Consider the following 144179-nt stretch of genomic DNA (forward strand, 5'->3'; position numbering starts at 1 on the left):
TTTGCCGTCTTATTTTATTCTATTTTTAATTTATCTGCTTTTTGAAAATATGACCCGACACAATTTATCCCGACTCGAAAACTTTGATGTCGGATAATAATAATTTTGAACATCAAATACCGAACCCATATGAAAAGATTCCTGGCTCCGCCTCTTCTTGGATTTGTGTCCATCATAAACGATTTTTATGTGTAATCTGTATGTATGTGTTGAAGTTTGCTTTATTCCAGTATCTAATTTTCTTATTTTTTTTTCTTTTTTTTTTGAAGTTTTATATAATTTACTATAAAACGATTACAATAAAGTGGCAGGTAAACGGGCAACGAGCTGCGCCGCAACCCCCTTTTGAATAGCAAAGCCAATCATGCTAAAAACGAAGCTTTGGGACCTAGAAGCTGAAGAGGTTCCGTGTACGACGCGCTGAACCCTACTAAAAAATTTCACAGCCTCTGGAGAACCAAATGTATAAAAGGCAAATGGCAGAAAGACATGTTGATTATCTAAACAAGCTTTCTCGTGTTTAACAACTTTACCCGATTCAGCCTTCAACGCAGCCTGACCCACAACAAACCCACGGTCCCTGAGCCCAACAAGAGGACACTCCCGTAAGATCCACACAGGCGTGTTTCCCCCCTGCCCACCCGAACACAAGAATATCAGCTGGTCGTAAAATAGACCTCCCTTCAAGAGGATCCGTGAGAAAGTTAACATGGGCCTCCTTTTTAGCAGAAATCCCTGTCCGTTTAAGAACATCACACAGAACATCCCTAACCAGATCATGTCTGTATTTAAAGCCAGGCAATTCTTTGCAATGCACCGCATGGTCACCAAAAGAATCCAAACAGACCTTGCGACAAATTGAGCAAGGTTCATCCGTCGAGAACATAGGGATCATTAACCGGTACTTAAGGATAGCCCGATACTCCAAACCCCCCTAATCCTTCAATGGGGATGGCCGTTAGAAAATCCTGAGCCCGAGGAGCCCGAAGGCATTCAAACACCGCCTTTTGGCGGGGGGATAGATCAAACTTCACTTCTAAACTCTTGACGATTCCACTAAATAAGGCACTCGCCACAACATGTTGGGCTTTAGGGGGGGGGGGGGGCGGTGTCCTTATTAGAGAACCCGCTAAGATCAAAATCTGGAAGTGAAGTACGTAAACGATCCATCGCACACCCATAATCAGAGTCCAACCCATAAATATCACAACCCCGAAGAATATGGTCTTGCAAACACCACGACTGTGCTCTCGAAGCCACAAAAGCATATGTAGATACATCCTCGGCCGAACAGAGACCCAACCCCCCATAACGGGTCAGAAGTGATGCCAACCTCCATTGGAGATCCCCAAAGAACGGACCTCCACAAACCACGATGTTCCCAATCGCCCTTCGAAAACCATTGTCAAATATAGAAACAACTTCCCCCACATACATAGGTTGGCACGTTCTCAAACCGAACAAAAGCTTGGCGACTCCCATACATGAGCGAAGCAAAAGAAGCTCGCATTGAGGATCCCGAAGTCTTGGGAGACAGCTCATTAGTTCCACATCACTAGATGCCCTTTTCATAGCCAACCCGCATCATGGCTTACAGCACCACCAAGGAGTTTCACGCCAAGCACCGGGCTTCCAATCCCGCAAGGGAACAACCCCTCCTGTGCCTTCACCCCATTGCATGTTGGCCAAAATAACTCTGTTTTCTTAACGTTTAATTCAAGACCCAAACGACGCCCCTCAGACCTGATAATATCTAATGCTTTGGCTACCTCTCTAGTATCCCCGATAATCGTGCCACCATCCAAGTACCAAGCATGAAAGAGAAGCTTGCACCGATTTCTGATTTGGTGAACAAGTGGGTGCAAAGCTAAAGCAAAAAGGAGAGGCCCAAGAGGGTCCCCATGTTGAACCCCAGTGGTGGATTTAATGAAAGTATCACCCATATATAACTTAGCCGACTGCCCATATAAAAAATCCACCCAAAGAGAAATGGAAGGACATCGACTCCGGACCTCATGTAGAAGGGTCGTCCTATCTACTAAGTTGAAGGCATTGGAGAAATTAACAGTAAGCATAGCCAATGACCCATTCGAATGAAACTGATTTAGAAACCTGTTCGCGCTATGAAGCACGGCCTCTGCCCCACTGGGGACTCTCACCCCAAATTGAAAGTCACCGAGGTATTTAGCCATCTCCTTCCCGACACCCCTCATAGCCACCTTAGAGACCAACCGCCTCCAAATGGCCCCAACGGCAATAGGTCTAATCTCATTGTCCGGTTTAAGCAACGGCGTAAGTGGGGCAGACGCAACAAACTCCAGTATTACCCTTAGCAAACCTTTGAAGTTGAGAAAATGTTGTTTCGTGTGGTTAGTTCGACCATTTATGGCATTGATAGCTTACTCTATGTTTAACAGTTTACAAACGTTCAGAGGCTGTGGTGATGAACAAAAAATTTTGCAATTGTTGTTTTGGCATGTTACATGTGAGGGCAGTATGAAAACATTTATGTTTTCACATTGCAACCGGTACTGTTTGGGCTTTCGTAGCCACAACGAGTTTGCAATTCTTACATATTCGAGCCTTCTAAGCACTCATTGTTTAGACTTTACACATTTTTTTATGTTTAACATCCTTTGGTTCGCTTATCTCTCGCTGCAAAGCATCAGCGAATACAAGTGACCTATGAGGGTAGCATCCTTGGTTCACTCATCTCTTTGTGAAAAGCACCATAAAAAACAAGTGCCCTATTGAGCTTACTATCGATAAGCTCAGAGTGTAGCCAGCCTGATTAACCTTTGCTGCAATAATGGTTGCACTTGGTATGTAGCTGATTTTTTTATATTATTGTGATGAAATTTGGCGATGATATATAAAACAGGCATTTGAATTATTTTAGTGTATTTCCTCTTTGTTAAGTTTATTGGATGACGAATTTGAGTCATGTTAGCATGCTTGGCTTACAAGCAAAGATCATGAATAAGCGGAGATAATAGGTTTATTGTTGTAATCGTCTCTTCCATTCCTAATTAAAGAGAAAGTCGTGGGATGGTACACCCACAAAAATTATTGTGTGTTCGACGTTTACCAATTGTTTTTAGTTCGCTAATTAGAAGTTAAGGTTAAAATATAAACATTTTTTTTAGCTAAAGTCCAACTAGTAGAACTAAAAGGACTAATTGTGCATGTCCTCAAATTAGAAAAAAAAACACCCTGAACAACGGAACGGGGCCATTTATTTTATAACTTTTACGCGCGTTGCAACGCGGGAGTTTAATCATATTAAACGAACACATTTCAGTATCTTTATGATTATATTTTACGACTATATTTTTGAGTTTTCTCTTTTGTTTGTTAAAACTGAAAAACTTTACTATCACCAACTTATATGGGAGATATGAGGGATGACCCTGGCTTGCCAGGGTTCGAGTCCTGATCTCACCCGGTTTTACCGGCTCCTCGCTGTCGTGCCGTTTGGCGGGCGTGGGGATCGGGTTTTATCCGGTGAATCCCTCAATAGGTGGACCGCTAGGGGCTCCGTCCGTCCGGATTAGTGGCCGGCTCGGGCTACCTTTAGCCAATGAGGGCCGCGTACGAAGTACCCTACGTTACTTAGTTGGTTGTTCAAAACAAAAAAAAAAACCGAAAAACTTTACACCCATCACAACACAACACAACACGTGAATTTAATCTAGCTAGTTATCATTTAGATTCTAAACATCAAAATGTCACATCCTTGAAAGATATCTTAAAATTTAATAATGAAATACGATATTGTAATCTAGAGGAAACAAGTGGTAGAAGCGAGATCCAAAGTCAAAAGAAAGCAGTCAACGGAGAGAAGATTTGAATCTCAAGTTTCAACCACAAATCCGCACGTTGATCACCATCTTTAATTTGTTTCATTCATTCATCCATAACTTAAACTTAAACTTACTTCTTCAATCCATCGATTCCATCATCCTCTGTCTTGTCGGTAATTTATTCGTAACTCCTATTCACTTCATATCCACTTGTCTTTTGATCCATTTAATCCTTTGATTATTATTGCCCCAAGATTTGTTAATTGTTAATTCCTTTTATCTTTTTATTTGGGAAATTATTAATAATAATTGCTATAGAAATCTGTAACTTGTTGTTTATGTTCTTCTAAGTGGATCTTTAATGTAGCTGCAGCAATGGATACCGGTTCAACTTCAGGTCTGTATCCATTGCACCGATCCAAGACTATTCACTTGGTTAGTGAAGAAATACTAAGTGACCCCGGGCAGATTACGAATAATCTGGGGGTTAAGCAGATGTTTCCCACGAGGGTTAGGTCCGGCAAAGATGGTTGTTCTTCAGATGACCTGCAAAACAGACACCGTGAGCTCGTCACTGAGAAGTGGGGTACCTCCTTGTGACCACCCTCCGGCGTGAGAATCAGACTAGATTGCTCTTTAATATAAGTGTATATTAAGAGAAATGACTAGAGCAGATATCTGAGATGATATGGTAAAAAGATGATAGAATGATCATACCGTTCCAAGGTGTTGGAATATTTATAGCCGAAGGTAGGTGTCCAAGAAGGTACAGCCGGCTGTATAATATTCCTTTTCTACCAACTGTGGGCTACGCACGTGCCGTGCTGGTGGTTGGTGGGTAGGCAGCGGCTGATAGTGACCAGGCCGGCTGTGTACTATTCCTTTTCCACCAACTGCTGGCTATGTACGTGCCACGACAGGGGTTGGTGAGTAGGCAGCGGCTGATAGTGACATTAAGTACTAGAGCGTGCTCCTCGTCGTACTGTTGTCAGTGAGCTGTCGCAGCTTTGGTCAGATCTTTTGTCCATACCTTGGCAGGTACAGTACAAAAGATCCTCCAGTAGCGTACGGACTGGCTCATTTGGGCGGGATTTTTCCCGGCTTTGGGCGGGAGTATTCCCGGCTTTGCTCATTCCTTCTTCAGGTGACATTACTGAATTATTTTGAGAGTTAAGTGCCTTGTGCGTGTAGCCTTGCTGTTAGTGCGGGTAGCCTTCCCTGATGGCTAGTATCCGTAGCTGTGGGAACAGGCGGAGTACGTTACCATTGGGAGGCTTTTCCTGCGGGAACAGCTTGCGTACTGCGCGTAAGGACGTCATCTCTCTGAGCGTGGTGGGTCCTGCACATCCAGTTGGTCTTTGCGCAGACGTCCCTTTTTAAGGTGAGTCTTGCGGGTTCAACTGCGCAGACGTCCCTGTTTAAGGTGAGTCTTGCTGGTCCAACCGCGCAGACGTCCCTGTTCAAGGTGAGTCTTGCGGGTCCAACTGGGCTCTGCTGGGACCTACCTCTTCAAGTCCCCCCAGTCCAATGTTCTTCTCATGAATTGTTAATAAGTGAGGTGAACTTTTGGACTTAAGCAAGGGGTTTTGAAAAGGGTTTAGTTTTAAGGTTTTCCATGGGGATTCTTCCCGCGGAAGTCCTAATGTCACGTGCAGAAATTCCCGACTTTTCTGCTTGATCTTTGGGTATGATGCGGGTAGGTCTGTAACCTCCTCGCAAGTCAGGAGCGTTGAGTTCCACTTGTGTAGATTCTCCATGGGGTTTTGGTAGTTTTAAACATAGTGATCAATTATGTTAAACAACCAATTCCATCTTGGAGCTTCAAACAATCTAGTTCTCAACGTTCCTGCTATGCGGGGATGTTATTTCCGTTTCCGCAAGCATGGCCCAGAAGATCCTTCTTGGTTTCAATTCCCCGCGGAGTGCTAGGTATGTGAAGGGTTTTGCCTTGACACTGTACCCGCACTCGTCTTATAGTTACTTTACTTCCAAGGTGTTCTTGGCTTCAATTCCCCGCAAGTGCTAAGTATGTGAAGGGTTTTGCCTTGACACTTTACTCGCACCTGTCTGATAGTTACTTGGTTGCCAAGGTAAGGGGTATAGTCCCGCTTACTTTTGAATCTTTTTGATTTGCGTTATAAACGTTATATGACTTGCTCATGCATATTATAGCTTAATTTGGCACTTGTTTTGCCGCATAAACAATGTATGATTCGCTCGTGCATACTTTAGTTTAACTTAGAAATTTTCCAAGTGTTTATAATAAGTTAACCGTTCGAAGCGCGGTTGTCAATAGGTTAGTGTTCAGTTTCCTCTATCATGATTGTGCGGATAGGACCGTCACTTTCGTTTAGTGGGATGACCAATCTTCACCTATAACTGACCTGCGTGAAGGTTTGCCGCTTTTGTGTTTATGCGGGTTTTGCCGCCGTCCACACGCAACGACTTTCTCACTTATTTATGCGGTGAATACCGGCATATCAGTGTTTTGAATAAGTTAAACCGTTCGACGAGCGGTTGTCAATAGGTTAATGTTTAGTTTCCTCTATCATGATTGTGCGGGTAGGACCGACACTTTCATTTAGTGGGATGACCAAACTTCACCTATAACTGACCTGCGTGAAGGTTGTCCTCATCTCTTGGAAATTTTTGTCGTTTTTTGTGCTTATGCGGGTTTTGCCGCCGTCCACACGCAACGACTTCCTTTCACCCTTATTTATGCGGTGGATACCGGCATATCAGTGTTTTGAATAAGTTAAACCGTTCGACGCGCGGTTGTCAATAGGTTAGTGTTCAGTTTCCTCTATCATGATTGTGCGGGTAGGACCGGCACTTTCATTTAGTGGGATGACCAAACTTCACCTATAACTGACCTGCGTGAAGGTTGTCCTCATCTCTTGAAAATTTTTGTCGTTTTTTGTGCTTATGCGGATTTTGCCGCCGTCCACACGCAACGACTTCCTTTCACACTTATTTATGCGGTGGATACCGGCATATCAGTGTGGAAAGTTCATAAATGTAAGACCATCAGCGTCAATGTGATAAGGAGAATCATTTCCATTATAAGTGGCTCCAGGCCGTTTCTTTATAAGTTTGGAATTGATCTACATGGAGCCTGTGTAATTGAGCTCCCTTCCATGTTCTTGGGATGGGAGTGTCATCGAGCCTTTCGAGCCGATATGCACTTGGTTCGGAATCTCGTTGTTTACGCAGTATGTAATCTCCAACATTGAAGCTGCAGTTTCCTTCGTTCCCGCATTTGCGACAGCTGGTCAAAAGGTTTTGGAGAAGTCACGTGGGTTTCGACCCGCGTTTTTTGGTTTGAAGGTTTCTCCAAAATTCTCTCAGTTGGAAGTCCGTTTCCTTACGCTTCCCTTTCGCCCTATGGCGAGGGTTTGCGTCGGTGTCGGATTCCTCCCGATCATCGTCCGAGTACTCGCACTCACTGCTCATGTTGAGCTGTTGTCGAGTGCTTCCAAATTCGTCAGCCTGCTGGATGGAACGTAAGCGTTCGTCCAACTCAGCTTAGAATTCCTTCTGACGTGCTTCCGCCCACGCTTTAACTTGTTCAAGTGTTTGGCGGGGGAGCCTCGTCTGTTGTCTTTCCACCTGGGTATCAATGAATCCCAGGGGATGACTGTTTACTGCACTTGCCCCGGCTCGGGTAACCGGAGTAGTGTTCGTAAAATTTACTGCACTTGCCCCGGCTTGGGTAACCGGGGTAGTGTTCGTAAAATTTGTATACTCGCCGGTGTTCCCCCCAGTAGCTGGGGTTGTGGTTACCGGGGTTTCTTGGTCACTCGCTGGCCTTGGGACCGGAGTAACTTTAACCATCTTTCCAGAAGTTTTGAAAAAACTGAAAAAGAATTAGTTCTAGCTTTTATGCACGGATGGCGCCAATGAAGAAACACTAAGTGACCCCGGGCAGATTACGAATAATCTGGGGGTTAAGTAGATGTTTCCCACGAGGGTTAGGTCCGGCAAAGATGGTTGTTCTTCAGATGACCTGCAAAACAGACACCGTGAGCTCGTCACTGAGAAGGGGGGGTACCTCCTTGTGACCACCCTCCGGCGTGAGAATCAGACTAGATTGCTCTTGAATATAAGTGTATATTAAGAGAAATGACTAGAGCAGATATCTGAGATGATATGGTAATAAGATGATAGAATGATCATACCGTTCCAAGGTGTTGGAGTATTTATAGCCGAAGGTAGGTGTCCAAGAAGGTACAGCCGGCTGTATAATATTCCTTTTCTACCAACTGTGGGCTACGCACGTGCCGTGCTGGTGGTTGGTGGGTAGGCAGCGGCTGATAGTGACATGGCCGGCTGTGTACTATTCCTTTTCCACCAACTGCAGGCTATGTACGTGCCACGACAGGGGTTGGTGAGTAGGCAGCGGCTGATAGTGACATTAAGTACTAGAGCGTGCTCCTCGTCGTACTGTTGTCAGTGAGCCGTCGCAGCTTTGGTCAGATCTTTTGTCCATACCTTGGCAGGTACAGTACAAAAGATCCTCCAGTAGCGTACGGACTGGCTCATTTGGACGGGAGTTTTCCCGGCTTTGGGCGGGAGTATTCCCGGCTTTGCTCATTCCTTCTTCAGGTGACATTACTGAATTATTTTGAGAGTTAAGTGCCTTGTGCGTGTAGCCTTGCTGTTAGTGCGGGTAGCCTTCCCTGATGGCTAGTATCCGTAGCTGCGGGAACAGGCGGAGTACGTTACCATTGGGAGGCTTTTCCTGCGGGAACAGCTTGCGTACTGCGCGTAAGGACGTCATCTCTCTGAGCGTGGTGGGTCCTGCACATCCAGTTGGTCTTTGCGCAGACGTCCCTTTTTAAGGTGAGTCTTGCGGGTTCAACTGCGCAGACGTCCCTGTTTAAGGTGAGTCTTGCGGGTCCAACCGCGCAGACGTCCCTGTTCAAGGTGAGTCTTGCGGGTCCAACTGGGCTCTGCTGGGACCTACCTCTTCAGTTAGTCTCCACTATTTAATCCAATTATTATTAATTAACAAGTTTGGTTTTTCCAATAAGTATAATACATATTTCCAGGTCAGACACGCCCAAGGAATTCACAATGTAATAGGAGACAAAGATTATAAAGCCTACATGTCCCCTGACTATTTCGATGCCGAGCTAACTCCTTTAGGCTGGCAGCAGGTGAATATCCAAAAGTATATATATTATCATTAAGGTTTATTAGTATCGGGCCTACAAGCTCAGACAACCAGTTTGATCATAAGGTAGGCCTCGGTTGCATTGGTGGACATATGGAAACCGTGCTCGTGGGCTCAATATCAATAAACCATAATGATGATACTATTTATGTATGTTTGTAAACAAATTATTAATCATGAACTATTTTGTTTATGTGATTAGGTTGAAAATTTGCGAAAGCATGTTCATGCTTCCGGGCTTGCCCAAAAAATTGAAGCGGTTATCACATCTCCTTTGTTGAGGTAATACAATGCAACTGCATGATTGCATTGTTATGTTTTGTGTTTTGTAATAAGGTGTTGAGTTGTGTGATTTCTAGGACTATGCAAACCGCAGTTGGAGTATTTGGTGGGGAGGGTTACACGGATACGGTGGATTCACTACCACCGATGCTAGCAAATGCTGGAAACAGTGGTCGATCTGCAATCTCAAGCTTAAACTGCCCTCCTATTATTGCAGTAGAACTCTGTCGAGAACATTTGGTATGTTTATAACCATTGGAATGTGTATTATCATTAGAGTTTGTAAGTATTGAGCACACGGGCCCAGTTACATCTTTATATATATATCATCATCATCATCATCGTACTCAGTATATCCCATCAATAGCAAAGCTATGGTAGGGTCTGAGGAGGGTAAGATGTAGACAGCCTTACCTCTACCCCATGGGGATAGAGAGGCTGCTTCCGGTGAGACCCCCGGCTCGATAGTAGTTTTGCATCAAGCCTTGGACATATTACATAAGACACATAGCACTCAATCATCGGGACGCCGGCTGATTGGTGCATGTACCCTTGTCTTTCGGCTATCAACGCCACCACATGATGCCTGATTAACCTTCCATCACTTTTAACGTTATTTTCACAAAATTAGTAAAATAACGTCAAAATTAGTGCAATTTTACTTTTGCCCACCCGAGGGTTCACACATATATACATTATATGCGCGCACCGCAAGCAGGGCACATCTTTATATATATATATATATATATATATATATATAATCTTTAGTTACGTAATATACACATATATACAGTATCATTTATCTTAAATTATACACATGTGTACAAAAAAAACATGTAAATGTACATATATGTATATATTTACATATGTGTATATAATTTAGCTAAACGAGTTGTTTTTTTTATGAAACCGGATGATAAAATAAGAATTTTGGTTTTTTTACTTTTTTGATTTTTGCTTTTTTTTTTTATTTTTAGGTTTTTTGTGGTCCAAAATGGTTCTCATAGTTCTCAATTTTAAAAAAGTTCTCTCATGATCCTGATCCTATATATATATATATTGTAATCCCATGGAATGCAATCGTTTAGTCTGTTGAATGTTTTGAAAAATATGATGTTGAACATTGTTGTTTTGGTTATCAGGGTGTTCATCCGTGTGACCGAAGGAGAAGTGTCAGTGAATACCAATGCCTATTTCCCGCAGTTAATTTTTCGCTGGCAAGTGGTTTTACCGATGCATGTTTCTAGTTCTGTTGGTGCGAATTTGTGTGAATCTTGATTACTTTGCATGTTGTTATTTCAGATAGAAAGCGATGAGGATGTTCTATGGAAAGCTAATGTAAGGGAGACAAAAGAAGAGCTTGCAATCCGGGGGGGAAACGTCTTCAATTGGTCAGTTCTGTTCATTGAATTTTATTTATTATTATTATTATTTTTTTTTGTAATTTGTAATTATGATATAATTAGGTTATGGACACGGAAAGAAAAGGAGATAACTCACAGTGGATTTTTGTTCCATACGTTAGCTACATTTGGCAACGACTGTCACCCAACGGTCAGGAAAGAAATTAAAAAACAGTAAGTCATCTTCAACCACCATTTAAACGTTATATTAGAAAGGCTTGGTTACTATGCAACTTGACGCTTCAAAAATTATGTGCAGTTTTGCCAACTGTGAGCTTCGGTCCATGGTGATTGTTGACAAAAGGTGGACTTTCATATTTCATTGATCTTGTTTTGTTTATTTATTCAAGTATTTTTTGTATTTCATGTTTATGCATTTTTACAGTATGTTAGGATCAGATTCATCAGCAACTGATTATCCGGGAAGGATTCCTTCTGGACCCGATGCTCCAAGTGATGAAAAGCTTGCAAAAGGCAAGGCGGTTTCTGGGTCCACATCGTAAGCCGATTTGCAGTCATATTTTTTCTCAAACGAATGAAGAGCTGAAACATGGTAATGCTACTACACTTGATGATGTGCTATGATGTTGTGAAATAATTATGTATCAAGTTTTGATGGCGTTGTTAAATGTTACTCCCCTGCAATTGACTCAACATCTGATTTATTAATATTTGTTACTTTTTAATTTCTATCAAAGAGGGGAGAAGGATATTTTCTACATTGATGAGGTTATAATCTTAATGTTGGTACTAAAATGTACACATTAATTTGGATCAGTAGAATGTTTTTATTTCGCTCATGCAAATACTAAAGAACATTACAAAGCATTTAGATAATAAACGAGTGTTAACTATTTACACTAAAGCACCCCTAAACAGTTACCCATTGACTTTTTGTTTGACTTTAGCACTATTTGTAACAATATCCACCTTAGTGTACAGTCGAAACCGAACTTTGTTGACTAAATGTTTAAAAAATTCACCATAGAAATTTAGGACCTAGTAATGCCTTAGTCAACATATGAGCAACATGATCATCATTGTCAACTTATATCACATCTGATGTAAGTGTAACCTGCTGTAATGCTGCTTTCTAACTGACGAAACGCACAACCACCAAATTAAGTTTTATAGCATTACACCATTTTAAGTTGAAAATCATTCATGAGCATCATGTTGTTGGTTTACACTAAAAGTCAATTAAGCTTCAATGAGCTATTTCTATAAACGACTTTTATAATCGTTCGATAAAAACTATAACATTAAGGGGGTGTTTGGCTGTGCTTTTATTTTTTGCTTTTTGAAGGGAAAAATGTCCCAAATGTCCCTCCAAAAGCAACTAAAAGCACCAAATTAAAGCTTTTAGGTGCTTTTGAAGGGCCATTTTGGACATTTTACCCATCGAAAAAGCAAAAAGCAAAAAAATAAAAGCACAGCCAAACTAAATTTCATGAACTACGATAACTAATGAATAAAGAGAGTGATATAGTGTATGACATATGAATTTGGTCTTAAAAATATTAGATATATTGAATTGTGCAATGGATTTCACCTACAAAGAAAGTTAATCAGACCAAGTCCATGTTGCATATCCTTATCCCATGTGTCTTGCCCTTCCAAGGGCAAGCAATGGAGACAGAGGCCCGTAGGGCCTTAAACGAACCAAGCGTTCAGCGAACAGTTCATGAACCATTCGGCGGGAAGTTCTTGTTCATGTTCGTTCATTTAGTTCAATTAGTTAAACAAACGAACATGGACAAAGCCCTCGTTCATTCAATTGTGTTCGTAAGCGTTCAATAATGTGTTCATGAACGTTTGCTCATGTTCGTTTGTATATGTTGTTCATGAAAGTTTTTTGTACATTTATTTATTTTCTTTAACTTATTACCTCTAACATAAAATAGGAACCATATTATCAAATTGTTTTTGCATTATTTTCATTTCATTTCTTATTATTCACATTAATGAATAAATCGATCTTAATCTCTAGGCTCCGCCGATTTTATTTGTGTTCGTGAACCGTTCGTGAACACATTCATCTCCTTAACAAGCGAACACGAACAAAAATCTTGTTCGATAAGTGTTAATGAATCGTTCGTGAACACATTATTTCCTTAACAAACAAACATGAGCAAGGCCTTGTTTTTGTTCGTTCGGTTCGTTTACAGCTCCAGAGGCCCGTCCTTGGGTTGTCTTGCCTGTGACTCTTTGAGTATCTGGTGGGCATCTATATGCATTAATGAAATGATTTTTTCCTTTATTCTTTTTTTCAATCTACTGTTTAATAAACGGTTTATTGATTTTTGTAATGAAAATTTTCAAATTATTTTCATACATGTTTTGGTGGGTATAAAACTATAGATTCATTGGTTTGCTGTAAATGTGTTGTGTTTCTGTTCGGTATTTGTTATCAGTATGGAATATTGGAATCAGAGTATTCTATTTTTTTTCTTATATAGCTAGCTATGCACTTATGCGCATCAGTTTCTTAAATGATTTTTTTAATGTTTTATCATGTTATAGGAGAACAAGAATCTTGGAAGTGATAATAGTTTGATTGGTCAATTTGGTGTCGGGTTGTATTCGGAAAAATTTATAAACTATTGGAAACCATCTCCACCTTCACTGCTTGGCACTTCCATACATACCAGGTGTGCATATTAATAAACTATTGGAAAAATTGAAGCCATAGATAATAATCAACTCACTCTCATTAGAAATCATATCCAGCTGTCACTTTTACTATATTTGGTGCTAGACTTACCATACGATTTCACATGTAGAATGTGTGTTGCATATCTAATGACAGCTCATGATGAGCTTAATGTTGTACTACACAAAATGATGTTTATCTTTTTGGATATTAACACCAATGGGCTACCATATATAGCACACATCCTTTGTTTTCTCTTTTTCTTTTTCTTTTTCTTTTTTTTCCTGGTTAATTTGGTTTGTTTATAAATTTGAAGTTTTCTGATTGATCAAATTGCTTATGATATTGCACTTTAGTATATAAAAAAAATAATACTTAACTATTTACTCAATATAATCGACTAATGTTTTTAATTGTTTTTGTATCTACATTTTGAATTTATAAGTGGATTACATTTTGACTAACAAATATATTATCTTTCATAATACAGAAACATCTATATAATGTGTGTAGAAGTGCATCAAAACTGCATGATTCGGTAGCTGCAAAGAGGATAGATCTTAATCAGTTGAGATTGAAGTTAAAGCTTATACTCGGATTTAAACCAACAAGTAAGACAGTATATTTTAACTTATTTCTATTATTCCGTTTGTTTAGAGATGATAAAATGGTCAAAATGCGTCTTTATTTTGATTTTATTTAACTGGTTATGTCTAATCCTTTCAATTATAAATGTAGAAAGATCTAATTCACGAGTGGGGTCTAGATTTTGCTCTACAGAAAGTTGTTGAGGTAATTAACCACCCCTTTCGTTTAATTTCGTCAATTTTTATAAAACAATACGAAGTTGATCATGTACTCTCTTATTATTATTATTATTATTATTATTATTATATATTTTTGGTGACATAGTCTGCACTTAAAAAGATCAAATCTATCTTATCGAAATAAACATATAGACTTTAGAATGCAATGGGTCTTTAAGAAATGGTCATTTTGGTTTGGTTCATATTTGTTTCAGCTCATATTTGGTTCATGCCATAACGAGTCTTTTCAACGAAATGGTGATTTTGATTCGTACCAGAAAGGGTCTTTTTATAAAATGATCATCATAAAGAGTCTTTTTGTGACATTCGTCAATTTCGGGTCTCGTTTGTATTCGTTTTTGTATTCGTTTATCATGTAAAACCGACCCATTTTGTAAACCAAAGCTTATGATATAATCAAAATGATGGATTTTATGTTACAATATTGTTTTACACTTGTTGGGTCTTGAAAACATTCTTTTTGGTCCTTAAAACTCTTTAAAAATGACTTAAACCAAACTTTGGGGACTATTATTGCCATTTACCAAAAACTTGTTTGACCATTTCAACCATCACATGCATCTTTACCCTATTTGTATGAACCATACTTTTACCATTATAAAAGCAAGGCTCCATGCACCATTTTGGTTGTTCATCTTCTCCAAATCTCTCTCAAATCCAAGTATTCATCTTCAACATTTTGTTATTTTGATTTCTTAAGGTCAACTAACTATAGTCTTTCATTTTAACTTGTTCATCTAATATTACTAAAACTTGAATATGGTGGTACAACATATATATAATACACACCCCTTGTTTCCTTTATTTGTTACTTCACCGACTCCGGTTGGTTAAGTTTCGAATGTCATAAGGCAAGGCTTCATGGAGGACTTCGTGTTCTTGATATATATTTACACACACACAACTTATTATACATATCACTTATGACTAACTTCTAACAATTTTTAGTTTGTTCATCTTATTTACAAGTTCCATGGTGTGGGTTTGTAAAAGACTAACCTCGGTTTAACCGAAACTAGTCCAAACTGGAAACCAAACTTTTGTTTACTAGTTTTGTTAAAATAGTTGTTTAAACATGTTTATTGCTAGATTTGAGTTTCAAAAATCATTTTACAAGTTCTTTGATATTAAGCATATGGAATCCATCTATGAACTCGTTGGAAGATGGAAACCGAACTAAACCGAAACTTTTGCTTAAAAGACTTGTAGTTAACTTTTTAGTTGTAAAATTTAAGTTTTCTTCATTTATAAACCAATATACAAGTTCTATGATATTTGGGCATGTAGAAACCATCTATGAACTATTTGTGAGATGGAGACCGAACCAAACCGAACTATACCGACTTTTACTCGCTTAAGACACACAAGTGTGTTTTTAGCTACCAAGACTTGTATATTTCTTTAAAAATAGTTTACAAACTGATTTTAATTATTTTCTTAAGTACTTGGAATTGTTGGATCCAACTTGATCTCATCACATAGTTTGGACCGACAAAACCGAACACTCGCTTAACGTGCGTTGTTAGTTCTAAACGATAGATCTACATACTTGGTTAAGTGTTAGTATATTTTAATGAGTTATCTCATAACAATTAATATGTTGGAAAGTTGACTTTGGGTTTGACCATTTGTCAAGACCCGAACCGACAACCCGAACACTCGTTAAAGACCCGTTTTAGTATCTTTGTCCCAAAGGAACTTGCATTTTAGCATTTTTCCCACCTTATTACTTAACATTGGTTAAGTAAATATTAAGATTAGATACTTTAACCCGGTTTCGAGCAAACTTACATTTTTAAAGGATTGTTATTATAAATTCTTAAATAGTTACATTTTAAACCTTGAACTTTAATTGTTTACTTTTTGCAACAATTATTTTATTTAAAGATCTTCAAGAAAACCATTCTAAATCCAAGATTTTATTGTCATTTAGGCCTTGCTCGTTAAACTTCATCCATCCGGTTATTCATCTTTTACCGATCAAGTTTTATACTTGAACGTGAGTAACTTCATACCCCGTTTTCTATCTTTTATTTTGGGGGTGACATTTCACCTTATCTAAACTAAATGTTTTATACTTGGGTCTCAAACCACAAACGTTGTTGTATACTTTACTTGAATAATTGCTCGATTTGGTGTTCTATGCTTATTTGCCTATGTGTTTATCGCTTTTGGATGGTGGAACTATAAATCCTAGACCATTTGGCAACACCTCATGGCAAGGTGTCGTTAACGTAATGCAATTAACGATAACTATAAAATCCTAAACTATTTGGCAACCCCTTATAGTTCGGTGTCGCTAACTTGTTAGCGATAACTATTTATCCAAGTTTATAGCTATTATTTATGGTTTTGTATACTAGTTTTGTGGCTTTTCATACTATATATCTATTGTTCAAACTTATGAATTGCTCACCAACCTTTGTGTTGATAAACTTTATTTTATGAAATGTTACAGGTTTGCATCTAGGTTGATTTTGGAGTTCGGTGAAGAAAACGTCACAAATACCGTTAGGATATTAGCAAAAATGAACAATATTTGATTTGCTATATTTTGTTGTATTTGACTTATGAATATTTGGTTATGTGACATTTTCGATGTTGTGAAATGAAATGAGTTTGTTAAATATTGTCACTTTAAATAGTGTCATGCTCTTATGAGCAATCGTTGCACCCCGGCATGTTCCGCCGCCTTTGGTCGGGGTGTGACACTTTTGGTGAAATGGTGATTTTGATTCAGATCAAAAAGGTTCTTTTAGAAAATGATCATCTTGGTTCGGGGCAGTACGGGTTTTCAGAAAATACTAACAAGTTATTTATAAATCTATTTTTTTGTGATATTTTGTATCATATTACAACAATTTTACGACATTGTTGGTTTGTAAATTCCGCCATGGGGTTTGAAAAAAATTAATAAAAGAAAACCTATGACTTTATTTGAATTGAATTGTTTAGAAAACTTAAACTGGTGTCCATCCATTGCTTATCAAAATGCTTTATACATTTTAGGTTTTGTCTAAGAGCCAATACTCATGTGTTGAAAAAGTCCTAAGCTTGATTTTCTTTTGATCTTAACACAATTTTTTTCACTAATTTATAGTATGCAAATGAATTTGTTGTGATGTTATGTTTGTAGGCTGAAGCTAATGATGATGTGACGGTGGTGGGGATGACTAGACCGAAACGGTTGCCTAATGAACTCTTTTATGACCTTGTGGTATCTATTGCAACAAAATTACAATGCTTTCAGGTAAACAAAAAAGGGGACCAAAATACCCTTATGTTTTATAATCTAGGGCGTGCTGAGCTCGAGCTTGTCTAGGCTCAAACTCGACTCGTCTTGAGAAGCTCTCGACGTTTAGTTATAATAAAGTAGACCAAAATACTCTTATTCACAGATTTCATAATAATGTGAGATTGCATCTTTAAACCTCTTATTCATTAAATATTGTAATTTTATGCATTTTATTCTCTAAAAAATGTGTCTTTATAACTCCTATTACAAAATCACTCCGTTGCTTTTTTTTAATTATTTTTATGCCTTTCATTTATTTTTAAATAATTTTGTATATTTTGGTCAAAGTTCAGTTTTTTTTGGTTGACCAAATTTTGGTCAACGTTTACTTTTATTGAAAGACCTGCTTATTTAGTTCGTGCTAGCAAGCATAAGGGTATTTTGAGTATAAGTGAGATTATGGAAATGGGTAGGAATCTGGTATTGTTTTGGTTAATCATATTCAATATTGGGTCGAAAGTTAAAAAAGTTAGATGTAAATATTTGTATCCAGTTTTTGGGAAAGTTTTGAAAATGTACTTGATGTCGGTTTAGCACTAATTTTCTATTCTATGACAACTGCATGATTCTTTTGTTTTGTAATTTTGTTAAGGAGTAACAATCCTTTTGACTCACTAGAGATAAAACATAATTTTTTTATGGCTAACTATTTAACCTCACATCATAAGAGTAATTTAAAATAAAATGCATTATTGGACCTTAAAAAAATTGTGCATATTTGAATTAAGTTTTCGACTCATTTTTAGGTGTCCTTGATGTAGGTTTAGTAATTCTTATTAAGTGAAACTAAATACGTCTTATTTGGTTTTTATCAGTTTGCTTTGGAGTTAGATCTTTCTCTACAGATCTGGAAGCCGGCGACAATATACAAACGCCGTAGGCGAGTGCAGTGACATTTGAAAGTCTAGGGCATCACTATTATGACAGCTAACTAGGACAACAAAAGTATAACTACTATTTTGTGACTAACACTAAACAACATCTAGATAAGTTATAGAGATTATAGACGAAAGAAAAAAAAATCTATTTTAGGTTATATGAAAAAAAAACAGATAATTGATTTTTCTTGGTTACATAAATGTGTAACTAAATTGTGAGACAGTTTTGAAATTGTAAACTTATCTTTATCTTTATAGTTGACCAATATGAATAGTGCTTATAGATTGAAATGAAAAAGTTGATAAACATATTTAGGTAAGGTTAAGATTACTTTTCTACATTCTTTTGAAGTTGAAACATAACCATACATCAAAAGAGGAAACATATAGAATGTATTAAGCTTTTAAACACTATTGAAACTTTTTTGGAAAGAGTGAACACTTTAAAATGTAAACGTGTACTTTTTGTCAAAAATGAAGTTTCTAATTTTTAAATATTTAAAATGTAAATCTTTTATTCAAAATTAAAAACAACATATATACTTTTAAACGAAAATGGAAATTTTATTATACCTTGACAGCATATATCATATGAGAATTTAATTAGTCACAGTCTTTGATTATAAATTGAAACAGTAATAGCATTGTATGAAATAATTTGAACATTATAGTTTTAATGTATAAAATTTGATTTTTTAAATGTGAATATTATGAAATTATTTAATAAGTATAATAATGTTTTTTCTACCTAAACAAGTGACTTATATCATTTTCTAATAATACTTATAAATTTAAAATATTTATAACATAATATATGGACCTAACTTTTTAAAATTCAAGTTATTATGATAACATCAAATATAAGTTTGACAGAAACTACTCATCACAAAAAATAATAATATATATTTTTAGGTATATGAAACAAATTAACAAAATTGGATGATTGTTGATTACATTAAATATGTAATGAAATATGAAACAATTTGAAATGAAAAGTTTCTAAACATATTTAGGTGTGGTCAATATTACTTTTGTAGAACATTTGTAAGTTGAAAAATAACCATACATCATAAGAGGAAACAAACAAAATAAATTAAGCTTTTAAACACTATTCAAACTTTTTGGATAGGGTGAACACATGACAATGTAAACAATTATTTTTTCTTAAAAATTAAGTTTCTATTTTTTAAATATGTGATATGTAAATCTTTGATTATAAATTAAAACAACAAATATATACTTTTAAACGAAATTGAAACTTTTATTATATCTTGACAACATACATCACAATAAAAAATGGAATCGATATGTGTCCAAGCATTGTAATTTAGTTACTTGGATACATGCTAATTTGATTTTTAAAACTTCACAGATCATATTTAAAGTTACTGTGTTTACTTTATCCACTTCATATTTGAAGTTAAGGGCATGTTTGGGATTGAGTTTCAAAAATGTTTATTGGCTTTTCAAAAAGCCTGGATTTGAGGCTTTTGAAAAATTGTTTTTTAACCCTATCAAGAAGCTAAATTAAGAAATATTTTTTTAATTACCAAACACATTTTAACTTATTTGCTTTTTGAAAACACTAATAAGCCAATAAGCATTTTTCAAACTCAATCCCAAACATGCTCTAAATAATTTTCAAATTGTTAACCATACTAATTATGATGTAATTTTGTAAATGATGATGTAATTTTGTAAATGATAATATCTTTGAAATCTGAATTTGTCACCCGATTCAAAGGTTAAAATGGATTATTCGATGTGACAAATCTTTAAATACAAACATTATACTCTCTATAAAAAGTGTTTAGAAATTAGTAAATGGAAACCATGACATATATCTCTTAACAAATATACTTTTAATTGAATTTTATGGTTATATGTGTAATTGATTATTATAAGTTTTACACATTTTATTATATATTGTTATTAATATATTTAAAAAAAGACATAATGTCAACCCGTGTAGCACACGGGCATATAAGCTAGTAGTATAGATATATAAATAAACCGATATACGGGTAAATACTTTTTTATAGTTCACTTTTTTGAAAAAATAGATAAATAAATAAAAAAGAAAAACACTATAATTTGTAAAAGTGTGAATGAGATTGAAACGATAAGTCAGGCGCCTATTGAGCTCAACAAAGCGCAAGAAAAGCATGTTTTGATTTCGTGATTGGTGTTTGGTCTCAAGAATCTTTGATTCTCTTTCTTTCCATAAAAATATATGAAAACGCATCTTGGTTTAAGATATTTATTTTGGACGTGTTCACCTCAATTCAATGGTTTACATAATTAAATTATATTAAACTATTGTATTATGTTACCACTCAATTAATCCAGAATGGGAATAGAATTTAACATCTTTTGTGATACCATTAGTTTCATATATTATTAGATAATGATATGATTTTACATTAAAGTATTTATTAAAATGATTTACTTTATTCTTTTATTTAACAAATGTATTTATTATACTGACATGGCCGTCCTAGACTTCATACATGACTCTTCAGCCGTCTAGGACACGATCTTAATAAGAGCCCGATTTTTATATAAAAAAATTATATATTATATAATATATATGCATAATTTTTTTAACCGTTATTAATGAATTGGGTTGAAAATGATTGATAAAAAACACCAATAAAGCCCTAAAATCTGAACAAGTTCAGTTTACATTAAAGAATCTAATAAAATGTTATTAAGTCTGAATCTAGTAATGAAATAAATCATCAATAGACAATCATTTTGGAGAGAAAAAAATTATATAAAGGCAATTTATTAATATACATGTTAGGTATTTGAAATCTGGAAAACGAGCGTGCATGTTGAGAATCAAACAAGCATGAGCTTTCTTTTTAATAAAAAAATATATTTTTTTCCACATGCATTTTTATAAAAGGATTCCAAGTTAAATGGTCAATTACCATGAACGTGAATTTAATTAAAGTTAAACCTTATATATATATATATATATATATATATATATATATATACTAGGTTAGCTACTCGTGTAGCACACGGGTTAGAATAAATAAATTTATTTAAACAATAAAATAATATAACATACAGAAAAATATGTTTAACAGATATAAAGATATATTATATGGTATAATAAATTATACACTATACAATATGGAAATAGAAAATTTATAAATCTCTAAATATTTCTTGATACACAATATGTGTAGTTTTATTTGTAGCTTTACTTGTTTGTTCAAAACTTAATAGTTTCACATTGTTTATGATTTTAACTCTAGTTAATGCAACAAATGACTGGTCATGAGTTAAAACAAATTGTCTAGAAAAACAAACCAACAATCTACAATGATTGACCTTTTTTATTAATCTTCATTCCAAACAAAAATTAAGTGAAAATTTCATTCTTTGAAATTAATATTTTTATCTAAAGGTGTAGGATTTAAAAAATAATAATAAAATTGTGAGTTCCAGTATTATTTCTGGATATGATTTCGGCTTCTATAGCACGGTTATCTTATTGTATTTTCACATGTAGCTTAATTTCATTGCATAGACCAATTTTCTAGTTAATATTTTAATCAGCATCAGTTAAACATCCGCTTTTAGAACCAACCTATGACTTAACAACCTTATATTTTGAGGTTATTTAAAAAGTCAATAAACTAATACTTTCTTGTAATGTATCATTTTATGTCTGATAAATACCATATGAAGAATATAAGGATATACAAAGTCAATTTATCGTCTGATTAACAGTGTGCTAACGTTTAACATTTGTATTCGAAAGGTAAGAAGTTGTCATTATCGCATGAAGAACCAAAACATGTAGTATAGTGTTAATATTTTTGTGGATTTTTAAGATGATGAACTTAACATCAATGATGGGTTGATTAAATAGCAAAGTAAAAAAATGTTGTAAATGACTACTTTTAAACCAACCCGTGGATCGAAACCCATCCTAATAATAAAATGTTTTGACTTGAACCATGTGTGATAGTTTAATCGGTTAAAAAACCCGTCGTTTAAATTATCTAAATCTAAACTCTATAATAAAGGAAAAGCTGTCTCTTTCTCAATCACCCAGATTTTTATTTTCCCGCTCATCACTTATTTAGAGTTTTTTTTAGGGTTTATTTCTTTCTTTCTTTCCTTCTATCTCTATTTTCATTCAGCGTATCCTCCTCACAAATTCCTTTTGTTCCTATTCTCCAGGCCTAAGGGTTTTCCATTATTGCATTTCAATCGATCGATGAACAAACGATTGTAAGGCTATGTTCGATTTCCTCTCCGACGATTTAATTGATGAACGCACAACCGGTGATTAATCATCTCCTGATTCACAATATCTGAAAAGTTTTGATTTTGGTTAGTATTATTGATTGACTTTTAATGATTATTGAGTCTATGCTGTTGTGATTTGATTGTAGATTTTGATAATTTTGGGAAAACAATTTGTGCTTTTTGGTTACTTTGTTATTAATTGTTGATCTGATATAATTTATTAGGATTAGGGTTATGTTCATGGTGGTCAGTTATCTAGAGGTTTTTTTGTGTTTGGTTTGTTTCTTAATTGTGGTTTAGATTTAGGGTTTATGTTCATGTTTATTTAAAAGTCAATAGTGTCTCGAGCAATTATTAAATAAGTTGCAATCTGACTTGTGAAACTCAAGACACGTTAAGGTTTCGGATTGCCATGATATTATTTCATACCTTTTTGATTTTCAAATTTACCGGCGTTTAGTAACAAACTTAATGTTCAAAAAAAGTAATGATTGATTTTTAAAACAATATTAATCACTTATTTGTAAGCTGGTTGCTTATTTATCGCTTATTTGTGTATAATCAGCAAAGTTACTAGTATGCAGGCATCGTTATGTTGTAAGCCGGTTGGTAATAAATAAGTCAAATTGGAAAGACATCAACAAGGCTCATCGTGTGGCAAAGGTATAACATCAATTCCATTCGATCAGCTATTCTATTACAATTCATGTCTACAGGTGCTACTTGCCTTAATCTGTTTCTAACATTTTATTTTTAAAATCCTAATGTAACCATTAATGTTGAAGTTGAAAATATATTTTTGACTTTAAAAGTCAACAGTGTCTTGAGCAATTACTAAATAAATTGCAATATGACTTGTGAAGCTCAAGACACCATAAGGTACCAGAATGCCATGATATTATTTCATACCTTTTTTATTTTCATATTTACCGGCGTTTAGTAACAAACTTAATGTTCAACATTCAATCATTCAGTGTAGATCCATATATAATTACACGTCAAACTATCCAAGTCTTTTTCAAACTGTTAACCTTAAAAGTCAACAGTTTGCATCTTTCGTAATTTTGCAAACTGTTGACCTTAAAAGTCAACAGTGTCTATGTTTCATATTAACAAAAGATGTATACTTATTAATATGCACAGGTGCACAATTACGTGTTTAAAAAGTATGTTTCATATTAACAAAATATGCATACTTATTAATCTGCACAAACGCACATTTGCGTGTTTAAAAAGGTTTCTGGGCCCGATTTCGCTTAATAATGCGCTGCGTACTACCGGTTACCGGTTACCTATTGAATGCGTCCCGCAACCGGTTTCGCGTTACACAAATACTGGCGACCAGTTACCATTTCGCGTGAACATTCTGGTATTATTATTATTATTATTTCAACAGTGTATATGTTTCATATTAACAAAAGATGCATAGTTATTAATATGCATAGGCGCACAGTTACGTGTTTTAAAAGGTTTCTGGGCCGATTTCGCGTAACAATGCGTTGCGTACTACCGGTGACCGGTTACCTATTGAATGCGTCCCGCAACCGGTTTCGCGTTACACAAGTATCGGCGACTGGTTACCCATTTCGCACGAACATTTTAGTATTAGTATATTTAAATTTTATACTATTATTATAATATTATTATTATTGTTATTATTATTATTATTTCAACAATGTGTATGTTTCATATTAACAAAAGATGCATACTTATTAATATGCATAGGCTCATAGGTGCGTGTTTTAAAAGGTTTATGGGCCGATTTCACGTAACAATGCGTTGCGTACTACCGGTGACCATCTACTGAATGCGTCCCTGAACCGGTTTCGCGTTACACAAGTATCGGCGACCGGTTACCCATTTCTCGCGAACGTTTTAGTATTAGTTTTTTTATATTATTATTATTATTATTCCAACAGTGTGTATGTTTCATATTAACAAAAGATGCATACTTGTGTTGCTATCGATTCGGTTGCTAAGATAGTATATGCCAGGAGGAGTATCTTAATGAAAATTTTGATGAATCATTGTACTCTCCTGATATTCTAAACAGGCTAAATTTATCTGGTTTGCCGAATCATAAACTGGTGCTAAAGGTTGGGGTTCCGGTTATGCTATTAAGAAATCTTGATAAAAAAGGTTGGTTATGTAATGGAACTAGACTTCAAGTGACGTCACTAGAAAATCGTATTATAAATGCTAAAATTATATCTGGAACTAACATTGGGGAGCCGGTTTATATACATAGGACGTCACTCACACCTACCGACAAAAAAATTCCTTTTAAGTTTCAACATAGACAATTTCCACTAGCCGTATATTTCGCAATGACGATAAATAAGAGACAAGGACAGTCGCTATCCAAAGTGGGTTTGTGGGTTTGTTTTTGAAGGAGCCAGTGTTTTCACATGGTCAACTATACGTAGCATTATCTCGAGTAAAAAATAGAGACGGGCTTAAACTGTTAATATTTGACAAGAACGGTAATGTTACCAATACAACTACAAATGTGGTATACAAGGAGGTATATAGAGAGTTGTGAAATCTGTATTAAAATTGAAGTTACATTTATTTATTGTAATTCGACTTATGTATTGACTTTCGTTTGCATTTTATTTTATGGAACATTGTAGTTCATTTATTGGTATCATATTTAAACTTACATAGTTACATATTTTGTTTACACTTAATTCATTTCATAATCTGTCAAATTATATAAGTGAGGAATCGGTACCAAGTTTTGAAATTTCGGTACCGGTACCATCCCGACCTCATCCCTAATCACGACTGGGGAGGTTTATGAATTGGATCACATCATAGTACCATGTTTTTTTAATGTTCTTACTTTCCGTCAGTAGAATAGACGTATTCATTTGTATGTACATTGTACTTCTTTTTTAATGTTTATATTTTTTATTTTTATTTAAAATGTAAATGAACGTATGCTTATGTTTTTTATTGGTGTTGTTTACGTTGTATAATAATTTTTAACTTATTTTATTAAATTTAAAACTATATTATTATATCAACATTCTCACCGACAATAAATTTATAGGATTCATGCAATAATTTTATTATTTTATCTAATTTTTTTTTATATTCTTCAAATTCAAATTTATTTTCTCTGACCCGTATAACACACGGGTTACTAACCTAGTATTGTCATATATGAAAACGCATCTTGGTTTAAAATATTTATTTTGTTTTCACCTCAATTTAATGGTTTAAATAAATTAAATTAAACTATTGTATTATGTTACCACTCCATTATTCCAGAATGGGAATAGAATTTAACATCTTTTGTGATACCATTAGTATCATATATTTATTAGATATGATATGATATGATTTCACATTAAAATATTTATCAAAATGATTTACTTTATTCTTTTATTTAACCAATGTATTTATTATACATGGCCGTCTTAGACTTCATACAGGGCTCGTCCGTTGTCTAGGACACGATTTCGATAAGGGCCCGATTTTTTATATAAAAAAATTATATATCTATAATATATATAAACGAAGACATAAAAATCTTACGTGTCGCGATTTGGTCGCTCCCCTTTTTTTTGAGTCACCAGATTTGCTTGATTTTTAAATGGAGGCTTCTCATGCATTTGACATGAATTCATGGGTATGAGTCTTACCAAACCCAGATATTACTTAACCGGGTTATAACATCTCATTGAATTAAAAATTATTTTCATCAAATTATTGATGTAAAAATCCTATAAAATAGGATATAATAAAAATTAATATCTTATTTATTTTAAAAAAGATATATATATATATATATATATATATATATATATATATATATATATTTTAACTTAAAAAACCAATTTGATAGTAAAAAAATAAACGGGTCTTGGGTCTCATCAAACCATAAGTATATTATTAACATTCATAAATATTATTTATAATTAAAAAACCAAATTTATAGTAAAAAAAATAAACGGGTCTTGGGTTTCATCAAAACCATATAGCTTAAAAAAACCAATTTGATAGTAAAAAAATAAACTGGTCTTAGGTCTCATCAAAACCATATAGCTTTTAAACCGGGTTATAACATCTCATTTATTTGTGAAACAATTTATCATCAAACCATAAGTATATTATTAACTTTCATACAATAAAAAAATATAAATTCAAAAAATAAATAAATATTAGAGCAAACAATATAAAATAACCCCCGTAATACGGGGAATAAAAACTAGTTATATAATATATATGCATAATTTTTTTAACCGTTATTAATGACTTGGGTTGAAAATAGTTGATAAAAACCACCAATAAGAGCCTAAAAATATGAACAAGTTCATTTAACATTAAACAATCTAATAAAATGTTATTAAGTTTGAGGTTATAAGTAATGAAATAAATCATCAACGAACCATCATTTTGAAGAAACAAAATTATATAAAGGTCATATACTAGTAATCGTTTTAGACACTTGAAATCTAGAAGACGGGCGTGAATGTTGAGAATCAAACAATCATGAGTTTTCTTTTTAATAAATATATCAAAGCATTTTTATAAAAGAATTCCAAATTAACTGGTTAATTACCATGAACGTGAATTTAATTAAAGTTAAACCTTTTATATATATTCTAGATATGAATTAAATGAACCAACGACAAATTACTTTAGCATAATGTAAGATTGTAAGTCATATGATTCCATATTTCCATGTCACATTGTCACAACGTCTAACTCATACTCAATTATGATCAATGCATTCTCATTATATATTATGAAACACCACTCATCCTAAAAGTCCAAAACATCTATCTATCCCTACTAGCATTAACATTCCAACCCAACCATGGGCACTTTCGATGACCGTAAGTCGTCGTACCCTCCAACCGCCACCCACGACGACGACGATGGGGTCTCCCCCATTGAAGAAGTCCGCCTAACCGTAACCAATACCGACGATCCAACCTTGCCAGTTTGGACCTTTAGGATGTGGTTCTTAGGCTTAATCTCATGTGCACTCTTGTCTTTCTTTAACCAATTCTTTTCTTACCGTACTGAGCCACTAGTCATCACCCAAATCACGGTCCAAGTCGCCACACTACCCATTGGCCACTTCATGGCTGCGGTTCTACCCGAGACTAAGTTCCGCTTGCTTGGGTTTGGACCCAAATTGTTCTCTTTAAACCCCGGTCCGTTTAACATGAAGGAGCATGTTCTTATTTCTATCTTTGCCAACGCGGGAAGTGCTTTTGGTAACGGAGCAGCTTATGCCATTGGCATTGTCACGATTATTAAAGCTTTTTATCATCGGAGTATTTCGTTTTTGGCTGGTTGGTTGCTGATTATTACCACGCAGGTAAACTATTTAAATTATATGTGAGTTATTGAGTTTATATTTTAAAGAATAATTTCTTTTTACCAGTACCAGACAATTTAAAATATTTCTAGAGACAAGCTAGCCCTGACACTGACACACGTGTTTTATAAGTTACTGCGTCTAATTTATTACCATTGATGGTGGTGTGTTTTCTGACAGGTATTAGGATACGGTTGGGCGGGGTTGCTTAGGAAGTACGTGGTGGAGCCGTCGCACATGTGGTGGCCGGGGACTCTAGTTCAGGTTTCCCTTTTCAGGTAAAGCAATTTGATGTTGATGCCTAGCTTCTAAATCATTAAGTTATGGTACTAATTATTATGCTTAAAGAAATAAATTCATATTAGCATCACTTTTTCTTAAATTATGATGCCTTGTTGTGGATTTTCTATTTACTTCACATGAGATAATGTCTTGTGTCACTCATATCGTATGTCTTGCTGAGAAATAGCGAGAACTAGGAAAGAAGTTATTATGAATTCTTTTTTTCTCTTTTTCTTAAAAAAATAAAAAATCACAAGGTAAAGAAGTCAAATTAGCCAAGTATTATAGTATTTTACATATATAAATAGAGAAAAAAAAATGCATATGAAATATAAACATTAATGCTACGATGATAAAAATATTTTTATAAAAAAAGTAAGTTTGTAAATAACTTGTCTACTAAATGTACGTTCTGATTTATAAGGCTGAGGGGTGTGGGGGGCTTTAATGGGGGCTCCAACCAATAATATTATGACGTGTGGCAGAGAGAGAAACTGGATAAGGGGGGTGTTGGAGCCCTCGTTGGAGCCCCTGGCCCTGGTGTGGAGGGGCTCCAGCGAAATTTTTTTTTTATTTTTTTATAAATATATTCAAACAACGTATTATTAAAAAACTCATAAATTATTAAAAAAAAACACACATTAATAAAAAAACACATTAATATCTAAAAATAAAATAAAAATTAAAGTACTAAAAAAACATTCTTCTTATTCTTCGGCTTGGTCTTATTCGATCAACCTCTTTCGGATACGTTCCTTTTGCTTTTCCATTAGCATTTGATCGACCGGATTTAGGTTACTGAAGTCTCTAGGAGACGGTTGTGTGTTGGATGGTTGAAAGCCGGATGATTCTTGCGGCTCCGAATAAAACATCGGTTGGTGCGGTGACGACCATAAATCGTCGTCAAGATAATCTGAATCAAGGTTTGGGAACCAATTTCCAGCCATTTTTTTTTTAAAAAAAGTTAAGAAGATGAATTGATTTTGGGTGAAGGTTTGAAGTTTTGGTATAAAAATGGGTGAGATGGAGTATAATTATATAGGAAATTTTTTTTTTTTTTAATATTTAAGAGCCCAACGGCTCTTTTCTAAACCCAATGCAAGGTTCTCTCTCTCTTCAGCCGCTAACCAGCTCACGCCTCTCTTTTTTTTCCGTTAGCGCCCCCGTTTGCGCCCCGGTGGTGTGGTGTTAGCGCCTGGGGGCGCGAGCAGAGGGGCTCTAGTTCCCCCGTTGAAGCCCCACACCCCTCAGCCTAAGCATGCTAATTAACATTTATGAAAGTATATGTTGACTAACTAGCTAGTGGATCTGAGTGAGCTTTGTCTGATTGACTTGATTGGTGCTTAAAGATAAACCACAAATTAATAATACAACACGTACTATTAATGTATTATTAAATGAAAACGTATGTGTATTCATAATCAAGTGTTTCTCACTCTTGCTTTAAAATCCAACAAGACTAAAAAAAAGTCTTCAATCTTAAGTGGGAACATGCTATAAAGTCAAATACAGCTGTATATATCAAGTTGATATTTTTTTCATTCATTCCGTCAAGTCCTCTATGATGGCTACATACGTTGACTAGTTGACTTAAGAGGATCTGATCCCCTCATCTATGCACATGCAATCTACCTCCATATTGTTTTTTTTTTCTTTTAAAGTAAGATGTACGTATAGTAAGTATAAGCATTAGTATGCTAAAAGAAAAGGATATAATATAATAGATTAATAATTAAATGGATGTTTGTTTTACATATATTCAAATGAAAGTCGAAAGATTCTAGGTAATCTTTACCTTAGTAACCGGTTTTCTTATTATTGTGATCAATACATTTATATTTTTTTATTTAGATTTTGAGAAAATTCATAAAATAGACAAGTTTAACAGAAATAGTTTTAGACTTGACCGCGAAATTTCACTTTTTAATACAAGTCATGGCCAATGAAGTGTTAGAACCTTTAGATTGGAGGAATGATTAGGTAAAAATGTTTCGTTGTATAGACTAATAGAAGGCTAAATGATAAAGGAACGCATCCACAGTAGGCTAAACAATGTCAGGTAAATTGGAGTCGTTTCTTCATCGTGTAGTCTCCTCTTAAGCCTAAGTACAATAGATACCTTCCTAGTCTAATCATTCTTCCTTGAGGTCCTATGCAATGCTCACGACATGTGTCAAGTAAAGGTTCTGCTATGTCAGCGTTGCAAGGATTTCACTGTCCGCTCAAATAGTGCCTAACCAACTTATGTGTCTTCATTTGATTGGTCGAATTTGTTCCACGACTAGTTTAGAAAAGAGAGAATTTTGAATATTTTTACAATGATCAACGAGCCCATTCTAGAATTTTTCCAACTTTTACCAAAGTATCTATATTCATGAATTGCAGGGCTCTGCATGAAAAGGACGAGCAACGAATGACACGTGCGAAGTTCTTTCTAATCGCACTAATCTGTAGCTTCTCATGGTACTTAGTCCCAGGATACCTGTTTTCTACACTCTCAAGCATCTCATGGGTTTGTTGGGCCTTCTCCGGGTCCGTTAAGGCCCAACAACTTGGATCGGGCATGAGAGGTCTTGGGCTTGGAGCCATAACACTTGACTGGTCCGTTGCAGCATCCTTCTTGTTTAGCCCGCTAATTAGCCCGTTTTTCGCTATAGTCAATGTGTTCTTGGGGTATGCAATGATAATCTACATAGTTATGCCATTGTCTTATTGGGGTTTGGACTTGTATGGAGCTGGTAAATTCCCAATATTCTCATCACACTTGTTCACAAAGGAGGGTCACAAGTATAACATATCCGCAATCGTTAACGACAAGTTTCAAATAGATATGGTGAAATATGAAGAACAAGGAAGGATTCATTTAAGTACATTTTTCGCTCTCACTTATGGTTTTGGATTTGCAGCTATTGCATCAACTCTAACTCATGTGGCCTTCTTTAATGGAAGGTGATATAATATTAATATGTCCAAATCATACATAATTTCTGATTCTTTTAATTAAGACGACGAACATCCATGATTTTTAATCATTTTGTGTTGAATTTCAGGGAAATTTATGATAGATTCCGAGCCTCACACAACGAGAAAGAGGATATACACACGAGACTCATGAAGAGATACAAAGACATACCCAACCGGTGGTTCCATTTATTGCTAGCTGTAACACTCGCGATAGCTCTTGTACTATGCACCGTGCTAAACGATCAAGTTCAGATGCCGTGGTGGGGGCTTATCTTTGCTTCGGTTATTGCCTTTGTTTTTACACTCCCAATAAGCATCATCACTGCCACAACAAATCAGGTAATTTTAAAATTACATGTTAAAAAATGTTATCCACTTAATTAACAAGTGTGAAATAAGTTTGTGAACAATATGAATGTTTGCAGACACCGGGGCTAAACATAATCACGGAGTACATTATGGGCGTTATACTTCCTGGAAGACCAATAGCAAATGTATGCTTTAAGGTTTACGGTTACATGAGTATGACACAAGCCATTTCGTTCCTAAGTGATTTCAAGCTCGGACATTATATGAAGATTCCTCCAAGATCAATGTTCTTGGTTCAGGTACATTACTTACATATAGTAATTTTTATGCTAAAACTAATTAGCTAGCTAGATTAACATATGTACTTTTAAATCAGTTTATAGGAACCATTTTGGCTGGAACAGTGAACCTGGTTGTGGCAGTATGGTTACTAGACTCTATTGAAAACATCTGTCAAGACGAGCTTCTTCCACCGGACAGCCCATGGACATGTCCAGGAGATCGAGTCTTTTTCGATGCATCGGTTATATGGGGTTTGGTGGGACCCAAGCATATATTCGGTAGTCTAGGAAACTACATTTCTATGAACTGGTTCTTCCTTGGGGGTGCATTAGGACCCATTATTATTTGGATGTTTTACAAGGCATTCCCTAAACAAACTTGACTTCCACTCGTAAACCTTCCGGTTATTTTAGGAGCAACCGGCGCCATGCCACCAGCCACCGCTGTGAAATACAATGCCTGGATTATTATAGGGACAGTTTTCAACTTCTTTGTTTTTCGGTACAGGAAACAGTGGTGGCAGAGGTATAATTATGTTCTCTCGGCTGCGTTGGATGCTGGCGTGGCGTTCATGGCGGTGTTGCTTTATTTCTCTGTTGGTGTTGAGGAAAAAGGTGTGACTTGGTGGGGTACTAATGGTGAGCATTGCCCGTTGGCGACTTGTCCCACCGCTAAAGGAGTCAATGTCGATGGTTGTCCCGTTAACTAGCAACACTTGTATATTGCTTTAGGCTGTTAAATTGTGTGATGTTAAGCCATATGTAAAACTATGGATGGCATAAGGGTATGTTATCAGAAGGTTAGGCAATATGAATTTATGTTACATAAGCTTTGTATGAATTGAATTTATGATGCATAAATACATGTATACTAGAGTGTGTTATATATATTATGTTTAATGTTTAATTCTTGTCTACTGGAAACATCCATCAAGACCATAGACCATGTGGCCTGGACACTACATGCCCAGGCCTCCATGTGGGCCGGCGTGAAATACTGCGCCGCCTAGAAGTGATCCACAAATGTGATGGTTTGGCTTGAGAAGCTTCACTTCGTTTGAACCAATTTGTTGAACATCTTTGCCAACTGCCATCAGGATGCTAGCAAACTCGGATAACAACTGATGTAGCTAGAGTAGAAGCAGAAATAACATAGAGATAAAATTCTAAAAAAATTAATAAACAAAAAGTCAAAAACCTTCCAATGGTTAAAAAAATTAATAAAGTATTATATATATATATATCAAAAATCAAGTTTTGATATACTCTAAAAAAACACTATTTATGAAATAGGTTAATTTGGTCCACACACGTATCATTGTATCTCACCCTCTCTGCTCCTCTTTTTGCAACAACCGTGGCCACTTGCATTTTTCAATGGTTTGCCTTCTCCATCTACTCAGGTAACACAGTTCTTTGCTTTCGTTTATTTTGGGAGGTTTTGTTTCCCTGTGCTCTAATTCTTCATCTGTTTTGTGACCAGGCTCCGAATTAATCAACGATACTGAAACTTGGGTTTTGCTGACAGGTATGATTTTACCAATAGATCAGATTATGGTTTTTGTTTCATTTTGTTTTATATAACTGAAAATTAACATTGTGTATTACACTATGGTTTGCTTTAGTTTTTTTTATCTAAGAGGATGAAATCAAACAAAACTGTGTTTCTCATCGTTTAGCCACCCCTTTGAGCCATCCGAATTCAAACCAGTAGACGGCGATAGCCACGCCACGTCGTCCGCCATCTCCGCTCTAGGTATACTCCAATCTCTTTTATCCGCATGCTATCTTCTCATGATCTGGCTAATTTATTACTTTCTGATTATAGTTGAATTTTACTTTGTGATTATATTTTAAGCACTGAATTTCAAGCTTATGGCTGAAACCTTTTGTCAATTCGTTGACTGGGCCACGATGCATCGACGCTTTTCCGGGTCCATTTGCTTGCTAACGGCTATGATGATTATCTATGTGAGCCGACGATATTGAGTGTATGTCGTTGCCAGGTTCCGATGCGAACCCTTGGTTGGGGAGCGTCGTAGTGGCTGTTTTCGATATATTTATAATCTGTTCTTGAACAGTTTAACCCCTCATTTGTTGTTTGTTGGGCTGTCATGCTTTCTCCTAAAACTTTTTTAGATGCAACTTCAAGTCGGTTTTTTTAAAAGGCGATGATGATAATGGATCTGAGCCTATGATATTATCGTATCGGTTCATTACCAAATAGCCGACCAGTTTCTGTTAAGTTGGTTATCGGTTTTCAAAGGCATGTCAATTAATTTTGTTTAGTTAAATGTTAACCCAATTATTGAATAAAACACAATATGGCTTCTCTATATATGTGTTTTGCTTATGGTTTCTTCATTTTCAGGTCTTCACATCTTCACATTAGGATGCTTGGAAATCATTATATGTTGCATGTTCATCTAGATCACTCCAATATCTCATGTGTTCTGTTTGGTTTAGCTGTAACCAGAAAATTTGGTTTTGTAAATGTGTGCAATCGAATTTGAAGTATAAAAAATGCGGTTAATTTTTCTAACCTATGTTTCCTTTATATAATTATATTCAACCTAATACCAACCGCCGCCTATCGTTTACTAGCCCCGGCAACGCGGGGTCATAATACTTATTATCTATATCTATATTATATATAAAGGAAGAGTGATGGGCAATGAAGGTAATTTCACAATTACATGACAAGGACAAAATAGTCATTACATAATAGGGCAAGAAAAGTAATTTGCCAACATATACATCAACTCTCAAAGCTTTTGGTACAACATCATGAAGCTTCATTTTTTGTGACATTACTTTCAATCCTTTAGAAAACAAAAGGTTATGGTTTAAATATGTTGTTATTATTATTGTTATGATGATGATGATGGTGACTATTCATATTCTTAACTCTCATGTGTCATTATGTGTCTATTAACTTTGTTAGCCTATATATAGTGGCTTCTTGTGTATACATGCATACATACCAATGAAGAACAAACTCTCTTTTCTCTACTTATTATGCTCTCTATACACTATTCAAAACGACAACCACAACTAACGTAAAGCAAGGTCCGGCTTTGGATTTAGAATGGTGGACTAATCATTGTTGGTTCTCATTTGGGGGAATGATGTGTGAAATTAGAATGTATTGATGTTTTTGTACGAAAAAATAATGTTGATGCTACTTGAAAAGAGCAACACATATTTACTTTTGGATAAGGAAGTTGTACTGGAGTCAAACTTTTTAACAAGTTTCTCTCATCTTTTTGTTATAAATCGGTTTTTGTGTTGTTTATATTTGCTGTGCATTGTAATGAAATTTGGTGCTTCTAAGTGCATGTTTGGTTGACAGTTAATGAAGAATAGAATATGGAATGGTATTTAATACCATTCTATAGTAAGCCCAAAGCTAAATGTTGGATGATTCCAACTTTTCACAGCTGCATCAACATCCCATGTGCATGATGCATAAATCAGCATAATAAGAAAAAAATAATAATCTTATTTTAGAAAACTTTGTATAATATTTTTAAGTCAACTTCTTAGGTCAAGTGTCATACCTTAACCAAATATGTTGGATTTGCATCTGTGCCTGCTTGAATTGCAGAAAGCAAAACGAAGATTAATGTTGTATCCATCACGAAAATACTGAAGAACAGAGATAATAGCTGCGGTTTCATCAGAAAAACTAACAAAGTAAATAAAGAAAAAGATTAGTCAAATATAGAACAAAATATACACGATCACAATGTGGGCTATATAATGTTGATCAATAACCAAACGAACTGTTTGCATCTTTAGGTGGATTTGAAGGAATATAAACAATTATTTTGTCCGTCTCTCAAACCACCTAAGGCAAAAAAAAAAAAAAAACTCCATTAAACACACATAATAGAAAACCAATTTTTACTTGTATGCATAATTAAACTTTCAAAATATCGATTGAGGTAGAAAATGAACTAACCTGGACGAAACCCTAATTTGTTTGGGACTTCATGTCAGAGAAGATGTAATGACGACGAAGAAGGTAATTTTTGAGAGATGGTCGGGTGAAAAGAGAATGCAATAGTTAAAATATTAACCTTTTAGTATTCCCAAGTGTTAAACTGTTGAAGAGAACGTGGATGAAAAGATGTAATTTTCAGTTTTTAATTTATTTTAACCTTTTAGTATTCCTAATAGTTAAATTCCATTTTTAATTCCTAATAATATTTATTAACATAACTTTAAGATGACTTCCTAATTATTAAATACATTGCATATATCTAAATTTCGCATGATTTAAAATTACCAATATCTCACCGAATTACCACCGCAATAACCGATATCTCAAATATCGACCCTTGACCGATATCCGATATTTTTCCGCATTAACTGCTTAACGTTCAATGAGAAGCAAATCTACAGCCGATGGATGGTACTTTGTTTCAAGAGGAACTGCATGTATTACATCTGTCCTTCTCGCAAACCTTATGCTGACGGTTTAACTTCAAAAGTGCAAAGTAAAAAAAAGAATTAATTTGCATGATAAGTAACACGTTACCACACAACGAAATTAAAAGACTATAATGTTAAATTTTCTTTTTCATGTATTTTTATTGATATAGCAAGGGACTGGGTAGTACTCCGCAGTCTGATACAAATCGTAACATGAATTGGGCATAAGGAGTAATAACAGCCACAATATATGTTTAGATTTTATATAGTTTTACTAATTGTAATTATTAATATAAAATTCATATTTCTATTATAAATAAAGAGTCTAAATCTAAGTTAATAAACAAAACGTTATGGTTTAAATATGTAATTATTATTATAGTGACTATCCACGTTCTTAACTCCCATGATTTTTTTTTCAAGTTTCTTAATGTTATAATGTCGTGTTAAATGTAATCGGTTTGTTTACGGGTCACAGATCGGCATCTTATCGGGTCACAAGGTCATATTTTATATAGTTTTAGTAATTATGATTATTAATATAAAATTCAGATTTCTATAATAAATAAAGAGTCTAAATAAGTTAAAAAAACAAAAGGTTATGATTTAAATATGCTATTATTATTATGGTGACTATCCACGTTCTTAACTCCCAGGTTTTGTTTTCCAAGTTTCTTAATGTTATAATGTTGGGTTAAATGTAATCGGTTTGTTTACGGGTCACGGATCGGCATCTTATCGGGTCACAAGGTTAGATAGTCAACTTCATTCCGAGTCATCGGTTGGTATATGCAATGTTGTAAAACTCCCGAGTAGGCGGCCGAGTACTCCCCGCCTCGGCCGAGTACTCCTTCGGTATTTTCCGAGTAATCCCCGACTACTCCTGAGTACTCGCAACTCCCCAGTCGACCACCTAGGACCACCTAACGACTTTTACAACATTGGGTATATGTGATATCATCAAATATTTAACAAGACATGTGTGTGGAAGAAGTCTAAGTTGACCAACATATGAGGTAGGGATTAGAGATGACCGAAACCTAATTCAATTGACGATCCGTTAAGTGAGGTTATTATTCATTGGTATGTATGTATGTATGTATGTATGTATAATACAAGCATAAGACGCCACTATATATATAGGGTAACAAAGCTAATAGAAACACTTTTCTAATTTGTTGTGGGTTTTAATAGCTACTAGGTTTTGTTTAAACTATGATTTTTTTTTAACATAATGGTTTTTGTTAGTTTAGTCCAAGTTTAAAAAGATTCAAACATTATTTAGGTTTATGAAGGATTTGTCGGTTAAAAAAATTCATAATCAAATTGGATGCATTCGTAATTTTATTATGTGATGAACCTTACCAAAACGAACCATCAAAACCGACCCAACTTTTTTATATTCGTGTAAGGCCCCGTTATCGGTAGCCCTACTTTCCTGTTGGATTTACTCATAAACGCAGTTCTAAATATCAGAGTTAATTAAAACATTCGCGGAATATAAAAGCTTTCATAAAACATTTCATAACAAAACACATCTTGTCTTAAAACGTCATCTTGTCTTTCAAAATAAACAAAACATTAAACTTAAACGTCTTGAGTCTTCCGATGCCAGCCTCTTATTCAATGCCACGTGTCTCCTCAAGCGAGCTGCCTCATCCTACTCACCTGCGTGCATACTAAAAGTCAGCTACGCTGAGTGAGTTCTAGTTAATCATACATTATACAATACACATAAACTTATATTCTTTCATTCATACTTTCATACTTTCATATTTTCATACTTTCATATTTTCATACTTTCTTTTGTATTAACTTACTTTCATATCTTACGTTATAAAGAGCATTACGCCCTACATTCCTCGAGTATTATTAGGGCTCGGTACCCTCCTTCCTCGAGTATTATTAGGGCTCGGTACCCTCTTTCCTCGAGTATTATTAGGGCTCGGTACCCTCTTTCCTCGAATATTAGTAGGGTTCGGTTCCCTAGTTCTCGAATATTAGTAGGGTTCGATTCCCTCTTCGTTACCATACAACCATACATCATACCTCGAGCATTATTAGGGCTCGGTACCCTTTTCGTAACCATACAACCATACAGCCATCATTTCCTTCTTTTATTAACTTTATCACGTTCATACATATAAGCATACATATCATACTTACCTCATACATAGCGTTACAACCCGACAGTACGTGCAATATCCGAAGATCGTTCACGTACCATCAAGCAATCATTCATACATTTCACATTATTCACATAAGACATACACTTATCTCTTAGGATAAGCGTATTAACAAACATATTCAGTATGCACACAGCCCCGAAAACATAACACATAAATGGGGCTAGAAACTCACCTGAATCCTGTTACGCTCTCCGTTAATCGTTATTCCCTTCTTGAGCTGTGCACGGCTAACTGTATAATATTTACATGTATCAATTAACTACTACTACTACTCATGTTGTATATCTATCTTTATATAACCCACAACGAACGGGGGTCCGGGGGCAGCGCCCCTGGCAGCGGGGTCTAGGGGCGGCATCCCCTAGCAGGGTCCAAGGGGCAGAGCCCCTGGCTGGGGTCGAGCCGCCAGGTCAGCTTAGAAAAATTTTATTTCCATTAACTGTTTTAACACATTTTCCATTAGCATTTTGAATCATTGAATAATATGTTACTTAAAAGTTCAAGGGATGAATTGTAATTAATTCATTCTTTTTCTAAGTCCAGGGACTGTTCTGTCATTTTATTAAACTTTCTAGTTCGTTATTCAGTCTTTAACGAATTGACTTATCTTAGCGAACTGGTCATTTGTAACGAACTGAACCCTCTAACGAACTGGACCTCTGACGAATCCGTCCTTGTACGAACCAGGACACGAACTAAGGCTAGTTCGTTATCTTTCCTCAGCGAATCTAGTTAACGAATCAGGACACGAACTAAGGCTAGTTCGTTATCTTTCCTCAGCGAATCTACTTAATGAATCACCCTTAATTCGCTAAATTCCCGTTAGCGAACTAGGGTTAGGTCAGGGAATGTCAGAACATTCCCTGACATACCCTTAATCTCGTATTACTTTTCCGGCGCCGCCTTTCCGGCGCCGTCATTGCCGGAAAGCCGCCGGAAAAACGCGAACTCACCGGAAAAAACGACTCTTAACTCGTTTTTCACCGTTTTTCGCCCCGTTCGATCCAGATCTGAGCTAGGGTGATCCCTAAGCTCATCATAGGTTCGGTTTATACCCGATTCCACCCGGATCTCGTGATTTAAACGGTTTAACGGTGTTGGCTCGTTGTTTCGCAACTTTATCTAACGGGTTAAGCTCATACAATATTAAACTATCGTTACCTCGGATCGGTGCTCGGTTTCCTTCTTGATTTCGGATAGAGATAAGGAAGAACTAGAGAGAAATCTTAAGTGTGTGTTTTGGGTGGTGTATGGAATATGTGTGAATGAGGATTAAATGGATATTAAGGGTTTATATATTTATGGATCATGGGCTTAAGCCCATGGTCTTTCCTTCTTTCTTTCCTAACCCAAGTCCATAACCCATATTCATTTACCCAGCACTGGCCCAACTCGTATTCTATTTATCTAAACCGATAACGACCCACTATGAAATAACGAAATTTATTTTTATTATAATAACTGAAAGTAGGATGTTACAATTCGATTCTATGAAATTGGAGCATATAAAAACAGTGCACCCTCATGAACAAATTTATGGATCTGTACTGGGCATAAGGACAAAAATCGATTAAAAAATAAAATATAAATACGTTAGCTAAAGAATAGAGCCTGAAATCTGCTTAATGAATAAGTACGGAATTTTCAATTTACTCTAAAATGTAGGAGAGCATGAATTTAGATACGAAACTATCAAATTTTATTGAAAAACTAATATTTGAAAATAAACGAAATCAGTGTAAGACAAATATAAAATTCTAAAGTAAGATTTGGTCAAGGTAATTGGTTAATTATTTATCATATATTTTAAACACGAGCACTACTGGAAATTCTAAGATTGTTAAAAGGTTATATTAAAACATCTTCTTTGTAATAAACAAATAAAATAAAAACACAATGATTTGAATATAAGAGAATAGTTTTTCTTTTCAAAGTTTGTATATTACTCCTTCCAAATCCTGAGTAGATTTTGTTTACCTTGGATTTAACAAAGTGTATGTTACTTTCCATCAATTTTTACTTTTAAAAGGGAAAAATTTTAATTTCATTTTAATTTTAGACAAAACAACGTTGTTTGTTTAAAATATAAATCTTGTAGCAAATCATGAGCATTTGAGTACGGTTTTATTTAAAATATATAAGTTTTTAGTAACATATTAGGACAAGACCTTTTTTCCTTTAATTGGTGATAGCACATTTATCCACCGATTACTCGAAATGAGGTTGACCCATCTGACCTATGTGACCCGATAAGATGCCGATCCGTGACCCGTAAACAAACCGATTACATTTACCCCAACATTATAACATTAAAAAATTTGGAAAACAAGTTATTTGACACTTTTTTTCCAAAAAATAAAAAATAACCAAATAATGCTTCAACTAATGTTTTGTAATTTTATTTGTCAAAAAGTCAATAAACCTGGACTTTGTCACTACCAAGAGAAACACCATTTTTTTTTGTTACACTTACAGTAAATTTGTTTTTCCCTTAAACAGGTGACTGTAGGTCAATCATTTGTACATAGATGTAATGCAACTGTTCAATTTGGTTCAAAAGATGAACTGTTTTTCCCGGCCACCATAAACGGCTTGCATAAATTCTTCCAGAAAATTGCAAGAAATAGTTTTCGGTACCAATAATGTTAAATAAATGTCACCATTAATGGCAGTAGATGATTTCAATTTTTAGTTGTTATTTTTTATTTTAGGTAATTTAAAAGAATTATATTACAAATATGTAACACGAATACTTTGGCATAAATGTATAATAATCAATTAGTTATCAATTAACAAAATGATCTAGGCCAACTTTACATTTTTGGGCCAACTTTCTTTTTTGTGGCCCAAAATTTTTGAATCGAAAAAACAATCTCGAATGGTTTTCAAAAATTCAAAAACCGAAGTATCGATATTTTGTTTGATTTTAGCAAAAAAAAATGAATAAAAGTAAATCATGCACACCCTTAATTCTTGGTATTTAGTTTGTATTGCCTTAACTAACCAATTCATAATATACATCTGTTATAGGTATTTGAAACATTTGAGCTTTGAAGTTAAATATGTGCGAACAATGCTGCGCAACATGTAGATGACAAGGTAACATGCTCAAAGTTTATAATATCAATCATCGAAACAAAAGAACAATGTTGCACAAAATGCTATGAATATGCAATATGTTTTAGGTAGACTTGCTTCACTTTTAACTTCTAATAATATGATTGTAAGCTTTTCGCATGCAGATTATTAAACAAGCTAAAGAGCAACCACAAGATTCACCTTTAAACAAGCTAACGAACAACCACGAGTTTCTGATCATATGGATCAAACAAAGGATATGATACAAAAAGTGCCATGTTTTTAGTATTTAAAAAAAAAGATAATAGGATAATACATAATTCACACTTATTTTCTATTTGCTCTTAATGGAGGGTTTACGATTTTTAACTCTGAACTTCGTATGTATTTAAATTCATGCCTTAAAGTCATATTAAATTAAATAACTCATCATACTCAAATTCCAAACTCATGTTTTAGGGCTTTCGATCACAATGATAATACAGGTTAATTGTTGTAAAACCTAGTTTGAAAGGGTCCTCCAAAATGACGATACAGTGCTTTAATTCGGGTGTTTAAACTTTGAATTAACAAAAATCAAGTCGTTTTGGATCACCTTTTCGAGATCAATTTTACATCAATTGACTCGTATCCTCCTTCTATCAAAAGCTCTAAAAAATAATTTTGGAATTCGGGAAAACGTATAACGTCGTTAAGTCATTTTTAACGGAGGACCATTGGGGGCCAACTTTTTAAAATTTGGGACCGTAAGTAGTGATAAAATAAATAAGGGTTATTATCGGCCAATACCAGTCAATAGGGATTATTAAAATCCAATAAACCTAAATTAAACCATGAAAAGTTTGAATGGTATATAACAATGATGAAGAGAGCACAAATTAAAACAATGAAACTTTGGTGGGGCTATTGTAAACATCTAGAAAATTTTGTGACAAAAATAAATAAAACAAATGTTACATTGGCATTTAGTTGTGCTTTTATATATATAAATAAAATCACCACCTTCATGAACACAATTTAAACTTTTTGAAATGATACAATTTAACCCAAATTCATTTTGTTAAAATGTGTTTTAACATAAACTTGTTTAACCAGTCAAGCAATCTAACTCAACCATCCAAATTATTAACATAACATAATAAAAGTATGGAAACTTGGAAATTAATAATCTTAAATTAATACAGTTGGTCAATATTAATCCCAAATTTGAAAATAGTTGCCACTGGTCTCAACTTTCACACTATTTGTTTTCACTGGATCGCCGTTTTGAGGTAAGGTTTACATCAATCGAGTCGTATTCTTATGCCGATCAAAAACCCTAAAATATCAGTTTGAAATTTGAAAAAAACTTATCCACTTATTTGCATTTGAAGCATCACAACACAACATTTAGATTCATAATAAGGTTTTAAATGATGAGATTAAATCAATGCATTGGTACGCAAGAATGAATGGTATTCTTATCTGATTGATGCAAACAACTTATTATAGCCCTCAATCAATAATTTGCTTTTCCATCCAACCACTAACTATGACCACCAATATATTTGCACACTTGGATGACCTGCTATGTCATACGTTTCTACAAACCAATGAGTTGCTTCTCTAGAACCCCACAGCCATGGCATATAAACGTCTACCAACAAATGAATCTCATGGTCTGTATAACACTATCAGAAACCCTTTGGGATTATAGAATGACCCTTCAAATGACATAGAGTTTCGCATATTAAACGTATCACAGGTGTCCTTACAGGACACATTTATTTAACACAAACAACAACATGGACACAAATGCCCTTCAACACAGATAGGGAACATGTAAGAATGACTTCTGTGGGAAATGAAACTCCATGTCAACATGCATTGCACTTCTTCGATTAAGAGGCTTGGTCTGTGTTTATGAATTATTAAGTTTCAGACGAGGATGGAACAAGTTAAAGATATGGTCTTCCCTCATGTTCCATCAAAATCAACTTTTATGGCCCATTTGGGAAACATTGACAACTCCATTCAGATACTCTGGGAAGGCACAAAATATCATACAACCTATGGTCCCTACTCCGAGATAAGTGGACCCCATGTTCACAACCCCCGCAATCGCATCTATATCCTTGCACTCGTGGATCCCCATTACCCATTACGTTACAAACAGAAACTGTTTACTATGGTTGGCACAACAAAACTATATGAGATTACGATCGTTAACAAACTGTTAGGAAGACCTACTACATTAATTGGTTTACGGGCGAAAAGGGGGTAATCTTCATTGAGACCCTTGTCTCTCCCACTATAGAAGTTTGTTAATGTCATATCGTTTTCTTAATTCTCATCACATTCCTAATTTTTAGTTTGTGATGCCCCAAATAAAAAGTTCTGTTTCTAGAACTTAAGTACCCGGTAATTCATAACAACATTGATCCAACATATATGCATATGCCAGTATGCATGTGCACAATAAAATCACGTATGCCCACCACTTTACCCTTTTTACAATTCGTTGACGACAAATTAGTGGTCTTAATTTGGCATTTATTTATCTGCCGATTAAATTTCAACTCTAACTACTCACCAATTAACACACATTTAATCCTTTATGTTGATTAAAATTCACAAAACCAATAAAAACCTACTTTATTAGCAAATATTTCACAAAACACGATGTATCCAATGCGTATGAATATGGTAAAATTTTTGTGCGCAACCCCTCCCAAAAAAATCCACCAAACCATATGCACAAGTGGCAGCTCGCTCGCACGGATAGCCCATTACACACAACACCAAACACTGTAAACCAATAAGAGAAGATAATTTGCGTGAACCCGCAGCAACGCGCGGGCACTTTTGCTAGTTATATATAAAGGAAGAGTGATGGGCACAACGTCTTTTCATAATTGTATGCGAAGGTCATAACTGACATTTCATAATAGGGCAAGAAAAGTAATTTGTCAATGTATCCATCAATTCTTAAAGGTTTTAGTACAACATTATGAAGCTTCATTTTTTGTGAGATTACCCTTCAAATCCTTTAGAAAACAAAAGTTTATGGTTTAAATATGTTGTTGTTGTTGTTATTATTATTATTATTATGACTATCCACATTCGTAACTCCCATGTTTCATTATGTTTCTATTAACTTTGTTAGCATATATATAGTGGCTTCTTATGCTTGTATTATATATACGTACATAGATACCAATGACTAACAACCTCTCTTTTCTCTGCTTATCATGCTCTCTATACACTATTTCTCTAGGTTCGAAGAATGTAATAAGGAAATGTTGAGGCGATTTGGGCTAAGAAAGAAGATGCTATATAATGCCTGAATATTGTGAAAGCTTGGACTAAACTAACCACACTTTTGGTAGTGTTGTTTTTTGTAAAATTCATTGTGTTGGTTTACATCAACTGACGGCTTGAGATATGATATATGTAATACAATATAGATGTTGTTGTGAGATTATTATTATTAAACTTGTAATGCATATGAAGGAACATTATTATTATTATTATTATTATGTGAGTTAAAATGTGTATAGAAAGCCCCAACCTATTAATAATAGATTGATTGATTGATGATAAACAAGTAAGTAAATAAGTAAGCAATGAATTGAATTGAATTGGTAATACATTGAACAAGTAAGTAAAGTAGGTTGAGAGAAGTGACCAGGTCTCTTTAAGATGACGAATGCGATGTTGATTTGAGGCATCGAATTTAGACTTTGTTTGTCTATAAATTTGTGAACTTTGATTATATGGATTGTTATTATTATGCATATTTATGTAATATTGTTAGAAGTTTTAGAAGATAGGGAGTCTAAAGTGATTAATGACATTAAAACTGTATAGTGCTATTTGATTATTGTTTCCACTACTTAATTGATTCTAACAACAATTAGATTTAATTCCGTCAAGCTATTAAAATCAAACCAGCACATTACTCATTACTGGCTTGGAGTGGGAGAAATGGAGTTGGTTCAATTTTATTAACTTTCCGTTGCAGACAATTCTTGATGTAGTTTGTGTTTGTTGATAAATTTTGTGTTTGTTTCTTTTTATTCACTGTAACTTTGGACTCTTTAATAGTCCGATTTTGTTTTTTTTCCCTTTAAAGTTGGCCTTATTTTTTTACATATCTAGAATTTAGGGTTTTTATTACTGGAAAATTGGCTTCAAAGATATTGTTAACCATATTACCTCATAAATTTTTTATACATTATATGCACTTTAAAATATAAGTTTAATAATATGGGTAGAATAACAAACAATCTATAAGTCAGTTTCAAGTTTCAAATTGTCAAGCTTTTAAAATCAAACCAGCACATTATCGGCTTGGAGTGGGAGAAATGGAGTCGGTTCGATTTTATTAACTTTCCGTTGCAGACATTTGTTGATGTAGTTTGTGTTTGTTGCTGCAGTTTGTGTTTGTTTCTTTTTATTTCTTGTAACTTTGGGCTCTTTAATAGTCCGATTTTAGTTTTTTTTAAAGTTGGCTTTTTATTTGTTTACATGTCTAGAGTTTAGGGGTTTTATTACTAAAAAATTGGCTTCAAATATTTTCTCAAAAAAAAACAGTAAAAAGTAACAACGAACAACCACGAGTTTCTGATCATATGGATCAAACAAAGGATATGCTACAAAAGGTGCCATATTTTTAGTATTTAAAATAAATGGATAATAGGATAGTACATAATTCACACTTATTTTTCATTTGCTCTTAATGGAGGGCTTACCGTTTTTAATTCTCAGTTTCCTATGTATTTAAGTTCATCCCTTAAAGTCTTATTAAATAAAATAACTCATCATTTTATATTGATGAAATGAAACTCACACTCCATGAAGTCACCAATTAACACCTATTTATGCATGCATTGAACTTCAACATTTCCTACACTATATAATTTATTATTACCCTTACTTTCCTCCAACATCTATAAAACTCACACTCCATGAAGTCACCAATTAACACCTATTTATGCATGCATTGAACTTCAACATTTTCTACACTATATAAGTTATTATTACCCTTACTTTCCTCCAACATCTATGTTCCTTTCTTGCACCACTACAGCCCACAAATATGGCATGCTTACCTCTCGACCTCATAATGTTCTACATACTAAAACGCTTGGATGCCATCGAAGTTGTTAAATGTAGGTCTGTGTGCAGGAATGGCGTGACATGATATCAACACCGGAGTTTGAGGCCGCTCACTACTCCCATTGGCGTATTACAACAAAGCAAAGAACTATTTTAGTACATGATTTCAACTACTCAACTTATTCGATTAACCTGAAACACAACACTTATGATCCAGAGACAATAATTTCATTCTCGTTCCAGAACAGCCTCACGGGTGTAGAAATACTTGCACACCTAGATGGTTTATTGTGTGTTTGCTTCAACGAAACCAATGAGATGGTCCTCTTGTGGATTTGAATTTTCCTTAATTTTGCACACATTAATCTTTCAATCTGCTCAGCTGAGATAATAGTTAAATAACATATAATAGATTGAAGTTTAGGGTGTTGATATTTATAACATAATTGGCGGACCCAATGTGACTTGAATTAGCATAAACCCATTAGGTGTACGACGCCTTTCGCACGCCGGTTGAAAATTATCTCTACAACAATATGTCACATAAGGCAGGCTAGATTATGTAAAGAATTGTTTTTAAGTTTGGTATAATTGCCTCATGCAATGTTTGCCGCTTTGTTGCTAAATTATTTTTATGTTTTTGTTAAATTTTATATTTATATGAGTTGAGATAATTTAATAGGTAATATCGGACAACAATGAAAATAACAGATGGTCTTTCTTTGTTGCATTTAACTTCTTAAATAGCTTCTCAACTCTAAGTGGCATTTTAAACTAGAATGTGTAATGTTAATATACATTTTAACCGTGCAAAGTAATTAATATAATTTGACTATACATTAGACTTAATATATAATTTACGAGTATGGATAGGAAAATGATTGTTATCAAACCAAGTAACATTAAAATTCATAATGGAAATAAACCGTTTTATATCACGCTTGCTCAAAATAAAGAAAAGAGAATGACAAAAGTCCAGGTTTTCTATTGGTTTTTAAGCTTTTGAAAACCATTTTCTTTTGTTTATCATTTGGTTGAAAAATATTGAACCAAAATATTAAATATAGCTTAATCATTTTGTTAAGTTATAGTTAATTGATTATTAATTCATGTAACTAAAAATATTTGGGTGAGACGTCCATACGTCCAACAATGGTACATAATGTTATCAAGTTAGTTCATGATCAAGGAAGTCAAAGATAATACTTAAGTTAGTTTTACTCTAAACAAAGTTTATGTTATTATTCAATTTAACGATTCATCAATATTAATTTATATACTAAATTATATAAAAATATATATAATTATCCGGTTCTTGACTCTGGTTCGACTAATCCAATTGGTCCTACGGATATACCAACAAACATGTCATCGCCAACACCTTAATACGTTTATCGCCGCAACGCACGGGCACTTATGCTAGTATATTATAATTTTGAATGTCGGTCACTACTCTCAAAAGAACTGTTCATTCATTTTTAGGCTTAATCTATTGTACGCTGTGCAAAAGGTGTTGTCTTTTGTTTCTAGGCATGTCTTTACACCTGCTTTAATCTAATGCATCCACCTGTTTTTACACTTGGCTTACCAATGTGTTTCAGAGTTCTCTAATATATCATCGCCTCTTTTTCTCTGTCTTCACACCGTCACCCTCTTGCCCATAGTCACCTCTCTCTCTCTACCTTATCATCACCGGACCACCTGATTTATGTAGCGATATTTTGCAGGTTTCGTGGTGTTATGGCGATGTTGTGAGACGACCGGAAAAGGGTGGGAGATGTGCTTTACCTACTGTTTGGAAACCTTAGGTTGGTGGCGGCGGTCTTGAAAACCCCAAATTGAAGAATTCCTAGAACTCATTTGTTGAGCATATTGTGTTCTATATCCTTGAACATTGAAGGTTGTCAGATGCTTTGTTCATTAGTGGTTTACATTCATCGGAGGTTAGTTCATCTGTTTCTACACATTAAAGATTTGGACTTTTCATGGCTTTGATTTGTTTTAATGGACTTTTCATAGGACACACCAGGATTCGGTTTTTGGCTTGGCGAATTTTGTTGCAGCCAGGATTCGGTTTTTGGCGTGGCGACTTTTGTTGCATTCAGGATTCAGTTTTTGGCGTGGGTGAACTTTAAAGTCTAATGTTTTTTTGGTCTTAAAGTTCTAGAGCTTATTGTTGATTATAATTTCATTACATAAGTTATTTAAGTGCCTACAAGAGTTATAAAAGTAATCAAAAAAATGTTCAGCTGTTTAAATAGTGAACTTTCAATTTTCAAGTGAAAGTTTGTAAAAAAATTGTCTTCTGAAATCGTTCGATCTAATGACCGATTCGAAAGTTTAATATAAATAAGGGTTTCATTATGTGAGTGACATTTTTATCCTGTTTTTCAATAATATGCTTTTGACATTAAAATTGTAGATTACTGTAGGTGTTTACTGAAGTCTGAACTTAACTATATGGATCAGTAGTGAAACAATCACTTACAAATCCTCAAGAGGTTGAGGAAGCCAATAAGCAACTCAATCAAATGTAAGTATTTTAAATATTTGCTTATAAGATCTTTAGCTTCATGTCTACATATGAGTATGAATTGTTTTTAGTAAATCCTAGCTTCCGGTAAAATTATGTCGACGATGTCTTTTAATGGTTACTATATGAGCCGAACTCACCAAATTTTGCACTTCTCTAATATCTAAATCACGTGTTTTTCTAAGTATTTGGTGTGTAGCATTTCAATTTGTTTTAAAGCTCTTATTAAGCTTCTTTGTAACTGATGTTGATTGTTGTTTTCTTCTTGCAGTAATTGGACGTACAACTATAGTGAATTGAAGTTTCACGAACATGTAATTAAAGATTGTCATAAGGCTCTACAGCTCGATCATACTCTTCTTCAAGCTTTATCTTCTACATTTATGGATGTTTGGATTGATTACCCCTATGAAGTTACTCATATTTAGTAAAATTAAGCAGATAATTCCATGTAACCTCAATTTTTGGTAAAAATTAGGATGTTATGAATAATCAATCAAATTTTCTTGATCTTCTTATTTACTTAGTTATGTCTAGCCATAACTATATCTGATTGTGTCACTTCTACATAGGTGGACACCATGTATTCCATCGATGGAATGTCATTCGTTTTTTTTTGTTTTTGCATTCGGCTATGGCTTCACAACCCCCTTTTGTTTTTGCATTCGGCTATGGCTTCACAACCCCCGCAAACCGGGGTCGAAATACTAGTTCAAATACATATTCTATTCTAACTAGTTTCAAAATCAAACCCACAATATTTTGTAATTATGTAATGTGTTTTTTTATGGTGTGTCCTATTTTATAATTATGTTAACATTTTAACTATTTAGTGTTTAAATAATATTTAGTATATTATATTTAAACATATATGAAAAATAAATATGTTATGAAAAGTAGTTAAATTTAAATTAATTATAGAAGTATGTGATAATATGGCAGTTTTGTTGTGAAAGAAAATGAGATTTTTGAGAAAAAATTAAAATATGATGTGACGTTGACGTAACAATTTGTTGTTGTGGATGCTATAATAAGTTGCATGACTAATGCTTTCCTCATTACGAAAATTAAAAAAGTAACCTTTAAAACTGAATTCAAATTTAAATGCTTTCCTCATTACGAAAATTAAAAAAGTAACCTTTAAAATTGAATTCAAATTTAAAGTAAAAGAAGTGAAAAGTCTTTGTTTTCTTGTTTCTCATTTCCACGTTCACATATCTTAAGTCTACCCTCATAGAGGCCTCAGGCTCACAATGATAAACAATTGAAAAGTCTGGGCAAGAATCTTAACAAAAATTTTATCCCCAATGTACCAACCAATGGATTTTCCGTTGGTAACGTGTCCCCCGCAAAAATGACAAAATCTAGACTTTCCCATGACATGGTTCTGTTGGAAACCATCGGTTTAATATCAATATCGGGCATGGTTTCCATCGATAATTTACCAATGTTTAGTAGTGATATCGGTGTGTTAAGACCGAAACATTGTGTTCAAGTTGTCCAGGTATGACGCATGAACGAAATGTACGATCACGTCCTAAACTATGTGTCACACTAAAAAAAAATTTATTGTTTTGAGTATCCTGCCCCTGTATACTGTATAGACGGCTCATCTGGTATACTTAATAGTTTTCGTTAATTTCAACAATTCTATATTAATATATCAACTACAGTTTCTAATGCATCAACAAATCAGAGTTATGAGACAGGCAAGTATGTCTAATCTGCAGGCAAAATATAAAACAACTATCTTGTCTCATTGTATGTTTCATTGTTCATCTGATTCATATCATATGAATACACTCTTTGACGCCGAATGTAAGATCTATAGTTTCATTACAAAGAAATGTCGACATGTAACTCTACGAACACTAATTTCCACAATCATCGGCGTTCTCCCATGATTATAATCTTATGCTTGCTTTTCCTAGCACTTCCCTCTTCGGCAAAGCTATCGTTTAATTTCACAAGTTTCGACCCAAATAATCACGACTTAAATTACTCTGGAAACGCTGCGCCTTCTAGTCCGGTAATCCAACTCACCAGAAACCAACAGGACAAAGAAATGAATTATAGCACCGGTCGAGTCACGTATCAAAAACTATTCCATCTTTGGGACAAAAGTTCAGGCGAGTTAGCCGATTTCACCACGCTGTTTACATTCATCATAAACGCTGGCGAGCAGGAGTTGTATGGTGATGGACTCGCGTTCTTTCTTGCACCAGACGGGTTTCAAATTCCCTCTAAACAAGAAGGTGGTGGCATTGGCCTTGCGGGCGGTGACCAGGTGCTTAACTCGACTTTGAACCCGTTTGTAGCGGTAGAGTTTGATACCTTTCAGAATGGTTGGGATCCGGTTGGTGATCATGTAGGTATTAACATAAACTCCATGGTATCGGTTAAAAATGTGACATGGTCAAATCTTGTTTCCGAAGGTCAAATGAACGCAGCGAGGGTAACTTATAACTCTAGTGCAAAAAGGCTAAGTGTTGCATTTACAGGCTTCGACGGCGATCAGGTGTTCACGCAAAGACTTAGCACACAAGTTGATCTAAGAGATTATCTACCAGAAAATGTTAGCATTGGGTTTTCGGCTTCGACTGGTGACTATTTTGAGATTCACACTCTTCATTCGTGGGATTTCGATTCAAGTTTACCGATTGATGAACGAAGCATTGGTCCAATCGGTTCAGGGACGAAAAGCACCAATGGTTCTGCACCAACTCCGTCAACCACAGAGACGGTCCCTGGTCCTAAGCGTGCACGAACCAAGGTAGTGTTGGGTGTTGGTCTTGGTCTCGGTTTAGCTGTCTCCGTATGCGCGTTAATTACTGGATTTTTCATACGTTTTTCCTTGAAAAAGAGAAAGATTTTGTATGAAAAGAAAAACGAAGACGCGACTAATGCTACACAAGAATTTGGGATTGAGACTGGACCGAAGAAGTTCACATATAAACAACTGGCTCTTGCAACAAAGGACTTTGCGGAAGAAGAGAAGATAGGACAAGGCGGTTTTGGTGGTGTTTATAAAGGTTTCTTGAAAGAAATTCAATCGTATGTGGCGGTCAAGAAGATTTCTAGTGGATCAAAGCAAGGAATAAAAGAGTATGCGGCCGAAGTGAAGACCATTAGCCGGTTACGACATAGAAACTTGGTCAACCTCATCGGTTGGTGCCATGAAGGTAAGGAACTACTACTTGTTTACGAGTTCATGTCGAATGGTAGCTTGGATTCTCATCTCTTCAAAGGAAGTTGTTTGTTGACTTGGTCAATAAGGTATAATATTGTTCGAGGATTAGCCTCTGCGTTGCTTTATCTTCAAGAAGAATGGGAACAATGCGTTTTGCATAGAGATATTAAATCAAGTAATATTATGCTCGACTCCAATTTTAACGCCAAGCTAGGGGATTTTGGTTTGGCTAGGCTTGTTGACCATGACAAAGGGGCACAAACCACAATATTGGCGGGTACAATGGGCTACATGGCTCCTGAATGTATCCTAACTGGGAAAACTGGCAAGGTGTCAGATGTTTATAGCTTTGGAGTTGTGGCTCTTGAAATAGCTAGTGGTAAGAAACCACTTGACCCGATGGCTAAAGACGGTCATGTGAGATTGGTTGACCATGTTTGGGACCTTTATGGAAGAGGGGAGATTAGTGAAGTAGCTGATTTGAATCTTAATGGAGATTTTGATGAAGCGGAGATGGAACGTTTGATCGCCGTGGGACTTTGGTGCGCTCACACGGATCCCAATGCTCGACCTTCCATAAAGCAAGCAATTCAAGTTCTGAACTTTGAAGCACCACTTCCCAACCTTTCAAAAACTGTGCCACCAGCTGTTTTTGCAACACCCATAATCAAAATGTCTGCATTCTGGTCTTCACCATCCATTGATCTCACGGGTTCTGGGAGTGATGATACCGGTTCATCCAAGCTTAGTGGTTCATCTTCTGCTTCGTCAACAGCGTCTTTAATCTGTGAGACACAATAAGTAATTCAGTTTGGAAGTGTTTTATTTTGTTCTCTTTTTGTTTCAAGAAAAAAATGTATGCAGTGATCGAAGCATTTTTCAGTTTAACATTTGTTTTCTGTAACCAGCTTGAAATTATGAGATTTTATTTTAATAAAATCCTGTAATAAGTTTATTAAATTAATTTCTAGGTGTAGCACATGCTTGCAGTAAGTAAAGATATAGGTTTTAATGGAATGCAATCCTGCTATAATTGAGTAATGGATCTTTCCAAAATACAACTCAGCTTGTGTTGTATCCATCTAGTAAATATCAATCTTAATTAAATTTTATTGACCTTAATTCTAGCCCATGCAAGTAAAGCTGCTTGCAGTACGGATATACACTTTTCGGCGTCTTCCTCTTCTACTAGATCCTCGTATTCCAGTTCATGTTTTTCTTAAATGAAACTTCTATAAACAAGCTAGGTAGTTGCTTTTGGGTTCTAAAATTATACATATAAAACAACACTCAATAGTCCACTACTTATTGCTTCAAGACGAGTACTCTCTATCCTTAAAACAAATTCGCTCTACACTTAAAAGTTGTGCATAAGGTTTTGTGGCGAGTAAGTTTTCAATATACAATGAAGCAGCGTATGTAGAATCTCTTATATATCAACACTTCACTTCCTGATTGAACTACTGAGTTCAATTTCAAGTAACTAAAGAATCATTCTTGGATCCTAACATGATCATTTAGCATTTATCAATCTATCCTTGTAAAATCGAAAATTTTTTAAAAATAGGAAATATTAAAGGGGTGTAATAGTTTATAGGAGAGAGAATTTTTTTTTTGGTTTCTAGGAGTTCCGCTATTTCAAATGGCGGAACCGACCATGATAACATAACTTGTCAGAAGCTGTCTAGTGACATGGAAGTTAATTTTGTGTTCCGCCATTTCAAATGGCGGAAGTGAACAGTGACTTTATGACACCTTTTATAGCATGCTTTCTTGACCACATATTTAAACTAACACACTATTCACTTCCGCCGTTCAAGTGAACAGTGACTTTATGACAACTTTTATAGCATGCTTTCTTGACCACATATTTAAAAACTAACACACTATTCACTTCCGCCATTTCAAATGGCGGAAGTGAAACAAAAACCACTATTTAATATGTGGTCAAGAAAGCATGCTATAAAAGGTGTCTTAAAGTCACTGTTCACTTCCGTCATTTGAAATGGCGGAACACAAAATTAACTTCCATGTCACCAGACAGCTTCTGACAGGTTATGCTATCATGGTCGGTTCCGCCATTTGAAATGGCGGAACACTAAGAAACCCAAAAAAAATTTCCCTCTCCTATAAACCATTACACCCATTTAATATTTTCTATTTTTAAAAAATTTTCTTGTAAAATCAAACAAATAACTATCACAAAAATATATATGCCATTCCAATCATACATCAAATGTAAAATTATGTTTTAACACACAATGCTCAACCAAACCACTTTCCTCTCAAAATAAAGTAACAACTTTTTATTTTAAGAAATTCTAAATAATATGCCATCGATAAATAAAAAAACGTAAACCCATTGGATAAGTTCACAAGAGATGTTTCAGGTAGAAGTTTCCACAACGGGCGGTTTGTTCAACGCATGCGTGACAAGGCTGCCACAGTGCCAAAGTAATTAACTTTACAAAAATCCATTTTCGTGTACATATTCAAGTATCTTAACTTCTTAAGTATATATATTATTTCAGTGTGAGGCTTGAACAAGGAACAGTGACATCCCTAATTGAAGAAAAAGGGTCTGTGACAGGCGTGCTCTATAAGACCAGAGTTGGTCAAGATATTACCGCTAATGCCCCACTGACCATCGTCTGTGACGGCTGTTTTTCGAATCTAAGACGCGGCCTATGCAAACCTGAAGTAGATATCCCATCTTCTTTTGCTGCATTGCTTTTGAAGAACTGTGAAGCTCCATACCCGAATCATGGACATGTTATTCTAGCAGACCCTTCACCAATATTGTGTTATCGTATCAGTAGCACCGAGATACGGTGTTTAGTTGATATTCCTGGAAAAAAGATCCCTTCTGTTGGCAATGGTGACATGGCCCTTTATTTGAAGACCAAAGTCGCTCCTCAGGTATTTTGTTAGTTATATACTTACTATATCTAAATATGATTATTCTATGCAAGATTGCTTTTTGGCTAATCATATTTTGTGGTTTTAGATCCCTCCTGAGCTGCGATGTAGCTTCATTGATGCGGTGGACGAAGGAAGCATAAAAAAGATGGTTAATAGAAGCATGCCAGCTGCCCCACAACCCACCCCGGGTGCGGTTTTACTTGGGGACTCATTCAATATGAGACATCCTTTGACAGGTGGAGGAATAACCGTGGCCTTATCGGATGTTGTTATTGTTCGTGATCTTCTCCGACCTATTGGGAATATGAATGACTCATTTGCCCTCTGTGATCATCTCGACTCGTTTTACACTTTGCGCAAGGTCATACATGATGTCAGTTAATTTAGTTACAGTCAGATTTTAAAGAAACTGAAGGTGCATTTTTTTTTACAGCCACTAGCGTCTACAATCAACACACTGGCCGGAGCCTTGTACAAGGTGTTTTCTGCATCACATGACCAAGCGAGAACAGAGCTACGCCAAGCATGTTTTGACTACTTGTGCCTTGGTGGCGTGTTCTCAAGCGGGCCCATTGCACTCTTATCCGGTCTAAATCCTAAGCCATGGAGCTTGGTGCTTCATTTCTTTTCAGTTGCTGTCTTTGGAGTCGGTCGCTTATTACTTCCATTTCCTTCACCACAGCGCGCGTGGCTAGGTGTTAGATTGATCTTGGTACTTATCTACTATACATCTATATATATAGTTTTGGTATAATCATAATTAAGTTGTTTAAATAAGCTTGATGTTGATAAGTAGTTTGTGAGACCATATTGTCATGTTGGTTAAGTATAGATTTTCCAAATGTTTGATAAATGTTTATGTTTTGATTGGCAGGATGTATCAGGTATTATTTTCCCCATCCTAAAATCCGAAGGAGCTGCACCAATGCTATTATCGTCTTCAAGTGCAACGTATTATAAATCGCCTTTTCTGCATTAATAAGTCTGTTTAAAATGTAAACACACTTATCTAGTTTGCAGTTTATTTACAGTGAATCACTTTTCTAGTTAATTTTTTTAGTTTCTTCATGCAATGAATTTAGAGGCCGTATATGTTAATAGTGTCGATTTTGGTCAACAATTATTGGTGTACGTCTATTAAATAAATTTTAGACGGTAAATCAGTGTCAAAGAGTTTGATAAATCACATTAATACGATAAAAAGGCGATAACATTCCTGTTTTCCACATTTAGCTAAAGGTAGGTTACAAATGCAAGGATCTTCTTACAATATTCTAAGGTTTGGAATTATAGTTACAATTGTTTCTATGTTGTCGATGCCGAGTTTTGCAAGTATATATAGATGCAAGGATGTTACAACTAATAATTATCAGAGGGATCAAAAAAACAGGTTTCAGCCAGATGCTAGTGGCATCTTTAACTCAATCAAATATCATTTTCAAAATCCTAAATTCAAGTCAAGTTGCTATCTGTTGAAATAATGAGTTTAGGGATCGAAGCATCAGGAAATAAAGAACATCTGCACATTCACAGTCTGATTTAAGCTACGGAAAATCGAATTCCTTTATAAAAATTTGCAGGTAAGAGATGTTACCTACCGGTCTGCCGCAAGCATAACCTCTATACCGTCAGCAATAGTAGCAGAAAATAACTGTTTTGAGTCTTTTGACAGACATTTATTAGGACGGAATATCATATTTTATGTTTGTATCGAATTTCATCACTTTTCCTCTATCTTACGTTTCATTAAATTAAAGAAACAACAAAATCATTCTTATATTTGTCATACTTTATATTTTTAACTAACAGATGCTATGCCATGTGTATCGAATTTTATTAGTTTTACAGAATATTACATGTTTAATAAGAATGTAGCTAATCTTAATGGTATATTGATACATGCTTGATTAGCCATATACCAAAAATGTGTTGCTCATTTGTATAAAATACATGTTTTGTTAGTTTTCTTGTTTAAAAAAACTGAAAAATGAGAGTGGTTTTATAGATTTTTATGTATGGGGGGTGTTTGGGATTCCTTATTGTTACCTCCTTATAACTTTGTCCATAAGTTAATAAGTTACAAAGTTGTAACTTAATAATTTATCCTCTCACAAATAACACATAATAAAAACACTTTCTTACTTTTTCAAAAGTTAATAAATCATAAGTTACTTAAATAAATAGATCAAATATTTCATAGTTCATACTATTCTCTATTTTGGAAAAGGACCTATTACGCTAGTTGACACTGGAAACTTTCTTAGGAATTAAATTCTAGTTATTGAGTTCAAACACATAATAAGAAAAGTTTAATAAAAGGTTTGCAAAAATAACAGTCTTTATCAATAACATAAAATTAGATTTTAACTTGGTATAAAAGTCCTAACACCAAAATGGACACAATGGTGAAGAACTTGCATATAATAATAATAAAATGGTAAAGCAAACAATAAAATGATATGCGTTTAAAAATGATAAAACACATATGCTTGATAACAATATGTGCTCATTATTCAAAGTTGATGAATAGTGATATTTATGAGTGAAGAAGAAGTTGGTTTTTAATATAAAGGATAGAGTTAACATACAAATAGAAAAAAACGTGTGAAACGTACGAACTACAACAAAATTTGAGGCGGTGACATTTTTGTAAATAAGTGAAAATCATGTTTGTAGTGTAATTTAATTGCACTATATAGTTTACAAATAAAGTAATAATTTACAAATAGAGTAATTATAGTTTACAAACAGAGTAATAAAATTACTATTTGTAAAATATGTAATTGTTTCAATTAGAGTAATTATTTTGTTAGTAAAGTAATTATTGAATCTGTTTCTTCTTCTTTCTCAAATAGCTTGCTTTAAAAACACCCCAGTAAGTACGAATTGATTGGCAAATCACACACTTTCTTGTTTCAATATGCCATAACAAGCTCCAAATCGGCGAAATTGTAAACATATATATTCTCTAATATTATCACAATAATCCGGTCTCGTTGGAGCCGTACAAATTTAACTTCCGATCGAAACGATACATCGGCTATAGGGGTCGTTCGCCGCCGCCGACTAGAGCGAGTATGTTGCAGTGTGAAACGACGGCGATGCTGCTACCAGTGTTAAAGTCTCGCCGGAATATTTGTCGTTATTGTATATACGGAACAACGCTTGGTGCCAGCGGCGAAGCAGTGGAGCCTTGGTTGAAGGAGATGTGGCGGAGGCTGGCAGTGAAGTGATCGGAGTCCGGTGGTTTGGTGGTGGATGATGAAGAAGATGGAGATGGATCTGCGGTTGGTGATTAGTGTTATTGGAGAATAAGGGGAGATTCTTCAGTTCGTATGTTTAGCACAGATTTTTCATTTGTATTTGATCTTTATCCTTACTATATATATATAATGTTTCTAAGGCTAAATAACAAAATATATTACCAACATATTATATTATTATTTATAAAAATAAAGATAATAGGTGAAATTAGAAACCACCATAAACTTAAAATCTTGTATGATTATCTATTTGAAGTGGGGGATAAGTAAGGGCCCTTTGTGAGTTTGTCATTACTATGCTTGTGAGCCCAGCCCAATAGCCCAAATTCGAACACAGACAAACAGAGACAACAAAGCGTTCCTAACTGCTGAGTTGCTACGATCCCAAGAGAGAGAGAGAGAAATCAAACTAAAATACAACACTCAACTCTCACTGTTTCTTTCCTTCTTTTCTTTGTGTGTGTGTGTGTGTGTGAAAGATAATAATAATAAGTAAGAAGAGTAAAGTAGCATAATAATACACGTTCCTTTCTTTCTTCTTTACCCCTTTTATCAGAAACACTCTGAACCCCTTTTTCAACATCCCCATACCCAACCTTATTATCTCAAATGTCGTTTTTGCTATACCATTAACTAACACCAATCCCAAATTAACAACTTAGGCTTACTTTATTGTAAAAACTTTTGTTTCTGGTAGTTTATGTTTACAAATAATGACCACCTGTAAATACATACAGGTAAATCATAATAAATTATGACTTCAAGGAGACCTTCTGGCTTATCTAGACGATTGGGCGATGGTTCATTACACCCGAAATCACGCTCATCACCTTACTTATCCATCGGCCTACTATTATTGGTATACTCATTTACACACATATATTATATTGCCATTTGTGTAATTATATATAACCTTTGCATCCATCTTTCAGGGAGCTTTTCTTATTATTGGATATCTTTATACTGGTTCAGGTTAGTTAATAGTTAGTATATCTGAATTATAATATGCAATTATGCATCATTTGTTAATTGTTATATATATGTTATCTCTGTGAATCAATCTAAACACAAATTTTGTTTGTCGCAGGTTTTGATAAATCTGATTTAACTAGGCTTCAAGGTAAACCATTCTAGATATAGCTAAACAACTTTATATCTTTTACAGTCTAGGGGTGTAAATCAGCTTAGCCGGGCCCAAGCTTCAAGCTCTATTTCTAAAGCTCGAGCTCGGCTTGTGAGTTGTTTTTAAAGCTTGCCTCGTTTATTACGTATTAATTAGTTTCTATATATTTATTATTTATAATTATTTCTATATTTTTTTAAGTATGATTTTACATATAAGATAAGTTATATTATTTAGTAGTTATTTTTTCATAAGTTTGTATATAATAAGAATTTTTAAATAAATACGTATATATTAAACATGTTTAATAAAAGCTATATAAATAATAGGCTTGTTTTGGAATTTAGGCTCAAAAGCCAGCTCGGGCTTAGGTGCTGTTTGTTTTTGCTTCAAACATCTTCAAGATGGCTGATGTCTGCAGGCGGGCAGACATCAGTTGTGAAGACAGTTTGGTTTTCTAAAAATATAAGATCTGCAAACATCTTAATACATCTTAAAAAAAAAGCTCCTTGGGTTAGCTTCAAACTTCTTCACATTTCTCATCCATCCCCTGTGCACCTCTCCGTCGCTCCTCCACTCGCCGGTCGGCCATCGCCACCACCTCTGCTCCTCCAGACACACTCCTTCTCTTCCTCCTCTCCCTTGGTTCCGGTTGGCCATCGAAACCGCCGCCTCCATATATATATCTGTTAGGTGCCTCCATGAAAACCGCCGCCTCCATGGACCATCGAAACCGCCGCCTCCATGGACCATCACGACCACCGAAACTGCCGCCTCCGGTACACTCTTTTGCCCCATCACGACCACCGAAACCGCCGGAAACTTCCGATTCCCCACCGCCTATTCCTCCTCGGCCATCTGTTACCTCCACCGCCTAATCCACCATCTCACAACCGACCATCTGTTACCTCCACCGCCTAATCCTCCTCGGCTTTTCGATGTGACAGGAACCAGTTGTTGACCAACGTACATATTGAATTTTAAAGTAACAAGAAAAAAAAAACCTCAAACTACACTTTTTAGTTTAACATGTAAACTTATAAAAACAAACGGTCTTAAAATTTCAGCTTACAGATCTTCAGACCACATCTTCAGTTGCAGACATAAAAACAGATGAAATCAGCTTACAGACAGTTTATGTCTGCAAAAACAAACAACACCTTAGACTCATTTATTAAACAAGCTTATTTTAAGCTTGAGCTCGGGCTCAAACTCAGTTTATTTCAGCTCGATTAAAGCTTTTAACGAGCTGGTCTCAAGTAGCTCGCAGCTTGGCCCGTTTACACCCGTATTACTGAAATATAATCAGTTTAATTAATTTATTGAAACACCACAAATCTAAACTATCATGTAATTATTATGCAGCCGGTTCTTCATGCACATCTGAAATTTTTCAAGCATTACCGTATTTAAAGAAAGCGTATGGAGATAGTATGCATAAAATCTTGCACGTGGGCCCCGACACGTGTACAGTGGTCTCCAGATTAATAAAAGAAGATGAGACTGAAGCATGGGGTGTAGAGCCGTATGATTTAGATGAGGCTGATGCTAAATGCAACCGCCTTGTAAGAAAAGGCGTTGTTCGTGTATCCGACATTAAGTTTCCTTTACCATATAGATCAAAATCTTTTTCACTTGTCATAGTATCGGATGCACTCGATTATTTGTCCCCAAAGTATCTCAACAAGACGCTTCCCGAATTAGCAAGAGTATCTTCTGATGGATTTATTATATTCTCAGTTAAATTTCCAAATAAATGTTTTTGCATTGTATAAAACTATAAATTACATTTCTAATTTTATTGTCATTTTTGGAAATAGGTTATCCTGGGCAGCGTACGTTTAAAGTTGACGAGCTGTCAAAGTTCGGTCGTCCTGTAAGTCTTCTTTTTTCAATCTAATTTTTAAATTTGTGATTTTTATTTATGTTTTTTGTTTGTTTAGGCAAAACTGCGAAGTGCGACTTGGTGGATTCGGTTTTTGTTCAAAGCAAGATAGACGAGAATGAAGACGCAATCAAGAAGTTTGAATTAGCTGCAGCCAAGAAACGATACCAGTCGAGCTGCCAGATTTTCCACCTTAAATCGCTTATTTGAAGCATACCGGTGTTCTTTGATTCTTTTGGAGTTAAGTTATAGAGTTAACAGAGGTTACATTACATATATGTTCCCAAAAAGAAGATAAGTTTGATATTTGTGGATTGAAGATGCGATGTAGATTGTTAATTATATGATGCTTTTGTATACTTATGAGGTCTGCTTCAATCAATATAAGGTTCTCCATTTTGCTATTATAAATTGTCTGAATCACAAATATCAATCAAACTCACATTAGTGCAATGTGAACAAATGTTTGAGTTGATTACATTACTGCATATGGCTATTTTGGTCATTTAATGACACGTTTCCTAACATTTCACTAACAGAAGTTAAAAAATGTGTTAAGTCGATATAAAAAACGACAAGCGTGTCCTTACTTGAAAAACCAAAAACAACACCAGTTATGCATAATACGTAACATGTCTTCTAATTCCCGCCATATCAATAGGTGATGGGGACGAACGAAGGCATCGAGCAGAGGAGAGACAAATGAGCGAATTATGTTTTTAACGGGTTATTTTCAATACAACGTGTTTTTGGTGGGTTTCGTGTACAAACTTAGACACCTTATATAGCGAAAAACGTTCAAAAGCTTTTATTTATAAGCTGGCCACAATTGTTTGCAAAACATAATAATAAGGGCTTTGGCATAAGTATGTAGCATAGGTTTGGTAAGAAGTCATAATAGTACGGATTTTCGGTCTCAATATATTTTTGTCTTTGGCCGGCTTATTTAGATTTAAGTAGAAATTAAGCAACTTAAATGGTATGATATCAGCAACATATCCTTCCTTAGCTTTTATATACTCACATTAGTCCTTCTAAAATTGAGATTGATCATTACAACAACCAAGATGTTCAATCACATTATTCTATATGTAAATTGTTGATGATTGAAAGAGGATCTTGACCGGACCCCCTTACTTTTCTTTGTATTTTTTGTTGAAACCAACCTAAGAGAAAGAGACCCATGTGATATGAATTCACTAGGACGGAGTTGTTGTCGATTGAGGATAGGCCGATTGAGGGGAGTGCTATCATGTAGCTGAATACAAATAAGCCAGTGAAAGAGGAGTAGTCAGGGTACGACGAAACACGCCTGGTCCGTAATAACTTTTTAAACGTGGCAATCCTATAAACAAATTAACTTATGCTTTATTATTCTAGATAAGAAGTTTAAGCTAATCTATCTATATGTCATAGCCAAAGGCCACTATTAACGGTGACGTTATGTAGCTATTGACGTGGTAAATGAAGACATCATCAACATTCCATGTGTGTTACATCTTATTATTTTATTTTGAAGAATATATAACTTCACACGCAAAATGTCAAAAACCAGGCTCCTTTAGGAACTAGATGAGAACACCGTATCGCTCCCGAGCTTGATCTAGATGATGGAGATGGGTACGATAACTCAGGGGACGCGACTAACCCGAAATCCTTCTAGTACCATAACATACTTTCTTTTGTAAACCACCTCAAGAAACGACATGCATATGGAAAACAATACAATATACAAAAGAAATGTAATAGTAGTTTATATACACGTCATGTTATCACCTCTAACACGGTTTCAAAATAGTATATTGTTTTAGTAAAAGAAAAAAAAATATTAATAATAATAATGAGGAGTTGTTTACATGGGATTGGATGGTGTAAGCCCAAATGAGGTATGAATCGGTGTGTTTTAAGATTTGAAGCAAATGCCTTTATGCACAAATGGAAAGTTTTCTTGTTGATTTTGCTTTGGTTGATATGTTTTTATAATCTTTAAACTAATCATGTTGCCATTTGTATAATGCAAATCATCTATAAATAGCTAGCCTTAGTTCATGTCTACCCATCATCAAACGCCTACGGACAAGTTATCGACATACTAAATGGGGTCACTCAAACTCTCATTTGCTCTTATTTGTATCTTAACTACTATAGCCACCATCACCCATGCACAAAACTCCCAACAAGATTACTTAGATGCCCACAATGCGGCTCGTGCCCAAGTGGGCGTTGGTAACATGGTATGGAACACTACTGTGGCTGCCTATGCTCAAAACTATGCTAACCAGAGAATAGGAGACTGCAATTTGGTGCACTCTGGTGGACCTTATGGTGAGAACCTTGCCGAGGGTAGTGGTGCCTTCACCGATGTCAACGCTGTGAACTTGTGGGTAGATGAGAAACGTTATTATGATTATATTACTAATACATGTGCTAGGGGACAAGTTTGTGGACATTATACTCAAGTGGTGTGGCGTAATTCTGTTCAACTTGGTTGTGCAAGGGTTCAGTGCACTAATAATGGTTGGTGGTTTGTTATTTGCAGCTATTATCCTCCTGGAAACTACATTGGTCAAGCTCCATACTAGTGAATAGTGAACTATATGTTTCGCGTGTACGTTGTTGGTTAAAGTATATAAATAAATTATGAATGCGCATTAATATTGTGTGATAATTAATTAAGGAATGAAACATAGACGTGAAACATTAACTGGCTCCGTTCTAATTAATAGTATCATATAATTTTGGGTTTCATGCATCCCTTTTAAAACTAATCAAAAGGGTGGAAAGAATATTCAGTAACGCCCGCTATAAGTCTAGTTGCAAGACTGGTAGAACCCGAATCAAACCATATATATAGTGATACTAAAGATAATACCCAAAACTTATTGGTTGTATTTGCTGACTTGATTATCAAGTAAACATCGTATCAACAATTGAAGTATGCTAGTACACACGCAACACACATGAAATATATAAGAGTTGAGTATCTTAAATATAACTAAATCAAACAAATTACGTATTAAAACAAGTATTTGTTTTTCTTTTTCAAAAGACACCCCATTTGATATAGTTTCGTTAATTACGTTTTTTTTATTGCTTTTGGGATTGAAAAATTGATTTCATAAGTGTATGCGGGTTAGAATTGATGTTTTTTCACACGTATAAAAAATATGAACCCTATTTGGATTGACAATTCAATCCACCAACACGCAACTGTCAACCAGACACATTAACACCAGCCTTAGATATAATAGTTATTCAAAGATGTAATTTTGTACCTAGAAAACAAATCTTAAATTAAGATTGTTCTTCTTGTAAGTTCTAACCCCATTAGTCAACTTCACTTCGTGTGAGCTGGAATTAGATCCATCCCCACACACTCGGTTAATTCTGTGAAACAGAATCTGTGTATGGCTCATCCTACTGTTAAAAGCCCCTCAAATTTATTTATCATCTGCTGTTTTTGCTTTCCATAGTTAGAATTTGATTGTTTATTCTCGTTTATTTATCTTATGTGTGGTTCAGGAGCTGTTTGCATTTCGTTAACTTGTTGGTAGTTATATCACTATATGTTACGTCTCTCTAGGGAAGTTAAAATATTCATATCAATATGTATAGACATTCACACAAGTCGAAAGGAATCGAGATCAAACAAGCTGTGCAAGTTTGTTTATTGATTGTTGTTTGCTTTTGGTTGATCTTCCAACTCAAAAGGTCACATGACAAGAAGAAAGAGTTTGGTGCTAACGAAACCAAGATCTCGTTCAACACGTGTGCTGATGAAATTGTTAAACTTGGAAGGAAACATATTCAACCAAAGTTGGAACAAACAAATGAGACACATGAAGAAACACTAGAAGATGAAGAGAAGATTGAGCAGGAAAATGATGATGAAACTGAACAAGAAAAGTCAAACATGGAGATTGACCGTGAAGAAGTGCACATCATAGATGAAGATAAGGAGACAGGAGAGAAGAAAAGGAAGAGATGGATGGTCAAAGTCAAACCGAATACAGGGTTGACCATGATGAAGATGGATCAAAAGAACATACTAACGAGGCACGCGAAGAACATTATAAAGCAGAAGATGCTTCTAGTGCAGTTATTGCTCATGATGCTGAAAATGAGTTACATAATGGAACTTTAGATGACAACTCCGTTGAGAATGTGGGTTTAGTTGAAAACCGTGAAGCACCCGACAATGTGCTACCTTAATTCAAGAAAAAGTTTCTAAATCCATCAATGCCACATCATCAATAAATTTCCATGAGAATGGGCCTCAGTCAAATACCACACTAATGACTGAGATAGCACAAGGATCTTCATATTCAGATTTGCCAGAGATGTCGGAGTTAAATGAATCAATCGATGAAGAAAACAAATGGATCCTTTAAAAATTGCAAATTTGGAGGCTAAAAATGAAGATTTCAGCGCACATTTAGAGAAAAACTAGGTCTGGAATGATCTAGAAGTATTACCTATGATTAAAACACAGCATGGCAATTGTGAAGAAATAAATGCAGAATGAAACAAGCAGATAAAGATGTTTTCTGAAGATGGGTTTTGTATTGATTTTGATTTGTAGTTCTTGCTAGCTAACGTAGTAATAAGATATCAAAAATATTTCTGTGTATTTAGTAATTTTTATTGTAGACAATAGATAGAGTGACTGCAGCAGAAAAATAGAAATGCGAATGTGTGTTTTCTGGTGTACAACAGTTGAAGCAGTTTTACCAAACACCTGACATGACATGGTCAAGATTTAGCTAGAATTTGTTGTGTTCATCTCCTAAAAACAGAATAGTAGTATGTGTATCTTAGTGTGTTTCTAATGAACTTTCAATGTTATTAGTTAATGGAGTAATTGATGAAATGGGTTGAAAAGATGCGTGAATGGGAGTTTTTCATGAAAAGTGTTGTAGTTGGCCTATGTATATGATCTACGCCTAAAATTGAATAATGAGAGTGGTTTGTGCTCATGATATTGCTAGCTAGATTACTAATTTTAATCGTTTTGGGATTATGTTTAAGCATCATAAACTATAACGTATATTCTTGATCTGTAAGCATGCTAATATGTTAAACGTACACTTGGTAAAATGCATTAAATGGATAGCAAGAAAGATCAAGTCTCAAGATGGAAATCTGAACCAAACTTTTACTTGAGTCACACTGTTTTCTATTATATATGTACTAGTCGGGTACTATAAATATATCGTGATCATGCCTACCGTCTAACTTTTCAAATAAGAGCGATGTTTGTATAAACAGAACTTACTTTGAACTTTGTTGATCTTGAGAGTAAAGGATAAAAGAATTAGAGTGTCCCCAATGTGATCATTTTGGGGTCGTCTTTCTGTGACTAGGCCGTTCTTCACCATTGTGGAGTCTAGTGTGATGCTTTTGTGGCCGTTTTTTAGTGATTAGGCCATTGTTCACTATTGTAGAGTCCGGTTTTAGCTAAGTTCATACGAGCGAGTGTTAAAAGAACGGATCCAAGAAGGCGATTATTAAGTGATTTTCTAATTTATCAAGCGTGTATTTAGATTTTCGTATTGTAGATTCTCGACAAAGTGAAAAAGAGTGAATCTATCCCACAGTATTTTTTTCATTATTAAAAAGTACCACAACTGCTAGGAAATTTATTACAAACCATGTGAAAAATACGACCGGATCCGATATCGTAATAAACAACAACTGTACATGCATTAATCACCCAAAATCACATCTTAATCAAAACAACTCATCAAGCAATCTCACTGTACACTCTGCTCCTCTGTAAATCATAAAAAAATAATAAAGAAAAGATCCTCTACTAAAATTAACAATCAACTCCGGCGCCTACTCGCCGTCATGTCTCAGCTCCTTCCGTAGCTTCTTCGAAAACGACTGACACGCGTCCACACTCAAATCCACCGCAGCATCCTCCGTACACGTCACCTGCTGAACCCCAATCTCCACCTCCGCCTTACTCCCCGCCACCTTTAATGACATCACAAACCCCTCGTACATTACATGCGCCCATGACCCTGACCATATATCCGACCCAGAACCCGACCCGGAATCAAAACTAACCGTCGGTGTCGTCATCGGTGACCCACCGTTACCGATGTCTATAGTAAACTTCCCACCATGTTTAGAACTGATGGTGGAATTACATAAAGTGATCGGGTCAAGTCTCGAGGTTGCAGCATCGGGTAACAGCTCAAAATGGTACCCGATGCTTTGCCGGGCCCGGCTGGAGGACTCTCTCCACGCCTCCAGCCGGCCCCATGGCTTCCATGTGTTGTAACCCGGTCGCATGATAAGCCATGCGCCCGGGTTCGACTTACTGACGCCGTTTGTACCGTTGGATGGCACAAACGGCGTCACCATGGAAGCCATGGCGACCGGTGAGCCGGAAAGGTCATGGATCGTAACCGACCATCCTTTCCGCTCCTTCCGGTCGTCATTACCACCTCTAAAACCGAACTTGCAAGTGAAAACCGCCTGACGGATGTTTCCATTCACTTGAAAAACTTGCGGGCTGCACTCGGGTTCACCGTCAAACTCGAAAACAAATCTCGGGTCGGGTTCGACCCAAACATTTAAATGCAACTGAACCGGTTTCTTGGAGCTCCGGTCGTTCACCATAACCCACCCGTTCTGAACCACCACCAATCCACGGTTACCAGCATCATCAATCGAATCCAAACCAACTGACACAACTCCAAGAAGTTTACCAGATCCAAACCCACAAACCGGGTTACCTTTCCGACCCGAGAAGACTTCGATCTTCAACCCGTTTGACTTTTCAATCAGTTTATCGAACTCTGATTTCTTGAAGTTGAAGCAGGCTTGAACCTGATCGGTTACTTGATTCACATCACCATCTACACAGTACGAAACATCAGCGATCTGGGTTGGTAAGTTCTTGAGTTTAATCTTGCAGTAACAGTTTGTCAACGGAGGGTTACTACCGGAAGACTTCAAAGCTAAGTTTCCGACTACAAGTCTTACGAAAGGACATGGATCCATGACACCTTTCGTTATATTATTTCCTCCACGATTAGTGGGTTGTGTTTTGTTTCCGAGAATTTGAGGAATGGAGAAAGCTAGGAAGGTGGTTTTTTATATATACAGTTTATTATGATAATATATTATATAAATATATAATAATAGAATAGATACAGGGTGAGAGAGAGAAAAAAACAGCTGGAAATAGCGGGGAAGAATAATGGAATGCATGGACATGCGTGCAAGAATAGGCTGAGTGCACGTATGCAAACAGAGATGCCAGCGATGTGATGGAATCTATTTAATTCATATCTCCTCCAACTTGAATAAGTTACTATCAAGCCAACTATTCAATGTTTTTAATTTCGATTTATAGTTAATAAATCAAATCTAATATTTAAGATTCAGGAGAAGTTGATAAAATAATAAGTAATTAATAAGTAATGTTGTTTAATATAACGTTCTTGTATATGTTACCTCATCATTGACTTTTTTTTATTAGGTGTCAAAACTACACTTGATTAGAGTATGATCCAAATTATGGGCATATTTGTCAAATGTTTTATTTATAAGAGTTCTTGATGAAGTGTTATCGAGATTGTTTTTAAAGGTGATTGTTCTAGTTCATAGAAGCATATAAGCAATTAGGCATTAGCTATAACCTTATTGGTTTGGTGAGTTGTTGATTTATTATATACTTAGACTATCACACTATCTAAAATTTTATCTGAAATATAATTGATATCTAAATGGAGGAGACTTTCAACACGGGCTGATGAAGAATGGAAGTCGATGGTTGAGAGAGGAGAGAGGGTGAGTGATGTTAATGCGATGGTATCTAATGTACAGATCATTTAACCAATGAAGATGCTCTAATTATATGTATACCGTTGATGGATTACATAGATACTATCATTCCTTGTGTTCATATGCTTGTTTCCTTTATGTCATGTACGTCTAAGCAATGATTCACAATAAATAATATAGGGCCTCTACATTTCTTATTTGGTTACATATGTCTTCTACTTAAGACTAACTGTTCCACTCTTAATGCAAATATGTCACTGATAAGGTTCATTATAATCATTCAATTACTCAAAGAACATGACACCTAATATATATGTGTTGTAACCTAGGTAGTCAAAGACGCTTAACATATTCAAGGAGTAAAGGGTGAACCTTGGGCCTAGTCGCCTAGACATAGAACAATTATAAAGCATGGGGTGTTAAGTAATGCGTAAAGGGTGAGCCTTAGGGCTAGACAAGTTTAATATATTTTAACTTCGTTTCTGGACCATTTCGAATATATATGACCACTTTTAGTCGTTGAAGCCTAAATTTTTATAATTTGAAGTTTGAACGGGGTGTTAGTACGAGATTCATTTCATATAATAAATAATCTTGATCAGGAGTCATGGCAATTTAATTTATATATAGTTGAAGAAGAATGGCCACTTTTTTTTCTAAACATGTAACAAACCTTTAATGTTGTTTAAAGTAAAGAGAAAACCACAAAAGTTACATTTTTCTTGATGTTTTATATAATTATAGTCGTGTCATAAAACATTTATGCATATAGTGATAAGATACACGAATTCATAATAACATATACATTCTCTCTTTATGTGACTCATATCTCATTAGTATACATGTTGTGCCATGTGTGATTTACATTTTGTTTTTGTATACTATACACTAATCAACATTTGTGAGTCACCTTCACTCGCATACTATCAGGTGTTACGTGATATAATGAAGATAATCCATAACACCTAAATTTTAAAACATAATACGCAATATATAACATATTTATTCAACAAAAAAATTACAAAACTTAAATGACGACAATATCTTTCAACTACCTTGAGATAAGTAAACTATATTACCTAATAATCGATAATACGATATTGGGAGATAGGTGAACTACCATGAACTACAATATTACATAGCATATTCTTTTCATCTTATGTTAGCTTTGGTGTAATACATTTACATGTTTATACATGTTTAACTACGTTTCTAAGTAGACACAAACAACATTTTACATTTAAACCATGTTATTAGCAACCAAATGTTGTCGTCTTATGTTATGTTGTAGAGTATAGAAATTGTTCTGAACCTATTAATTAGCGCTTGATTTAAACAAAACAATAAGACCTTCATATGATGTGTACGTGATAGAAAACCTGAAGTAAGTGTTTGGCAATGTATAAACAGCTGATTGTCTTCGATATTTCCCTCAACATGTTCCTTTATTGAAAAAGTGTATTCAAACCATCACTGTAAGATACTTATATTGCATATGGTTGATGTAATTCGCTAAATTTATAAGGATAAAGCAATGTTGGTCTAATGGAAATTAAAGTATTTACCATTTTGTGCTATTTAAATATCAAATCAGTAAAGAACATTACTTATATGAAAGTATTTTTAAAACGAAGATTGTTTCACCATTGAATACTTCACTTGTGAGCAATAACAGTCAAATAAAATAAAAAGAAAATGTATATTTAATTAAGGAAATAAGAAGAGAAAAGGGTGATTGGGTGGTAGGGAGTTGGGTAAGCAAGCAATGGTGATTACCATGAGTTCGTTGTTCCAGCTCCATGTCTTCTCTTCTCACCACCACAAGTACCTGTACCATCCCCACTTTATTTTCTCTCCTTCCTTTTTTATTAAATGTTTTATTTTTATTCTAATAAAGAAACGTATAATTGGTCAACGAGAAGTAATTGACCGATATACGATATATACTCTTACTTTGCCATCAAACTCAAAGTGTGTCCTTTTTTTTTAATTCTGCAAGTGATACTCTCAAAATTTTCGCTTTCAGAATTCGAATCTATGACCGTCATCTATGATCATCTCATGAAGAAAACTTTTAAGGAAAACCTCCATTATCACCCCTACCACAGTGGTGATAGCCTTTTATCAGTTTCCGTAAATGAGTCATGAATATTGTAGTTTCCTGTTTTCTTATTCATGGTTTCACACACATGTATTAACAAACACAACTAACTTTAATGAATTAACTGATTAAAAATTTAATTTTAGTAATTTGATAAGTGGAAAAGTGAAAGTTACATAAATCACTAAATTTAGTGACATGATTGATAAAAAATAGTTTTTAAAGTATAGGTTACTTAGGCGGTGTTTGATTAGCTTTTAGATTTGTTTATTTGATTTTTCGAAAAGCAAAAACAACTTTTAAAAACTGAGCTTTACCAAACACATGTCATATATTCAATTTTGCCCATCTAGCAACAATTTATTCACATTATATGATTGTAAATGCCGTCTACGTGACTAGCAGTCATGTATTACCTTTACTTGTGTATATTGTGAATTTTAATGAAAGTTATTGACGTACGATTAAAGATTAAAGTTTTGTTATAGAAAGCTCACTGATATGATATTGGCATGTAAACGACTGAAGGTGATTCCAAAGGTTATCAAATCACCTGATCGATCACTATTAATAGTTAGTTTATGATGTCTGGACCAACTAGTCATGCGAGTCATGAACTCATGATATGTATGATTTTCTAACTTAGCACTGATTAAGTAATAAATATACGTTAATATTAGATGATAAGAGTTACAATTTGAACTATAAATCTTATGAAGCATAGTACTTTGACCGGGTTATATTATTGAAGGTCTAAACGGAAAAAAAAAACATGAAGAAACTAGCAAATGGGGCGTTGGTCAACTCCGTCGTTGCTTGGCGGTGAACATTTGGACTTGGTTGTCATTATGATTAGTAGCATCTAGCGGCAAAGACGTTTTGTCTACTAGCTAGGGTGTTGGTCAACTTCGAACTCGGAAGACTTTAAAATTTAAAGAGTTTTCAACAATTTGAAACACCATCAGGATAACTCTTTGGCATTTTTTTAGAAAGGAGAAATAGCTAAGAAACATCTAAAACTAGATTATTGTTACCTGATTGTCATTTTTTGGATTGTAGCATCCGAAATTGTTGTGATCTTTGTATAAAACATTAGTAGTTGTGCACTATAAAAACATTGAGTATAAACAATCCCAATAGAAAATATTTAGAAAGTGATGTAAGTTACATGCAGGGCCGGTCCCTGGGCCAGCAAAAACAAGTTAGGGCTTTAGGCACATATTTAATTAAAGCTTTCAAGTCTAGAAAAAACATATATATACATATATTATAATGGGTAAAGTAAATTCAAAGTAATGTATAATGTATTTGTGTGAATGTAGGCTTGGTTGTTACTAAAGTATTGGTCATAAGTTCAAAACTTGTAATAAACAAGTTCTTTTCTTAACAATTATCATAAAAAATCCACAAAATCTTATTTCAATTTAGGCCTTCACAATTGTTGAGCCGGTCCTAGTTACAGGACTTATCTAGTTCTGGTATCTGGGAATGCCTATTGTAATATAATGATTAAAGCATTATAAATATGAAATATGCAAAAGGGTGTAGTGTTCCAAGACTTAGGTTCTATTAAACAAGCCCTATATATGTTCCTTGTAAGTTAAGGCATTAAAGCCCAACAAAAGTTCTAACACTTGGTTGCTTAAAATGGAAGGTTTTTACGTTAAACTTTACTGTCACATGGAATCCGCATGCTTATACAAGTAATAAAAGGTTAACTAAGTAGGAAAAGTGGAAAACATGAGTTTGTTTTGAAACCATACTGGGCTGTATCTTGGCCCAGTAGGTCTATTTTTCATATTTGGGCTAAGTTTTATTTAAGAAAACATGTTGGTCAGTTTGGTTATTAATGAAAACTTAATAAAGGCTTCTTGCCTTCTTGGGCCAAATGGGTTGCAAACGAGGCTACAAGACATCTAATATATAGCTTAGCCTGGTCACTATGGTCAGGGGCTTCGAAGCCCCTCCCCAGTGCCACGTCAGCGCCACGTGTGCATTGGGGGCTTCAAAGTCCTTCTCCAAAGATGCCCCTTAAAGGTGACGTGGCTTCGAAGCCCCTTAATTTTTTTTTAATTTAATAAAACTAACAAAGTTAATATAAAACAAACTAAATAATAAAAATCAAACTTAATTAAACTAAAATACATAAAAAAAACATACAAATAGAAAACAAATTACAACTAATTTTCGGCGTCCGAGTCCTCGTTTGCATATTTTGCCATTATCCTCTCTTTCTTTTTCTCCAAAAACGCCCGTGTGGCCGAATCTAGATGCGAGAGATCCTTTGCGAGGAGCTTGAAGTCCTTCTCTCGTTGTCGTTCCGATTTAGCCTTCTTTCTTTCTTCATGCATGGCTTTGTATTCCGCATGCATCGCTTTTCTTTCTTCGTGTATTATCTTGAGTTCCTCTTTCGAGTGTTTTTTTTCCTCGCGAAACTCTTTAAGTGCAAGCTCCAAGTTGTCAAACCGCGCGTTCACGTCGGAACTCATCGAGGATGTCGGAACTCATCAAATTGAAAATCGGGATCAATCTCGTTCAAGTTAAATTGAGAACGAGCATCCGACGCGGCTTGAGACGGCGATTGATCGGCCGAAGTAGACGTTGTTTTTGACCGTTTAGACGGTCGCGGTGAAGATGTCGGGATCAGATGCCACTTTGGCGAGCTCGTGCATTTCATCCAAATATCAAACATCCTCATGCTGAATTCGCTACCATGAAGGCGATTGTATTGTTTCAAAATATCCTTAAGAAGGTCGGCGTCGTTCGTGCCGCTTCCTTTGTTGTTCTTAAGGCGAGTGTGAATTGTGGAGAAGTGGTTCATTTTTAAAACCATTGCCTTCCATTTGTTGGAGACGGAATCATCCCCGCGGTAGCGACCTCGACCCATTATCTCAAAAAATTTACCACGTTTTTCTCTCCAAAAATCGCGGTGCGTTTACCGTCACCTAACACCGAGTCTTCGGATGAGTCAATCTACGCTTGCGCCAACGCCGCTTCCTCATCGTCTTCCCACTTCTTCCTGTCGTACAATTCGGTTGGTGTTTCATCGGCAACGACCTTCTTTTTATGGCTTCGCTTGCGACGAACTTGGGTTTCGTCGACTTGGGTTTCGGGAATTTGGGTTTCCACAACTTGGGTTTCGGGTGTTTGGGTTTGGGGTGTTTGGGTTTGGGGTGGCGGAGGCATAAACGGCATTGGCATTCGATAAAACATATCGTTTGGAGGCATTGCGGGTACATTCTGGTTGGCAAAGTAAGGGTTGGTAGGGTCATTGTTTGCGAGTAAACTAGCCCACCACCTTTGAGACGGATCCCACGGGTTTGGGTTGGTGTTCGGGTTTTGGTTAGGGTTTGAGCTCGAGCTCATGTTCTGGTTTGGGTTCGGGTTTGAGCTCGAGCCGGTGAAATTTGAGAAATGATTCATGGTAAAGAGTTGAGAGGTTTTTGTTTTGAAACTTGATAGTACTTGGTATTTGTTTGTATATAGAATGATAAAATGAGTTAGTATTTATAAATAAAATAATTAGTTTTTTGTTTTTTTTTAAACTAGCCGTTCAAATGAACGTTGGTGGGGGGGACCCACCAAAACCCACCAAGCGCGCCGGCCGTTTGAACGCCCGAATCAACGGCGCCCCTGGTCCAACGGAGCCCCACTATGGTGTTCAGCGCCCATCGCCCCTTGCCACCTCAGCCCACCCCGCCCCATAGCGTATAGTCTTACCATATTCTATTTCCTTTAAGCGCATGTCTTAGACCGGATAGTTATTGTGGCGGGCCTTAAGAGGACATGGAGGGGTCACGATCCTCCCATTTTCTCTCATTTTCCTTAAAATTAGGGGTCGGTGTTTACCTTTTCTTGGATGAAAAGCCCATCAAAATTTTCTTGACATCCTCCTTTTTGAACTTGATTTGACTAATTGACTAACAAATATTGAAAAACCGAGGAATACACCATATGGGGCAGCTTGGGATTTTCACTTCTCCAATGATGTCATGGATGCCGCTCCGTGCACTCATTACCTTTACTTGTGGTCAGTGTTGCAAAAATCCCGACTATGCACATATTAATTCCCGATTAATCGCTAGTTCCCACTTCACTGATTAATTTTGGGCTAGTCAGCCAATTAATCGGTCAACGGTCAAATCCGGCCAAAATCAGCGGTTTCCGGCGAGATTACGACCAATATCAGCGATTTTCAGGCTAAATTATGTTTGTGTGTATATAAAACTAAAAAATATACATTAAGGTCCGATCGAATTAATCTTAACTAATCCCTAGTCCATCTTACCGCCCGACTAGTGATTTTACGATGCTGCTTGTGGTTCGATAACAAGGAATATTCCCGCCTTAATAATAAAAATTCTTCTTCCACGTTGTAAAACCCTAAATAAAAATATTCTTTTGTTCCTTTAAATACAAACCCTGCCGGCGGAGTAACCTATAATAATAATATTACCTATCCATAAACTAACTAACCCTTTTCACCATTGTCACTACCACCAATGGCTGCCCTCTTGCCCCATTACCCGATCACCAAACCTTACTCCATTAATATTAATATTAACATTCCTCCTCACAAATTCCTTAATGTTTCCGTTTCTACTCCAACAAATGTCAGAACCCGTAAACCTTTGGCCACCAGGGCCGTAATGCAGGTCAATACAGAACCCAAAACAGAGGATCGTTTGGGTCTTGATATCGTGACGGGAACAGAGCTCTCACAAAAGGGCTTTTTGGGCCTCAGGAAGACCAAACTGGTGTGCACGGTGGGACCCGCGTGTTGTTCTTATGACGAATTGGAGAAACTGGCATTGGGAGGTATGAATGTGGCTCGGCTGAACATGTGTCATAATAATCAAGACTGGCATCGAGATCTTATTAGGAAGATTAAGAAGTTGAACCAAGAAAAGGGGTTTTGTGTGTCGGTTATGATCGATACCGAAGGTAGTCAGATTCATGTTGCTGATCATGGTGCACCTTCTTCCTTAAAAGCTGAGGTGATAATTATGGGTGTTTTTGTACTTTCGGGTTTCTCGGGGTTGAAAATTTTAAATGCTGGAATGAAACTAAGGGTGTGCGTGGTGCGGTTCGATGCGGTTTTTGGTTAAAACCGAAACGAAAACCAAAACTTCGGTTTTTGGAGTATTTGAAACCGTTAGGTTTCAGTTTTTTCGGTTTCGGTTTGGTTTTTTCGATTTTTTTCATTTGATCTTGAAAATTTTAGGTCAAAAGAAAGGTTTTCAAAATATAATTAATTTAGGTATAAATAATTTTGTAATTGTGAAATAATAGACTATTAAACATTTTACCAAAAATATTTGAGTTACATGTTTATTAAATTCTTATAAATTACTTAATATAAAATAACAAAAATTTAGGATTTCGGTTCAGTTTTTTCGGTTTTTATTATATGCAAAATCAAAAATCCGAACCGTTAATTCAGTTTTTAGTTTTTTACAAAAACATAAAACCAAACTGTCAGTTTTTTATTTGGTTCGGTTTGGATTTTTCGGTTTTTTGGGTTCCAGATTGGTTTTTTCGGTTTCTTGCACACCCCTAAATGAAACCCTGTCCTAATCTTTCCCGGGTATCGGGTTGGAATAATTGGGTTTCGAGTCTTTGAGCTAGAAAACTAAAAAAATAATTAAAAAGTAATTACTTGATCGAGTATTGAGAACAGAGATGTATACGATCGAAAAAAAAACTTGTAGAATTTGGGTACGGACGGGTTTCATGGATACGGTACTGTCGGGTTTGGTTTAACAGTTCATAGTGACAGGCTTAGTGATACTTGACAGTTAATAAGTTATAATATATTTGTTTCTTAATTTGAAGATTAATAAATTATTAAATGTTTACTTAAAATCGTACTTTCGTTGCATATCAGGATGGATCAATATGGTATTTCACTACTGAAAAATTTGACGGTTGTCGACCGTTCACAATTCAGGCAAGCTATGAGGGTTTTGCTCAAGGTGAAATAAGTTGTCTGTAATAAATTAACAATTTGATATTATTGGATTATTGATTTTTACTTTAGTGTTATACATATTCTGGTTTCAGGAATTAAAGAGGGTGATGAGCTTGTGGTTGATGGAGGAATGGCAACATTTGAAGTGATCGAACGTGTGGGGAATGACTTACGTTGCAAGTGTATCGACTCGGGTCTACTTTTACCGAGAGCAAAACTAAGCTTTTGGAGAGATGGAAAACTTGTTGAAAAACATCATGAGCTACCGACGTTGTCAACAAAGGTTTGAATATGTTTTTGTCATTTTATTCGCTTTGATTAAGTAAATATGATATTATAAGTGTTTGGAAGGGTAAATATGATATCATGATTAACAGGATTGGTCGGATATTGAGTTTGGAATATCTGAAGGTATAGATTTTATAGCCTTGTCATTCGTTAAAGATGCGGATGGTGTGAAGCATTTAAAGAATTACTTATCTACCAAATATAAGTAAGTGCACAAAGTATGAACCAACCAATAACTGTTGTTTCTCAATAGATGTAAAACATGAATGTTTTTATGTGCAGATTCATTAAGGTTTTGGCTAAAATTGAGAGTTTGGAATCTCTACACAAACTAGAAGAGATTGTGGAGGCGTCTGATGGAATAATGGTTGCAAGAGGGGATCTTGGAGTTGAAATACCACTCGAGCAGATTCCTACCGTGCAAGAGAAAATTGTTGATCTTTGTAGGCAGCTCAACAAGCCGGTGATTGTAGCGTCACAGTTGTTGGAATCCATGATCGAATATCCTACACCAACTCGAGCCGAGGTATTACTTTCTTAACTTAACCGAAACCTCAAAATCAATTTTTTTTATTAAATGGATTTCGTTAAAAACAATATAATTCTGTAATCACACCTGATTTACACAGTAGTTTTGGGGCAAAACGTGGTTGATCCCATCTGCGCAAATTTATTTGTATTGACACATTGTTGTGTTTGATGTGGCAAAGGTTGCAGATGTTTCTGAGGTGGTCAGACAGTATGCTGACGCCTTGATGCTTTCCGGTGAGTCAGCGGTTGGATCATATGGAGACAAGGCTCTTTCTGTTTTAAGAACAGCTAGTGTCCGAATGGAACTATGGAGCCGTGAGGAGAATCAACAGCCGCCCGTTCTTCAGCGTGAGCTTGGTTTCTCATTGCCAGATCAGATTGCCGAGCAGACCTGCAATTGCGCTGCCCAAATGGGTAATTATTTAATTTATAAACAATTCAAGAAACGTAATATATATTTATCACAATTGTTATATAATAATATATGCAGCAAATAATCTTGGAGTGGATGCGATTCTTGTGTACACGAGGCATGGACAGATGGCGTCACTATTATCACGCAACCGACCAAACCCGCCTATATTTGCATTTACAGATGAACAAAACACACAAATGGCTTTGAACTTGCAGTGGGGAGTGGTACCTGTTTTGGTTGACCTATGTGATGACATGGATGTTAATATTCATAGAACGACCGAGCTTATAAAGTCGAAAGGAATGTTGAAACAAGGGGACACGGTATTAATAGTTTCAGATGTTATTCCAACTCGTACGAATCGGACCGTTTACCAATCGCTCCAAGTCAAAGTTATCTCATGAGATTTTACAAATCCATAAATGATGATGATTGAAGTTCTTGTTACACTTTTATATTTGACTTTTTGGTGAAGCATCCCTATTTAGCATAAAACATATGTGACATGAGTTTAGTTAAATTTTATTTGTGCTTCTACAGATTTCGAGTTTTTGGTCAAACACTCATTGCTTCACACACGCGGGTATCATAATATATAAATCTGCAATACATCAACACAGACACAATATAAGAGAACACAAGAAGTGTCATCTTTTACTAGTACACCATTGTTATTAATTAGCTCAAAGTATACGATAAAAGTATTAACGAACTACTGCTCCTTTTGCTTCGATCTTTCCATTGCGCGCTCATAAAACTCGTGAGGACGAGGAAGAGATTTGGAGACGCTTTCTCTTTCCATGCACCGTGTCACCCAATCAGCCAGTTTCGGGCAATCTTTCTCTATGTTCATATTCACAACCTTGTTCAACGTATAGAACCAAAAGCTGAAGGGAATGAGTGCAATGTCTGCAAACCCGAAGCTTTCTCCGACCAAATATGGCTTTTCACCAAGCTGTCCTTCTAACACCTTCAACACATCCATGAATCCCTTTTTTGCAGCCTCTTCGCCGTCTTCGCCTCTTGTCTTCCATATCTTTATTCCACCATCATACATCTTCAAAACACAAAAACCAACAAAGCTTATTACGTATACACAATATTACCTATTAATTAATATTGCTATTTTTTTAAGATAACACAGCAAGTTGGTTTAAATTATTTGTTTTATACACATAGACCATTCAACGCAAATATTAAAACATAATACTCAATTTTCAATGTAGTGTTGACTACTAATTTGTTTTTATTTTTATTTTTAAAATTTTTTGTCATATTAATTATTCCTTCATAACTTTTAATAGGATGTTAAAAATTCCGAATATACCGTTACAACATTTTATTTATATCCGTGTACAAATATGAATTTTGGGCATATTTTATTTGTTTTGATACAATGGGGAGTTTCAGTTTCTTTACTCACATGGGCTACTATAACAAATACAAGTACCGTAATAAACTAAACTAATACCAAACTAATTCGACTGTGTTCCGCCTTAACTAGTTGTTGTTGTTATTATTATTATTATGGGGAAAGTGAATACGGTGCTGTCCACCGCCTAACCTTACACCATCAAAACTAAACTAGGTAGTTTTGGTATTAACTTAACTAGTTCACATCTAACAAATCCTAAAATACATCGTCGTTTTCGGTGGCAAACTGAAGACGCAGATTGATGACTGGATCAACCCTAAACGTCTGATGCTTCACCCCTATCTATAATGATTCTCGATATTAGCCCTACCCTGCATATCTCGGATCGACCCTATCGATTTTATGAGAAAGGCTTGGGAATTACAAGCGCTACCTTCCTCTGCAGGTAACCTATACTTATCTATCAACAATAATTGATCATCGCCTATTGAAATTGATCATCTAATTATGTTGTTAAAACACATATTTACAGAGAATTGCTTTCAGTTTGATTATAATTGGTCTATAAACCTCAATTCCTCAGCAATTATGATTTCAAGAAAGCAAAGAGGGAAGAACACAAGATTGATATTGCAGATAAGAGAAATACCATTAAAGATACCAATGCACAAAGTTCAACAGAGTTTGCTCACTTAAATCTTGTTGATGCTAAACGTACAAGCAAAGCTTTGGTTTGGGGTTCTCATGTTTTAAGCCTTGATGATGTCATTTCAGTAAGTTTACCAAAAAAAAAAAAACGTTTTTTTCATGCCCTGGGTTTTATTTGTATTTACGAACTAATCAATCAGTTCTAGAGTTGGGGACTTGGGGTGTTCATCGGTTTGGTTTTCGGTTCATCTGGTTTTGGATTTTATTTGGTTGTAATCGAAAACCTAACCAAATAATCAATTTGCATAACCAAAAACCCAACTGGCCACATTTGGACGCTCAAGAGTCTATAGAATTGAAAACTTTTTTGGAGAAAAGTGCCTTAGACAAATTAATTCTAAATCTTTACTCTTCAAAACATGAAGAAATCAATTCTAAATCTACACCTGAAAAGGCTAACATATTGCCAAATCTTCACAATTGTATGTAAGGGTGAGCATTAACCGACGGAAGAAGCTAACATATTACCAAACCCAAAAAACTGAACCGAAGCATTAACCGACGGTTTTTTTGTTTTATTGAAAAACCGAACCGAACCGACATATTAACCGAACCGAACCGATGTATAATCGAACCTAATATGCATTTTCATAATACAAATTTTAATTTATAAATGTATAATCGAACCGATGTCACCTTCTTTCATATTATAATACAAATTTTATTTTTTTCATTATTTTCTTTATTAAGATGTAGGCAATGCATGTAAAACATCGTTTAATGCGTATAACCGAAAAAACTTTTAGTGTTTTTTATATTAAGAACTTTGTTGAATTTAAACTCTAGTACTCTTTCAAGTTTGTATTCGTTTGGTTCCACGTAACACACACACACACACAAAACCCGAACATAACCGAACCGAAACCGAAAAACCGAAACGGATTGGTTTGTATATTTGAAAAACCGACTTTTTCGGTTTCGGTTTCACCTAAAAACCGAACCGAACCGTGCTAAGTCCTAAACGTTAAATATCTTAACACGTTTAATAATGCAACAAAAAGTATTATTTTTACACTTTCGCTTTCACATGTAAACCTTTGTAGTTACTATTGCAACCCATAACATATGCAGGTATCCTACAACTACGGACTGAGACATTTTATAGTGCATGCGTACCCTATAAAAAGGCCTTCATACAACCTTTCTTGTTTTATGAAGTCTGGTCAAAGCAGGAAGGATTTTTGCTTTTTGGCTTCAACTTCAGATGATGCTTTTTAATGGGTTACCGAGTTTGCATATCAGAATTGTTAATTGTTCACCTCATCCAGTGGCTACTGATTTTTCTTATTCACATATTAAAAGTAAAAGCCCACTTAGATCAAGAATGATCTGCAAGCTATAAGGAATAAAGTCGAAGATAAATGGAAAGCAACCGAAGATGGTGCAAGACGAACGAGGAGATACTTAATTTATAGTTGGATTGGTTTTTAAATTTTTGTTGTTACTTTTAAGCCATTTAAATGCACATGTTACTTTTAAGCCATGTAAATACTTGATTTATCTGTTGTTACTGTATTTAGAAGAAATGCAATAATTTATTTTTTGTTATGTACTCTGTTAGCACCTATGTTTGATCCCTTGAATTACAACTCGTTCTAATCAATATCTTAGATCTAATTCAGATCTATATGTTGATATTAAATATACGGATCTAACTCTTTTAATACCTTAGCTTGATTGTTATTAGTGTAGATATTATCAATAATATTAATCGTGAAGCTTGAGAGAGAGAATACTTTAAACTTTCTGAATATAATTAGTTCTCTCAAAACTTCAACTTTACAAGTGAACAGTGGTTCACTATTTATAGAAGATGATCTGGTTCGCTAACATCCCCTAGCGAACCAGCTTCCCCTTCGTTAACTAAATTAACTTAACGAACCACCCCCTGATTCGTTAACATCCCCTAACGAATCAGGAGGGAATACATTATAAAGTCCTAGTTCGCTAACATTCCTAGCAAACTAGACTTAACCTTAACGAACTAGTCTTAGTTCGCTAACATTCCCTAGCGAACTAGACTGAACATAACGAATTAGATAAATAAACATTAAATATTACATTAAAATAATCAAATAAACATTACGGATAATTACAAAGACTCGAGACGCAAAACCGTGCACTAACAGACACCCCCTCGTCTTGAGCTCTTTGTCTTTAACTTATTTGAAACGTTTTGTCTGCCAATCTCTGCAACTATGAATCCCATGTTCATGGCATACACGAACAACACGTTGGAATTGCATAGCCAGGTCGTAATCTTCTTGGCGTTCAAACAAAATCTGCTTCCTGTGTAGCACGTCATTGTCTGTCTCTGATAAATTAACCAACCACATCGGGTCGATTATTTTGATGAGCTCAGTCTGTAGTCCTCGACCACGAACAATAACGGCCTCGCCAGTACGATTGTCATAGTACCAGCGGTTGAAAGACAGATGAATATCTTGAGGCATTGTCTTCACAGGAACCCTTCTCATTGTCTTTGGTGGCTTCACTTTCAAAACAAGTTTCTTCCAGCCGGTCCTTGGATCAATCTCATCAGTACATTTACGTCTTGGGACCTGGGGCTTGAAGAATTTGAAGCCATGATTGACCTCTAATAGTAAGTGTTGATGAAACCACTCAGTAGTTCGGTTGCCCCCACGATTGATAAATGGACGTCTCGCAAGGGTGCCAACGCGGTAGTGTCAGAACATCCATTATCCTTTCGTAATATTGCACACCTTTTTCCCATTTAACAATACATACCTTAAGGTCTGAATCATAGAGCCAGGAGACAATATCACCATGTACCTTAGAAACAGTCTTGAAGGTAGTCATTTGATTTGCCTCAATCCAAGCAGCAGCGGTATCCTTTCTTTCTTTATCTACATATCGAAAAGCACTGATAATCTTTCCCACTTTCTGGCGTTTGAACCATCTTTCAATGTCATCATCAGTCACTTCTTTGAGTGAAGGAACCGTTCGCTGCACGATCTTCTCCAAATCATCCTCAGTTTCTTTAATTACGTCTTCATGAAATACCGGAGCACCTTGATCAACATTTGCGTGTTGATACAAGTCCGGGTACTCTTCAGCTGTAACATCCTCCATTTCAATCTCCTCGTTCTCATAAATAAAGTCTGTATCCATAAATACTGGATTATCTTCCATTTCATCCTCATTGATCACTTCAACATCGGGCTCAGTCTCTAATACAGTCAGCTGATCGTCATTTAGCCCAAGTAGAATCGAGATCTGCTCCCTTGTCAAAGATCTAACCACAAACTCACCGATCTGTATTTCATCTTTGTTCACCATACTTCTAACTATCCCCAATTCATCAATAAATATTACCGTGTTAGCCTCAATCATCTCTATCGGCTTGGCCGCTGTTGGATCTTGAAATGAAATTATCTGTTTGTTTGAATCATCAGCGCCACTCACACCAGCACCAGAGGATGAACCGTGTGATTGTTTAGGCTCACCTCCTGCATCAGACTCGTCAGGATCATCATCATCATTTTTGAGTTTCTTGAGGGCATCTTTTTTACAAGTTAATTGTAAAATTAACTCATCTTGTTCTTTTAATTTCACCCCCTGAGACTCAACAATCGCACGCAGCGACTTGTTCTCCTTCTGACAGAACGAAATGTAACTCATCATTTTTCGTTGATTCTCCATGAGTCGTTCTTGATTGAGTCGGTCAGCTGCCATTTGAATTTCAAATAAGTGTAACAGATTAAGCAGCATTTCCGTTTGACGTCCAGGTGACAAATTGTATACTGATGGATGAACTGGTTGAATAGGTCCCTGAGGTCGAGTGATTCTCATGAAAGAGACATCACTAGGTAGAGGCGGAGGAAAAGTAGTTATTGGAAGAGGAGGAGGTCCCATTGTAGTGGTGGAGGAAACAGTTGACAGCACAGCAGGAGGCCTCGGCATCTCGGTCAACGCCATTTGAGGAATCAAGCCGAGCCTCTCATGTGACACCATCGTCGTTGTCAATGTGAGCATCGGGGTGCTAGTAGTTAGCGGCACCGCCGAGCTTTGAGTAGTTGATCGACGAGGTGGTGGTGATCCAATAATTACACCAGCCCCAGAGGATACACGGGGCTTCTTAGGTGGCTCATCAGTAGCTACAGCCTTACCCTTTCGTTTTCTTTCTTGCTGAGCTTTCATGGTGGCAGCTAGAGCAGCATCGACTGCATCTTGTTGTTCTTTCAAAGCTCGCTCACCTGCTCCATCATCATTATCACCATTGTTATCATCATCATCCCCACCATCATTGTTCCCACCTTCTCCCCCTTCACCTTCGGAATCCGAGTCATCATGGATCCAGCGCTCATTAGGAGGACATACATAATCTGGATTGATTATATGACCAATCATCCTTTTGTCCTATGGCTTATCCTTTCGATAAATCAACATCCGATGCACCGTTTCAGCTTTCATATGTTCCATATCAAGAACATCATTCACCAACGATCGATCAATCACCAAATCCGGTATCAAATCTTGAATAATTAATTGTAGAAAGCGTGGATACATCAAGAACTTCTTTGACGGTAGACTTTGCTGAACTTGCTCTTTCAAATGATCAAAGATGAGTTCTGAATAGTTAAATGGCTTGTTCAGGATTAAAGCAACACATGCCGATTGTAGGCTCAGTCTACATTCATCGAAACCACCGCGACGTCCACTCAAGCAATGAAGCAAGACATGCAACAAGTACTTGTAAGGTGGACACAACCCATTCTTGTTCAACATGGATCGACGAATATCACCCCCATAATTTAATCTTGTGAATAACCCCCTAACCAGCGTCCTGTCAAATTCACTCGGGTAATCATCACTATCGTCAAATTGTAGTACCCGACGATTGACCTCAACATCAATCGTGATTGGAAGTTGATTAATTGTAGCTTGAACCCAATTACTTTCCTCAACATATACTGCCGTGTTCCAGAACTGCGATTTTTTTTTTAATTTAAAAACCAATTCGTTAAGTTTTTTTTTTTTTATAAATGTCATTCGTTAACAATCACACTGATTCGTTATACAAAGATAACGAATCAGGCGATTCGCTATCAAGTAAATAACTTAACGAACTGGACCTAGCGAATCACTAATTGATTTTAACGAACTAAACTCTAGTTCGTTATATTTTAAGCGAATCAAACTCTGATTCGTATGACGTCTTATTCGCTAAGCTAGTTCGTTGGAAATCTTAACGAATTGAACACGAAACAGTTCCAATTCGCTAAGACTAACGAATGGTCAAAATTATGACTTTTTCTTTGACTTCACAAAGTCAAGGTCAAAATTATCAAGAACAATAATATTCAACATCTTAATCCAGATTCAATTCAGCCATAATCATCGTTGAACTATCACAATAATCAGCTCGTTGAGCTCGAAAACACATTCGTTAATGTAGGTAAATGAGATTGAGACTCATTACCTAAGTGTACTAAGGATCAACGAACCAACAGCAATCATCAAGAACACACAACAATAATTAACCCAGCAAACAATAATCAAAAGATGATTAGAGTCCACCAAGGGTATCGGAAAGGGATTCCGATCAAAATTATATCAAAATCAGACAATTTAAGAACATAAATTATACACAAAACTGTTTCAGAAGTTCAAAACCCTTAAACCTCTAATTAAACAGTTAAATCAATGTCATTGTTGACGAAAATGATATCACCAAAGACATGTATACCTTAGAAACTCAAATTAATCTTTGAAATGTTCAAACACAAAGATCGAAAATATCAGAGAGAATTTGAATAGTTTCTGAAAGATGAAGAAAGAAGACGAACAGTGGAATCCTATTCGTTATCTTGTCTTATATAGCGATACACGAAACCCTAGGTACAGCTTGCACGAATCAGACGATTCGTTTAACTTAAAGTTAGCGAATTAGCCCATTCGCTAACTTAATTCGTTACCTTATGATAGCGAATCACAATGTGATTTGTTAAATTAAAGATAGCGAATCAAGACACGATTCGTGTCATGATTCGTTAAATATGTATAACGAAGGGATGATTCGTTACAGAGTGCGGAAGCGAATTAGGTTAGCGAACCAGAAGCTAGTTCGCTAAAGAATCATCTAGTTCGTTAACTATACATAACGAATTGGATTTTAGCGAATTAAAACCCTTTTTATTTAATTTTAAAAATAAATAAATAAATGAATAAATTAATGAAATAAATCAATAAGTTAAGTTATCGAGAACCCTTTATATCCCGACAACCTAATACGTTAAAATTGTTTCAGATTTCCGAAACTTAATTTAAATCTTATTTAAATATTTTGTATAAAGAAAACGAAAATATTTTTAGTATTTTGTAAAAATTTAAAGAATTAAAGAATGTATTTACAGACGAATATCCGAACTATTAAAAATAGACAATCTTTTTGTAATTAACGATTTTACCAAAAGCAGTACATATTTTTGTAATTTTGTCGAGTTTGAGCAGAGAATCATATTGACCAAATTGCCCTTCCATCACAGTTTTATATTTCAGCGATATTATGACTGGCGATAAGTCGGTCATTGGTATTGTTGTCCACATAAATCTAATAACACACATTCAAGTATTTTTGTGATATGATTAAATAGTTCAATTAGAGCACAGAATATCAGAGATTATCAGCCTCTAATCTCGGTTCAAGCGTAGTTTGATTTTTGCCAAATCACCCCAACTTGACTTAAACCATTATATTGTTGATCAAAATTTTGATTCCAATTGTAGAAATTTTGAGCAATGCATCAAGTTTCTTTTACTGTGAGTGAGGATGCACGAGTCCATCTGTCGGCTTACATACATTGTATCCCCTGGGGTCCGTTTCTTAATTGTATTAAGACGCACGCAAGGGAGGAACAATTGTATGACTAACAGCGGATTTTGATCAAGTCAGTAATGTAAATTGTACGAGGTACAGCGGTGATCAAGTTTAATGACTTTGGGTTTGCTCTAGAAAGCGAGTAAAATATTCATGCATATGAATACCCAGATGGTTAAGCCGCATAAAGGCTCACAATGTCCAGAATCTTAGCGCTTGTTATTTGCTTTATTTGATTTTTGGGTGATCAACAAATATAAGGCTTGAGTATGACTGGTTATTACATTTCTGCCATCCTCACCAAGACTTTTGCTAGAGACCAACACCCCATCAATTTGGCGTTTCTTTATATTTATATCACATACTTTACTCTACTGGGTTGTTTTAAGACCTACCAATGCACCAATGCAATTAAGCACACAGTCTTTTAAGCTTACTTTTTGCTGAACTTGGGGTCAAGAAAATCAATGTACTATCATTTTCTCTTTTTGCTTCAAAAACTCAAAATTTGAGGAGCATAATAAAAAAAAACAAAATAAAGATAAATTTAATCGCCTCAGTTAACTTAAGTGAATAAATAAATGGCTAACCTTCAATTCACAAGTGAATCATAGGACCAATGTGACACCCCGACCAAAGGCGGATTATACATCGGGGCGCCACATATTGTTTCATTACTCGTGACACTATTGGGTGTCAATATTTAATAAATATATTCATTCACGCATGCGCAACGTATACACAAGATATAAATAAACCAACATAAATCAATATATTATAAATCAAAATATTCGAACAGCAATAACTTGTCTTGATACATTTTAATCTAGGTCCAAAATAAAGAACTTCCTACGTGTCCTCAAACTCCAAAACAGCTACTGCAAACCTGAACATGTGTTAAAATAAACGTCAAACACTTGCGTGTTGGTGAGAAATCAAGTTTAATAGTTAATACATAGATAAATCTGCACGCAACATGTGTATGTCTGGTTTTCAACAAGGGTGTAATCCGATCGGGACCAACTCTAAGATTCATAGACTGCCAGTGCTCACAATTGAGCTCACAAACAAGACAACTGTGCATGTGTAAACAAAAGAGAAAATCATAAACGATAGTTCTCCCGTGTTCATCTAATGGTACCATGAGAACTGCGGAATAGACCGACAAGACGGTTAATGATCCACACATACAAATAAACAGCCAAGTCTACGTCCTCAACACATGGGATACTGCGCGACTAAAGTTCATAAACAAGTTTAAGACTCTAAGTTTGTATGAACACATGAACATCCCAAAACATTAAAAGCAAAAAAAGGGATTAGGTACGAGATTACTTACTTGATAAACGATGCGGTGTAAGATAAAGCAAGAACCAACTTTAAACAAGCACAAGTTAACCTATAAATAAGATTATTGTTTTAATGATTTGTTTTAAGTCTTGATTATGAGTTAGCATAATTAGTACGTAAATTATTATATATACTATATATTACCGGAAAAGCAGGGCAGAACAGGAAGGAAGGCGGAGGCAGAGAGGAAGGCGGCAGAGAGAGCAAGGAGCAAGAGAGAATAAGAGAGTTTAATTTTAAGTGTTGGTGTGTGATGTGTTAGGAAAAATAATATCATTATTTATAGAGAAACCCTAGGGAACACAATCCCTAGAAAAGGAGAAAAGATCTTCAACAGGATCAAGCAAAAGATATCAAAAAGCATAAGAATCCAAAAGCAAAAGATATCAAAAGATATGACAGCTGCAGGGGGCAAAGGAAAAGCTGACAGGGAACAGTAAACAGGCATGGGCGGTTCAGATAAAGGTACTGGTCAAAGCATGGAAAAGCAGATCTCCAAAGATATGGTCAGTCACTTTTTCTGTCAACCAATGGGGTTGGTACGCATGCTGCGCCGAAAGTAACTTTTCAGACAAAGCAGATTAGGTCAACAGCACAGAAGATAAGACAACACAAAAGCTAACGGCTAGATTAAAACAGGAGACTCAAGGGTTAAGCGCGAGAAGGCTAAAGTGCGAAGGCAAAAGTGCGCGAGCGCGAAGGCAGACAGAACCAACCTTAACACGTCGCGGGAAGAATTACATTTCTACGCGCGCCGCGGGAAGAACTTTAATTCTAGGCGCGTCGCGAGAAGAACTATATTCCTTAGCGCGTCGCGGGAAGAACGGTATCCATAGCGCGCCGCGGGAAGAACTAAAATCCTTAGCGCGCTGCGGGGACAGTTCGTCTCGCGTATCGCAGTAACAGGTGGTCTTCACATAGGCTTCCTTGTAAGGAGTCTGGCGCGTGGAGCTGCGCAGACAACCTTAGGCGGGAAGGAACAAAGGACAAAAAGAGGGTTCAAGGCTTAAGGGCGGGACGGCGACAAGAGGGAAAAGAAGGCGGAAAGAGAGAAAGAGGCGGGAAGGAAAACATATTATTATTAAAGGTAAAATATAAGTATAAAATAAATATTAAATCACAAAAGAAAGAGATCGGGTCAGAGAAACGGGTACCTGGGTCGGGTCGGATGGGGCAGATGTCACAGTCTCCCCTACTTTAAGAAATTTCGTCCCGAAATTTATCTCGAAGTAGGCTGCGCAGAGAACAGGTGCGGGTACTTGATCTTCATTTGATCTTCCCTTTCCCATGTAAACTCGGCTCCGCGCTTGGACTCCCAGCGAACTTTCACGATAGGGATACGACTGCGCTTGGTTTGCTTAACCTCGCGATCCATAATCTCAACAGGCTTCTCAACGAAATGCATAGATTCATCAACTTGAACTTCATCGAGTGGAATGTGAAGGTTCTTGTCAGCTAAACACTTCTTGAGATTGGATACATGGAACGTTGGATGCACATTGCTGAGTGCGGGCGGCAGGTCAAGTTTGTAGGCAACTTTTCCCACACGCACGAGAATCTTGAATGGTCCAACATATCGAGGAGCAAGCTTACCTTTCTTCCCAAAGCGGACAACACCTTTCCAAGGCGACACTTTGAGGAGAACAAGATCACCAACTTGAAATTCGAGAGGCTTTCGCCTGCGATCTGCGTAACTCTTCTGTCGGCTTCTGGCAGTCAGCAGATGATCACGGATCTTGGCGATTTTATCGGTTGTCTCTTGAACAAGTTCGGGTCCTGTGATTGGAGTTTCACCCACTTCGCTCCAACAGATCGGAGAGCGGCACTTACGAGCGTAAAGTGCTTCAAATGGGGCCATACCGATACTGGAATGATAGCTGTTATTATAAGAGAACTCGACCAGAGGTAGGTGCGAATCCCAATTACCTCCAAAATCAAGAACGCAAGATCGGAGCATATTCTCAAGAGTTTGAATAGTTCGCTCAGACTGACCGTCAGTCTGAGGATGATATGCCGTACTCATGTCCAAGCGAGTTCCTAGCGCAGATTGGAGAGATTTCCAAAAGCGAGATATAAAACGGCCATCGCGATCGGATATGATGCTCAAAGGAGTACCATGGCGGCAGACAATTTCCTTGACATAAAGCTGCGCGAGTTGCTCAACACGGTAGTTTTCACGAATGGGCAGAAAGTGAGCAGACTTAGTCAATCGATCCACTATTACCCAAATGCTATCATGTTTGCTTGTTGTCAAAGGTAACTTGGTAATAAAGTCCATCGCTACACATTCCCATTTCCATGTAGGAATTTCTGGTTGTTCGAGCAAACCAGATGGGCGTTGATGTTCAGCTTTTACTTTAGAACAAGTCAGGCATTTAGCTACGAACACAGCAATATCCTTTTTCATACCGGGCCACCAATAAGTAATGCGCAAATCCTTGTACATCTTATCAGCGCCAGGATGAATAGAATACCGAGATTTATGCGCTTCACTCAGGATATCAGCGCGAAGATTCTCATCAAAGGGAATCCAGATACGGTTAAGATAGCAGAGAATCCCACTCAGATTGGGCACAAAATGTGCTTCCGCGCCACACGCTAACTCGGCGCGAAGGTTACCATTACTGATGGATGCGCGCTGCGCGTCACGAATGCGCGATTCAAGGTTGCTTTGGATCGGCGCAAAGTGAAGCTGGGTGCGCGGCAAGATACAGTTAAGCTGGCAGGGTTTACGGCTGAGCGCATCGGCTACCACATTAGCCTTACCAGGATGATACCGGATCTCACAATCGTAATCGCTGATGAGTTCGTTCCATCGGCGTTGTCTCATGTTAAGTTCCTTCTGATCAAAGATATGCTGAAGGCTTTTATGGTCAGTGTAGAGGATACACTTAGTACCATAAAGGTAGTGTCTCCAGATCTTTAAGGCAAAAACAACTGCACCAAGTTCGAGGTCGTGAGTTGTATAATTCTTTTCATGAACCTTGAGTTGCCTCGATGCGTAAGCGATAACCTTGCCTCGTTGCATAAGAACACAACCGAGACCTTGGTTGGATGCATCGCAATACACGACAAAATCATCATTACCCTCAGGTAGCGCAAGAACAGGAGCTTCACACAACAAACGCTTGAGCGTTAGAAAGGCTTCTTCTTGCTTCGAGCCCCAAATATACGGTTTACCTTTGTGCGTCAGAGCTGTTAAAGGCAATGCGATCTTTGAGAAGTTCGAAATGAAGCGCCGGTAATAACCAGCTAAGCCCAGAAAGGAACGGATCTCGGTAGGAGAAGATGGCGTCAACCAGTTCTTGATTGCTTCAATTTTGGATGGGTCGACATGAATACCCATCTTGTTCACAACATGGCCAAGAAACTGTACTTCATCAGACCAAAATTCACACTTGGAAAGCTTAGCATAGAGTTGCTCGGCTCCAAGCTTTTGCAACACCAACCGAAGATGTCGCTCATGCTCGGCCTTGGTCTTAGAATACACCAGAACATCATCGATAAACACGATCACGAATTTATCCAAGAAAGGCCTACACACCCGATTCATTAGATCCATGAAAACGGCGGGTGCGTTGGTTAAGCCGAAGGACATGACCAAGAATTCAAAGTGGCCATAACGAGTTCGAAAAGCAGTCTTGGGAATATCTTCATCGCGGATACGCAACTGATGATAACCAGAACGGAGATCAATCTTCGAGAAACAAGAGGCACCTTGGAGTTGATCGAAGAGGTCGTCGATACGCGGTAAGGGATACCGGTTTTTAATGGTGAGTTTGTTCAACTCGCGGTAATCGATACACATGCGAAACGATCCATCTTTCTTTTTAACGAACAACACCGGAGCACCCCAGGGCGAAGAGCTAGGGCGGATGAATCCTTTAGCAGTCAACTCTTGAAGTTGGCTGGCCAATTCTTGCATCTCAGCGGGTGCAAGACGGTAAGGAGATTTAGCTACGGGGGAAGCACCAGGGACAAGATCAACACGAAACTCGACTTCACGAGCGGGAGGGATACCAGGAAGATCATCAGGAAAAACTTCAGGGAAATCACGCACAACAGGGATATCGCGAAGCTTCTTTTCTTCAGCAGGTTTAACCACATGGGCTAGAAATGCAATACACTTCTTCCGCATGAGTCTTTGGGCTTCGGCGCAAGACATAAGCTTAAGACCGCGGGAGGGTTTTTCGCCGTAAATATGAAGATCACCATATTCTCGAGGTATGCGAATCATCTTCTTGGCGCAAATAACTTCAGCGCGATTCTTCGAAAGCCAGTCCATACCAATGATAACATCAAAGCTTCCAAGAGGCATGGGGATGAGATCGATCAGAAAATCGTTTTCGTTAAGGTTAAGCGTACAATCCTTGATCACAGAGTTAATTAAAATAGTTTCACCATTAGCCAATTCAACTGAAAAATCTTCTTTTAAGTTATCACGCGGTCGCGCAAGCTTCTGCTCAAAGGCGCGAGAGATAAAACTTCGATCGGCGCCAGTATCAAAAAGTATAGAAGCATAATGTCCGTTAAGTAAAAATGTACCATTAACTACGTCATTATTCGCTTGCGCTTGGTGCGCGGTTATGTTAAAAGCTCGTCCGCGTGTCACTTGGTTCGAAATCTGGTTCACCGGATTCGCTTGCGTAATCTGAACTTGTAGTCTCGGGCACGCGTTCCGGAAATGACTGGGATCACCGCAGTTAAAGCACGATCTGGGTCGTGGGTTTTGGTAAGTTGGTTGTGGGTTCTGCGGGTAGACTGGTGGTGCTGGCGCAATTGGATTGGCGGGAAGGACTCTACAGTTTTCTGCAAGGTGACCAGCGCGGCCACATCGGGTACAAAGTCGACATGGGACTTGAGGTGGGTGGTGGAGTCTACAGGTTGGGCAAAAGGGGTGGTTTCCTGTGTAAGGTTTCTTAGTTGGCGGGGCAGGGAGTGCTGGATTGGTTAAGGCATAGCTGTGGACTACATGGGGAGTTGGGTAGGCTGACAGGGGTTGAGGGGAGTATACTAGAGGTTGGTAGGCGGGTTGCTGGACTATGGGCGGGCTGGTAAGCGCGTAGACTTGTCTGCGCCTACGTTTCTGGTTATGGTTTGAGGGTTCTGGTTTAGTTTCTGTTGGTTCAGGGGCAGATTTGGTAGATTTGGTCTTCTCAGTTCCCCGCAGGAACAGGGTTCCTGCTCTGACATGGTTGTCGCTGAGCACAGCGGCCAACTCGATGGCGTCAGAGAGGGTTACTGGGTTCCTGGCCCATACAGAATCTTGAATTTCCATGGGGAGACCCCCAAGGAATTTCTCTATGGCTCGGCGGGAAGGGGTAACAAGGTGAGGGACAAGCAGGCTTAGTTCATGGAAGCGCGTCGCGTACTCGCGCGCTTCACCGCTGTATTGCTTAAGATTCCAAAATTCTTCCTCCAGGCGCTTAACTTCGTTGGGAGGGCAGAATTCTCGCGTCAAGAGATCCTTAAATTCCTCCCAGAGCATGCTGGTAGCAGCTTCTGCGCCACGCGCATGAGCTACTCCATTCCACCATGTAAGTGCTCTAGATTCCAGGACACTGGAAGCATATAGGGTTCGTCGGTCTGAGGGGCATTGGGTGTGGAGGAAAGTGTTTTCTATTTTCTCAAGCCACTGGAGCATCACGATGGCTCCTTCAAGACCTGTGAACTTTGGAGGGTTACCCGCATTGAAGGACTTAATGTTGTAACCGGAGGTGTTGGTATTGTTTTGGCTCAAAGCTTGGGCTATTGCGGTGGCCATTTCCTGGGAACGTTGCTGCGATCGTCTGCGCGAGGCTTCTCTCCTCTGATGTCGGCGAGATAGCGGAGGCATTCTATAAAAGTTTTAATTTTTGTTAATGTCTTAGCGTAAAGTAAATCTTATAAAGCTTAGTTTCGCGAGGTTAGATACCATCAATAGTTAAAGTAAAACAAATGACCCTAAATGCAGACTTAATAAAGGTAACAAATTCGAATCAAGAATCGACAATTCATGTATCACCATGACTTTCCGAATTCCCAATTTAAAATATACGAGTAAACGAGTATTGGAGATTGACGATTCATGTATCACCATGACTTTTCAATCCTCAATATAAAATATACAAGAAAATGAGTATTGGAGGTTGACAATTCATGTATCACCATAACTTTTCAAGTCTCCAACCTCAGAACATAATCGTAATTGAAAATTGAAAATCAACCATTCATGTATCACCATGACTTTTCGGATTTTCAATCCCAACAAACGAATATGTAAGTAAAATCAATAAAAATCGAAATATCGCGGAATAAAACATAAAACCATACGCTGCGTCTGCGCAAGCATATTTATAAATAACAAGTAATTAACAATAAGCGCGCAAACATGAGATTTCTCTCATGCGCGAGAGGGGACTCTTAGGTATTCTAGGCCGTTACGTCTAACCACCTATCCTAAAGTCACGGAGCTCTGATACCAATCTGTGACACCCCGACCAAAGGCGGATTATACATCGGGGCGCCACATATTGTTTCATTACTCGTGACACTATTGGGTGTCAATATTTAATAAATATATTCATTCACGCATGCGCAACGTATACACAAGATATAAATAAACCAACATAAATCAATATATTATAAATCAAAATATTCGAACAGCAATAACTTGTCTTGATACATTTTAATCTAGGTCCAAAATAAAGAACTTCCTACGTGTCCTCAAACTCCAAAACAGCTACTGCAAACCTGAACATGTGTTAAAATAAACGTCAAACACTTGCGTGTTGGTGAGAAATCAAGTTTAATAGTTAATACATAGATAAATCTGCACGCAACATGTGTATGTCTGGTTTTCAACAAGGGTGTAATCCGATCGGGACCAACTCTAAGATTCATAGACTGCCAGTGCTCACAATTGAGCTCACAAACAAGACAACTGTGCATGTGTAAACAAAAGAGAAAATCATAAACGATAGTTCTCCCGTGTTCATCTAATGGTACCATGAGAACTGCGGAATAGACCGACAAGACGGTTAATGATCCACACATACAAATAAACAGCCAAGTCTACGTCCTCAACACATGGGATACTGCGCGACTAAAGTTCATAAACAAGTTTAAGACTCTAAGTTTGTATGAACACATGAACATCCCAAAACATTAAAAGCAAAAAAAGGGATTAGGTACGAGATTACTCACTTGATAAACGATGCGGTGTAAGATAAAGCAAGAACCAACTTTAAACAAGCACAAGTTAACCTATAAATAAGATTATTGTTTTAATGATTTGTTTTAAGTCTTGATTATGAGTTAGCATAATTAGTACGTAAATTATTATATATACTATATATTACCGGAAAAGCAGGGCAGAACAGGAAGGAAGGCGGAGGCAGAGAGGAAGGCGGCAGAGAGAGCAAGGAGCAAGAGAGAATAAGAGAGTTTAATTTTAAGTGTTGGTGTGTGATGTGTTAGGAAAAATAATATCATTATTTATAGAGAAACCCTAGGGAACACAATCCCTAGAAAAGGGGAAAAGATCTTCAACAGGATCAAGCAAAAGATATCAAAAAGCATAAGAATCCAAAAGCAAAAGATATCAAAAGATATGGCAGCTGCAGGGGGCAAAGGAAAAGCTGACAGGGAACAGTAAACAGGCATGGGCGGTTCAGATAAAGGTACTGGTCAAAGCATGGAAAAGCAGATCTCCAAAGATATGGTCAGTCACTTTTTCTGTCAACCAATGGGGTTGGTACGCATGCTGCGCCGAAAGTAACTTTTCAGACAAAGCAGATTAGGTCAACAGCACAGAAGATAAGACAACACAAAAGCTAACGGCTAGATTAAAACAGGAGACTCAAGGGTTAAGCGCGAGAAGGCTAAAGTGCGAAGGCAAAAGTGCGCGAGCGCGAAGGCAGACAGAACCAACCTTAACACGTCGCGGGAAGAATTACATTTCTACGCGCGCCGCGGGAAGAACTTTAATTCTAGGCGCGTCGCGAGAAGAACTATATTCCTTAGCGCGTCGCGGGAAGAACGGTATCCATAGCGCGCCGCGGGAAGAACTAAAATCCTTAGCGCGCTGCGGGGACAGTTCGTCTCGCGTATCGCAGTAACAGGTGGTCTTCACACAGGCTTCCTTGTAAGGAGTCTGGCGCGTGGAGCTGCGCAGACAACCTTAGGCGGGAAGGAACAAAGGACAAAAAGAGGGTTCAAGGCTTAAGGGCGGGACGGCGACAAGAGGGAAAAGAAGGCGGAAAGAGAGAAAGAGGCGGGAAGGAAAACATATTATTATTAAAGGTAAAATATAAGTATAAAATAAATATTAAATCACAAAAGAAAGAGATCGGGTCAGAGAAACGGGTACCTGGGTCGGGTCGGATGGGGCAGATGTCACAACCAAGACATGCAAGCATGCTTCATAAACTTAAATAACCGACATAATTTTCAGCGAGAAAATAATCTCAAAATCTTTTTGGTTTTTCTCTGTACAAACTTTAAAAACACAATATTTTTGTCTTTTTCAATTTTCTTATAAACAAAGTAAACTTCACAATCTTTTTGAATTTTCGGATTTTTCTGTACAAAAACATAAATCACATTCTTTTTGGTTTTTCAAAATTTTAAAATGCTTTTGATTTTTCTAAATTTTAAAGGAAAAGACAATTAAAGAACAGAAATCACAATATTTTTGAATTTTGAAATTTTTAATGTTTTTGGATTTTATCTATACAAACGAAAACACATTCTTTTTGTTTTTTCTAGATTTCTCCCCCTAAAACCTAAAACATAAAAAAATAAGACTAAATCTATAAAGCAATTAAAAGATAATTATCCTAATTTTAGGATCTCAGCAAGGGTCTTCAATCCATTTAAACCAAGCAAAAAAGTAAAACGTGTTTTATCAAACGCTTTGGTAAATAGATCGGCTTTTTGAAAATCTGTGTGTACTTTCTCAAGATCAATTAATTTCTTTTCATAACAATCCCGTATAAAATGATATCGAATCTCGATATGTTTCGTTTTAGAATGTTGTACGGGATTCTTGGTGATACTTATAGCAGCAGAATTATCAATCAAGATGGGAGTAGTAAGAAACTTCAAACCGTAGTCGCGAAGATGTTGTTGTATCCACAGAACCTGGGAACAGCAACTCGAGGCTGCAACATATTCAGCTTCGGCGGTTGAAGTAGAGACCGTTGTCTGCTTCTTACACTACCAGGAAACAAGCCGGTTTCCTAAGAATTGACATCCTGCAGTCGTTGATTTGAAGTTGATCTTGCATTCTCCATAATCTGAGTCTGAGTAGGCGGTAAAATCAAAAGTATTATCTTTGGGGTACCATAACCCGATGTCAGGATTTCCCCGTAGATATTGCAAAATACGCTTGACCGCTGCCAGGTGAGTCACTCGGGGACTAGCTTGGTACCTAGCACACACACAAACAGCAAACATTATGTCGGGTCGAGAAGCAGTTAAATACATTAGAGAACCAATCATAGCACGATAAAGGGTCGGATCAACGGTATCCTCCAATTCACCCGGTGATAAATTGTGACCCACTGGAAGAGGAGTTGAAGGGATTTTTCCGGCAGTTATCTTGAATCGGCTCAAGACGTCGTTCACATATTTAGTCTGATGAATGAAGATTCCCTTATCAGATTGATGAACCTGCAGCCCTAAAAAGAAATTCATCTCTCCTATCGAGCTCATTTCGAACTTTGTTTGCATAGACTTCTCAAACTCCTTACATAAAGTGTCGTTTGTAGACCCAAATATAATTTCATCAACATAAATCTGGACTAGAAGAAGATCATCACCAACAGTTTTATGAAATAAAGTGCAGTCAACAGTTCCTCGTTTGAAACCATTATCCGTCAGATGGTCGGCGAGTGTGCCATACCAAGCTCTCGGGGCTTGATGTAGACCATACAGGGCCTTGTTTAAACGGTAAACACGGTCAGGATAATCAGGATCTTCAAAACCAGGTGGTTGTTGAACAAACACTTCCTCATGTAGTTCACCATTGAGAAAAGCACTTTTAACATCCATTTGATAAACCTTGATATTCTTGTAAGTAGCATATGCCAGGAAGATCCGAATCGACTCTAATCTTGCAACTGGAGCATATACCTCAGTATAATCAATACCCTCTTGCCGATGAAAACCTTGCACCACTAGACGGGCTTTGTTTCTGACAATCACCCCTCAATCGTCCTTTTTACATTTAAATACCCACTTGGTTGGAATAGCTTTCTTGACCCTAGCAGGCTTGAATATTAAATCCCAAACACCCAATCGTGCAAACTGCTGTAATTCCTCTTGCATAGCTTCTACCCAAGAAGGATCTTCAAGTGCCTTACGAGCTGTCATTGGCTCAACTTGAGATAGAAAGCAATTGAATTTAGCGATATTCACAATTCCCGAAGAGTGTAAATTAGTGTAAGCACACAATACATTATTGTCGCTTGTCGAAGCAACTTGATGACATGTACGAACGCCCACATCAAGTTCTCCAATGATATTGTCCTGTGGATGATATCCATGAATTCAAAGAGTAGGATTTTCAGGAACAACAAAATTATCAAATAAATTAGTGTAATGTTCACCCAACCCGGGAGACGAAGCATTATCACTATCAAGATCAATAACTTGAATTTCAGCTTGATCATCATCGGAAGAAGTAGAAGCACTATCAATAACAATTGGAGGAACAACTTGAGATTCTTCAATCGTAGCATCGGGTTGAACTTCTTCTGAATTAGAATTTGAAGAGCTTGGAATGTTCAAGTGTTCTTCAAAGTAAGCTCTAACCAGATCTTCATTGATGTGATCAGTCGAAGGAGTAAAAGAATTAAATAAACTATCGTAGTCAAACATCCAGTCTGGACCTTTCTCTTGAGGAGGAGTTGTGTACTTTTGACAGTCCACATGGTACCATTCTTCAACACAGTCAGATGTAAAATTAAATACTCTTTTCTTTGGAGACGCATATCCCAAGAAATATCCTTCGATAGCCTTGTCATCAAATTTACCCGAATCCTTCTTCAACATTGTACACGGACACCCAAATGGTTCCAGGTACTTTAAATTAGGTTTTCTGTTTTTCAATATTTCATAGCTTGTCTTCTTGAGTCGTTTTACTGTTAGAACCCGATTAAGTGTATAACAAGCTGTGTTCACTGCTTCACTCCAAAATTGAATAGGACGCTTTGAATCAGCAAGCATTGTACGTGCAGCTTCAATCAGAGTTCTATTTTTCCTTTCAGCAACACCGTTTTGTTGTAGTACATAAGGTGCACTATATTCTCGGTGAATTCCCTTTTGAATACAAAAGAAATCCAAAATAGTGTTTTTGAATTCCGTACCATTATCACTTTGGATTCTCCTCACCTTTTGTTTGTACAATGATTCGATCTTAGTAATAAGGTTTTGTACCAAAACAGGTGTTTGATCTTTTGAACTCATAAATAACACCCTTGAATATCTTGAATAATCATCTGTCACTACCAGACAATACCAGTCTCCAGAAATACTCGCACGATTCACTGGACCAAACAAATCCATATGAAGTCGTTCAAGAGGAGTATTAATGGAATTCAATAACTTAGAAGGATGTATCTTCTTCTTCTGTTTGCCCTTCTTGCATGCAACACAGTGATCAGATAACTTAAAGTTCTTTAACGAGACACCCTCAACTAAATTATTTGCCATTAAATAATTCATCTTTCTAACATGAATGTGACCCATTCTTCGATGCCATAGAATCGAGTCTTTCTCGGTTGCTTTCGAGACAAAACATGTTTCGATCGATGTTGATATCTTAGAACTCATGTTTAAGACATAAATATCATTTGATCGTGGTGATCGCATGACAACCATGTCCTCGGGAATAATAAAACCCGGTTTCAAGATAAGACACTCTTTGTCAGTAAATATTGTAGTGTACTTTTTATCACAAATCTGCGATACACTCAATAAGTTATGATCAACCTTGTCACAATAATTTACTTTTTCAAATGTAATATGACCATTTGAAACGTCACCCTCTTGTGTGATCATGCCTCCAGAATTCCCAGCAAACGCTACATAACCTTGAATATTTCTTACGTTGGTTAATAGGTCGAGATTTCCGGTGATATGACGAGAACATCCGCTATCCATGATCCAGTTTTCACCAGAAATGGTCTTGGATGAACCCTACACATAAACAAAAGTGATTAGTTCAAAAAGGCAGCCCAGGCCTCAGTCTTGGGCACCTTTTGGTTTCTCTTTGATCATTAACTTTAACAGTTTTCAATTGTTGTTCAGCCACTTGTTAATAAGTTACAGGTTTTTTAGACTTTCGTCTTAAATAAGCTGCTTGAACAATGTTTGAATTCCTGTTTTGACATATAGGTTCAGTTAGAATGAATTTTGGTTTCACTTGACCGTGTGTCTCATTGATCTGAAACACCTTCCGAGGATTCACATCAGAGAACAAAATATGAGTATTATCAGCAAACGACACTGGTCGTTTCAGAATCTCCTTAACCACTGGAATTGGCTTAGATTTGTCCTTGATAAAAGGATGAAGATTCTGATAGTTTTGCTGATTACAATTTCTCACAACATGACCTTGTTGACCGCATAAAAAACAAGTTCGCATGTCCACATGATGATGTTTAGAAGAAATTGGAATAGATGATGCCGATGGTTGATGATGACTCACATTTTTAGTCATGCTTTTAGCAAACTCATCAGATAATTCAAATTTCTTCTTTAAATAAAAATCTAAATTAGAACTATTTGAAAAACTTTTTATTGTATCTGTTCCAGTTGACTTAACAAAGTTAATCCTCTTAGCTTGTTTTAAAAATTGTTTTGCCTTAGTCAATGGATCAGATTGAACAGATGTTTTCGTTTGAGCATACACACGTTCAAGTTCTTGAATTTTTGAAGTTTCATTGACAAAAACACTCTCAATAAGTTCAGGTTTGATAATACTTATTGGAATGTCTTTTTCAGTGAACATTGTGTCCATTCTTTTTAACTTAAAAACTCTAGCAGCAGATAGCTTAGAACTAGAAGGATTAATGAAACACATTAATTCCTCATCAAAAATTTTTGGTTTAACTGACTTCTTTGCCTTCATAGAGTTCACTTTCTTTGAATTTTCCTTTGTCTCTTGAGGTTTGTGTGAACCATACACTGCTTCCTCAAATTCGTGAGGTTCGCATAGAATATGATTAGAACTGGGAATGTTCTTATTCTTGTGTATAATATCTGGTTCAAACACATCCTCGATAATGACCTCATCAGTGTATTCAACAAACACTTTTTTGCTTTGGACATGAGATTTTTGAGGAGCAACTTGGGGTTTAACAATTTCAGGTTTAACCATTTTAGGTTTCTCAGAAATCACAGATTCCTTTTGAATCAAATCCTCTTCTTTTCTTGTAAAAGGATTAATTTTATAATCATTGTGAAAAGGTGGTGGAATTTCAACAAAACCAATACCTTTCTTAGAATCTTTCTGTTTTCCATAAACTTCAATAATTTCATTCAATAAAAATGAAAAATTTTGAAATTTACCCAACTTTTTCTTCAACTCAAGAACCTCATTCTCAAGCTCAGTTATCTTAGAACGATGTTTCAAGATTTCCTGAAACTTTTGGTCATTAATGGTAATTTTCACAGATAACTCGGCTTTGAGATCATGATTACTTGTCGACAATGCTTCAATCATTTCTCGAGATTTCATTTGAGACTCAAGAGATTGTCGATAAGTGTCCTTAAGAGAAGCAATTTCTCTTATAAGGTTATCATTTTAACTTTTCAAAGCTTCTAACTTAGAGTTGTTAGATTCACAGTCAACACATGATGCTTTAACAAATGAAGTAGAAGAGATAGAATTACTAACCTCATTGATCTTAGCCATGCAAGCAAACATTGATTCAGAAGACTTGTCACAAGAATCGTCAGAATCAGATCCAGAATCATTATCTGAAGACATCACACTAACAGTAGCATCTTGACAATCTTCATGTAACCCAAACATAGCTAAATTTGCTTGAACATCATTGCATAGTAGTCGTTGTGACCAATCAGTCCCGTCTGCTAACATTGCTTGTGTTGTTGAAGAAGATGGTTTCTTTTCAGCATCACTTCCTCGTTGTGAAGAAGCATTTTGATTTTGACCACGAGATCCAGTATATTCTTTTCTTGGTTTGTCACATTCCTTCGCGAAATGCCCGAATTCTTGACAATTATAACCCTTCACCTTTAATTTGTCAAAACCCAGCTTCTTGTTTAACGCTGGAAGATCTTTTCCAGTTCTCTGCATGAATCTTTTAACTTTACGAACGATCATGGCCATATTCCATTTCAAATCCATGATCTCTAGATCATCCGGATCTATCTGATCATAATCCTCATCAGTTAACTCACCCGTGGCAATTTTACTACTCACCAAGTTTTCATATGAAGACATAAATGCCGTCAGAAAAGCAAAGTTTTGCTCAGCTTCCTTCATATTCACACTAGGTGGTGTAGTAAATGGATTGGTACTAGTAGAAACAAACTTTTGGATCATTAAATATAGCAGATTCTTTTTCATTTGCGACATGAGTAAGAAAAGCAGTGATAGGTGAAATTGTTGAACTCAGAGGCATACTTCCACCATAGAAAGCCGGATCTTGATTTTCTTTGGAAGATTTTTGACACTTAAGATCATATTCTCTAGCTTCGATCTTTTGTAGAAATTCAAGTGCTGTCAAATCTTCATTCAGAAAATAATCATTCTCTTTCAAAACCATGAGAAATGTTGAATAGGAACTAGGAAGCACACTCTTGATAGTGTCAATTTTATCTCTTTCAGAAATTTCCATTTTCATTTTATCCATTTCAGCAATTATGTGACTAAATCTTGTAGTCATCTCTTCAACTGTTTCTCCTTTCAATAAATTAAAGTTTCGAAATTGAAACTTGAGCATCACTTTCTTACTCTCAGCTGTGTTTCCCATGCTTCTCATCCGCAGATGTTGAAACAAAGATGCACATCTCTTGATACTTCCAACTTGATGAAAAATATTCTCTAGTAAAGCCATAGTCAATGTAGAATATGATTTTATCTCGATTTCTAAAGCTTTCTTCTCTTCTTGTGAGTATTGAGAAACAGCTTTAGGAGTATACTCAATAGTATCATCACCAATCATTGGTGCAACATAAACCTCATCAAGACAATATGAACAGTCAGGATGAACAGATCCCAAATGTGCACGAAACCGAGGTTCCCATTTGGCAAAGTCACTGAACTTCATCAATCTTGGACATTTAGAATGTGAACCTATCTTCTGGTATCAAGTTGCAACATCTGTTGCATCAACATATTTTGAGACGCCAATGCATACATACCAGCCATCTTTGAAAATTAATCAAATAATAAAATATCTTAACGAAACAGTGAACAGTAATAGCGAACTATGAACAGTTGTAGCGAACTGTGAACAGTTGTAGCGAATTGAGTCTTAACGAATTAAATCTTAACGAATGAGGTGAGTGTGTTAGCAAATCAAAAGTCAACCAAGAGAGTCAACTTTAACGAATCACAAATAAGTTTAACAATCACCCAAATGGCGAAACAGATAACGAATGTGATGAAGGTTTAACGAATCACAAGTCAACTTAACGAATTGACTAAACTAATTGACCAAGTCAACTTAGCGAATTGATCAAGCGAATTGACCAAGTCAACTTAACGAATTGATCACACGAATTGACCAAGTCAACTTAACGAATTACTAAGGAGTGCTTAGCGAATTAAGATAACGAATCAGCTACAGTTGATAGCGAATCAACACTATAGCGAATTATAATATAACGAATCAGGTTGTTACAACCGTTTGTAACAAACTTGATTCCTTTCTGCCACGTGGCAAAAAGTTGTTAGAGCACAAATTCCAAGACAAACACGTGTCAAACGAATCAGTTATCTAGTTAACGAACTAGATAACACGAATTAATTAACTTACACGAATCAGTTAGCGAATTGATTAGCGAATGGCAAGAATTGATAGCGAATCAAATTAAAGACATAGCGAATCGCCTGGAACTTTATAGCGAATTGCATTCATCTTCAAATCTTCAAACATTCAAGAACAATTTTCCAGAAATATGAAGATCAAACCCAGAAACCTATCAATTCCAGATCTGTAATAAACACTCAATTCTTAACCAAAACTAACAAATAACATACCAAACTCTTCGTAATCACAACACGAATTCAACTCGACACATCTCGTAACCGATTAACACCATACACGAACCAATTTCGACCAAAACAATCCCCTGTTCACGGACTCAAACCGAAAACCCAATACACATCACAAATCTAATCCACAATCCAATTTCACTCAATTGAACACCAATAATACTTTAATCAAACCAAATTCACTCTAATCCATCCAGATTCAATCCAAATCAACTCGAATTGATTCAAACTCAACCCAAACAGAAAATAAACACAAACACTATAACAATAACAATCAAACCAAGTGAATTGAGCCCCGAAAGCTCTGATACCACTTGTTTGATCCCTTGAATTACAACTCGTTCTAATCAATATCTTAGATCTAATTCAGATCTATATGTTGATATTAAATATACGGATCTAACTCTTTTAATACCTTAGCTCGATTGTTATTAGTGTATATATTATCAATAATATTAATCGTGAAGCTTGAGAGAGAGAATACTTTAAACTTTCTGAATATAATTAGTTCTCTCAAAACTTCAACTTTACAAGTGAACAGTGGTTCACTATTTATAGAAGACGATCTGGTTCGCTAACATCCCCAAGCGAACCAGCTTCCCCTTCGTTAACTAAATTAACTTAACGAACCATCCTCTGATTCGTTAACATCCCCTAACGAATCAGGAGGGAATACATTATAAAGTCCTAGTTCGCTAACATTCCTAGCGAACTAGACTTAACCTTAACGAACTAGTCTTAGTTCGCTAACATTCCCTAGCGAACTAGACTGAACATAACGAATTAGATAAATAAACACTAAATATTACATTAAAATAATCAAATAAACATTAAGGATAATTACAAAGACTCGAGACACAAAACCGTGCACTAACAACCTAGACAGATGTAATACACATGTTTGTATGAAATTAGTTTCATCTAGTTGGAGACATGTTGCACAGTTTTACATTAATTTTGACTTTGGAAGTTAAAGATTTCATGTCATTACTAAAATAGTGAGAGTTACAATTGACAAAACTGCACATTAGTGAAATTGTGGGAGTTTTACATCAGTATTGACACTGTGTACTAGTTTAACATATGGTCGTAATTTGCAAAGTTATGCATTTGCACAAATGTGCAGCAATGCGACATCCACCATTCATTTTGTTTATTATTTTTCTTCTACTAAGACATGATGTTTCACGTTTCATCAACTTTATATGTTAGTTCAAGTATGATATGCACAAAGTGGATGTAATAAATAGCTGTAATCTGTTATGTATTAAAACTTAGTTCCTGATGAACCGATTTTTGGCCTGCTATTGTACCATTGCTTTTCCAAATCAGCCGTCTTGAATCCTTAAAAGAGACATAGATGGGCATTTATGTTATCAATATAGAAACGAGTATACTATAAGCTTTTATTTCGTAAGTTGCTACGTTTTTACCGCTTAAGTTTACATTGCTATATTTTGGCCCGTTTAGCTTTATATTACTATATTTTGACCGACGTTAGTTTATATTGCTACGTTTTTACCGTTTAAGTTTATATTGATATATTTTGGCCCGTTTAGCTTTATATTACTATATTTTGACCCGTTTAGCTTTATATTACTATATTTTGACCGGCTTCAGTTTATATTGCTACGTTTTTATCGTTTAAGTTTATATTGATGTATTTTGGCCCGTTTAGCTTTATATTACTATATTTTGACCCGCTTCAGTTTATATTGCTACGTTTTTACCGTTTAATTTTATATTGCTATATTTTGGCCCGTTTAGCTTTATATTACTATCTTTTGACCGGCTTCAGTTTATATTGCTACGTTTTTACCGTTTAAGTTTATATTGTTATATTTTTTGGCCCATTTAGCTTTATATCACTATACTTTGAGTGTCCTTGAAATGAGCCTGTGATTTCAACAAAAAAACCATTGCAACATTTTCACTTTCAAAGAGTTAAACAAAAACATACCATCATTAAAATATAATAACTACTGAAAATAAATAAAAACTGTAGAAACAAGTTTATTTCGTACATAGTCTCAAATAAGTAGTACCAAAGCAAATCTACAAAACTGCTAAGCCTCCAATTCGATTCATAAATCATCCTTCTCTTTCAAATAAAGACTCGTCTTCCTGCGAAAAATTAATGTAAGTACCTTACTAACAAACACTAGTTATTAATAAGTACAAACTGACCTTTTTTTTCGGGCATTCGCTGATGTAACGACCCGGTTGCTTGCAGTATGAACAAGCTCTCTTTTTTGGTGCTTCCAAGGAAGACTTGATTCTAGTTGCACTTTTAGGACGACCCTTAGTATTTGTTTTTACTTGTGGATCACGAATAGAAATTTGAGGCATCAAGTTTACTTGCGAACTTCCTACGTTAGAGTTTTGTATAGTAGTTTCCAGTTGTTCAGAATTTGTTCGAACACTTTGTTCTTCTAAAAAGTTCATCAAGATGGAATTTAGTTTCTTTATCTCAGATGGGGAATCTCTTGCATATTCGATTGCTTTTCTAAAGTTTGATTGAACACACCATAAGGTTAACGCACTGACTTCATTTTCACTATGTATGTCTTCAAGCCCAATTTTGTGATTATCAGACTTATACCTAACATCAAGTGTCCACCTGGGTAAAATATAATGATCAGGAAGGGTTTCAACATTCCTCTTCTTCAACACATATAATATATGCTTGCATAATATCTCATATGTTTCGAACTTTGCACATGAACATGTTACATCTATCTAATCTGAGATCCGAAAGTTAACAATTCTCCAATATAGTTTGTCAATATCGAGTTGTCCAACCTTATATTTGATCTCTTCTAAATTTTTGCTTATCGTAACATGGGTTAAATTAAGAGTAGCTTCGGTCCATTCTTTCTTGAATACATCAAAGAACTTTCTAGTGTAAAGTTGACCTGCTTTTTTCTCTATCATATTTACAGAAGAAAGATTTGGCTTGGAGTCGATGGTCCTGAATTCTTCATCATCTTCGGAACCCCCTTCGACACGCAACAGCTTTATCATATTGGATTACAAATTCATTTAACATCGTATTTGAATTCACAAATCCATCAAAAAACGAATGTATGCTCTCACTTCTTCCACTTGATGTCATGCCAGCAAAAAAACAATCTTTCAAGAAGGCTTTAGCCCAATATCTGCGTTGCTTATACATCTCTGTTATCCAACTACCACTGTCAAATTGGGATTTACTGATATGGTCCAAATTATATATATTTTTATATTAATATTTCCTACACTTTTAATTGTTTTTAGCTAAGTTTTATATAATTTTAGTCTCAAGTGGTTTATATTTGAGTTTTAAAATGTTTCATGAGACAACGAGCTAAATCAATTAACATGTTGTCAATGTCTCATAACATTTATATAGGTGACTATTATTATTGATGTTGCTATGATTCTGTTAACAAAAAAAAGTGGAAAATAAAAAGAAAAAAAAAAGAAATGAAAACAAATAATAATGTGAGAGATCTCGATGGAATTGAACTTCATGCGTTCACATGGAAATTAGTTTTATTTCAGTTATTTATTTTGTGAAGGTAATAAATATAAAAAGATGATGGGCCTGTATGGAAGGCAGAAGAAAGAATTAGAGATATTGGTGGGTTTGGCTTGGGAGTTACGAAAGAAAGAAAAAGAAAAAAAACCCTACTAAGAATTAATATAAACGGAAGGTTATTTTGATAAGAGGGGCACAAGATATATTATTATAGTTTTGTTTTCGACGGCGACATTCATCAAGGCAGAAAAGAGAATATTTTTTGTTCCGAGGAGCAGCAGCACATACGAGGAAGGAGTATTATTTGGCGGTGGAATCTTTTGGCGCAGGTTTATTTTGGAACTAAGGGATTTTTGGTTTTGTTGCTACGTATCAGAACACGTAAGAAGGATTATTTTGTGAGTCACTTTTCAAATAAAGAGATTTTAACAATTTAGTAATTTTAATCTTTCGGTTCATTCCTTTTTAGATCATGTTTGCTACTATTTTTTATTTGGTTTTTAAGATTATTATTATTATTATTATTTTGAGTAGCTAAACTTATTATAACTACCTATGTTTGGTTAATTGACGATGTTTTGACGATTATTTTGGGTTGAGTAACGAACATATAATTGATTTTCTAGTGTCAATTTCATATTATTTTGATTTTATTCTATGATTGCTATTGAGTTGTTCAATATTATATTAATTAAACCCCGTGTGATTTTATCTTTACATGAATTAGTTTCGTGTTTTGTTTAGGATTGCATGTTAGACTAATTACTTGGTGTTTTTGGTTGTTTGTGGTAGACGTCACCATAGGGTTTGTTTGGTTAAAGTTGTTCATATCAATGGTTCATCTCCTTTTAGTTGGACCAAGACATTAAGAGTTGGTTTATCTCTTTGGTCTATTTGATTTAGTTTGCCGTTGAGAGACCACGTGCGGTTTTCTAACCGTTGATTAGGTTAATTTGTAAGCCGAATTATTTAATCTTTAATATTGAATTACCCCTTATTCCCTAGGTTTGTTACGATTACGAGCTTTAGAGGAATTTGTGATTTTGATACGGACCAAGTAATAAATCAATTGGGTACTTAGAAAATCGACCGTGCTTTATCATTCTTTCTAGAAGTTTTTAGGGGTCTTTAGTAAAACTGAGCGTGGGGACCTATTTTCCATTATTATTGTCTAGTTGGATTATCTTTTGAACCCGGTTTTATGTGTTCGTTTTCACCCGAGCGTCGTTGATAGTCGTCAAGATAACTTACCTGGGCGGTTCACCTTCATCATATTTGAGAGCTCCGTTAGTACCGTTAAGTCTTGTTAAGTTTTTCAATTAGTTTCGTTAAGTTAAGTTGGTTTAAATTAATTAAAATAAAAAAATTTAATAATAATAATAATAATAAAATCAATTAAATATTTTAATGTAGGACTTGGATTGGGGTTTATAATCTGAGCCGTTCTCACGTGTCTTCGAGTTCGATATCCGGACTTTCCTCATCTTTGCTATACGCGACTGGTACACTTGCCGTTTGTGTGAACTAGGATAAATTGTTTGGTTTTTAAAGCTTAGTTGCGATTCGTGTTTATTATTTATATATGTTTTCGCACATCATTTACCACATAAAATTTTCCAATTGGTTTCAAATTCCTCAATTGTATTACTCTTTACCCACCGCTTGTATGGCTCTTCAATGTCACTATAACGAGCTGTAAGGTATCCGAGATGTTCGATTTGATGTTTCTTTGTATGCCATGAGCAAAACCGATGTCGTGTTTTAGGAAAAATTGTTTTAATTGCATTTCCAATAGCTTTGTCTTGATCAGTAATTATTGCCAATGGGTGCTTATCAAACATGCACTTTAAAAATGTTTGAAATAACCATTCAAAGGTATCTTGTTTCTCATTCTCCAACAGTGCACCGGAAAAAAGTATGGATTGGCGGTGATGATTCACCCCGACAAACGGAGCAAATGGCATTTTAAATTTGTTGGTCATGTATGTGACATCAAACACAATAACGTCCGCAAATTTTATATACGAGTCTCTTGATCTCCCATCTGCCCTAAAAATATTTCTAGGAGACCCATCATCACATAAGTCCACAACAAAATAAAGGTTGGGGTCTTCTAATAATTTGTCTTGGAAATGTTTAATTAGGCCGTAAAACTCCTTACCTCTGTATTGTTTCCATTGTTCATTCAAGATATCGGCGCATTGTTTTGACGTGACATCATTTTCACATGGATTTTTCATGGTATTTACGACCTTCTTGATTTTACAATGTCTCAACCCGGATTGACCAAGTTTCAACATTAGAGATTTGCAAGCCATTAAGCGGTGAAACTTTCCATGAGACCTGTGCTTCATTACTTTGGTTGGGGTTGCAGTTAACTCATGGTTGTGTGCATCATTAAATTCATCCACTAACCATTTACCATCATTACCAATTGAAATCCTAAGATACGCTTCACATCCCGTCCTTAAATCCCTACGACGTTTCACAACATCTCCCCCAGAATTACCACGCTTCAAATCTTTAAAACCCTCTTTGTTGCATACATATTTCCATCGATAGGCCACATTTGTTGTCCTATTCTTAAAAGGCGAACATTTGCGTATTCCAAATCCATGTAAAAACGCATATCTATTATAGAAAGTATATGCGTCATCAGGAGTATCAAAAACCTGTCTGATTACTTCAGTTGTTATTTCTTTTTCAACTCCAAAATCCAGGTACACGTCTTTTGTTTGCTCTACTTCAACATCGGAACCGCTATTCATGGCCAAATACCAATTTGCATCAATATGTTCAATCAAATTTGTTTCGTGATCTTCATTCTCTGATTGAACTTCTAAATCCATTAAGGCGTGGACGTCCTGTATCAACAAAAGCGGGATTTCAGAAAACATAATGCTAATAATCAAAACATTAATGAATACATATCTCATAAACAATCATCGGATCATATCAGTCTTTAGTCTTTATTACTGAATAGTAGGTCAAGAACTTATTAAGATTGATTAACTACTATGTTGATCTTACTTATTGATTTAAGAACTGAATGATTAATTGTTGCACGCCATAATCAAGAACCTGGTCAATTATTTGAAAACCTAAAATTTAAGAATCATTCAAGAGCTATATGAAATAGAAATACCGTCAAATCTGAATGATTAATTGCTACACGCCCTGCTGCATCCATCTTCGTCTTTGTTATTTTCCGATCACCACATACTGGAATGACCTAGGGTTGTTGTTGGGTTTGCAATGAAGCAACTGAGAGAGATGTGATTGCATGTACGTGTTTCTATCTCTTTTAGTTTTAGGGTTTTTTAACATCAAAACTACGTAGCTTTGATGTGTTTTTTGTGTAAGGTTAGGCAGGGGACAGCACCGTATTCACTTTCCCCTGTTATTATTATTATCACATAACATTTGCATACATGCATGCACTAGATTAGTTTAGGTAATTAGGTTGTACCTTCTTGTCAATGAATTCAGCCCAAAATCTTGCCTGGGCTCGAAGATGAGGATCAGAAGGCAACAAGGATGGAGAGTTGGTGTGCCATGCGTCATCGATGTGCTGAACAATGACGTTGGATTCACATATGGATCTTCCATTGTGGATGAGGACCGGGATTTTCTTGTGAACCGGGTTCATTTCAAGAAGAAGCGGGCTTTTGTCGTGCAGGTTTACTTCTCGGTACTCATACTTAACCCCCCTCTCAGCCAGAGCAACTCTTACCCTCGCACCGAACACACTAACCCAGACGTCTAGCAGTATGACATCGGAACCATCCATTTGCTATGTATATTATATGTTATGATGAATGTGAAATGAGGCTATTGGTATTTATATATGTAGGGAAAGTGGAGCATCAACTGAAACTCTGAAAGTGTGGTGTTTAGAAGAAATTTGAAGAAGTCAACAAGGAGTATAATTATGTCACTGCTTACGCCATCTTAACTTTCAATATACGTTCTTTTTGACTAACATTATGGGTATCAACATCATCAACAAAGTGCGTTTCAGCTGATGGTGTACATATGTTAAAAATTAACCTTTATATGAGGGTTCGTCGGTTCGAGCTCTAGCTAGTAAAAAAAACTTTTAACAAATTAGGGCATGGGGCTTAAATTCTATAATCATTTTGGTTTCTAGAACAAACACAGTTGCATTTATCAATTAAAAAAGCTCATGTGCCCCTCACCTGAGGGGCATTTTAGTCTTTTTGCCAAGACGATCTTCTTTCCCGGCCGCTGTTTCGTGTTCATAACTCATAAGTATTCATTCCCATCTAGCTAGTTTGTAAATATTATGAGCAAGGATGTAAAGTTGTGAATGTTAACAAGTGTTTGATGTTTGATAAGTGTGTATAAACTAATAAACGCGTTATATGCGACAATGTCTAATATGGTTGACATGGTAAGCTAAAGTAAGCGTTTCTTGTTAAATGTTTTGAACTATGATCTCACTAGCTAAATTAACCTGATGTTGGTACTGTTAAACCTTAGACAAGTGAATCAAGAATATCAAACACTATATTGCATAAAACGTTTATGCGACTTTTTTCATTAATAAGAAACAAGAACAAAATATTTCTACTCGAACAAAAGAAAACTAATGATGGGTTTATATAACACCCAATACCATAATCCTACTCAAACTAGGAAACATAAACATATTAGACTTCTAATTTATTTAATAATAAATAAAATATAACTATGACACCAAGTTATTCAACTTGGTCCCTGAACTTTGGATCTCCACCAAACCGTCCCTTGAGATCTTCCGTACCACCCTTACACTTTTCGTATTAGTCATTCGGGTCCTTCAAATTGGTTTTGCTCCATGTTTTACATGTACAACAAGGCATCTCTCACTATATAACAAAAGTGAGATGTATGATATTCTGCCCGTCGTGTGAGCCCCCCACCGGGGGCCCACTATGCCAAAAGCGAGAGAAACCCCATCCCTCTCTTTCCTTTTTTCGTCCCCATGTCACCACACCGGCGGCATGGGGACGAAAAAAGGGGGATCCTATCAACTTGTTCCGACCTGAGATAATAAGCTCATGAGCTTGGTCTTACTTCACTGTCGAGAAACGAAAGAAGACTTCCATCTCCAAGTTTAACTCAGACGTAGCTCCCTTCTTTTTGGGTGTGAAGCAGTGTCAAACCAAAATACCCAACAAGCATTAGCTCTCCCTAAAAAGGAGGTGATCCAGCCGCACCTTCCAGTACGGCTACCTTGTTACGACTTCACTCCAGTCACTAGCCCTGCCTTCGGCATCCCCCTCCTTGCGGTTAAGGTAACGACTTCGGGCATGGCCAGCTCCCATAGTGTGACGGGCGGTGTGTACAAGGCCCGGTTTGAAGTTAATGTTTTAAATTTTTTTAATTTGTAATGTAGTTGGAAGTTGTTTCAAGTTTTGAAAGCTTGTAAAGCCAATCACAGTCAACAGCATCTCTCAGAATTTAAAACACTAATTCAAACAAATACACCGGCACCATATTTAAAAAACACAAGACACACCCAAGTGTCATCTTTTACAAATTGCAACATTATCATATATTATCACAATTATTTGCAATTATTAACTTAAATCACATGATATATTATTAATTAATTAACTACTGGCCTTTTTTCTTTTCCCTTTCCATGAGGAGCTGATAAAGCTTAAGAGGATCAACAAGAGTTTTGGAGACACTCTCTCTTTCCTTGCACCGGTTCACCCAAGCTGCTAGTTCTGGGCATTCTTCCTCTATCTTCATATTCTTCGCAACCTTGTTCAACGAATAGAACCATGTGCTGAAGGGAATCAATGCGATATCCGCAAACCCAAAGCTTTCCCCAACCAAATACGGCTTTTCACTCACCAAGCTGTCCTTCTAACACCTTCAACACATCTACGAATTCTTCTTGACCATCTTCGCCTTTTGTCTTCCATATCTTCATTCCACTATCATATACCTTCAAAACACAAAAACAAACAAACCTGATTATTGTTATTATTATTATTATTATTATTATTTCAAAAGTAATAAACTTTTTGTTTATTTTTGATCGTTCATTAAATGAACGAACATAAATGAACTTCCTGCCAAACAGTTCACTGGACGTTCAGTTCATTTACATGAATGACTAATCATGAGATTAGTTAAGGACTTAAGGTACCTTCTTGTCGATGAAATCAGCCCAGAACCTGGCTTGAGCTCGGAGATGAGGATCGGAAGGCAACAAGGGCGGAGAGTTGGTGTTCCATGTCTCATCGTTGTACTGAATAATGACGTTGGATTCACATATGGGTTTGCCATGGTGGATGAGAACCGGGATTTTCCTGTGAACCAGGCTCATCTCAAGGAGAAGTGGGCTTTTGTCGGCCAGGTTTTCTTCTCGGTACTCATAGTGAACACTCTTTTCAGCCAGAGCAATTCTTACCCTGGAACCGTACACGCTGACCCGCATGTCTAGCAGGATTACATCTGAACTAGCCATTGTAAATAATATGATGAATATGTTATGAGGTGATTGGTATTTATAAATCATATGAAACTCAGGTCCTCAATATAAAAGTATCTATTTATCACTACTTACATCATCTTAATCTTAACTGTAATGTCACTGCTTACGCGAATTTCTTTTAATAACATAATAACATATGTCTTATGGTCTTTTTATATATATAGATCTGCCTACTCTCCCCAATCTAGTGACTAGTGGTACCATATGATAGTCATTAAAAGGTAAACATGCATTCATGGGCGGAGCTAGACTTGTGGGTTCAGGTTCGTCAGAATCCATTCTATTTTCGGTTTTATATAGATTTAGAATGATGGATCCGTTAGAAACACAAAACAAAATTTATTGCTCCTAGATTTGCCATTCACCAAAATATCTTTTTATCATGTTTTATTTAAATCAAAAATTAAAATATTTATCAACTATAAAGAGATTGAATTATACATTAACTTGTACTTAGTTAAAAACATTAAAATACCCCTCAGCTTGACATGTAAAATAATAAACCTTGATGCAACTGAAAGTTTAAAGCGAAGAATAGAGAGTTAGGGACTAAAGGTGAAACTTTTCTATTTTATAAGAATATAGTAGTATGAAATTGGTTGATATGGTCATGTTAGGTACTCTATTCAATTTACTCATTATTAAACTACTACCTACTCTATTCTTATAATAAAAAAGTTACGTGTATGCATGCTTTTATTTATTTTATAGCTGACTTTCTGTCTCTATCCACTAACAAACAATTTTATCAACAACTAAAGATACTTTGATTCTTTTTTAGTGTTCAATACATTTTTCACCTGTGTACATATGGTTCACATAAATTTGCAACCTCATTTTCAAAATTAACCCACCGCCCGATGTCTACACACCGATACACTTTGAGTTAGGTGATCAAACTCGTTAGATTATTTCGTTAAAATAATGATGAGGCCATGGCAAAAGTCGTCTTTTCACATAAACATAAAATTTTAATAATAATATACAGCATCTTTAAAGGATGTTTGTCTAAGCTTATAATTTAAATCCAAAAGTGCTTTCTTATTTTGGCTTTTTCAAAATTAGTTTTTTGAAAAAATTTTTGAATTAGCTTTTGTGGTTAAGAAAATACCAAAAAGTAGTTAAAATGACCAAAGACGGTGTTCTCATATATTTACTAGTTTAATAGATAATGGAATGTTGTGTATATTTGTAATTTGGTAATCCAAAAGCAAAAAACAAAACAAAAGGCTTTGATTGCTTGCTTCTGTAAACTATCTTTTTAACACACAAGGAAAGGCAAAACATAGAAGTGCGTTTATGATACCCAAACATGATTAGTTGGTTATTTGTCTTTTGAAAAGCAAATAAGCAACTTTGAAAATCTCAGCCAAACACACCCTTACTTGTACTCCTTCGTCTTCTTTGCCGACATCACCACCAGCAGTCACCACCCCTACCCACTCGGCCACACTGCCAACCACGACTCCCACCCACTCCACACCCCCATCCCCCACCACATCCCATAGTGCCCTTCGTCTGGATAAAGCCCCAACCCTTTATCACCCCGGCACGGTGTTCCACTTCCATATAGCCCCCTTTACTGCCCTTTTAAAGCCCACAGCGTGTGGTCTTGGTAAAATTCTGTCAGAAGCTATAACTAGCTATATCTATATATATACTTTTAATGACTTTAATGCAACTAGTTAATAAAGAACTCTGAAAGACATACCACATTTATACAACCCACCTAATTAATCTGTATTTGTGTTTCTATATACTGTTGTATGTCAAACTCGGGTGCATTCTCTCACCTTTTTTGTTGTTGCCCTCCTATTAATTATACACATTTGTCGAATTGAATTTAATAAATTTTTATTTTCAGTAATATACTTCTTTTTTATAAGAGATTTTTATTTTAACAAAAAATAATAATAAGTTTGTTCACAAAGATTATTATAACTTTATTATAAAATGATCATACTTTTCATTATTTAACTCATGTATTATAAATTATACCGTTTCATATTTATAAAATGCATTATTTTTGTTACTCAACTTGTGTAATACACGATATATTTAATATAATGAAACTAACAAATACATCGACACAATATTAAAAGCAGAAGACACATGACCGGAGTGTCATCTTTTATTAATAGTAGCACTATTATCACATTATTCTCTTATTACTTCATCAAACTATATAATGATAATTATATAGTATTAACAAACTACTGGCCCTTTTTCTTCTGCATTTCCAGGACGAGCTCATAAAACTTATGAGCATCAGGAAGAGATTTTGTGACGCTCTCTCTTTCCATGCAGCGTTTCACCCAAGCCGCCAGTTTTGGGCATTCTTTCTCTATATTCATATTCCCAATCTTGTTCAACGTATAGAACCAAATGCAGAACGGAATCATTGCGATATCCGCAAACCCAAAGCTTTCTCCGACCAAGTATGGCTTCTCTCCAAGCTGTCCTTCTAACACCTTCAACACATCCATGAATTCCTTCTTTGCCGCTTCTTGTTCTTCGCCTTTTGTCGTCCATATCTTCTTAGCACCTTCATATATCTTCACAACACGAACAAAACTTATCATTTAACATTTGCATACATGCATGCATTAGATGTATATATACTTGTGATCATGCATTATTATTTTTAGAGAAAACCACAAAAATATGCATTTTATTAAAGAAATTATCAAAACAGCCATGGAATTTGTTAAATTATCAATTAATCATTTTGACGCAGGAGAACGAAGTATGGTGCAAGAGAAACAGTGGTGCATGAGAGGACGGCGCCAGAGTTTAAGGTTGAAGCACGAGATAAGGTGATGTGTTGCCTCATATGAGGCAGGAGAAGGAAAATACTGACGATGGAGGTCATAGAGATTGGTACAAGCCGCAAAAGCACAACGTTAAGGCTATTTTATTAACTTTAGAAAGGAAAGCCTATTTTCATAACATTTTTGGTCAATGAGACTATTTTGAGAATCTTTTTAGAAGTGGGGCTAATTTCACACATTGATTACAAGGGGTGTTGGTGTTTTTGAGGTTAGTATTGACGAATAAAAGAATGAAAAAGCTTTTATTTCATAGTAAGAGTTAATTGCCACCGATTGTGGCGAATAAAAGTTAATTGCAACTACCATTGATGAATAAGAGTTAATTTCCATTGCTAGTGACGAGTAAGAGTTAAATTGAAATTGTTAGTGGCAAATAAGAGCTAAATTGCAAATGTTATTGGCGAATAAGTCGTTTACAATTTTGATCTCTCTTACACTCTATTGTTTTCTTATTCGTCAATACTAACCCCGAAAACCCTTTTTGTAATTAAAAACAAAATACCCCTTGTGATTTATTTGAAACAAGCACCACTTTTAAAAAAATTTCCTAATTTGATGATTTTCCGTTTATTATTATTATTATTATTATTATTATTATTATTATTATTATTATTATTATTATTATTATTGTTATTATTATTATTATAACTATTATCACTTAAACATATACGTGCATGCACTATTTTAGTTTATAGGGTACCTTCTTGTCAACAAAGTCAGCCCAGAATCTAGCTTGAGCTCGGAGATAAGGATCAGAAGGCAACAATGGCGGAGAGTTAGCGTGCCACGTCTCATCGATGTACTGAACAATGATGTTGGATTCACATACGGGTTTGCCATGGTGAATAAGGACAGGGATTTTCTTGTGAACCGGGTTCATCTCAAGAAGAAGTGGGCTTTTGTCATCCAGCTTTTCTTCTCGGTACTCATACTTAACCCCCTTTTCAGCTAGAGCAATTCTCACCCTCGCACCGAACACACTGATCCATAGGTCTAGCAGGATCACATCTGAATCAGCCATTTCAAGTAAGAATTATTATGTGCGTACGTACGTGTTGAAAGCAGATAATATTTTTGATGGATTGAATGTGAAGTGATCAGGTGGTGGCAGTTTGGTATTTATATAGGTGTATGGATAGTGGGGTATGTGTTCAAAAGAATTTTGGTGAATGTTCTCAAGGCATCCACTATATTATATGTACAAGTTGATGTCACTGCTTACAGCATCTAACTGTAAATGAATCATTGCTTACGCTATAATTAAAACTAGCGGGATAAAAAGAAAACGTATATTGTAATCAAGATGTTCAACCAATTTAAATTATAGGAAAATTATGACTTCATGTTTATAGTTTAGCTCAAAAAGAAGTGTAATCAATTTGTAAATTAATCTTTCAAAAACGGATTCTACATAGAAATCAGTATTGGATAAATTTCTAAGCGGCCTCAACCATTTATATAACATTTGGCATTTGACAAATATGGTCGGGAGAGTATCGACAAAACACACACTAGTATTAATTGTTCCAATTTTGGTATCTATCCGATCCATTGACCAAATCATCGTGTGGCAAATTTGTGTATCGGTAGAAGCTGTGGCGGTTTCAGGATTTTTTTTTCAGTGGTGAGAAAGGGCGAGTGTTTAACAGAAGTTAAAACTTTCCAAACATAGATCAGTTAAATTGAGTCAAATATGCAAAAAATAGATCGATCAAACATGCCAAATTTATAAATTCCCAAAACTACGTAGTAACTAATTAATCTAAAATTCGATTCCACTACCCAAGTCCAAATAGATGGTAAGCATGAATCAAATTTTTACCCACTAAACTAAATTATTAATACCAAGAGTGCAAGAGATTAATCAATATCAGAAAACATTAATTAAATATTCAAGTCAATATCAAACCTATATGATGAAAAAATAAAATGTTGACGTATCTTAGACCTATACACGGAACATGCAATAGTCCTAGTTTTATGTGTCTATTAATTTGGCAAATTAGAAATACAAAACCACACTTTTTGTATATTGACTTATAATAATGGCACATTTATAAATCATTGCCAACGTTTTAATATTTTGACTATTTTTCTCTTAGTTGACCTCCAATAAAAAATACCTAACATCGTTAAATGTTTTTCCGAATTTCAAGCCGATGTATTAGAGTTTTTAATCGGAAGAAAGATACGAGTTTAGTGATACTTATCCTGAAATGGTGATTCAAATGACGTATTTTTTGTTGATTGAAAATTCAAACACCTGAATTGAAACATTGTTTCGTCATTTGGATCACCATTTCGAGATAAGTTTTAAATCAGTTGACTCGCATACTTATTCCGATTAAATGCCCTAAAACATCGGTTTGAAATTAGGGCGCAAAAACATGTTAAGTGTTTTTCAACAGGGCCCATTGAGAGAAACATTGTTGAAAGAACTGTTATTTTTAAATGTAGGATTATTATCTAACAATACATAGAATGTGAGATCATTTATTTTTAATTAATTTGCCTATTAATTTTTGATCAAAATTAGAAAAGAACCTATATTAGAAAAGAATTATGAATTCCCGATGGCGATTTTCAAACTTGATTTTGGCAAAAGGATGTTATTTATTGGTATTCAATTGAGGAGAATGTCGAGAGTCACTGTTATATATTCGTTAGCAGGTTAGTATTTAGAACATTCACAACAACAAACTTATACAAACTGTCACATCATAGTTCAATTTTTTCTCAAAAATCTCACTTTCTTTCACAACAACAAACCTTTACAAACCTTGTTAAAAAAATATTAAATATGTATGAATGTGTATAATATTATATAATATGGATGTGTAAGAGAGAGATGGGAGGAGGGGGGGGGGGGATACTCCAAGTTTGCATATTCAAACTTATAACAGTCCTTAATTCTCCATAATGGTGAAGTTTGGGTTCCTTCAAATTTACAAGTTGCCATATGGATTTAGACATTGGGATGTGTAGTCCCTTGTGAATGCTCTTCAGCTTCTAGGTCCCAAAGCTTCGTTTTTAGCAGGATTGGCTTTGCTGTTCAAAAGGGGGTTGCGGCGCAGCTTGTTGCCCGTTTGCCTGCCACTTTATTGTAATCGTTTTATAGTAAATTATATAAAACTCATTATGAATAAAAAAAAGATATTAAATTTGATATTGGCAATTGGTTTTGGAAAATAAATATGGGGCATTGGGGTTTTGCATGGGTCACTTCTTGTTATGGCCTTACTTTTAAACAAAAATAATGGACTATTAGTATGTTTAGTCCCTTGAGCTAGGGCTGTTCACGAGTCGAGTTGAATCGAACAAAGGCTTGCTCGTTGCTTGGTTTATTTACAATCGAACGGAACCGAACGACTGAAATTCGAACCGAGCCAAAATCAAAACGAGCCAAAATCCAATCGAGCATTTTTTAAATGAACATCGAGCGATTTTCGAGCATTATTTATTTCTTTTTCACTTTAAACATTTAGATATGAAACAAGTTTAAAGGTTGTAAATAGTATATCTTGTAAACAAATTAGTGGTTTATAGACAAACATGTAATATGTTGTAATTTTTTATAAGAAATAAATTTGAATTGAGATATAATGAACAAGTAAACAAACTTTTGGTATTCAGAAAACTTGAAGCGAATAGGAGAAGGTGTGAGACACAATTGGGCCCAATGGGCATGGGTCTAAGCCCAAATGGCACGTTCGGGTTGGTCATTCGTCAAATGGTAAGCTTGGGGTGGACGCTCGATCTAAATGTTAGGCCCGAGCGGGTTATTAGTACGTCCAAACTTAGCATGTCATTTGTGTAAATCAATATTTTAGATTTTCATTTTTTCAATATTTCAGCCTTTTTTTCGTATATGTAATTATGCATAATGATAATGATGGTTACAACCTAGTAACAAATAAAGTTGTGATAAAAGCTATTTCTTCTTCTACTTCTCAATTACGTGGGCGGGCCAACTCTTCACCCCACCACCAACCGTCCCTAGCAATAATAATATTCCAGGCCCAAATCATAGTTCCAACATTATTTTTCGTATCATGATTATGACGTTGGACCCCCTTTCATTGTGGACCCAAATGCAATTTACAACCAGCAAGACAATAAACTAAAAGAATTCCTATTATGTTGTGAAACCGCCGACGACCTTGCAAGTTGTACGTCATTTTCGTCAAAAATTTTGGCCACATGAACACTCCACATATTTCAAATGTCTGAGATTTGTCCCCTGTATATTTTACCTTTTGTGTAGTATAAATACTGCTTCGATAGAAATGAAATATCACCCCAGTACACTTCTCATATATTTACTTATTTCTATCATATCCAATATTCTTATAATTACGGTAATATTATAACACGTTATCAGCACGAGCCGCTTATATCCTAATCAAGAAAGCAACAAAATGTCAAATATAGCAAAACTCGAATTCCCTGCACTCAACATTTCTGGAGAAAATTATATGTCTTGGACAGCAAATGTCAAAAGACATTTAAAATCTATGGATGTGTTAGAAACAATCCAAGAATACAGTGATTGCTCTGACCAGGATAAAGCAAGAGCTGATGTTTTCATCCATAAACATATTGATGAATTACTACAGCATGAGTATTTTAATTATGATAACCCATATATGATATGGGAAGATTTGAAAAGCAGATTCGGTCATCTAAGGGAAGTTTTACTTCCTACTTCTAGAGATGAATGGAACAGTCTTAGGTTCCAAGATTTTAAGAGGGTAAATGATTACACCTCTGCTTTATACCGAATTTGCTCAAAGCTAGAATTTTGTGGGTATCCCGTAACAGAGGAAGAAAAGTTAGAGAAAACTTTCTCCACGTTTCATGCATCAAACATAAACTTGCAAACACATTATCTAAATGCATTGCTCCTTGTAGCAGAGAAAAATAATGAATTATTGATGAAAAATCATCAATCTCGTCCCACGGGTTCATTAGCAATACTAGAAGCACATGTTGCTCACAAAAGTTCTCATAAAAATTCTGGTCATAAATGGGAACAAAGTCGAGGACGAGGCCGTGGACGTGGCCGTGGTCATTTTGACAAAAGACATTTTAATGATCGTAAGCTTTCATTCAAATGGTACAATAATTCTTACGGTCGTGGTCGTGGCCGTGGCCGTGGTCGTAACCAGAGAGCCAATAATTATCATGTCCCACACAATACCAATTCCAACCACCAAAATAAATGGAATGAAGCTGGTAGGTCCGAAAACAATGGCACTTCATGTTTTAGATGTGGAAGTACAAACCACTGGGGAAAGGCTTGTCGCACAGCTCCACATCTGTGTGAACTGTACCAAGCCTCTCTAAAAGGAAAAGAGAAAGAAGTGAACTATGTTGATAACTTTAATAATCTCAATGCTGAGCTGAGCGTTGAAGGCTTTGAGGTGGAACTTTGAAACAAAGTCGCTTGACTACTATAATTAGATGCAATTATTAAGTGTGTTCTCATTATCTTTAATTATGTAGTTCCTCTTTCATGTACTACTTGTGTTTCAATTAAATAAAGTTCTTATTAAAATATCATGTTTTCGTTATACACTTATTATTTTTTCTTAATATTTTTCAAGATTTAAAATGAAAATCACCGGAGCACAAGATCAAACAAATGAAGAAGATATATGTATAGCAGATAGTGGAGTCACGCATACTATACTTAGATCTAAAAAATATTTTTATAAACTCAAACCAACAAAAGGGATCATCAATACAATATCAGGTCCTACAAACTTGATAGAAGGAGTGGGAAAAGCTAATTTAGCATTACCAAATGGTACAAAGCTCAAAATAGAAAATGTTTTATTTTCCCCAAAATCAACAAGAAATTTGTTGAGTTTCAGAAACATATATCATAATGGATATGATACTCAGTCAAGGACTGTTAGTAATGAAAAATATTTGCATATCATAAGCAAAGATCAAATATTGGAAAAATTGCCAATGCTCCATTCTGGTTTGCATTATACATATATAAATGTGCCTCAAGCACATATGGCAGTCAAAGAAAATTGTTGCGATTCTGGTATCATAAACTTATGGCATGACAGATTAGGCCATCCAGGATCCACAATGATGAAAATGATCATTGAAAATACACATGGGCATCCACTGAAAGGTCAAAAAATCCACAAAATAGATAAAATGTCTCAATGTACATCTTGTTCTCTTGGAAAATTAATTACAAGGCCTTCGCCATTAAAAGTCGATAAAGAAACACCAATGTTTCTTGAAAGAATTCAAGGTGACATATGTGGACCAATTCATCCACCATGTGGACCATTTAGATACTTCATGGTCTTAATAGACGCATCCAGCAGATGGTCTAATATCTCTTTATTATCGACTCGTAATGTTGCTTTTGCAAAATTTCTTGCTCAAATTATCAAATTACGTGCACATTTTCCGGATTATACCATTAAAAGAGTAAGGCTTAATAATGCAGGAGAATTTAAATCACATGCTTTTGATGACTATTGCATGTCTGTGGGGATTGTTGTAGAACACCCTGTTGCTCATGTACACACACAAAATGGCTTAGCCGAGTCGTTGATCAAACGCCTACAGCTAATAGTTAGACCATTAATAATGAGGACAAAACTCCCTGTTTCTATTTGGGGTCATGCAATTATGCATGCTGGATCATTAATCCGTGTGAGACCAAGTGCAAATCATAAATACTCTCCCACACAACTTGTTTCTGGAAATGAGCCAAATATCTCTCATCTTAGAATTTTTGGGTGTGCTGTGTATGTTCCTATTGCACCACCACAACGCACAAAAATGGGTCCCCAAAGAAGGTTGAGAATATATGTTGGATATGAAACGTCTTCCATCATAAGATACCTTGAACCTTTAGCAGGTGATGTATTTACAGCACGTTTTGCTGATTGCCATTTTAACGAGACAATGTTCCCGGCATTAGGGGGAGAAATGAAAAAGCAAGAAAGAGATATATCATGGTGTGTGCCATCATTGTTACACCTAGACCCAAGATCAAAACAAAGTGAGACAGAGGTTCAAAAAATAATACATCTACAAGAAATTTCAAATCAGTTACCTGATGCATTTACTGATATAAACAGGGTCACTAAATCTCATATACCAGCTGCTAATGCTCCAGCTCGAATTGAGATTCCAAGCAAGCAAAACCATAATAATGCACCTCATGAATCTCAAAAACGTTTAAAACGTGGAAGGCCAATCGGTTCAAAAGATAAAAATCCTCGAAAAAGAAAGGGTTCTGAGAATGATACTGACCCTAAGGAAGGAATGATTGACAAAACCTTCCCTCAGGAAATAATAAATGATATAACATTTCCTCAGGAAGAAATAAATGATTCCAATAAAAAATTGTCAATAAACTATGGTAAATCACATATAATGTGGGATCGAGATGAAAAGGAAAATATTGATGATATATTTTCTTATTCTGTGGCAAGTGATATCATGGAAGAAAATGATGACCCTGAACCAAAATCTGTAGATAATTGTAAAAATCGACAAGATTGGAACAAATGGAAAGATGCCATGCAAGCTGAATTAAATTCCCTAAATAATCGAAAGGTTTTTGGACCTATTGTCATTACACCAAAGTCAATGAAACCTGTAGGATATAAATGGGTTTTTGTGAGAAAACGAAATGAGAAAAATGAAGTTACAAGATATAAAGCAAGACTTGTAGCTCAAGGTTTTTCTCAGAGGCCAGGAATTGACTATGAAGAAACGTATTCTCCTGTTATGGATGCTATTACGTTTAGATATTTAATCAGCTTGGCAGTCTCTAAAAATTTAGAGATGCGTCTTATGGATGTTATCACAGCTTACTTGTATGGATCACTAGATAGTGACATCTATATGAAAATTCCCGAAGGATTTAAACTCCCCGAAGCTATAAGCTCAAAGCCTAAGGAATTGTATTCCATTAAGTTACAAAGATCCTTGTATGGACTGAAAGAATCTGGAAGGATGTGGTACAATCGTTTGAGTGATTATTTGATAAGCAAAGGATACACAAATAATCTTATTTGTCCATGCGTCTTCATCAAGAAGACAACATCAGGATATGTGATCATAGCTGTGTATGTTGATGATCTCAATTTAATTGGGACACAAAAAGAAATTAATGAAGCGATTGCTCTTTTAAAGAAAGAATTTGAAATGAAAGACCTTGGAAAAACCAAATATTGTCTTGGTTTACAAATTGAGCATATGCACAATGGAATACTTATGCATCAGTCAACTTATACTGAGAAACTCTTAAAACGTTTCAATATGGACAAAGCAAACCCTTTAAGCACACCAATGGTTGTTAGATCACTCAATGTTGACAATGATCCATTTCGTCCTTGCGAAGATAATGGAGAGATTCTTGGTCCCGAAGTACCATACCTCAGTGCAATTAGAGCACTTATGTATCTTACTAACTGTACAAGACCTGACATTTCTTTTGCAGTTAACTTATTGGCAAGATTCAGTTCATCCCCTACTAAAAGACATTGGAATGGCATTAAACATATTTTTCGGTATCTAAAAGGAACTGCTGATTTAGGTTTATTTTATCCTAACGATTCAAAAGAAGGGTTAGTTGGTTATGCAGATGCAGGTTATTTATCTGATCCCCATAAAGCAAAATCTCAAACTGGATACGTATTTAAGAATGGAGGAACTGCGATTTCATGGCGTTCTCAGAAACAAACACTCATTGCAACATCTTCAAATCATGCTGAAGTCATTGCATTGCATGAAGCTTCAAGAGAATGTGTATGGTTAAGATCTATGTCACGACACATATTGATTTCTTGTGGATTAGAGAAATATCGAATTCCAACTCCTATTTATGAAGATAATGCAGCTTGTGTCTCGCAAATGAAGGAAGGGTATATCAAAAGTGACAGAACAAAGCATATACCACCAAGATACTTTGAGTATACTCGAGACCTTATTAAAGACAATCAGGTTGAGATGAGATATGTCCAGTCCAGCAACAACTCAGCTGATCTTTTCACAAAAGCACTTCCCACAGCAACATTCAGGAAACATGTTCATGATATTGGCATGCGCCATGTACGGACAATGTAACGACCTGCAATATGAGGGGGAGCTATATACTGCACTCTTTTTCCCTTAACTAAAGTTTTTTCCCATTGGGTTTTTCTTTAACAAGGTTTTTAATGAGGCAGTACTTCAAGACCCCGAAGTTTTGAAAAAGTGTCATCCAAGGGGGAGTGTTGTGAAACCACCGACGACCTTGCAAGTTGTATGTCACTTTTGTCAAAAGTTTTGGCCACATGAACACTCCACATATTTCAAATGTCTGAGATTTGTCCCCTGTATATTTTACCTTTTGTGTAGTATAAATACTGCTTCGATGGAAATGAAATATCACCCCAGTACACTTCTCATATATTTACTTATTTCTATCATATCCAATATTCTTATAATTACGGTAATATTATAACATATTAAATTTTATATATATATATATATATATATATATATATATATTTATTTATTTATAACAATTAAATCGGAGGAAGTTCAACTTTGTCAACCTTAAGTTTTGTAAGTTTGTTAATTTAGATGGAAAATATATCCTTTTTGAAAACTTACTTTAATTCCTAATTACATATATGTTATAAACTATAGAGAATAGAGAGGAGGATTAATTCATTATTTGTACATATAATCATTACAATGAGACATAATTATATTTATATTTATAGTGGAATACATTTTGAAACCGACAATATAATACTCCCTCCGTCCTATTTTAAATGTTCATATTTTCAATTTTGGTTGTCCCAATTTAAATGTCATTTCTATACATATAAATTCAATTTCCAATTGTGTCATTACTATTACATATACTATATGTTTCATTTTACAAAACAATTATTACAGTAAAGGTCGTTATTGTCATTTTACAGCTCATAAGACAAAATGATCAAACATATCTTAATTTGTATGTTTTGGGTCAATGACATTTAAAATGGGACGAAGGGATTAATTAATAAGTATATCGTTTAATTCTCCTGATGGAATGTGATGAGGATTAGTGTATGTTATTAGACTGTGGGTAGTGGCTCGCAAAGGACGGGGCGCGGTCCAGGTGGCCGGTGATGTGGCTCGCGAACACCACTACACCCATTTAGTGGTCAGGGGCGCGGACGTCCGGCGTGGGTGTGACCGCGGGGGGAATATAGCCGTTGGAGCCTTGTTGACTGGTCAACCTTACCGTTAGCCAGTCAAATATATTTATTTTATTTTTTTATTATTTTTTTTACCTATAAATACAAATCCACACTTTCTATAAAAACTCAAACCATACATTCTCTCTGTCAAAACTTCTATATATATATATATATATATATATATATATATATATTTATTAATGGCATAGTCGTCATCGTCTTCGTCTTCCTATTCTACCCCGGCCCTACTATTGTACTTGAGGCGGTGGCGTCACAGGATCTTTGGATTTGACATGTGTTATTTGGGGTTGCCGGGTCTAATAATGACCTCAATGTTATCGATCAGTCACCGATAATCGATGACCTTATCGACGGGGTTGAACCCTCTCAAGCTTTTTTGCAAATGGAGAACATTTCAAGTACGAGTACTACCTCGTTGATGGAATTTACAACGAATGGGGGATACTTGTTCAAGCTTACGCGTCTCCAGTTTCTGACAAACGAAAGTACTTCACGAAGAAATAAGAATCGGCAAGGAAAGATATTGAAATGGCGTTTGGAGTCCTAAAGAAAAGATGGGCAATCTTGGCGAATCCAATAAGATTTTGGACAAAGGAGAAGATAACGGAAGTCGTCATCACGTGTATAATCCTACATAACATGATACTAGAAGACGAGGGTCACACTATTTGTCAAAACTACCAAGGTGATATTCCAAGACAAGAATCGACGATCACCAACGAACAACGACTCGACAACATAAATATCATCAAGAGCCGTGAGTTACATGGCAACGTTCAGCATGAGTTGGTCGAGCATTTGTGGGATAGAAGGCCCGATAATCTTGTATTAGACTAGTATCAACGTAATGTTTTATATTATTATTAATGTAATGTTTTATATTATTATCAACGTAATGTTTTATATTATTATTTAATGTATTATTTAAAATAATTAAATAATTAAATAAATAAATAACTGGATCAAGCCCCTGATCACCTGGACCACTACACCATCTGGTCGTTGGACGCGACGAGGCCTGCCACGACGTCCGGTGCGGCCTCCTGCTCCAACAACTGCCCTAGATCCGGCCATCGTATTCTGGAAAGGAAAACACAAACGTCATCATTCAAGGAACTATTTAGTACAAGGATAGTAAGGCTAACAGGTAATAACAGTGGCCCGCTGTGATTAGCTGATCACGTTACTTTCCGTGTCCTATACACTTCCTCTTATGAGTCTATTTGTGCTGGTTCTACTCTAAACAGTTAACCAATCGAACAATCAATTTAATCCTATCCCTAGCATTCACATATTCTTTCTTTAGCAATTAAGCTAACATTTACATACATATTTAATCATACACTTTACCGTTACTGAGCTTGCTTGAGTGACACGTGGCTATCTCGAACTGGCATCTTCTTTCTTTTCTTACTTTAATCTCATTCTCTGTTCGAGTCTAAGCATATAGGATGCTTAAATCTCTCGAACTTTGCTCTGATACCAACTTGTAAGTGCCCCGTTACCGGTAGCCCTACTTTGGTGTTGGATTTACTCATAAACACGGTTCTTAAAATCAGAGTTAATTTAAACATCCGCGGAACATTAAAACTTCAACCATAATATTTTACATAATCTTCAAATCTTGTCTTATAAAAACATTCATAGTCAATTAAAACAAAACATAGTCTTTAAAACATCACAACATTTCTTCGAGATGCCAATATCTTCGATTCCATGCCATGTGTCTTCAATCACGCGAGCTGCCTCAACCTATTTGCCTGCGTGCATACTAAAAGTCAGCTACGCTGAGTGAGTTCTAGTTAATCACATAACTTACTTTACATACACATATACGTGCCCGTAGGTACGCATTACTTACTTAACCTGTCCATCATTCTTCATATACATTCATAACTAACCTTACGTTATAAAGAGCATTCGCCCTACATGCCTCGGATATTATTAGGGTCCGGTACCCTCCATCCTCGGATATTATTAGGGTCCGGTCACCCTTCATCATCGAATATTATTAGGGTCCGGTACCCTCCATCCTCGGATATTATTAGGGTCCGGTACCCTTTTCTTCCATGCCTCCTTAACATACTTTCTATATACATAATCGTAAGTTTCGCACATACATACATCATTCACTCTTCATCTTACAACATACATATAACATCAACCATTTCCTGGCAGTACATGCATTTCCGAAGATCGTTCATGTACCGGCAAGAAACCATTCATACATTTCACATAATACATATATGGCATACACTTATCACTTAGGATAAGTGTATTAACTAATCACATCGAGTATGCACACAGCCCCGAAAACATAACAAGGAATGGGGCTAGAAACTCACCTGAAGTCGGTTACGTTCACCATTAATAGTTATTCCTTTCTTCAGTTGGGCACGGCTAACTGTATAATAATTACATGCATCAATTACTATCACTACTTATAACCCTCAACGAACGGGGGTCCGGGGGCAGCGCCCCTGGAAACGAGGTCTAGGGGAGGCAGCCCCTAGCAGGGTCCAAGGGACAGAGCCCCTGGCTGGGGTCGAGCTGCTAGGTCAGCTTGGAAAAATTTTATTTCCATTAACCGTCGTAACACATTTTCCATTACAATTTTGAATCATTAATTAATTCGCTAACTCAAAAGTTCAAGGGCCTAATTGTAATTAATTCATTCTTTTCTAAGTCCAGGGACTGTTCTGTCATTTTATTAAACTTTCTAGTTCGTTATTCAGTCTTTAACGAATTTGGGTTATCTTGGCGAACTGGTCCAAGTAGCGAATTGAACCCTTTAACGAACTGGTTATTAAACGAACTAGACCTTATAACGAATCAGTTCATGTAGCGAATCAGTCCATGTAACGAATTGGTCCATCTAATTCGCTGTCTTTTCTAACGAACTGGTTATGGCGAATCAAGGGTAATTCGTTACTCCTTTCCCTTAACGAATTCGATACAAATTAGAGCTAGTTCGTTATGCTCCCTTATACGAATCAGCTAACGAATCACCTATTAATTCGTTAGGCTCCGCTAGCGAACTAGGGTTAGGTCAGAGAATGTCAGAATATTCTCTGACATTCCCCTTAACCTCGTACCACTTTCCGGCGCCGCCTTTGCCGGAAAACCGGGTTTTCACCGGGAAAAACGAGATCTCACTCGTTTTTCCACCGTTTTCATCGTTTTTCGTCCCGTTCGATCCAAATCTGAGCTAGGGCGATCCCTAAGCTCATCTTAAGTTCGGTTTATACCCGATTCCACCCGGATCTCGTGACTTAAACGGTTTAACGGTGTCGGCTCGTCGTTTCGTGACTATATCTAACGGGTTAAGCTCATACAATATTAAACTATCATTACCTCGGTTCGGTGCTCGGATTCTTTCTTGGTTTCGGCTAGAGAATGAGAGAACTAGAGAGAAAGTTTAAGTGTGTGTTTTGGGTGGTGTATGGAATATGTGTGAATGAGGATTAATTAAATGGTGATTAATGGTTTATATAATTATGGATCATGGGCTTAAGCCCATGGCCTTTTCCTTCTTTCATTCACAACCCAAGCCCATAACCCATATCCATTTACCCAACACTAGCTCAACTTGTGTTCTATTTATCCAAACCGATAACGACTCACTATAAAATTGACGAAATTTATTTTATTAGTATAACTGAAAGTAGGATGTTACATGTGTGTTTAAGGGTAAATTTGGAAAATAACTAATAAATTTTGAAAGTAGACACTTGTAATAGGACAAATAAAAAAGGAAATGTGGACACTTATAATGGAACGGATGGAGTAATATATTATAAAAGTAGATAACTTAAAGTGCTTATAAAATCTATACAACTTACCGGACCTAAAATGTTTAATTATGATACAATATTGAATGTGTTCTAGATTGAATATACTTAATAAACAATTGGATTGACAAAAGACTAATCTATATGTATACAACTAATGGTAAATAGCAGGTTCAAATTACTAGTCGCCGAATATGACTCTGAGTCAAAAATTGTAATCAAAGGTCATCACTTGACAAGTCTTAGAACTCTTAAGTTAAAAGACAACTTTTACTTGAGAAGTCTTAGAACTCTTAATTTAAAAGACAACTTTTATAAGACTTAATTTAGTCATGCATATGTAATGTTGGAGAATTAATTGAATTAATAATTAACTTATTAAACATTGTTATCACACATAAATACCACCAACCCTTCGCCGTTTTTATTCACTCAAACCTTCCACCATTTTTATTCACTCAAACTTCAATAGTTAATTTCTCAAACGATGATCTCGGGATATTTATATCACCGAACGATTCCAATACCGATATTTTTTTTCAAATGACAGTAGCATACAACTTTTAAAAGTTCTCATCGAGCAAGTTGAAGAGAAAGACACAACAACATCATCAAACATTCTCAAAAAAGAATCAACTTGGTTGCGTAAAAGATCATTTAGTTTAAATTTTCATGTTTTATTTTTTTGGTTTGGATTTTCGGATTTTATTTTTTCATATTTCAATTATGTAATATTTTTTATTTTGATGAAATTTTAATTTTAATTACATATAATTGTTATTAGTTTTAAATTAAAGGAAAACAGCAAAAATATATAGAGTACTTGTTGGTAAGTGTTGTCAATAATTTTATAGTTTGTAAGCATCTAAAGGTAAAAATAAAATGACAATGTGATACCCATGATTATCCATTTTTCCTTAATTTCTGTTACTATGCGGTTTAATTAAAGGGAAAATTCTGTACATAGTCCAAAATAGGAGAGAGATTTTGAAAATAGTCCAAAATTTGTTACATTCTGAAAACAGTACTCCCAAATCTATCTCCCACGTGAGATTGAGATTCGTGACGTGAGATTTGGGTATCCTATCACACACTGACACGTGTCTTTTCACAGATAAAGTTTCATAGAAATTTGACTTGGCCGATAGTTTTCAAGTGAAAATAGTTTTCTGAAAAACCATAGGTTTGGAATGAAAGTTGTCCGTCACGTGAGGTTTCAAAAAAGATGATTTTCGCGTTTTTTTGAAATGCATCTCCTCGGACGCATTTCAAATGAATTTCGTCTATTTTTGCTTAAAAAGACGTGTTATTAGAAAAGATAGATTTTGTTACAAAGTATTTTAATTCGATGGTTTTTTGATGAAACTTATCTGTTTTTGCATAAAAAGAATAGATATTAGAAAAAGTAAATTTATCCACCCACGACCATCATTCACCACCTACCGCCATCATAACCACCACCACCACCCACCGTCATCATCAACCACCACCACCCACCGCCATCGTCAACCACCACCACGCACCGCCATCATCCACCACCACCACCACCACCGCCCACCGCCATCATCAACCACCACCACCCACCGCCATCATCAACCACCACCCACCACATTCTTAACACTTGTCATATTTTTAAAATTTTTATAAAAATCATCTAAGGAGATTAAATTCGTTGGGAAATTATCGTTTTTTTAAATTTTTTTGAAAATCATCTAACAAAACTAAGTTCACTGAAAAAGTATCGTTTTTTTTCTATCTTTTTTGAAATTTCACGTAGTAGATGAAATTAATTTGAAATGCGTCTGAGGAGATGAATTTCAAAAAAACGCGAAAACCGATGAGTTTGAAACCTCACGTGACGGACAACTTTCATTCCAAACCTATGGTTTTCCATAAGACTATTTTGACTACAAAACTATCGGCCGAGACAGATTTCACTTAAAGTTTATCTTCAACTTTACACGTGTCCTTTTGTGATTCGTCAACCAAAACTCACGTCACGAATCCCAATCTCACGTGGGAGATAGATTTGGAATGACTATTTTCATAATGTAACAAATTTTGGATTATTTTCAAAATCTCTCTCCTATTTTGGACTATGTACAGAATTTTCCCTTAATTAAAACTAGTGGGCATATATGGGTGGGCCCGAATGAGAGTCTCCTCTACGAATATTATTGTGAAGTTCAGGCATTCTAGATTTATGGGTTGGGGCCGCCTGCATGGGGACGAGCCTTCTATTGTTGTTTGTATGTGTGATTTCATAGACGAGAGAGAAATAATTTTGTTTTTTTAATATGTAGAATTAAAAAAGGTTTGATAAACGTATTTGGTGTACCTACCCGGATAATAAAGGGAACCATGTGTAAAAGGTGTGACCATCGTGTAAAAGTTTAATAAAGTTTGATAATTTACTACTTACACACGTGATAAGTGTTTATATTAAATTTTCATAGGCTAATACCATCTTCTACTTTTACCTTTTAAGGCTATATATATAGTGGGAGTTAATTCTAGTCAAGAAGGGTGACGCGGGGTGACAACACTGCCCCCAGGGCGATAAAACGGGCGACAAGACAATGAGAAGGGCGACTAGAATTTGTTGCCGGATTGTGTTTTATTTTTATTATTATTGTATTGTGTATGTGTGTGAGAGATATAATGCTAAATATTTATGTTTTCTATATATATTTTATTTAATATTTAAATAGTTTTTGTTTGTTTTTAGTTAAGATTTGTATATTACTAACATTATTATGTTTTGTAAGTTCTGGGAGTTGATCATCGTGATCAATAAGGGCAAAAAACGAGTCAAAATGAGCCTAAACAAGAAGCCGGAACGCGTCAGGAAGGAACCCAAAGGAGAATCGGTCAGACCAGACCGGTCGGACCCCCCCCCCATGTATAGCGCCGCGCCGCGCGACCATGGGGGCCTTTCATTGCCGTGCGGCGCCTAGACCCAAAAATTCCAGAAAGTTTCCGAATTTTGTCAGATTTGGGCCTTATTTCAGTGTAAATACACCCTTAACTTTAACCTGAAGAATACCCTGCTGCCACCAGACGAATTTGGAGTTTACTTGAGCTATTATTCGAGATTCTTGGCAGTTTTGAAGGCAAAAGAGCATTCTGTGAAGAGCTTTACGTTCAAGATCGAAGACTACGGGTTTTATCGCCTTTAATCTTTCGTTTCTCATATTTTCACCATGTTTTCGGATTTATTTATTTTGTTTGATTTTGATTACATGATGCTATGCTAAACTTTATAAACTACTTAGGTCGTGATGAACTTTTGTTTGGTTTGATTTTGATTGGGATTTTGTTTGTTTTGGATTTAATGTTTTAAGTAAATTGTTGAGTTAGATTTAATTGATGCATATGATTACTTGGTTTTATTTGCTTAGGTTTATTGTTTCACATTACCCTTATTGATTGTTTCCTAGGATAGGGTTTTGTTAGGTCATTTACTGTGCGTTCTTGACTAGTTTATGATTGATATGCATTAAAATCATAGAAACAATAAAACTAATCAAATAGATAAAAGTGCGCTGCTAGCCTAGAAAGCTGTAAGGTGATAACTTATTAATAGATCTTTGTTGGTCATGATTGCTATATTTAGTTCTTCGTAAGAAGTTCGTCTAGGTTTGATTGTCAACTTAGTCTATTAAGTCAATTGAGTCTACTTAGCTATCTTTGATTTCCGTGCTGTAATGTAGGATTTCGCCATAAAGATTCTTAGACATAAATAATTAAATAATCGTAAGGAAGTTTGATATTTAAAAATGGTGAGTCTTAAAACTTGTTAGAAAATCATAGGTGTCTTCTTGAAGGGTCAAGGGTCCTGTTCGGGTTTTCTGTCAAGAGCTTATCTTACGATCCCAGTTTCATAACTTAAGTTTCACAGTTAATCGATAGCCTTAACTTAGAGGATTCTAGCCTATGTAGTTACTTTCATCATCTGCATTAATCTAAGTATTTTATTAGTTTGTTAATATTTTAATTAATTAGGGTTTAAGTTTAGTAATATAATAATTAATTAGGTTTAAGTAATCATTAAAGTTTATTAATATTTAATTAATTAGGGTTAGTTTTTATTTTAATATTATTTAGTTTAAACCCCCCGTTAATAATAATAATTAAATAGTCGTGTCAGTTAGTCGAGTCTAATTAGTTAATTACGTAATTGAAATTGTCCCGTGGGTTCGATATCCGGACTTACTTAGTTGTACTAGAGTTGATCGGTACACTTGCCGGTTAGTAGTATAAGTTAAGTTTAAGAGTCTAAAGTATTACTCAGTGTCTAGTTTTAACGTATTTTTATTTAAATACTTTTAACACATCAGTGTGTGTGTATATATATAGGGCTACAACACCATTACACCACTAAAACAACAACTCACCATTTGCTGTCTGGACGCCACATTGCATAAAACGTCCCATTTTGTAGCCTTTATACTACACATAGCCTAAGTATACTCATTTGTCTTTCAGGTGACTTATACAACTTCAACCATGTAAAGGGAGGTGTTGACCGTCTTGGTCAATCAGTACGAGTCTTTTTTTCGATAGACCCAATCATTTTTACAATTGACAATTTGTATGAAAGAGTTATCAAACTATACATGGAACTATTAAAAGAACATCAGTCCTGATCTAGACACCAACTTGACGTCACCTATACGAGTTGTGTAGGATCATACAACTAGTATAGACCTTGACAATCTGAATAAGATCATTTTAATTGGTTTTAACTATAAATAAGATCATTAAAACAAATATACTATAAATGTTTCATTTTATACGAAATAAAACTAGTAGACTGAAACATTATTAAACAATACGTTAAGGAAAATATTTAAAATTAAAAATTTTCAGGAATATGTCTCGTGTAAACAAATACATGATTTCGAGTAAAGGCTGATTAATCTGAATTATTGTAGGTACTTACCGGTATGTGAGATATGAACCAATAATATGTTTTATATTTATATATAGCAAAATTTGATGAGGATGCAAACGGAATATAGTATAAACTTTAAATTAAATTTTAGTAAATGTATATATTGAATAACACTCTTTATAAAATATGAGATAATTGTAAATTTCAACTGTTTGCCAAAAAGGAAAAAAAAACTAAAAAAATATAATTTATATTAAGTTAACAATTTTTTAAGTATAAATTTAGGAATGGTAAATGTTATAAATTTATTAATTATGGTGAGATTTAATATGGAAGTAACAAATGACAAAACTTATAGTTTCTTGTTAAAGAGTTTAGATATATATATATATATATATATATATATATATATATATATATATATATGATAACAAACTATATTTTCAAATTTTAATTAGTAAAAATGATTTTCACATTAACATTAACATATAGTAAAGTCATAGTGTTCATTTTCTTTTCCTTATTTTTAATACACGTGTTCCCTTATTTATAAGACAATGTGTAGTGGATCGCTTCCCACACTCAAAAAGTCCAAAAGTGTCAGGGAACACTGTGCCCATGGCATTTTGGAGAGGGAGAGCGCAGGTTGGCAGAAAAGCTTATTTTTTTATTGGTGGATTGATTTATTTGTTTAATTTTTAATAAGTTGTAATAATATTAATAATAAAGACAGAATGATTAGTAGGGGTTTCATCCACTATAACCTTATTTTTTTTAAAAAGATTTTTGATAACGTGACGCCACATAACGCAGAACGTTCCTACAAATTCCATCAACTACACACCATTTAACAAAACACTAGTGACATTATAAGATTTCAATCACCTATGTTATATCTTTGACTTCAAATTTCCCCATCTTTAATAACAATCGAAAACTGTATTATAAGAATTCAAGTATATGAAAAAAAGATGTAGGTAAGAAATATAGTGTCAATGAGCTAGTGGTGCAATAGTAAGAAAGAGACTTGGTGTTTCATGTCACGTAGGTTGGATTTATGTCCACATCATTTAGTTTTAGTGAAACAGAGTGATGATGAGAGACTAGACGAGTAGGTGGCTTTCACTAGTTGGATCCTTGAACTTAACGGGTTTTATCTCACTCCACTGTCGTGTCTTCGGGCGAGTGTTCACGAGTATTGGCCTTAGTGAGGATTTTTCCCGGATCGAAAGACGAGTGTATTCCGATGTGGTGAATTTAGCCAGTAGCTCATTTTGAGGATTCATTGGTCGTTTAAAAAAAAGGTAAGAAATATAGCGACAAATATTTTTTAAATCGTTTCCTAAAACCGTATGTAGTGGATGTGTTACGCGTCATGTGGTGCCACGTCATCATAGGGGCTTTATGACTAAGATGAGAAATTTAGTGATAATTATTTTTTAAATCGTTTCCTAAGACTATGTGTAATGGATGCGTTATGCGTCATGTGGTGTCACGTCACCATAGGGGCTTTATGGTTAAAATGGGTGTAGTGGATGGAGCCCCAACAATCATTATATTATTATTTTATTAATATTATTTAAAAAAAACACATTTTTGGTAAATACTTCTCTCAATATATCCACTTTTTCAATTTCATGTTGTATCGTTTATTATATCACATTACCTCAAAACCATGATATATTGTATTTAAATAAGTATTTTATAGAATTTTGATTTATAAACAATTTTGGATCCTTTTCATATTTTCGCTAGATTTTTATCTGGTTTGTGTGTGTGTAAATACACACGCTTACGTATATAACTAAATGAAAATGGCACAGCTCATCTACCATGTGCACGTAACATCCACACACATATGAAATCAGAAATCATTTAATTCAACAGCAACTAGATATTAGAAAAATATTGGCAATCCGGATTAATTAATCCCCAAACAATAATTTAGTGCAACCATTACGTGGAATCTCCACCTATTAGCTGGATAAGTGGCTAACCGTATACTTACAATAAAAAAATTATAGAAATAAAAAATAATGTCAGCTAGACTATCTTGTTAAGTTTTCTTTACTTTCAAAGCCTAGGTCTTTTTATAATTTATCGTCCGCGTCCTTTGTTTGTAGTTTTATTCTGCCTTGATTTATTCACTATTCACGCATGCTATAAATAAATGGTATAAAAACATGGTAAAGTTAAAATATGAAAGGAGATAAAAATGAGAATGACGAGAAGGATTTGTGATCACACAAAAATCCCTTAAAAATAAATTTTTAAAAAAATTAAAAAAAAATCATAACTCAAACTATAAATAAAAAACGAAAAAACTTAAATGTTTCTGTCATCATTCCCATTCAAAATAAAATTAAAAAAAATACAAAAAAATAACGAAAAGACAAAATGCCGAGAACAAATACACAATGACGAAAATGAACAAAAGACACAGTTATAACTAAAAAAGACACAATAGATCGCAAAATATAACACTATGCTGAACAAAATATAGCACAATGTTGAGTAATATAACACGATATAAAGAAAAAAAACACAATTTTAAGTAAAAAAACACAATTAATGACAGAAATTACACAAAACACAATGATAAACAAAAAGACACAACTTTTTTCACATACAATTGTGTTCTTTTTATGAGAACGAGAAAGACGACAGAAACATTTTTGTCTTTTTACCTTTTTTATTTTTTTATTAAATTTTGAGTTATGATTGTTTATTTTTAATTTTTTTAAAAGTTTTTTTGTTTGACTATAAATCATTCTTATTATTTTCATTTTTGTTCTCTTTTATATAATAACTTAACCCATAAAAAATATTCATCACATTATTAAAATACAAAGTAAACGTGTGAAAATGGCAATAAGTATTATGAAAGTGACATATAGGTTTGTCTTAGAAGGAAACGTTAAAGTGATGTAACATGTTATTAATATACATTAAATTTTACAAAAAGTAATAAAAACCCAAAAAAAAGTTATTATCATAGACAGAATGAAAGTGGATATCCTAAGTAAATGATAAACAATTACATATTTACATGACTAATAATAAAATTCTACATCCTTAAATTGGGAAAATAGAGAATCTAGCATCGATCCTAAGTAGAATTAGAAAATAAGATACTATCTTATGTGTCTTATCTATGTGTTTGTTTATCTACTTTCACGGAAAGGCTTACAAAAAGTTTTGAACCATAAGAAACGTATTTCCTCCATACTTTATCTAGTAAGTGTCGTTCGTAAAACAAATATTATCTGGTGTATAGTCAAGATCGTTTTAATTATGTCGTGTCAGTTATATTTATAAACTGTGTCAGTTAATTAGTTCATTGGCATATCATTGTTGTATTTTTTAAAAATATTTTCAAGTAAATGTATAGCACCAAAAGTTAGGTAGAGTGGATCGATGTTGAACGGATGTTAGCTCCTAGACAACACTTAATTAAGACCTTGCAACGAAAATGTTTAACTAACTTCTGTACAAGTTTTATTAGATAAGATAGCTTCTTTCAAACATTTGTTATATATTTTGAAATCAGTCACATGAACTGCAAATCTTTTGAAATCCAGATCGTATTATTGTATTTTCCATATAAGCATTAGGTGTTAATTGAGTTGCATTCCTGTCCATATCTGCATGGATGGGATGAGACATAACACATGCAACCTTTTTAATGTTTTTCTAAACAACGGTTATTAAGATTTTTGTTCCTTTAACCGGGAAGCTTTCCGTGTTTATTATTCCCGAGTGAAAGCAGTTATTGAACTTGACCTATGACTTAAGCATTGTGATCCGTCTCATATTTCCCGAACCATTTTAACAATAGCGCCACATTGCAATTCTAGCTCTCCTAATCCCGAGTCCTCGGTTCTTTTCGATGCTAGACAGGCATCCCACAAAATGTATGGAGATTTATATCTTTGTGATGAAAACCACCCCAAAAAAACTTGCTATAATTTTTCACAACTTGCGGGATTTACAACCAAATATGCATGAGGTACAACATTAATAAGGGGCACAAATGTCATTATAACATCAAATCTCACGTGTATTTGCAATGTCTTCAAAATAATTACAAGTTTCATCCCTTAAAATTACACAATTGGTCCATGGTCTTTTACATATATATTATTTTATTTTCATTTTTAACCCAACTACCCCCACGGTTTTTAAACGGTCATAACTTCTTCGTACGTTAATATTTTTTAAAATAAATGACATCATAAAAACGAGCATTTTATTATCTTTAATTTGATTATCATATTGTTATAGTTTTCGAAGTAAAAAAAATTATGCAAAAGTGTGTCCGGTTTGCTTTTGATGGTTTTTTAATTAAACAATGAGTCCACTTTACATGTTTTTTTTTGTCGTCAAAAACGAAAACTAAACTGTTTCTAAATAAAACCCAACTAAACCGAACCATTACCAATGATTAGGTTCTGATTTAGTTTGTACTTTGATAAAAAAATTGAGTTTAGAAAATTAAAACAAGAATTATAATCTGCATATATCTTCACTTCAAACTAATCATCAACTAATACATTATTAAGAGAATCATACTATGAACAAATATAACTTTGGTCATATAAATAATAACCTTATTAGAATAAATAGAATGCGAAATCATAACAAGAACAGAGATTATAAAAAACCATACTGGAAATTTGATTAAATTAAAGTTGTAATAGACGAGTTTGCTCGTATTAAATAAAACTTTGGTTAACTATGGGGGTGTTTGTTTTTTCTTCAAACATCTTCAAGGGAGCTAATGTCTGCAGGCGCGCAGACATTACCCTTGAAGACTGTTTGTTTTTTTTCTTAAAACAGATCTGAAGTTATCTTCTTTCATCTTAAAAGAAAAGCAAGGAAATCTTGCTTAAAACATCTTCACAAAAAAACCCTACTCTTCTCCCTTTGCAGCCACCCTCTCATCCACTGCTCCTACCACCGTCCGCCAACACCACCACCCACCGTACGCCGCCACCACCACCCCCGTACCCCGCCGCCACCGTCCACCACCATCCACCGCCACCACCACCGTCCACCACCCACCATCCATCACCACCACCGTCCACCACCCACCATCCATCACCACCACCGTCCGCCACCACCACCACCATCCATCACCGCCACCACCACCATCCATCACCCACCACCACCACCATCCATCACCGCCACCACCACCACCATCCATCACCGCCACCACCACCGTCCACCACCCACCATCCATCACCACCACCGTCCACCACCCACCATCCATCACCACCACCGTCCGCCACCACCACCACCATCCATCACCACCACCGTCCACCACCCACCATCCATCACCACCACCATCCATCACCGCCACCACCACCACCATCCATCACCGCCACCACCACCATCCATCACCCACCACCACCACCATCCATCACCACCACAGTCCACCACCAACCAAAACCATCCATCACCACCACCCATTGTCCACCACCACCATCCACCGCCACTACCCACCGTCCGCCGCCACTACCACCATCCACCACCACCACCTTCCACCACCCACCAAAACCAAATCGGCATGGAAAGCAAAGACTAAAAACTAGATGTAACTTGAATAAATGACTTCTATCTTGTGAGATAAGTTTGACAGTTATGCAGACAGTATCAGCTTATAAAAACAAACAGTCTTATATTTTCAGCTTGCAGATCTTCAGACCACATCTTCAGTTGCAGACATGAAAACAGATGAAATCAGCTTGCAGACAGTTTATGTCTGCAAAAACAAACAGCACCTATATTTTAACCATGTCTAATATATATTATATCTCATACTAAATAAGTAAATAATTAGCATTTCAATATGTACGGTCAGCTCCGGTTTCAACCGTGAAACCAAACTGGTGAACCGTCTCGTAGTTTCAAACAAAATAATGAATACCCAAAAATTTGTTACATGATTATCAAAGTACGTGTTTCCAGTTTCCCACTGCATCGCGCGGGCACTCTTCTAGTAAATCTTATATGAGGAATAAACACCCATCCTTAGAATCGTAGTTTTCGATACAATAGCCTTTAACCCCGAAATGAAATTGAATTGGAATCTCAATTTTATTTCTCATTGTGTATAGTTTGTAGACTTTTATTAAAGAGTTAATGGCCATTTTCGTCCATGGGGTTTGCTACTTTCGCCACTTCAGTCCAAAATTTGTATTTTTGTCAATTTAGTCCTCATAGATTTAAATATTAGCCAATTACGTCCTATCCGTCTAACGGCATTCAGCTATGCCGTTAGTTTAAGGGTATTTTTGTCTTTCTCCTTTTTATTTTGAGTTATTGGTCATTTTTGTCCATGTGGTTTGATACTTTTGCCAATTCAGTCCAAAGTTTGAATTTTTTTCAATTTAAGTCAGTTTTTTTCTATAACCCTAGAGAGCATTATCCAAGCCCAAAACAAGTCTGCATTTACTCTATCTACAACAATAATCACACCCCCTCCTCTCGTATTTAGTTTCTAGACGGTTCCTAAACTCTCCCCCATGGTAGAATTCAATGGTAAAGTGGTCAAAGCAATTCCGTGAAACCGAATTGTACGCAAAAACTAAAAATCGTTTCTTTGATGAATGCATAATATTTAGGGTTCAGAGATTAACATATCATAACGAAAATCTGGGTCGTAATCAACTATTATACATTAATCTACAAAATAATTTTTAGTTTTTTCTATATAATTCGGTTTCAGGGAATTACCTTGGCCACTTTACCATTGAATTCCACCATGAAGAAGATTTTAGGAAATGTCTAGAAACTAAATATAAGGGGGGGGGGGGGGTTATGATTACTGTTGTCAACAGAGTAAATGCATACCAGTATTTGAGGTTGCTCGATGGGTTTGGGCTTGAATTATGCTCTTCAGGGTTATAAACAAAAAACATAAAAAATAAAAAAAACTGAATTAAACTGAACATTAAATTGACAGATTTTCAAACTTTGGACTGAATTGGCAAAGATATCAAATCACAGGGACTAAAATGACCATTAACTCAAAATTAAAAGAAGAAAGACAAAAATACCCTTAAACTAACGGCATAGCTGGATGCCGTTAGACGGATGGAACGTAATTGGCTAATATTTAAAACTATGAGGACTAAATTGACAAAATTAAAAATTTTGGACTGAAGCGGCGAAAGTAGCAAACCATAGGAATGAAAATGGCCATTAACTCTTTATTAAATTCTAATATAAATTTCAGAATTAAATTGTTTGATTCAAAAACTAACTGGAATTATAATTG

At 35.7% G+C, this 144179-nt stretch overlaps 8 protein-coding genes and 6 pseudogenes across 11 annotated transcripts; 8 read left to right on the top strand and 6 right to left on the bottom strand.

Annotated features, from left to right (window-relative positions):
• Positions 1-3747: 3747 nt before the first annotated feature.
• On the top strand, positions 3748-11383 carry LOC143553861 (phosphoglycerate mutase-like protein 1). Of its 2 annotated transcripts, none has more exons than XM_077043762.1 (10): positions 3748-3976; positions 4177-4238; positions 8855-8962; positions 9182-9261; positions 9339-9501; positions 10404-10482; positions 10568-10652; positions 10728-10838; positions 10924-10968; positions 11050-11383. In XM_077043762.1, exons 2-10 carry the CDS (start codon positions 4179-4181, stop codon positions 11165-11167), a joined length of 849 nt encoding a protein of 282 aa, XP_076899877.1. In that variant the 5' UTR covers positions 3748-3976; positions 4177-4178; the 3' UTR covers positions 11168-11383. The 2 variants fall into 2 exon arrangements, with proteins under 2 accessions (XP_076899877.1, XP_076899876.1); XM_077043761.1 differs by having other exon boundaries at positions 3750-3976; positions 4171-4238.
• Positions 11384-27307: 15924 nt separating this feature from the next.
• On the top strand, positions 27308-32647 carry LOC143553883 (oligopeptide transporter 4-like). The gene is made up of 6 exons (XM_077043775.1): positions 27308-27927; positions 28108-28205; positions 30595-31158; positions 31260-31512; positions 31599-31781; positions 31859-32647. Exons 1-6 carry the CDS (start codon positions 27418-27420, stop codon positions 32144-32146), a joined length of 1896 nt encoding a protein of 631 aa, XP_076899890.1. The 5' UTR covers positions 27308-27417; the 3' UTR covers positions 32147-32647.
• Positions 32648-50711: 18064 nt separating this feature from the next.
• Positions 50712-53091, top strand: LOC143553871 (L-type lectin-domain containing receptor kinase IX.1 pseudogene; annotated as a pseudogene).
• A 1558-nt stretch (positions 53092-54649) lies between these two features.
• On the top strand, positions 54650-56273 carry LOC143553872 (squalene monooxygenase SE1-like; the record flags this gene model as incomplete). The annotated part of the gene is made up of 5 exons (XM_077043770.1): positions 54650-54744; positions 54822-55209; positions 55298-55573; positions 55646-55924; positions 56087-56273. Coding segments are annotated over 5 exons (1143 nt in total), but the record flags the coding sequence as incomplete, so codon positions are not given.
• Positions 56274-59229: 2956 nt separating this feature from the next.
• LOC143553874 (putative pectin methylesterase CGR2) lies at positions 59230-62175 on the top strand (annotated as a pseudogene). Its single transcript, XR_013138909.1, has 6 exons — positions 59230-59334; positions 59408-59447; positions 59563-59595; positions 60964-61336; positions 61417-61474; positions 61542-62175. The product of XR_013138909.1 is annotated as a putative pectin methylesterase CGR2 (transcript).
• Positions 62176-63566: 1391 nt separating this feature from the next.
• On the top strand, positions 63567-64066 carry LOC143553863 (pathogenesis-related protein 1A-like). Its single transcript, XM_077043763.1, has one exon. The coding sequence runs from the start codon at positions 63580-63582 to the stop codon at positions 64063-64065; it is 486 nt and encodes a 161-aa protein (XP_076899878.1). The 5' UTR covers positions 63567-63579; the 3' UTR covers position 64066.
• Positions 64067-65090: 1024 nt separating this feature from the next.
• Positions 65091-66130, top strand: LOC143553875 (uncharacterized; annotated as a pseudogene).
• A 995-nt stretch (positions 66131-67125) lies between these two features.
• Positions 67126-68580, bottom strand: LOC143553864 (uncharacterized). The gene has a single exon (XM_077043764.1). It carries the CDS (start codon positions 68495-68497, stop codon positions 67322-67324), a length of 1176 nt encoding a protein of 391 aa, XP_076899879.1. The 5' UTR covers positions 68498-68580; the 3' UTR covers positions 67126-67321.
• Positions 68581-75867: 7287 nt separating this feature from the next.
• LOC143553886 (plastidial pyruvate kinase 1, chloroplastic-like) lies at positions 75868-79106 on the top strand. The gene is made up of 7 exons (XM_077043776.1): positions 75868-76381; positions 77272-77359; positions 77448-77638; positions 77733-77848; positions 77926-78169; positions 78354-78588; positions 78665-79106. The coding sequence occupies exons 1-7, from the start codon at positions 75887-75889 to the stop codon at positions 78991-78993; spliced, it is 1698 nt and encodes a 565-aa protein (XP_076899891.1). The 5' UTR covers positions 75868-75886; the 3' UTR covers positions 78994-79106.
• A 45-nt stretch (positions 79107-79151) lies between these two features.
• Positions 79152-112407, bottom strand: LOC143553888 (putative glutathione S-transferase parA). Its single transcript, XM_077043778.1, has 2 exons — positions 112087-112407; positions 79152-79646 (listed from the first exon to the last, which is right to left on the bottom strand). The coding sequence occupies exons 1-2, from the start codon at positions 112405-112407 to the stop codon at positions 79302-79304; spliced, it is 666 nt and encodes a 221-aa protein (XP_076899893.1). The 3' UTR covers positions 79152-79301.
• LOC143553885 (protein FAR1-RELATED SEQUENCE 5-like) lies at positions 106985-111569 on the bottom strand (annotated as a pseudogene).
• Positions 112408-113830: 1423 nt separating the features above from the next.
• On the bottom strand, positions 113831-113963 carry LOC143553892 (18S ribosomal RNA; annotated as a pseudogene).
• Positions 113964-114098: 135 nt separating this feature from the next.
• LOC143553887 (glutathione S-transferase 3-like) lies at positions 114099-115159 on the bottom strand (annotated as a pseudogene). Its single transcript, XR_013138912.1, has 2 exons — positions 114784-115159; positions 114099-114579 (listed from the first exon to the last, which is right to left on the bottom strand). The product of XR_013138912.1 is annotated as a glutathione S-transferase 3-like (transcript).
• Positions 115160-117225: 2066 nt separating this feature from the next.
• On the bottom strand, positions 117226-119081 carry LOC143553889 (putative glutathione S-transferase). Its single transcript, XM_077043779.1, has 2 exons — positions 118663-119081; positions 117226-117686 (listed from the first exon to the last, which is right to left on the bottom strand). The coding sequence occupies exons 1-2, from the start codon at positions 118981-118983 to the stop codon at positions 117345-117347; spliced, it is 663 nt and encodes a 220-aa protein (XP_076899894.1). The 5' UTR covers positions 118984-119081; the 3' UTR covers positions 117226-117344.
• Between the last annotated feature and the right edge of the window lie 25098 nt (positions 119082-144179).

The sequence above is a fragment of the Bidens hawaiensis genome, unplaced genomic scaffold (assembly GCF_021521415.1).
Source record: "Bidens hawaiensis isolate Kalapana, Puna unplaced genomic scaffold, B.hawaiensis_p1.1 tig00017405_1, whole genome shotgun sequence".
NCBI classification, from domain to species: domain Eukaryota; kingdom Viridiplantae; phylum Streptophyta; class Magnoliopsida; order Asterales; family Asteraceae; genus Bidens; species Bidens hawaiensis.

What these genes read in the sequence shown, in the direction of transcription:
- LOC143553861 (XM_077043762.1), top strand. Translation starts at nt 4,179, where the DNA reads ATGGATACCGGTTCAACTTCAGGTCTGTATCCATTGCACCGATCCAAG. An exon ending in CTCCTTTAGGCTGGCAGCAG is followed by an intron (nt 8,963 to 9,181) that starts GTGAATATCCAA and finishes TTATGTGATTAG; the next exon opens with GTTGAAAATTTGCGAAAGCA. An exon ending in AACTCTGTCGAGAACATTTG is followed by an intron (nt 9,502 to 10,403) that starts GTATGTTTATAA and finishes TTTGGTTATCAG; the next exon opens with GGTGTTCATCCGTGTGACCG.
- LOC143553883 (XM_077043775.1), top strand. Translation starts at nt 27,418, where the DNA reads ATGGGCACTTTCGATGACCGTAAGTCGTCGTACCCTCCAACCGCCACC. An exon ending in GTTCAGGTTTCCCTTTTCAG is followed by an intron (nt 28,206 to 30,594) that starts GTAAAGCAATTT and finishes CATGAATTGCAG; the next exon opens with GGCTCTGCATGAAAAGGACG. An exon ending in GTGGCCTTCTTTAATGGAAG is followed by an intron (nt 31,159 to 31,259) that starts GTGATATAATAT and finishes GTTGAATTTCAG; the next exon opens with GGAAATTTATGATAGATTCC.
- LOC143553863 (XM_077043763.1), top strand. Translation starts at nt 63,580, where the DNA reads ATGGGGTCACTCAAACTCTCATTTGCTCTTATTTGTATCTTAACTACT.
- LOC143553864 (XM_077043764.1), bottom strand. Translation starts at nt 68,497, where the DNA reads ATGGATCCATGTCCTTTCGTAAGACTTGTAGTCGGAAACTTAGCTTTG.
- LOC143553886 (XM_077043776.1), top strand. Translation starts at nt 75,887, where the DNA reads ATGGCTGCCCTCTTGCCCCATTACCCGATCACCAAACCTTACTCCATT. An exon ending in CTTCTTCCTTAAAAGCTGAG is followed by an intron (nt 76,382 to 77,271) that starts GTGATAATTATG and finishes GTTGCATATCAG; the next exon opens with GATGGATCAATATGGTATTT. An exon ending in CTACACCAACTCGAGCCGAG is followed by an intron (nt 78,170 to 78,353) that starts GTATTACTTTCT and finishes GATGTGGCAAAG; the next exon opens with GTTGCAGATGTTTCTGAGGT.
- LOC143553888 (XM_077043778.1), bottom strand. Translation starts at nt 112,407, where the DNA reads ATGGATGGTTCCGATGTCATACTGCTAGACGTCTGGGTTAGTGTGTTC. An exon ending in CTGAATTCATTGACAAGAAG is followed by an intron (nt 79,647 to 112,086) that starts GTACAACCTAAT and finishes TGTGTTTTGAAG; the next exon opens with ATGTATGATGGTGGAATAAA.
- LOC143553889 (XM_077043779.1), bottom strand. Translation starts at nt 118,983, where the DNA reads ATGGCTGATTCAGATGTGATCCTGCTAGACCTATGGATCAGTGTGTTC. An exon ending in CTGACTTTGTTGACAAGAAG is followed by an intron (nt 117,687 to 118,662) that starts GTACCCTATAAA and finishes CGTGTTGTGAAG; the next exon opens with ATATATGAAGGTGCTAAGAA.